Source organism: Callorhinus ursinus, unplaced genomic scaffold (assembly GCF_003265705.2).
Source record: "Callorhinus ursinus isolate GAN/ISIS: 27379988/994484 unplaced genomic scaffold, GSC_fseal_2.0 scaffold3, whole genome shotgun sequence".
Lineage (NCBI taxonomy): Eukaryota > Metazoa > Chordata > Mammalia > Carnivora > Otariidae > Callorhinus > Callorhinus ursinus.
Window position 1 is genome coordinate 45,124,380 of NW_027397065.1, and position 128,723 is coordinate 45,253,102.

General features: G+C 41.0%; 3 protein-coding genes across 5 annotated transcripts; 2 read left to right on the plus strand and 1 right to left on the minus strand.

Annotated features, from left to right (window-relative positions):
- Positions 1-2,884: 2,884 nt before the first annotated feature.
- Positions 2,885-66,027, minus strand: ITK (IL2 inducible T cell kinase). 3 transcript variants are annotated; one of them, XM_073890542.1, is made up of 18 exons: positions 65,738-65,813; positions 54,570-54,657; positions 44,542-44,646; positions 42,378-42,459; positions 40,538-40,666; positions 37,258-37,298; positions 34,332-34,483; positions 30,492-30,557; positions 26,286-26,340; positions 17,461-17,543; positions 15,486-15,619; positions 15,023-15,097; positions 12,997-13,168; positions 12,403-12,619; positions 11,400-11,464; positions 11,191-11,309; positions 8,134-8,291; positions 2,885-5,470 (listed from the first exon to the last, which is right to left on the minus strand). In XM_073890542.1, exons 5-18 carry the CDS (start codon positions 40,635-40,637, stop codon positions 5,399-5,401), a joined length of 1,509 nt encoding a protein of 502 aa, XP_073746643.1. In that variant the 5' UTR covers positions 40,638-40,666; positions 42,378-42,459; positions 44,542-44,646; positions 54,570-54,657; positions 65,738-65,813; the 3' UTR covers positions 2,885-5,398. The 3 variants fall into 3 exon arrangements, with proteins under 3 accessions (XP_073746643.1, XP_025722935.1, XP_025722936.1); XM_025867150.2 differs by lacking the exon at positions 54,570-54,657 and having other exon boundaries at positions 65,738-66,027; XM_025867151.2 differs by lacking the exons at positions 44,542-44,646; positions 54,570-54,657 and having other exon boundaries at positions 65,738-66,027.
- Positions 66,028-86,041: 20,014 nt separating this feature from the next.
- GARIN3 (golgi associated RAB2 interactor family member 3) lies at positions 86,042-88,858 on the plus strand. The gene is made up of 2 exons (XM_025866633.2): positions 86,042-86,735; positions 87,546-88,858. The coding sequence occupies exons 1-2, from the start codon at positions 86,115-86,117 to the stop codon at positions 88,752-88,754; spliced, it is 1,830 nt and encodes a 609-aa protein (XP_025722418.1). The 5' UTR covers positions 86,042-86,114; the 3' UTR covers positions 88,755-88,858.
- Positions 88,859-106,564: 17,706 nt separating this feature from the next.
- MED7 (mediator complex subunit 7) lies at positions 106,565-115,019 on the plus strand. Its single transcript, XM_025867152.2, has 2 exons — positions 106,565-106,667; positions 113,692-115,019. The coding sequence occupies exon 2, from the start codon at positions 113,709-113,711 to the stop codon at positions 114,408-114,410; it is 702 nt and encodes a 233-aa protein (XP_025722937.1). The 5' UTR covers positions 106,565-106,667; positions 113,692-113,708; the 3' UTR covers positions 114,411-115,019.
- The last annotated feature ends 13,704 nt before the right edge of the window (positions 115,020-128,723 follow it).

A 128,723-nucleotide genomic window follows, 5' to 3' on the forward strand; every position in this document is an offset into this window, starting at 1 on the left:
AGCTCTGTGCTTAAGGACCATTTTAAATAGCAAAATGACCAACAGAAAGTACCCAAGTGCAAAACATGGCACTAAATAGACCTCGAAAAGGATACTTGTTTACAGAATGAGAGCTGAAATGAGAAGGCAGAGCACCACCTTGTTCCACCTCAGCTGGCGATGTGTGGGTAGGGCAACTCACAGTTGTCACTGCACCCGCCTGGGCATGCCATCGATGACTGGGAAAGGACTGATTTGGGAGTTACCAATAAATTTCAACTAGTAGGCAAATCTGCATGTATAGAAGCTGTAAATAATGAGCATTAACTGTATTTGTTTATGTGTTGGACTTTTTTTAGCAGCATGAGGGCTTCTTATGGGAAGGCTGGTGTCCATACTAGATATCTTTGCTTTCTCCAAACCCACTCCACTCTTTGCGCCCTGCTCTCTCCCCTGGGGACTTACCTTTGTGGACTGCCCTGCTACAGTTTCCTCATCCTCCGGCTTCCAGTTGGTTTGGCCAACAAGAGGCCCCAGCAGTTGATGGGGTAAGGGAAGAGAGTGGGGTCATTGGCTTCCTCTTTGTGATGTTGCCTTGGGCTTCCTTACTAAAGGTCCTCTCCTTTCAAGGCAACCTTCTCTGAGTGACTGCTTTCACATTCAAATGAGCACTCTGTTTCCTTTGAGACAGAGTGAGGAGAAGAGACAGAGACAGGAGAAGAGACTCCTGTCTCTTCAGGCCCCCAGGAGGTAACTGCTCCTTGGCTGTTATTTTCCTCCGTACTACTTTCTGTGGCTCTCCTAAACCTGACCCACACTCTTTTAAATAATCCTTTCCCTTTCATAAATAAATCCTCCTTGAATTGTCTTAATTTTGAAGAGTTTGGTCTCTAACTGATAAGATATCTTATTCATCTTATACACCCGACACAATGCCAGGCAATGTCAGGCGAATCGGTAACTACTATTTATGAAGTAAAGAAATGATCTCTAAAACTCCTTCTAACAGTTACTGTGTGATTCTGTGATCCCACAAGCCAACTTGGAGAGAGTCTCAAAGTCATTGAAGACACACACACACACAAATACACACTGCCCAAATCTTGCTGAATGGATTATGTTCCGTCTCTTCCTCAAGGTGGTGGACTTGTATGTTGGAAGATTCCAGGGCGAGTAGGTAGGGTCTGCAAGATAAATACTCTGAGGAGCAGAGCTGCTCATCCAACTGCTTTAGGAGTTTCATATCCGGGTCATTTCCCAGTGGGAGTCAAGCCCAAAGGCGAGTCCCTCAAAGGACTGTGCAGAAGCCACGGGCGTTCTCACTTGTGCCTAACGGTCCTCTGGTGCATGAACTGGATCCTGCCATGGACGTGGGCCTGTGGTGAACTAAAAGGTACTGGGAGAGCTCAGCACACCCCAAATACAAGCCCATCTTTATTCCACTGGGATTTTAAGAGGAAGGGGGACAGCTATTCATCGCTGTCCAACTGTGACTCAAGAACTCCGAATTACAATTTCTACATGGCACCCACACAGCAGATGACAGTGAATGAGTATGAACAATAATCTGGTACTCGGAACAAGGCAAAAAATCATCTTCACATTGGCTTCTTTTCCATCAGCGTTCCTCTCTCAAATCTACTCACTATGCTGCTGCACGATGCATTTTTTTTTTTTTTAAGATTTTACTTATTTATTTGACAGAGAGAGAAACAGCGAGAGAGGGAACACAAGCAGGGGGAGTGGGAGAGGGAGAAGCAGGACTCCCGCGGAGCAGGGAGCCCGATGCGGGGCTCAATCCCAGGACCCTGGGATCATACCTGAGCTGAAGGCAGACGCTTAACCAACTGAGCCACCCAGGCGCCCCAGGATGTATTTTTAAACACAGATTTAACCTTCTCTCCTTGCTCGATAACATCTTTTCTATCTATAGGTAGAGTTCCCACATTTCTTGTCTTTTAAAATATGCTCCTTGGGGTGCCTGGATGGCTCAGTCGTTAAGCGTCTGCCTTCGGCTCAGGTCACGATCCCAGCATCCTGGGATCGAGCCCAGCATCGGGGCTCCCTGCTCAGCGGGAAGCCTGCTTCTCCCTCTCCCACTCCCCTGCTTGTGTTCCCTCTCTCGCTGTGTCTCTCTCTGTCAAATAAATAAACAAAATCTTAAAAAAAAAAAAATGTTCCTTATCTAGGTTTACAACTTCTGTTTTCAATTTGCCTAACCCCTTCTATTATCCTTACCCTTGCCAACACCTCACGCCCACCCCACAACTTACACTCCAGCGAGGATAAACTGATAATAGCTTCCCCATACATTCTATTTCCTCTCTCTCTCTACCTGGAAAGTATTTCTCTTATTTCTGCCCACTTACTTCCTAAAAAACCAAACAAACCCATAATTCATCTTCAAAACACAGTTGGACATTATATCCTCTATGACGGTACTTCTCAAACTTTAATGTGCTGATGATCACCTGTGGATGTTGCGAAAATGCAGATTCCCATTCAGTGAATCTCAGGGTGAAGTCAGAGAATTCAGATTTCTCATAAGCTGGTCATATTGCTGTTGACGGTCCAGGGACCACACTTTGAGTAGCAAGGTTTTAGAAAGATTTTCCTGATATCCCCCTTCCCCTGAGAGATTCCATCACTTTTTCTGAGCTCTTCTCCTCTTTGACTACATTTCTGTTCTTGCTCTAATTGCCAGATTATAATTTTACTTGTTTATATGTCTGCTTTTTTTTTTATGACTTACCTAGAGTTTCTAAAAAGTAAAGACTGCTTTTTTCATCTTTGTTTCCATAGCTCTCATCAGAGTGTATCATAGGAACACAGGAAGCATTTGACATTTACTTGTTGAACAAATGTTGAATGATATATAGTCTTTACTTGTTTGCGGAACATGAAGCCGTGTAATCATTTTTATTTAAGGAAAATTTTTGGTTGTTTGACATTTGGGCAAATATGGAACCCAGGTCATATATACTGTATTTATTAAAATGTACAGCTTTATTTGCTAGATCTGTCCTTTAACTAAGTGCGCTTTATAAATGGTTAGAGATATTTGTAACATTTTTATTATGAATACTAGCAATTACTGTAAATGAATAAATATTCAATACATCCAAGTATAAATAGTTCTCAAAAGGTACAAAATGCAAAATCTATAAAATGCACCTAGAACCAAAACTTTGCATAAGGGAATTCCCTGTGAACACATGGTACCATTTTCAAAATGTGAGAGGGGTAGAAAAAAACAGGCAGGAAGCCCATTTTGCAGGATAGGACACTGGGGAGTTAACATGTTCAGTGAAGGCCCCAGGGAATCTGAGCTTGAACACAATAACACCATGCAAGGGGCAGTTTTTGAAACCAGACCACAGAAATCAGCCAATTTTGATGTTTTCCTTCAGGCTGGATGCTCCAGAAATCATCTCTAATTAAGGGTTCCACAAGAGAATGTACAAAATACCAGAGAGTAAACAGGGATGATTTTGGATATGTTGAGTAAGATCATCTTCTGAATGATAGAGTTTTATCTTAAGGCAACCAGTTTCACAATAATTATAGTTACAAGTTATGCATCTGAATCTCCAGCTGGTCAAAATATCACACGATTTAGAAAGAGTTAATTGTAACACCATCTAATAATCTCTCTAAAAGTTTTATGTGAACACTGTAGGAAAATGAAATCTCTTTTACATCAGGGATTACCCTTCTCCACAAAGTGCCCAAGAATACTGCAGCTGGCTCAAAGTCGAAATGATAATTAAAGGAAGCATTTATACACCTGCAGGCGGATCTTTCAAAACTGCTTTGAAGCTCACCTATAAATGGCTTCATGTAACATGACTCTGGAGGGGTGGGTGAATCAGAGGGTTAATTAACCGAGTAACTCCAAAGTCATTAACTCTAACAAAGGTGGAAGACAGATGAGAAAAAGAAGATCCTATTCCAAGTTGGAGGGCTACATGGCCAACGATAGTGGCCTATGCGGAAGAAACATCACTTGGTGGTTGACTTCTTTATTGGCTTTCTATGTCTTTCCCCCAGCTGTATTTATCTCCTCTGCAACCCCTTTCATCCTCAGTAGAAGGAAGTGTTGAATAGAAATAAAGAAACGGCATTGGCAGCAGACAGACGTGGGCTTTACATTTCCTAGCTCTGTCACTTTGGCAAGCTGTCTTGGCTTTTTAAAGCCTCAGTTCCATCATCTGTAAAATGGGAATAAGAATACATTCTCACGGGGGTGGTGTGAACTCAGGATGAAACGAAACTCTGCACGTAAGGCCTGTAGTTCAGTACATATTCACTTTGCATATTTCAGCGCTCCATCAACAGTAGGCTGCCTTGTGCATCTTGGAAGCACCCCATTCAGTGCTTGACTCACTTTCCATCCAGATGGTTTGAGTGAGAACAGACCCCTCGTTCCTCTCCTAGACTTTCAGGAGACTTGAAGCCTCAGCCTTCACGTTGCAAATCTCTAGGGCCTAAACCAGCTTCCAGGTCTCTGCAAGGCCACACTGCCCAACGCAATGCTGCCCTCTGCTGGTGAGGGTGGAAGAGTGCAGAGAGGGGACTAATCCCAGAGGCCAGAAAAACTGAGGGTGGAGCCTCAGTCAGAGTCGGTGTCCAGAAGCAATCATCTTCTCCCCGGATGCCCGCAGAAGCAATCTGTGCAGAAGGGGAGGCACAGTCACCAGCCCGGCTTGGTACTGAAGGTGGGCCTTGGAGTGGTAACAACCTAAGGCCTTTCTCTGTACGAGTTGGCTCCCCACCATCTGATGCCCTCTTTCTGTCCAGACGCTAGATCCAACCATGGGATCGGAATTGTTCACCCCAGTCCATCACCTCCCTTCAAGGAGGGAGGTGGCAGTGTGCTCGATGAATAAAACCTCCTAAAGGGGCTTCTCAGCCTATCTGGACTCAACTATGAGCGCCTGTCCCATCATCCTCTACGGCAGGAAGCTGTGGCTAACAGAATCCCAGCGGCTGAGCTTCCTCTTTCTGACCTTAATTAACTCACCAGTTCTTGAAAAAGAGCCCCACTCCTCATTCCTCTTGCCCCACATCCTAGGATTCTGTATTACCGGGCCAAGTGAAAATCCCTCGACCATACACTTTAGATCCATGTTTGAAACAATGATAAAAATAATAATCCACAGCCCTACCATGTCTCTTCTTTTCTCTAAGAAGTGCAAGAAATGGTGCCTGAAAGCTGTCACGTTGAGGTTTGCGAACCGCACAAGATAAGAGGCTGCTGCTCGGGCCTCTCTCCCAGGTCAGGGGCTGAGACGCCCGCCTCTCTCAGGGTCTGCCTCCAGGGAATTCTGGGCTGGTGGCAGCTTTTAATGCTCTATGAAGAGAGAATTTGCTTCCCCCTTTGAGGATCCGCAGCCCGTGGCCTGGTGCTGAGTCTCTGCTAAAGTCCTGATTCTGCAAGTTCAGCCAGTTGACTCAAGAGTCTGCAGAAAGGTGGCCGGTCTTCTGGTTTCTAGAGAGGGAAGAAAAGGACTCTGTGAGTTCCTTGTACTTATGTGTCATAGTTAATCCCAAAGCCACCCAGAATTCAATAGCCCTCTGCTGATTTTTAAATATGCTTCCACATGTATTGTTCGAGGCCACTGTGTCTTAATTGTTAATAGCAGGGATTCTGGGATCATATGGCCGGCTTTTGAATCTAAGCTTTTCCACTCATTAACTGTGTGACTTTGAGCAGGTTACTTAACTTGTTTGAACGTCAGTTTTGTTGTCTGTAAAATGGGGATAATAAGAGTATCTACCTCATAAGATGGTTGTGAGAATTAAATAAAATCATGTATTAAAAATACATCATAAAGGGGTGCCTGGGTGGCTCAGTCGGTTAAGCGTCTGCCTTCGGCTCAGGTCATGATCCTGGGGTCCTGGATCAAGTGCAACATCGTGCTTCCTGCTCAGCGGGAAGCCTGTTTCTCCCTCTGCCTGCCACTCCCTCTGTTTGTGCTCACTTTCTCTCTCGGACAAATAAATACATAAAATTTTTTTAAAAAATACATCATAAAATAAGTGCTAAATAACATCAAAAAAGAAAATACTTAGGTATAAATCTCACAAAATATGTATAGGACCTACATTAGGAAAAATATAGAATTTTAAAAGAAAGAAATCAGAGATGATCTAAATAAATGGGGACATTTCATGTTTAAGGATGGGAAGACTTTATATTATTATTAAGATGTCATTTCTCCTCAACTGGATCTACAGATTCAAAACAATCACAATCAGAATCCCAGAAAGTTATTTTGTAGATATTGACAAACTGACTTTGAAGTTTTTACATGGAAAGGCAGAAGACTCAGAATAGCCAACACAATGCTGAAGAAGAGCAAAGTTGGAGGACTGACACTGCCCAACTTCAAGACTCACTGTGAAGCTAGAGTAACAAAGGCAGTATGGTATTGGTGAAGGGATTAACAAAGAGATCAATGGAACAGAGTTGAGTGCCCAGAAATAGATTCTCACAAATACAGTCAACTGACCTTTGCAAAAGGAGCGAAAGTCATTCAGTGGAGAATGGGTAGTCTTTTCAACAACAGTGCTGGAACAACTGGATGTCACATGCAGTATAATGACTCTAGACACAGACCTTATACCCCTCACAAAAACTAACTCAAAATGGATCAGAGACCCAAATGTAAAATGCAAAACTTAGAAAACGTCTAGAAGATAATATAGGAGAAAATTACTGGGTTCAGTAATAGGTTTTTAGGTACAACACCAAAAGCCTGATTAATAAAAGAAAAAAATTGATGTTGAGCTTTGTTAAAATTTAAAATGTCTGCTCTGTAAAAGACACTGTTAAGGGAAAGAAAAGACAAACCATAGGCTGGGAGAAAATATTTTCAAAACACATATCTGATAAAGGACTTATATCCAAAATATGCAAAGACCTTTTCAAACTCAAAAGCAAGAAAACAAATAATCCAATTAAAAAATGGGCAAAAGATCTCAACAGACACCTCATTAAAGAAGATACACAAATGGCAAATAAACATTTGAAAAGATGCTCCACATCATATGTCATTAGGGAACTGCAAATGAAAACAATGAGTTACCAATATACACCTATTAGAATGGTTAAAACATTAAATGCTCGTGAGGATGTGGAACAACAGGAATTCTCATTGCTGGTGGGAATGCAAAATGGTACAGCCACTTTTAGAAGAGAGTCTGACAGTTTCTTACAAAGCCAATGTATTGTTATCATATGATCCAGCAATCATACTACTCCCAGTTGAGCTGAAAATTTATGTTCATACAAAAACCTACACATGGATATTTATAGTAGCTTTGTTCATAATTGCCCCAAACTGCAAGAGATCAAGATGTCCCTCTCTCTGTAGGTGAATGAATAGCCAAACTGTGGTACATCCATACAATGGAATACTATTCAGTGATAAAAAGAAATGAGCTATCAAGCCATGAAAGGACATGGAAGAATCTTTTTTTTTTTTTTAAGATTTTATTTATTTATTTATTAGAGAGAGAGAGAGAGAGAGAGAGAAACAGCATGAGAGGGGAGGGGGTCAGAGGGAGAAGCAGGCTCCCCTCGATCCCAGGACTCCAGGATCCTGACCTGAGCCAAAGGCAGTCGCTTAACCAACTGAGCCACCCAGGTGCCCAGGACATGGAAGAATCTTAAATGCATAACTAAATGCATAGTTCTAAGTGAAAGAAGCCAATCTGAAAAGGCTATGTATCATATGATTCCAACATATAACACTCTGGGAAAGGTAAAACTTGAACAATAAGAAGATCAATAGTTGCCAGGGTTTTGGGGAGAAGGAGGGAATTGTAAATAGGTGAAACAGTGGATTTTAGGGCAGTGAAACTATTCTGTATAATGCTATAATGCTATCTCACCCTCTCTTCCTCTCTAACAGTGTGTTGATGGCTTGTGACATTCTACTGCAGATCAAATAATATTTAAGGTCGCTGCCAGCTCTTTTAGGGATGGGCAAACTCTTTCATTAGTAGACGCTCAAAGCCACTTGCTTGCTAATCTACTTTCGTCACCCCTGCTTCCTCATCCTCTAAGAGGGTTTCTTTCTCCAGGGAAGGGAACAGACCCTAAAGTTATAGATTACAATGTAGGGGGAAACCACTTCCTTTACTGACCTCTTTCCAGCAATGACTCATGATCTGGTAGATATTCACAGAGGCCAGCCGGGGCTTGTATAAGCGAAATCCAGTAGTGATGTCTTCTACCACTTCTGAGTTGCTTCGGTTTTCATACGGGATTTTGCCTTCACTGAAGACTTCCCACATCAGCACACCTACAAGAAATGGTGAGTGCAGCACAGCGAATGATGAATAACAAACAAACAAATAAGCCTACATCAAGAAATTGCAGATTCCTTGACATTCAGATTCAAGTCCCTACCTTCAGGGAGGACAATACCAAACCACCTGAGGCTTCTTAGGCCTGTACTATTTCTAAAGAACAGAGATTTCCCAATCTTCCTAGTGGTGAGGAACTTTCAAGCTCAGCCCTTTTTTTTTTTTTTTTTAAAAGATTTTATTTATTTATTTGACAGAGAGACAGCGAGAGCAGGAACACAAGCAGGGGAAGTGGGAGAGGGAGAAGCAGGCTTCCTGCAGAGCAAGGAGCCCGATGTGGGACTCGATCCCAGGACCCTGAGATCATGACCTGAGCCGAAGGCAGACGCTTAACGACTGAGCCACCCAGGCGCCCAAGCTCAGCCCTTTTTTGTATCTAACTCAAATGTTACTACTAAAAGTTGCAGGGGATGTAAACTCAAAATGTCTACACATCATGTAAATGGATAGAGTGGATGAGATGTGCCATAATGGAGACTAGGGGGACTGTGGAGAACTGGGGGTCGAGTTCTGTCTTCAGAGAATAGCTGTGATTTAGCTCCAGCCACCATAGGGCGCATGGGGATGAGGGTTTGGGATTGCCACATTCTCTGATTTTTTTAAAAAGAAGTCATAAATTGAGAGTTTAGAAATAGAAACTCAACTTGATTTTTAAAAATACTGTGTAGACAGAGCAAAAACACATCTCCGGGTTGTCTATTTTTGACCTGTGATTTAATCCCCTTTCCTCTTCTGTCTTTAGCAGAAATGTCACACCCAATTTTATTATGTACTAATATATTCATAGGATGTCAAGAGTGGGAAGAGAGCTTGCAGATCACCTATTTCAGTGGTTTTCAAAGCATATTTCAAGGATTCTTAGGGCAGGGTTTTCCAAAGTATGATTCCCAAAACAACTGAATAAAAATCACCTCAGAATTTTGTTCAAATGGCAGATCCTGGGCCATGGCCCAGACCTCTGGATCAGGATTTCTAAGGGATCCTCACAGGTGCCTCTGCAGTTTTAGAAATTTGGAAACTGCCTGTAAATAAGACTATTTAGCTCCGCAAGTTGCCAGAATTTCTTTAGAAATTGAGATTTCGTTTCCTTGGAAAACTGAGGCCTGCTGCCCAAAGCTCGATTATGAAAACATTTGCTTTCATGCAAACCTTGTAATGCATTGATTGGAAACTGAGTGAGGCCCAAAAAAGATTGCTTGACTTGCTTAAAATAGCACAGTTAATTAGGGCAAAAACCTTAAAATGCATGACAAAGTTCAATGGCCTCGAGGCAGGCATCAAGCTCTCAGTCCATCCAGGTTTCTGTTTCTCAGGCTTGCCACTCATGTTATCTCGCCCTCTCTACCCTTCTTCCATTAGTCAGTCTCATTTTCGGACCCTTCAGGGGGTATATCCTAGGCAGGGATGGACTGGAGCTCAACACTCTAATTTTATGATGCAACAGAAAATTCCCAAGCTGACAACCTTTGGCAGAATAAGCCTCATGCAGAGTTGGCAGGTGAATGTGACAAAGTGGCCATGGGTGCAAACATCTCCATATGGGACACCGGGCTTGGTGCAGTGTGACTGGCTGCATCACCCATAGGGAGTGGCCACATGTCAGCCATACCTTTCCTCATTATATATGGACTTGGGGGAAAATAGAATCTTCTGAGATTGTTCTGGTGCAGTTTTATTTCTTCCAAGTTCATTCTGTAACTTAAATTTGAATAACAAAATCTTAGCTGGGTCTGTCAAATAGGGAAGCTGTTTTAAGGAACAGCTTAGAAGAACTAGAAATTTGCAAACCACTCGGTTATAGAAATTGGCTCTTCTAAAATACTGGGGGAAACTTCAAAACTAGTTCTCTGAAGAGATCTAATTAGCTTTTCCCTGATTTCTACTCTTAAGTCAATACACCTGGCAAAATCAAACTCCAACTCATTCCTTTCCAAAGTATAACCCTTCTTATAGTCCAAATCAGAGGTTGTTTGGCATGTCTTTGTGTATAGTTTAGCACACACAAACTATGGCTTAGGAGGATATGACAAATCCAGCAAGAATGGCTAGTACTTTCTGCCACACCAACATCATTCATTCTGCCTTTCATTTATGCCCATTTGCGCTCATCAGAAAGTCTAATTCCTTATCATGGACTGCCAACTTCATTGTCTAATGTTCTCTCACCAAGACAGTGCCCCTCTTTTCTCTGGATGCACCAAATTTTTATACTTGCTGGTTTTTTGGTCAGAGACACCAAATCTTCCCTGGATCCTCAAGTGGGGATGACTCTCTCTCAACATTCAGATCAAGGGTCACCTCCTTGGAGAGGCCTCCCAGACCATGCTATTTAAAATGGACTCTCCATCCCAGTCACTTTCTATTCCATTAACTGTTTTGTTTTATTCATAGCACTTACTTATCACTACGTGACTTTGTCTTATGTACATATCTATTAACTTGTTTATGTGATTGTTATCTGTCTCCCCCTAAAATTTGCCTCCAAGAGAATAGGAGTCTTTTCTATCCTATGCACCCCTGCATTGTAAGCACCTAGATTAACCCTGGCTTATAGTAGAGGCTCGATAAATTGTTGCTGAATAAATGAGTAAAATATTTATTGAGGGGTACGTGCGGGAAAATACTGTTGAACAAAATATGCTTTCAAAGATCCCAAAGAACAAATGCAAAAATGAGGACCTCTTCATAGTTTTCAGAGCCATTATCACACACAGTCTATCAGTGGGGTGCCCTCACCACCCAGTCCTGGGCAAGTAGAGTTGCCTGGATTTGACAAATAAAACAGCTGCTTGGCAGTCCTTGATCATGTGGGGGTGGGGCCAGGATGATACTCACCAAATGACCACACATCTGACTTGCTGCTATAGCGGCTGAAGGAGAAGACTTCCGGGGATGCCCACTTCACCGGGAACTTGGTGCCTGTGGAACTGGTGTATTGATCATCAAGGACGAACCTGGGTAGAGAGTGGAGAAAGAATGTCTGAACGTTCTGGGGGCCTGAATCCCACTTCTGAGACTTTCCTGGCGCCACATGCCCATATTACCTTGTCATCCCAAAGTCAGACACCTTGATGACTTGGTTCTCTCCCACTAGACAGTTTCTGGCAGCCTGGAGTGGAGACAGGCAAACAAAAAGGAAAGGAAAACTGGTGGTGGATAATCAATATAAGGAGTATCCTATAATCTCAGTCTTCTGGGTTTCTATGTGCTGCTGTACAAGGGCTTTACAGATGTTAATTAAGCTTCACTAGTGTCCAGAAGTGAGCTCAAAAGTCAAGATGTGATCCTTTATCAGGATGAGTAAGTTTGGTCTTTTAGCTTCATTCCTGAGATCCTAATTAGAAGAGAAATCTGTGGTGTTGTCTCACCAACAATGTGCTCTAATGTGACTTGATGCATAGGAAATGTTAACATCAGGGATGATATGAAGAGACTGTCACCCATTTGATGAAAATAAGAATGTTTTGAGGTTACTAATCCTCTTAAAACTATTCCTCAATAGGAAGAGTACCTAGTCCCTAATTAGTACCACAGACTTGTGTGCTGGAAGAGCCCTTAGTGATAAAAGACCCCACTCTTTTTTCACATTTGAAATATGCCTTCAAATCCCAAGGGGGATATGTTAAAATGAATATGCTGAGCTCTGACCTCCAGAGACTCTGAGGATGGTTTAGCATCACTCCAATGTGATTGTGGTAGATCCTTGGATAATAGTTTGAGAAAAACTGTGCTTGTCCATTTCCCTCACTTTACCAAGAGGAACCTGACGCACAGAGAGGTTAGGGAGAGGCCATAAGCTTCATTTGGGAAAAATGTAAACTCAGACTCAGAGGGTACAAGTCAGAAACAAGGCTGGGATTAGAGCCCAGATCTGAGTCCTACTAGGACATCGCCTAGTGGGTGGAAGAAGAAAGAATTTGACAGTGGAAGGGAGATGGTTTGTGACTTGTTATTTATTAACGTATTCCCAGTCTGGGTAGCTCCACATTTCAGTGGGACATAGCCCTTCATCCCAGACCTATAGATGTTGTCCCTGCATCCTCTTACCAGGTCTCTGTGGATGACACATGCCTCCTCCAGGTACGCCATGCCCTCACACACATCCAGGCACATGCCCAGCAGGGTTTCTGCAGCAAAGAGCCCCCGCTGGCTGCGCAGGTAATCCGACAGGCAGCCGTGCTCCATGAACTCGAACACCAGGCAGATGGGAGCCTGCTCTAGGCACACCCCATACAGCTGGACCAGTTTGGGGTGAGAGAGTTTCCTGAAGGAAAAAGGCAAAGGGTGAGATGATCTAAATTCAGTCTCCCAAAAATGCACTCCCTCTCCAAAACAAAAACAACCTGAAGGATGGTGAGAAGTCAGATGGTATGTGCAAGGATGAATGGAGGCCACTGTGGCTGGTGCATTGTGGACCAGAGGGGAGATGAGGAGGGGATGAGACTGGGGAGCAGACAGGGCAAGACCATGACAGGCCTTGTAGACCATGGTGAGGCGTTTGATTTTATTCTCCATGCCCCTGGAAACCATCACTAGATTTGAGGAGCAAAGTGGTGAACATGGCATCAAAATGGTATGTAAAGAACAGCACAGAATATCCTCCCCAAGACATCTTTGCATACTCTTATTTTGGCTACTCACATCATGACTTCAGCCTCCTCTATGAAGTCTTCTTCTGACATAGCCCCTTCTTGAATGGTTTTGATGGCCACCTTGTCCTTGTTGAGCCAGTAGCCAAGATGCACCAACCCAAACTGCCCACTGCCAATCTCCTGCACAAAAGTGAGCTCTGAGGGATCAATCACCCATTTCCCTGGAAAAGAGAGAGAGGGTCTTCCAGGGGTGGCAAGCAGTAGATATGAGGCATAGGGCTACAAGGAGACTATATATAGCCCTTGATAGCATGTTACTTTATTGTTAATATAACCCAAAGATGGCAAATAGTATCAGCTTTAGGCAAATAGGTAAAATTATTATCTTCCCCCCAAATAATAACATAGTATATGCATTTAAAACCATGAAAAATGTATGTGGGGGGAGATTATATGGAAGGATGAAGGAAAGTGGCATTAATCAAGATATCAAAGAAAATAAATGAAAGGGTTCTTGTAATGTCTCAACTATTTTCTATTCCTGATTGAAAATATTTTATTGCCATTTTTCACACAGAGCAAATTTCATTTGAGCTGATCATTCATTCATGCATTCATTTATCCACCAAGTGCCTCCACAGCACTCTGTCTGGCCCTAGCAGGGGTTGGGCGTAAGGATCCCAAGAGGTCTGGTACATAGGTACCTGCCAGCACAGTCTGGTACACGGTAGGCTCTCAAAAATGTTCAGTAAATGAATAAAAGGAATTCGATTCTCAATTTTTACATTGACAAGATGAGCGGGTTCATAAAATAATCTCTGAGATCCCATCCAGCATGGATACATTAGGATTCTATAGTTATTAGAATTACCCTAGTTTTATAAGGAGGCTAAAGAGGCATTACCCTTTCCTGGCACTTGACCCTAGTACCATAAACAGCTCAATTTCTGCCTCTTTGAGTCAAGAGAAAATAGTGCTGAGTTCCTGTTGTGTAACAGATATGGTGCTAGTTAGGGATGGAGGGCCCATGGCAGTATTTCTCAAAGTATGACTCTCTAATCACCTGGGTCAAAATCACCTAGAGCATTTGTTTAAAATGCAGACTCCAGGATTCCATTATCAGGGATTGTGTTTTGGTAAGTGTTAGGTAGTGTCCAGGAGCCAACATTCTTCTTTTTTTTTTCCTTTTTAATTTTGGGGGCGGAGAGGGAGGGGCAGGGGAGAGACAGTCTTAAGCAGACTGTCTCTGCGCTGAGCACAGAGCCTGATGTGGGGCTTGATCTCATGATCCTGAGATCATAACCTGAACCGAAATCAAGAGCTGGATGCTTAACTGACGGTGCCACCCAGGTGCTCCCAGGAGCCAACACTATTACTAAGCATCCCAGATGACTTAGATGTACTCTGGAGTCTGAGAACCACCCATCTAGGAGACACAAAATGAAAATTACTCCAGCCTTCTCCTCAACCAGCACAGTTTAAACTAGGGGATGGAAAATCAAATGCCTTTAGGGTCCAGGCAGATAATAAAAAATGAGGGTGGCAGTTCCAAAGGATAATAAGGAGTAACAGGGCTTATGGCACTGGAGATGCAAGCTTTGCCTAAAGGCACTGAAAAAAAATTAACACCGTGTTATGCAGACAAACACTTCTGAATGCTTCCAGCTTCCAGCCCTTGGAATGGAGCATACCCAGCAAACTAGATGATACAGAAGTTCTAGAAGATAGGTGGGAATATGGTCCTAAGGCATTATTTTCTAATATTTTTTTCGAATAGCATTTAGTAGAGTGCTGTGTACAGTATAGGTGCTCAATAAACACTCGATGAACTCTTAAGTAAAACCAATGGACACTGATTTGACATGGATAAATGTGCTCCTATATATATCTCTCTTACACACTTTGTAAATATTCCTTTGTGCACATCATCTGCAGATATCCAGTGGACCTGTCATAATGGTTATTTTAAGTCTGGGGAAGAATTAGGTCCATGGGAAGTCCATTCAGAATTTGCCCCAGACCTTTCGGGATGTGAGTTAGTGCAAACACAAAACATTGCCGACCGCACTGCCCACCGTATCTCAGTCCTGCTGTGACCGGGGCTTTCTGCCTCCAGGAACAAACTGGATACCGGAGTCTAGTGACCAGACCTGGGTTGATTAAAAAGTGAAAGGCAGTGGTTAGAGCTTTACTGTAGCAACTGTTCAAGTTACATCACCAGCAAAAATATAATCCAATACAAAAGCTATTTTTATCCTGGAAAACAAATCCCAAAGCCCAGCCACTGACATTACACCCCCTCCAACAAGAGTGATAAATACAGATGGGCAGGTGGTGAAATCCCATGAGTCTCACAACAGAATTTGCCAATGGGAAATATGTAATATGATCAAATATTTGGCATCCTTTTCTATTTGGAGATTTAGTTATTATTTATGGTCAGCTTGTCCGGGATGAAGAAACCCGGCGGGGTGGTTGTCATTTTTCTCCAAGTTCCCCTGCAGGGGTTCCCCTCTGGCCTCGTCCTTTAGATCGCACCTCCTCCATTATGTTGGTGATAATTGATGAGGAGAGGGATGGAGTCAAACACATACTTCTCAGCCACATAGTATCGCTTGGGGTTGTCATTTGTTTCTTTGATGTGATAGTGCTTTATACAGGGGTTGTTCTCACTGAAACAAATGAAACATGTATGCAGTGATTATTAACAAGCAATATTTAGACACAAAAATGTCTACTGGTATCAGATTCCTATTAGCTTTGTTTTTTTACCCTCTTAGAAGGATGGCAGGTCTATTTCAACTCGTGTGTCGGTCTTGACAGGGTGGCCCTGGGTGCTGGAGTAGGAAGGACTCTGAGGCTGCATTTAGACCCAATTAGAATCAGTGCCATGATGGGTTGGTGATGCTTCTTCTATGGCCATGAAGTGGGGAATGGTCTTGTGTGTGCTACATGCTTGCCTCCTCTGCTCTGTGGATTTCACTAACTGTCAGCAGACGATAAAGGAGCACTCTGGACCCTTAGTACTACGTGATTTGCAAAGCAAAGGGTTAACACAGAAGCTCTGAATGCTCTCTTTGGAAAGTCCTGCTTGCAAGGCTGGCCTGTGGCTGGCATCTGAGAATCTGGGTTTTGGGAGGGCTCTCACCATTCTTTAACTGATAAGGATGGCTCCCTGTTCCTAAATTGTTTGTATAGCATTGTGACTTATGTTCAATGCCTGCTTTTCTTCTGGGACTCTGGAATTTTGCTATGTGCTAGGCAGAGGGTGCCTAGGTGACTAGCCCCCAATGAAAACCTTAGGCACCGAGTCTCTCGTGAGCTTCCCTGGTAGACACCATTTTACCCCTGTTGTCAAAGCTTATTGCAGGAGGAATTAAGCATGTCCTGTGTGACTCCCCTGGGAGAGGACTCTTGGAAGCTTATGTTTGGCTTCCTCTGGATTTTGCCCCATGTGTTTTTTCCCTTTGCTGTTTTTGCTTTGTACTCTTACACTGTAATAGATCTTAGCCTTGAGTGTGACCGACTGTATGCTGAGTCCTGTAAGTCTTCAAGGTGGATCACTGAATCTGGAGGTGGTCTTGGACACCCTCAGCATAAACTTTATTTCTCATTCCTTCTCCATAATATCTTATGGAGCTGCAGGTCACTGTCCCCAGCCGTGGAAGAGGCATGGCCCCTCTGTGATGTGCATCTTCTTTCCCATCCCTGGGCAGCACCCTTCTTCTCCACCACCCATCCAGACCCTGCTCTTGCTCATGTCCTCATTCTCCAAGAAGTGTTCCCTGAGGACGCCTTCATCATTCTTTTTCTCTTTTCTCTTAAATCTTACTGGAAATTGCTCATTGCCAAACTGCTTTATTCTTACTTATTTTTTAATTAGAAGAGAATCTGAGACCCAGATAGGCTGTTAGACATTCGTTTTACTGAGCAGGAAACTGAGGGACAGAGAGGGGCAGACAAGCAGGGTCTTGCAGTCAGCCAGCTGGAGCATGATGGTGGCTTGACCACCTGAGCTCTATTGCCTCAGGGAGGTGCCATCAGCTCTTTGAGCCTTGTTTTCTCCTATGTGGAAGGAGCATAGTAACTCCTGCCTTCAGAGCTTGTGAGGATCAGAAACAGTCTATAACATTCTGGCATATGGTAAGGACTCAATAAATGGTAGGTAGCTTTATTAGCCGAGCCAGAACTAAAACGCCTACTTTTGGTTGAAAGTATCTTCCCCTTTAGCTGTGGGTTAAATTATAAATCATCAACTACAGCTCAAGTATTTTCTTTCTTTAGAGCTCTGCACTCGGGGGTGCTAACTTAGAATTCTGAGAACCTGGCGTCTGGACTCAGCTCTGTTACTTTGCAGCGAAATGACTTCAGTTATGTCTTTCATCTTCCTGGCCTTGGTTTTCTCAGAGGGATCAGGGAAAGCACACCATTTCTAGCGACCTCTCTGCCTCTTACACTGTCTGAGGTTGCTGTGTGTCTCTCCCCACTTTGCTGAGCTGACTTAGCACCATACCTTACGATGGCTTTGGTGAAAACAGACACGGTATATGTTCCCGGGGTCCTGGAATCTCGTACCATGAAGGCTCCTTCTTTGCCCTGGAATGGTTAGAAAACACAGAAGGTTAGTGATCCCAGGAAACCAGCCTCATGCCTCCAGCTCCACTTGCTGGTCTGCAAAAGGAGGAGAGACAATAGGCCAGCTTTGCACAGAGCAGACGTTCCGCAATAATGGCTACCATTTCATTTGTTCATTCAACAGATATTTCCCAACATCCTACCATAGATCAGAGACTTCTGGTGATGACGTGTAAGCAGGGAATAAAGACAGATAAATATAAGCTCTGCCCTTTTGGGGGTCCCCATGTACCAGGCTCCTTACAGATGTTATCCAACCCTCACTACAACATAGCAATCTAGATTTGGTGTCCTCAGTTTACTGACGAGGACGCTGAGTGCCACAGAGCTGGAGTGACTTTCTCACAATCCACAACTAGGAAGTGGCAGACCTGGGCTTTGAACCTTGAATGTGGCATGAGAGCAAAGCCCATGTTCCTTCCACTGCTCCATGATACCTCCTCTCAACACATGTTAGAAGCCAGTTCTCCATTCCCCTCCAAGGGCACAAAGCTTTCTGATCTTGAAGCTTCAGCAGTTCTTTAATGGGAATGTATGTATTAGGCCCTTTCTAAAGTGCTGATTTTGCTGTGGGCAAAAGGAGAAAAAAATAACAAACAAACATAAGTTCCTGGTCTCATGAGGGAAGTGGAAAGAAGGGAAAGCCCCAAGAACGTACTTGGGGCACACCCCCCGCAACAGTTTTGCCAGCGCTGATGGAAAAAGTACAAGCAAATGCATATGCCAGTGTATTCACTCCTGGTGGGAACTTTAAAATCTGGACTCTGTCTTGAGTACTTCATGTCCAACGCTCTGTTCCTATCCAACTGTAAATCTGTGCCGGTAGTATTTTCAAAACCTATTATTTACTTAATTTCAACATGGCAAGGGCCACAAGCGAAGGCCAGTGAAACACATGAGCCTCATGTGTGAGCCACACATACTGGTAGCATATGGAGCAAAGTGTATACGATTTGGAACAATGCGAGCCCCTCCATCCCCAACCCCCAGAGTGGGTTGTCTACACAAAATGAAAACAATATGCACGGATGGCCATGCTAATTGTTTTTGACTCCTAGAATCCCAGGATGTTTAGCAGCATCCCTGGCCTCTGTCAGCTGGATGTGAGACCCTGTCAAGTGTTCGCTGGGGAGACAAAATCACCCCCCCAGTTGAGAACTATGGATCTGGCTTAACTCCCTATAACCCTGTGCCCCACACTTTGTTGATTATCACGATCCCCTGAAGAACCTGAAGCACAGAATAAGACAAAACAAAAAAACCCCAAACCAGCAAACAGTTAACCGTACTTCACTTCTTACCTACGCACTTAGAATCTGTAGGACTGCCACCCTGGTTCCTGAGCTGTTTAGAAGCTTGCCATGTGATTCTTACAGACATCCAGATGCTGTCTCCATTGACTCAACTGAACATGTAGCTCTTACTTATAATTGTCCTGACTAGTAGTGTCTCTCTCTCAAAACAGCATTACATGTTAGAAAATTCGCCCAGATATATAACCTGCTACCTCTAACTTGGCCCTAAACCTGCAGGGGTGTGTGTGTTGGGAGCAGGGGTGGGGGGTGGCTGGGGACAACTGGTCCTTACATCATTGTGCGTTCTTGTCAAACCTATAATTTACCACATAAATGTGAAACACGCCAAACTCTTATCTCTTCTGGGACTTCAAGGATCTATTTTGAAAATCGGAGGGGGGTGGAAGGTGGGGGAATTGCATGAAGGTGGCCAAAAGGTATAAATTTCCAGTTATAAGGCAAGTAAGACCTGGGAAGTAAGGTCCAGCCTGATGACAATAATTAACAGTATTGTGTTTTCTATTTGAAAGTTGCTAAGAAAGTAGATCTTCAACATTCTCATCACAGGAGAAAACAATCTGTAACTATGTGTAGTGATGGATATTAATAAAACTGTATTAATCATTTTGCAATATATATATCAATATACGTATTATAATATATATATCAAATTATTGCATTGTACACATTAAACTTATAAAATGCTATATGTCAGTTATATCACAATAAAACTGGGGCAAGAAAAGAAATTGAAGCTGAGATGTGAATCTTCAGGCCCCTATTGCTTAGACATGCTCTCCCTACCCCAGGGCTGTGAGTTTGGGCTGCTCGGGCTACTGCCTGAAAACAGGGGAAGAATTGAGGGAAATGCAGAAAAGGCACCATGTTTCTTTTTCTAAGATATCCTGAAACAGTCCTAGTATTTTTGGTTCACATAGAATGTATTTTAGTAATTTTTTTTAAGATTTTATTTATTTATTTGACAGAGAGACACAGCGAGAGAGGGAACACAAGCAGGGGGCGTGGGAGAGGGAGAAGCAGGCTTCCAACAGAGCAGGGAGCCCGATGTGGGGCTCGATCCCAGGACCCTGGGATCATGACCTGAGCTGAAGGCAGATGCTTAACTGACTGAACCACCCAGGCTCCCCTATTTTAGTAATTTTATTTCATGATTTTCTTTTAAATTTAAGAAATCCTTTATAATCTTTCTTGAGCACTATATGATCTTGAGCCTATAGTTAGCATCCCACATTACCCACAATGTGTTCTGTGCAGAATCTTGGACATGGTGAGGACAGAAGAGTGCTAAACAGAGTCTTATTTTCCTTTTCTCAGATATAAATGTAAACCATTTATCCAGTGAAATACTAAAGACTCTTTTAACATTTGCTTATAAATCCTCCTTTTAAAAACATGATTTTCCAAGCGTTAGAGTTTTTTCCCCTTTGGGGTCAGTAGTTTATTTTAATTTCTAAAGTAAAGTTGATCTTTATGACATCAAAAATCCCAGATTAGTTCATTTGATTTTAAAATAGCTTTTGAAGCGTAATTTACATACCATGAAATTCTCCCAGTTCAAATATACAATCCAGTAATTTTTGTAAATTTATAGAGTTGTGCAACTCAATCTAATTTTAGAACATTTCCATTACTCCCCAAGTATACCTCTGTTTTATTTGCACCCCTGTCAGGCTAATATGCTTTCTGTCTCTATAGATTTGCCTATTCTAGACATTTCAGGCAAATGAAATAATATAAGAGGTGGTCTTTTGTGCCTGCCTCCTTTTGCTTGGCATATTGTTTTCAAGATTTATCCAAGTTGTAGTGTGTATCAGTACTTCTTTCCTTTTTATGGCTGAATAATATTCCATCATATGACCATATCACATTTTGTTTATCCATTCATCAATGGACGGGCATTGGGCTGTTTCCACCTTGTGGCTACTGTAAATAGTGAATCAGTGTCTGGCTTCTTTTGCTCAACATCACCTTTGTGATATTCATCCATGCATTACATGTAGCACAGTTTGTCTTCAGAGATTTTCCCCTTTGCCAAATATTGAAGCTTTTGCTCTTGCCTCATTGGAATGTGATGGGTTAAACTCAAGGCAGGAAGAAACAAAACTTCAGCAGAGGAAGATTTTATCTGCATATCTAAGTTATTCTAAAAGGGAAAGAAATAGACCCCCCCAAAAAAAAACCAAAAACAAAACAAAACCCCACAACAATAACAAAACAAACCCAGAAGTTCATCAAGTGTCTATAAAGAAGGGCGTGCAAACATCTCTTCTATTTAATTAGGAATGTTTTATTGTTGTTCTTATTCTTCCAAAGAAGCTGTTATTGTTGTTATTTTTTAAAACTGTAAGCAGGTGGGGCCCAACTGTTAACAAGAGTAATCCACAGACATGAGAGAAAGGGGAGGTAAGGTTTGCAGTCAGCTCGGCTGAACGTGGGAGGCTCAGAGCTCTTCCCCCACCATTGTTGCTCTAAGTAACATTCAGTGAGGGTGACAGGAAACTCTGGTGTGGGGCTGAGGCAGTCTAGAGCTCTGAGGAAAACGAGGCATCCAGCATGTGTGTTACCGCCTACTTCCTGTAAGGGGCTCACAGGAAGTCACAACCACCAAGAATACTGGAGCTTAAAGGGTCTTAGCTCACATCACCACCATGCAAAGGGGCACTGACTTATACAGTGCAGCAGAAGCGTGGCCCCCATTCCTTGGGACATTTTCAAGGTCTCAGTTTACCTTTTACTAATTTACCTAGAAAAATAAAGAGGCAACAATAGGGGAGAAAAGTCATGGAGGTGGTGAAATATATGGATGGGAATTATGGGGATGGGAGAATAGAACTTAACTCATATATTCCATGATTAACCATTTGTGTGTGCATGCACCTGTGCGTATGTGTATGTATGCACCCCTCCTCTGGTCCAGAACTATGCCACTGATTCACACTCTGAACTTGGCCTCAGTTTACTCTTCCATAACACAGATGTTCTTTAAAGGGAATTCTTATTTTACCAGCCTATAATTCTGTGAATTCCAGGTATTTCCTGATTAAATGTATGAGCTTCAGTTTCCTCATCTGTAAAATGTAAGGTTGTTGGGAGAATTAAAGCACATAGAAGATTTTCTGGAATCTATCAGAACAAGGACTGTTGGGGCTATTACTAGCCATTATTGTCACATGCTATGGCATACCATCTGTTGGAAGTATTAATTCCACTGTCTGCCTTTATCTGAGATATGCTGACATATTAGGAGTATATTTCCTTCTTTCTGCCCACAGGATTTAAAGGTGAATTTACAGAAGGTAATCTCAACACACAGGGTAGGTTGCTGCAAAAGACAGACTGATAATTCATAGCCTCGTCATGTGGCATTACACTTCAGGAGAATGTGTCTGACACATTCAGGAGCTGGTTGTTTTCTTCTCTTGAAACAAATCCATTATTAAGTCAACATTGCATCTTTAATGACATCTTTGAATCATAGAAATACGATAAACGAATGACTTGGAGTAAGGCTCCTGCCTAAAATTCAGGTCACCCAACGTGTGCGATGCTGTAAGGTATGGAATACCTGCTCACAAGGAATTTACCCTCTACCTAAATGGGTTAACACAGAAGAGAAACTCCTGAGGCCTGAGGCAGAGTGAGAACAGTGCCACTGGAGAAATAATGACATTGCACCATTAGGGTTCCAAGGCCAGGCCACCACATTCCATGGCTAGAGAGAGGGAAATCATGAGAGGCTTCTCAGAGGTAGTGTTATCTGATAAATTGATAGGATGATGTAGGAGATGCTTTTCTTTGGTTCCCAAACTTGGGTAAGTCCCAGAATCACCTGGGTCCCACCTCTAGAGCTTCTGCCTGGTGAGGACTGGAGTTTGGAATTTGTATTTTTAAAACGATCCCCCAATGATGCTCATGATCAGCCAGGTTCTCTTTAAGCATGGTTGTTAATTTAAAAACATTTATGAAGCATTTGACGTATTCATTCACTCAACAACTATTTATTGAGGAACTGCCTTGTCATAAATCCAGTTTGGGATTCTAGGTGCAGCAGGAAGATAAAGCCTTTATATTCTAGTGGAGAACTATGGATGGGACAGTACGTCAGGAGGTCTAGTTAATAAAAATGCATCAATCCACCTCTTCAGTGTCCTCTACTTGTTAGATAAAGAGATTCTAAACACACCCAGGAAACAATTCTGCTTTTGTTTCAAGTAGCAGACAATACAGGGGCTCACTGAAGTTTGCCCTTATATTACCTAAGGAGGCAAAGAGGATTTGGTAAAGTAGTTCAGAATATGAGCAGGGAGGAATGTTTCAACTGCCCCAGCAAGCAAAATGTATTTAAGTGTCTCCAAAGTACTGCCATAAAACAGGAAACCACTTCAGTTTGTCATTCATGTGGGCTGTTCAAGGGCTCCATGGGTAACACTACATCAACCAATGTGTGATTGAAAATAACAAAATTGCACTTATTTAAACATTATAATTCAAGTTTTTAATTAATTTTGCAATCCTCTCAATTAGTTCTCATCAGTCAGGTTTTACTATGTTATCCAATAACATAGGTTGGGGAACTAGGAGCTGAGCCAGCTGCCCAGGCATCACAAGTTTAACTTGGAAAAATATAGGTTCCCAGGAACTAACTCTGGAGATTCTGATTCTAGGTCTGGGACAGGGCCCACGGGGATTCTGGATTTTTATGTTTCCCAGTGATTCTAATGCATGGTTTCCTGGGGACCACAGGAAATGATTAAGTGCTGAGTTGATGTGGAACCAAGGAAAACCAGGGTCCAGTCATGACTCAGCTCAATTCCTCTTCCTCCCACGAGATGTGACTCCTTAGAATCTTCTCTGAGCTCCAAGGTCACTGAAAGCCTGCCTCAAGTTCATAGTTTACCTTGGATTATCCTCTAACTCTCCAGTTTGTCTTGTTTCCCAGTAGAGTCTAAAGTTACTGAGGTCAAAGATCCTGTCTCAAGTACCCCTAAGGGCTTCATCCTGTGCTCAGCAAAATGGTAAGGTACTCGAGTTTCCAGCCAGCAATCGTGATGAAGGAAATGGTGCCCACACACTGTAGCTGAGGTGGCTGCTCACAGAGACGGTGGCCAGAATGCAGGCTGCCTCTGATGCATCCCTCCCTGGTAAGCAGCGTCTTTTGGGAATCCATAAACCATTGAACATGCTCTCTTTGATGAGAACAAGCTGCCCAAGGGCAGAACATCTCACCTTGTCCTCTATGCTAGCTGCTTGCTAATTGGCAACTTATCTGAAGAAGATGGAGTTCACTGCTCCCAGTATGACTGTGGGTTTTCCTTCTCCCTTCCCCTTTTCCTCTTTTAGAAATTCTATTTTTGCCTTAGATGGGAATGAATCAATCTGTTACCAGTTTCCCTTTCTACAAAAGTACATAGCATGCTAATAATTAACTGTATGCCTTTAAATTATTCTTTGACAGTATTCATCAACCCTCCACAGTGGCTCATTCCTAACCACTGTGCAAATAGTGGCCAGATGTTGGGTGACCAGCTGTCCCAGTATGCTCAGGACTGAGTGGGCTGGGGATTCCTGGACACAGGACTCTCAGTTTTAAAACTGGGACAGTCCCAGGCAAACCAAGATGAGTTGGTCGTTTCATCCGCATTCCGTGCGGGAAAGATTTGCGATTTAATTTAAAATTCTTAAAGATAGGGTGTCTGGGTGGCTCAGCTGGTTAAGCGTCTGCCTTCGGCTCAGGTCATGATCCCAGGGTCCTGGGACTGAGTCTCCTGCTTCTCCCTCTCCCTCTGCCTGTTGCTCCCCCGGCTCCCTGTCTCTCTCTCAAATAAATAAAATCTTTTAAAAAATAAAATTCTTAAAGATAAGAAAACCTTCAGACCCAAACTGAGAAATGTTATATGGTGAAATGGCAGGAATAGGGTTGACATTTTGGCACAGGGAGATTAATGCTTCCATCAACTCATACCAACGGTTTACTGGTGTCACCAGTGAGGCTAGTGTTGGGTACAGGTCATTAACATCGTCTGAATATTAGACGCACCTGGAGAGATTTTTCTCTGAATTACTAATGCCTAGATCCTACCAACTAGATATTCTGATTTAATTAATCTGGGGTGGGGCTTGGGCACAGGTATTTTTAAAAATGTTTCCCAGGGGATTCTAGTGTGCAAACAGGTCTGAGAACAACTGCTCTAGGCATATGTGCTGGTAAATTCATTGATTGCTCTGTGGAAGACTTTTTCTCCATAACTCCATGCATTTGGTTTCTCTGAAAGAGCCGTCAATGTGCAATTTTTCAGTGCTACTCAAAGTGTGGTCTGTGGGTGGGTGCCAGATGGCAAATTGTTGCTGGTCCGTCACCAAACAAAAAGAGAAATCGAGAGTAGGCATTTAGAAATTTTTCATAGCAATCAGAGTAATTTTATGTCTAATGAATCTAAAGCTAATAAAAAAATTGAACTTGAATTTTTTGTGTCTGCTTCTTTATTTTTTCTAGTAGTTCATTTTTATTTCTTTTATAAAATGTAAGTCTGTGACAAATTGGAAACTGAAAACCAGCCACAAAAATGTGATCCATCAACACAGATATTTGAGAGGCACTATTCTAGAATAACAAATGACCCTCTGGTCCAGGCAGAGAGGGTTCACCTTGAGTGCCAATCACTTGATGGTAGCTGCCTGCAGCCCCATGTTGAGAAGGATCCCAAAGCCATGGACCATGATCAACTCTGTCACATAAGATCAGGAGCAAAGGGTGACAGCATGAGTATTGGGTAACTGTCATTGCTGATTTAATCCAATGCTCCTCCTGTACTCATTGAGAAACTAAGGTCCAGGAAGAAGAAACATCCCCCAAATCACCCACTGTGTTGGTGAGAGAGCAGGGACTGGGTCCTGTACTTTCCCCCCTGCACCCTGCTTTCTTTCTTCTCATCCCTCTCTCCCTTTATTCTGACATCCCTGGGCAAGATCAGCTACTTATACTGCATGGCTGTTGAGAACCGCTGCATGAAAAATAAGTTAAAACAAGTGATGTATTTCTTCTGGACACACAACCCAACCAAGTAGTATCTAAGTCACACTCACCCCCAAGTGAGAAGCAGGCAAGGCAAACTAGCCCCATGGCTCCACAGGGTCAGTCATCGTGGCCAGAAAGGCCACAATACCTGTTGTGACAGTTGCATGTCAATACCAAGGCCTTGAACCCTCGCTGGATTGCTTATCCTATTATATGCTAGTTTCTATAAATCCCCAGAATATTTCCACTCGACTTGAAAACCACTGTAATCCAGTATGCCGGCTTACTGCATTGGCATAAATGATAGCATGGCTGGAAAAAAGAGCACAATTCATTTATTTTAAGTCAAAAGGTAGGTTAAAGGAGACTTACTGTGTCCAAAAGAAGTTTTTCAGCTTTGTCTCGGCTGATACTCTTATTGTACCACCTGAAAGCAGGAAAAAGTCGTATGTCGATGAGAGTTAAACAATTTTTATTATTTACTTGTAAAAGATAATGTTAGAAAATGATTTGGTCTTTTTCTGTCTGTACCAGTGCTTTCCAACTTAAAAACAAAGGCATGAACCATTTCCAGGTAATAAAATGTTTAATTGGAAGGGAACAAAGGAATCAGAATTGGTAAAGTGTCAATAATTTTTGAAGCTGGGTTTTGGGTATATGGAGGTTCATTAAATTATTCTCCTTACTTTTGTGCAAGTTGGAAATTTTCCATAATAAAATTTTAGAAAACCTTCATCTTCTCCATTTCATAAGTCAGTGGGTGGTTTTAAGTAGGATGATGCTAGGACAGCTATAAAAATTGGGCACAAATTTGAAAGTTTAGCCTTGTAAAGCAATTGCAGTATTTTCCTCTTTTAGATTGGTTTTCAAGATCTTCTGCAAAGTGATTATATTATTTTTATAATTTTGGGGTCTGGTGAAAAAAAAAACCCTAAAAAGTGGTAAGAATTATATGAGTGATTTTTAGAGGTAAGGTTTTTGAATGTTGCTGGTAACACTTGAGCCACATCCTGGCTTCCCTGGCTACTTATTAGATAAGAGGAGTTAGAAAGATCATCAGTTAACAATCCGTTTTAGGAAAGTATAAACCTCAGAGGAGAGAAGTTCTGGGTGGGGAAGGAACACTACTTATCAAACTCGTGTGGCTATTAGAAAGTAGCTACAAATAAGGGAATTAATGGATCCACCTGAGCTTTTGAACATCATGCAACTGAATGGTACTTTATACCTCAGTGGGCTCTTGTAACTTATCTAGTTGAGGGATGGCAAATAGGCTTCATCTCATGTGCAAGCTCTGGTCAATTAGTCGTAGCTGCCTAAAGCTGCACACCTGAGCTCAGTAGGTAAGTGTGTCACGATCTAAGAGTGATGTCTACCCTGAGTTCAGGAATGGGGAGGGAATGCCAGCTAGAGTGCCTCCTTCAACTTGTCTACCCTTCAATTTAAGGGAAAGGGATCTGAGATCCAGCCTGGTGAGGAAACTTGCCCAAGGTTATGCCCCCAAACCAGGGCAGGAGACCTGAAGCCAAGCAATGGATGTACCAAACCATGATTATGCTCCCAGATGGTACATTTTTGAGTTCTTATGCAGATGTCACCGGAAACTAGACAATATTAAGTTCAAGGATGAAAAAAATCATCCTATTGGGTATTTTATATATATATACTTCTAAATGTCTGGATGTTTGCTTGTGAGTCATTTTATTCTCTAGCTGTGATCCCATAATCTGAAAAATGCAAACCAACAGTATGTGGAATAAATAGGGCTCACAGACTGTTTTGCTTATATGGTCTAGTGTTTTGTTTTGTTTTGTTTATGAACTAAAATACCTTCGGGAGGGGGAATACACTTTTTTATTTGCCTCAGGCTCCACCATTCTCTAGTGCTTTATACTCTGTTGGAATTCTGAGTTTTTTCCCTCTATCATAAATGATGAGATTCTGATTAAAAGCAAAAACAAAACTTCCCAGCCTAATGATCATTTGAAATAAATGCCTATTTTCTTCCCTAAAGGCATTGGCTATAAAAAGGATTCTATTTAAGCATATTTCCTACATGCTTCATTGCAGCTCAGTATTCTTGGAACTGATGACTCTTCTATTAGCTGAGGGAGGGGCTACTCACTCATACTTGATCAAAACCAGTCTCAGGTTGAGAGACTCTTCAGAAAATGATAGCTCTTCACTACAGAGTCTATTAGAATTTCAGCAACAAATAACTTGACCACATTTGAACTAATAAGAACCCAAATGAGTTAATAGAAGTCTTCATTAGCTAATATTCTTCAACCCTGGTATCTTACATTCGGAGAGGACTTAAACGCATTTCATTTTTAAATAATTTCAAATGTATAGTAAAGTTATAAAATACTATAAAAGAACTCCCATATACACTTGACCCAGATGAACTAATTTCTGATATTTTACATATTTGCCTTACCATTCCCTCTGAATAGATATATATATTTTTTCCAAACCATTTGAGAATAGACTATTACTTCTAAGTACTTCAATATGTATTTCTTTTTTTTTTTTTTTAAGATTTTATTTATTTGTCAGAGAGAGAGAGAGAACAAGCAGGGGGAGCAGCAGGCAGAGGGAGAGGGAGAAGCAGGCTCCCTGCTCGGCAGGGAGCCTGATGCGGGGCTCAATCCCAGGACCCTGGGACCATGACCTGAGCCGAAGGCAGACGCTTAACGGCTGAGCTACCCAGGAGCCCCTTCAGTATGTATTTCTAAGAAATAGAATATATACTTATATAAAAATGGTACAATTACCAAAATCAGGAAATTTAACATTGATGCAATACTATTATCTAATTCCAGACTTTATTCAAATTTCATCGTTGTCCCAATGATGTGTTTTGTCTTTTTTTTTTCTTTTTCAGAGAGGGAGAGAAAGAGAGAGGTGGGGGGAAGGGGCAAAGGGAGAGGGAGAAAGAGAATCTTAAGCAGGCTCTATGCCCAGCATGGAACCCAAAACACGGCTTGATCTCACAACTCTGAAATCATGACCTGAGCTGAAATCAAGAGCCAGACGCTTAACTGACTGAACCACCCAGGTGCCCCTATTTTTTTTTTTAATGGCTCAAGATCCAATCCAGGATTACTAGTCTATTTAATCAACACTCATCTCCTTAAGCTCCTTCAGTGTGGACCAATTTCTCAGCCTTTTGTGTCTTTTATGATATTAACATTTTTGAAGAGCACAGGCCAATTATTTTGTAGAATATGGATTTGCCTATTATTTCCTCATGATGAAACTCAGATTATGCATGTCTGGGCAGGAATATCCAGAAGTAATGTGTCCTTCTTGGTGCCATATCAGGAGGCCTGGGATGTCTGTTTAGACATCATTGATGTTTCTTGCCTGAATTAGTTGATACTTTGAGTTACAAATGGTGATTTTTACTTTTATTTATTTATTTATTTTTAAAGATTTTATTTATCTATTCATGAGAGACACAGAGAGAGAGAGAGAGAGAGAGAGAGGCAGAGGGAGAAGCAGGCTCCCAAGGAGCAGGGAGCCCGATGTGGGACTCGATCCCAGGACCCCGGGATCATGACCTGAGCCGAAGGCAGACGCTTAACCATCTGAGCCACCCAGGTGCCCCAAATGGTGATTTTTAAATGTGATCATCCTTCTACATTCATTAGCTGGCACTCTATGGTAAGAAAGAACTTTCTCATTTATTTATTTACTTACTTACTTACCTATCAAACTATCTGCTTGTTATCAATTCTTATTTTACTCAATGGACTATAGTCCATTACTGTCATTACTTATTTTGACACTGGAATTGTCACATATTTGGCCAGAAGGAACAATTTTAAGCTTCTTTGCCCTTTCACAAGTCCACATCATTAAAATATTTTGGGGGGCAGTACTTCTTTACTTTCTGGTGCAAGGTGTTCCAAGTTCATCCTGTTCTTTCCCTGCCTCAACTCTGAATCCCCAAGCTGTTTCTTCAAGAACTCTATTCTAGTGGGAAGTGCTATTTAGAAAGGAAGATCTGTGAACACAATGCTGTTGCGGTGCTATGGGGCTGTTGCTTCTGGACCCTCTAGCAGCTGAGCTAGGGAGCATACGTACATGGTGAGTACACTGTCCACTACAATTGGATTTTATTAAACATTAAGTAGTTCCATTAAAATTATATCCATGTGAACTCTTCTCTGACAACTTGAAATAAACAATACAAGCTAAGCAGATATTTAATACCTATTTGTCTGCTATTTTGGTATTGGAAGTATTGCCTTAAAGTATGTTTTAAGTGAGTTTGTATTTGATTAGTGTTCATACTGTTTTCTTCCTTCTCAGGCAAGACCAAGATTCCCGGAAGAATCTTTTCCGTTTACCACAATCTATGTGGGTATCTTAGAGTCCTCTCTTTGATTAAAGGGGAGGTGAGTACATATGTCGGCCCCCTTCTATTTAAATTTTTCCTCTACTGTTTACTTAGGGATCAAAGTACAAGAAAAAAAAATGCCTGGTACTTTTATAATCAACCAATAATTTATTCCTAATCTAAGGAGGACCTTAGTACCATATTTTTAGAAAACAAAGAAAATATCTTACTCATAAGTTTCCAGGCTATTTGGAGATTTTTCCACCAGATAACTGCTTGGTACATATCCTTCATGCCTGTTAAAAGAGAAATTCATGTTTAGACTATTATAGGACAAATTTTCACATCTCCATTTTAGAGGTGGTTCAATCCGTTAAAAGTCATTTAAAGATGGGGGAGTCTCACATTATTTGGTATTCATGATAAGACATTTTAAAGTTTTAGAATAAAAGAGTCACTAAAAATAACAAAAATCTGCCATCTGTTAAAGGCAATAGATTTCACCACTAAAATATGAACCATAATAAATAAGAAGTGGCTACTTCACTCAAAAAGCATTGTTTGTTGCTCTCCTCGTTGTGAAATTTCCTCTAGTGGAAAAAAGATTAATGTTTAGTCTCTATTTTCTATAAGGAAACATTTTCTTTGGGGTGTGACAATCAGTATTTTTTCCACTTTAGTGCTACTATTTTATAGTCAAGAACCCAAAATAATTAAAATATAAAAAATCACTTTCCCACCACAGGTCCCAAAAGATACTGCCAGTCAGCATTATAAGCTTTTAATCCAAGGCCTCCCTAATATGTTGTTGTTGTTGTTAATTGAACTCCTTCAGACACAAATGGTAAAACATGAGAAAAAAGAATAGAGTCACGCTGGATTTAGAGGTAGGAGCTTCTTTTGAGCAGGAATAGATAATTGTGCATAAACAAAGACATATGGATAAAGAGACTAATCAGCACATCAAAATACTTTACATTTGTGTGTGGTCTTGTATTTTTCAAAGCACGTTCACATTCATTATTGCATTTAATACTACATGGTGAAAACAATGTCCCTTTTACTCTCTGGGCCTCTGGCTCCCTCTCTGTAAAATGAGGGCCTTAAACTAGATTCCACATAAAATTCCTCCCAACTCTGCCAATCTATGAAAAGATGCCTGAGAGTTTCTTGCTCTTTACTTCATAAAGCATATTTTAATTTTTATATAATAAAGCCATTTTTCAATCTGGTGATGGTGTCTAATGAGGAATGTATAATCTATTTCACAGAATTGTTTTGAGGAGTAAAGAAATCAAGAATGGGGATGCCAAATATCAGAAGATTGTCTCATATCCTGTGCCCATGGCTGACATTGCTAGTCAATCATGACATGCTTCCTTTGGAGAACTGAACACCCAGCTTCAGAATCATCCCTAATATGGTGCTCAAGGCAGTCTGTGCCAATTGATAGAAGTCAAGTTATTTTAAAATTTGCTATTTCTTTTATATCTGTCTTTTGGAATCCACTTGATTTTGTCTGGTTTTGCCACACCATATGTTTGCAATTCTAGTACTAGGTCAAATATAATTTTTACTTTCAAATAGAATAACTGTGTTCTAATATGCCAACCACATAACATTATGTGATAATATGATTATCACAAATGTTGATTCTCTTCATTTGTATGTGGATGGAGAATTTACAAAGCTCCTTTCATGTTTAGCATCTCATCGATTCCCTCAACCTTGTAAGATAGACAGAGCCGATATTATCATCTGTGTTTCACAGATAAGGAAATGGATGCCCAAAGTTTAAGTGACTTTTCCAAAGACCTACAACAAGAGCAGCTGATACTAAAGTCCAAGGCTTCTGTCGCCCCATCTTGTGGACTTTCCACTATACTGCATTATTACAAAGCACGCTGGGGAAATTCCCAAAACACCAATTAGATTCTAGGGTGTCCTCTTTGATGGCCTTTGAAGTGCAGAGCTGAGTATTTCCATAGGCCACTGAACAAAGGGTAAACTGTCATTTGGGGAAGTGAAACCTAGGAGAAGAAATTTCCTGGCACATTAGGTGTGCTAAATAAATGTCAGTTGACTGGAGGAGTGAATTTCTGAATAAGTTCTTCTGGTGTTTGTAGAACCGGGCAGTCTGTTTCTGATATGGGACTCCTTATAATAGGCAAAGAGAAGGTGATGTGACAAGCCTCACTTGCCTCCACAAGTCAGCTAGAGAAGGAGGTTCCACATGAGGTGCTTTGGGGTCTGTTCCTAGCTAGCCAGCAACACTGTCTCCTAGACAACAGTCCTTGAACCAACCATATTTTACACCCCTCCTTCACTCTCCCTGTAGTGGTGTCAATAAGGCTACTTAAAGAGAAGGCGTTTTGACAAAGCAAGTTTTGATCTATGTAAAAAGTAAAGCCTTAACCCTAAAGATATTTGTGTGCCTCTTTTTTTACTCATCAGATTAGTTTTTTTTTTTTTTTAAGGTTAGTGATACCCAGTGTTGACACTCCCACATGATGTTGGTGGGTAGTGGGAATGTAAATTTGGCAACCTTTCTGAGGGAATTATCTACCTAAATTGAGACATGCTCTGACTCAACAGTTCCATAGTTAGAAATAGGAGATATATATTTTTTCAAAAGAAAAATATATTTTCAAAACTATCTATGTTGCAAATTTTTTTCAAAAAATTGCCCAGAAACATGAGCATGAGCAATACAAGATCTTCATTGTGGCTTTGTTTAAAATAACAAAGAAAACAAATAATTTGGAAACTAAATATCCTACCATTTAAGATCATTCAAATATTTATAATACAAGCACACCTTCCAAAACTATGCAATTATTTAAAAAATAAATTTGTATTGCTGATACGAAAAGATCTCCAAGGTATATTACTAAAGGTCAAAAGCAAGGTGAAGAGCAGAATGAATCACCTTTGTGTGAATGAAAAAAAAAGGATTCATTTGTGTATGTATACATTTTTTGTTTGGGATACATAAGAAAGTGTTAATAGTGATTACTTTTGGATTTGATATGGGGACAAATGGAGGTTGGATTTTTATTTTTTTAAAATAAAACATCGATTTAGGCCATCCTACACTGCAATGATGGAGTCTTTTCTTTTTCTTTTTTATATTTTTAAATCGGTAATAACCTCATGTTTTAAAAATGTATAAACCTGTAATATTAATATACAAGGATGTTCATTGCAGTGTTGTTAATATCTGCAGTATATTGGAAATAACCTGAGCACCCAGCAAGGGAATTGCTCAATTATGGTACACTTTTGTGTTAGATTTATGCAGTCATTGAAATCATATTCTGGAGAATATTCCAGGGCTTGGGTAAATACCTCTGACATATTAAAAGGAAAAACTAAAGCCTTATAAAACAGTATGAATCCGATGCCTTAAAACTAAGTACTAGTATCTAAGTCATATATATCCCAGAGCATTCTGAAAGTTAACAAAAGTAATTTTGTTGTATTTCAGATCAGAGAAGGGCTCATAAGATTTTTTTTTTCATTCAGAACTCCCATAGTGGACAACCGGTATTAGCACAACTCAACTTTCTCCCTGAATCATGCAGATGGCTAGTTCAAAGACTGGTAGTGTAGCTAAGTCTTTAGTATCTTCCTCCTGATGCTTTTTAATATAACCACTAATCTGTACCATTTCTACATGCCTTTTCTTTTCACTGAAAATAGACACTTCACAATGGGATGTGCCTTCAGTCTCATCTAAACACTCAAGAACAATAGTGCTTCCTTGTAGAACAAGCTGCCAATCTCCTACTCTATGGATGTTAGTGAAAAAACCCAGGGAATTTTTAAATGGGCTTGGGGGCTGGGAGTGCTTGTTGGGGAGCGAACATAGCAAATGACCGCCTCCACCACTTCTGAGAAGTGGAAAGATCCCCTCAACCACTTCTGCCTTCCTCTTTCTTTTACCTCTGCTCTCCTCTCCTAACTCAGCACAGTGGTCATGCTGATGAAGGCAGGACAAATCATTCCAGTGTTTTCTCTATTCTCACCTACCCTCAAGCCCTGGGACAGCAACCACAAAGATGCCTTACCCGTTCCTGTCCTGTACTCTCCACCAGTGAATCTCAGAACTGTCCAGCAGGTAGTACTCCTCATTGCGTTGTAGCATGAGCTCCTGTGGATCGTTTGTTTGGTAGTCATACAAGGCAATGACAATGGTTTCTTCAGGTTCCTGAAGTGATCGCTGGAGGAGGTAGAAAACAAAACCAAGCTATGACATAGAAAGGAGGTAAACTGCAGAACAAGGTCAACAAGTCCCTAAATTATAACTTGCTCCTGGTTCTATGCCAGGTCAATACACCAGTTCCTACAATCCATTGGGTATTGGCTGAAACCACCTGCCTTCTCTAGTTGGCTTTCTTTGTGACTTAAGACTGTAGTGCTGAATATGACACAAAGACAATCAGTACCTGGAATTCTTTGCCCTTCTCATTCTGTGTGCTGAATTTTGACCACAGTGAATTCCAAGCAGCTACATGCTTTTTATACAAGTCTGTTGGTCACATGTTGCAGCCTCTCTACTGGCAGCATCATATTCTTGATGAAAGTGATGCAGTCACTGCTAAGTTATTCAGTACATGCTTTTCTGATTTGACTTGCAGGTTTGTCCAGATCCATAGGATCATAGACTACTGGAGCTGGAATGCCTCTGAGAGATCATTCAATCCATTCTTTTGTTTAGAATGGGGAAATAGAGGCCCAGATGGGGAAATAGATATGGCTAAGCTTAACCCTTGAATTAATCTTAATGCTCTCTCTACGATAGCACATGGACTTCCTTCTTCCTCTTAGGGACTCTCTTGCCTAAATCTACTTCTCAGTACCTTTTTAAGGATGATATGTTGAAGACATGAAGAAGAGATGATAAAGCAAACAATTGTGGGATTTCAGGAAGGGCACACTTGCGACAGTTTGGCAGATTTTGTGAGATAGTAAATATGGAAGAGATTGAGATCACTGGTGGAGATGAGATTTGGTGTTGAGAAGCCAGTTTCTTTCTTTTTCTTTTTCTTTTTTTTTTTTTTTAAAGATTTTATTTATTTGACAGAGGGAGACACAGTGAGAGAGGGAACATATAAGCAGGGTGAGTGGGAGAGGGAGAAGCCGGCTTCCCGCTGAACAGGGAGCCTGATGTGGGGTTCGAACCCAGGACCCTGGGACCATGACCTGAGCCAAAGGCAGACGCTTAACGACTTAGCCACCCAGGTGCCCTGAGAAGCCAAAGTTTCTATGAGCACATTGAAGCATTTGGTGGTATAAAAATCCTGGAAATCTAGAAAGAAAAGCTTGTCGTACTGATGTAGTATGTCATCCCAGCTGAGCCCAGATTAGGATTTGAGGTCTAGATATCGGTGGAGCTGAGATGGTGTATTGGAGTACTGCAGATAAGAGTCAGTGGGACTGAGGCTTTCACCCCAAGAGCTAATGGAGGAAGGAGTGATATTCAAGGGCACCTGAAGATTAAGGAGGGCTATGACATCATGGTATTCATCCCATTATAGGCCCAACTAACTGATCAATCCCTATGAGAAGAAAGTTAAGAGCAAGGTTCTCAAACCATGGTGGTAGCTTTCCATAGGGAGCATCTTGGACATCTATGGGGATGTTTTGAATGTCACAAAGGTTTAGGTGTGCTGCTAGCATTTAATGGGAGAGGGCCAAGAATGCAAAAAATCTCAGCAGTATCCCACATCCTGTACAACTTTTGAACGTCCTATTAGACATTCATGTGGTGAGAAACCTGCTTATAATAATAATGTATAATAATACTCTGAGCCTAGATCCAAACTCTACCCTATATAGTTGGGCCTATGGGGGAAACCATCTGCAAGCCAGAGTTGACTTCCCCAGAGATGGCTTGGTATCACCTAAATCTTATAAGTCAGTAGATTAGATCAGTCTTTCTACCTACTTCAGTGTGCTCCAGAATCACCTAGAGGTTTATTAAAATGCAGATTGCTGAGACCCTCTTCCAGAGTTATGAATGCAGTAGGTCTGGGGTGGGGCCTGAGAATTTACATTGCATTTCTAACCAGCTCCCAGGTGATGCTGATACTGCTCGTCCAGGGACCACACTTTGAGAACCACCACTTGAGTTAAAGAGCACCACTCCAGAAGCTCTGCTGCCTACTAGCTTAACTACTAAATTGTTGAATGGCCTTGGAAAAGACTTAAAATCTCTCTTGGGACTTGATTTCCCAAGCTTTAAAATGTGAATAAAACTATAACCCTCTGAAGTGGCTAGAAGAGACAATGAGGAAAGGAGGTACATTCATATATATGTGTATATATATTTAATATATAAAGATGTATATATATGTATATCTTTGAAATAGTAAAAGTGTGGAAGTACTTTGAAAACTACAAAATATCAAAAGTAAGGGGTGGAGTAAATATACAATTTTATTTCATTTTTTAAAAAGATTTTATTCATTTGAAAAAAAGAGAGAGAGAACATGAGTAGGCAGAGGGAGAGGGACAAGCAGATTCCCCACTGAGCAGGGAGCCCGACTTGTCCCAGGCTTGTCCCATTGTTGTACTGATGCTTCATTGTTGTACAGTGCTTCTGAGATTATAACCTGAGCTGAAGGCAAACGCTTAACCGTCTGAGCCAACCAGGTGCCACAATACACTATTTTATATAGATAGCTGTCATTATACCCCAAAGTGGTCAGGTGGCTGGATACACAGTTTGTTATCAATAAGTTTTTGTTGAATGAATAAAGTAAACTGAGGACTTAGCAGCTGAATGGTCCTTTTATGTAAACAGACCCATGAGACAGACAGGTCAGGTCCAAGAGACCCGGTGTGTTCATTTCAACTGAATTACTATAACCTGCTGCATTTGCCCAGGATCTGAAAAATCTGGGCAGATGGGGAAAGTGCAAAGGAGACATGCCAGTCAGGCAGCTGCAGTGATGGGTGTCCACTGTGCCCAGAGCTTGAGCCCTCACTTACCCTGTTGTCTTCAGGAGTAGGAGGAAGAGGCTTCTTTGAAGCTGAAATGAGAAAAACAGAAAAAGAAAATGAGCATGAAACCGAATGTGCCCAACTGGAGGCGAGCAGCCAGGGGGCTTTTCAGAGAAAAGGGGCCCTTAGGTGAACAACAGAAGAAAAGGGCCAGAAGAAGCTGATGAGACACAGAGAAATGAAAATCAGCCTTGTAGAGCCCATGTTTTATCTCTTTTAGCCTGTAGGTTCCCCACTTTATTTTCTAGAAGATACGAGAAACTTCTAGACGTCAATATTCCGTATTCCCAGTTAAAGCCTAAACCAAAAGTTGCTTCAGAGGCATTAAGCTTGTGTCCTTCCCTGTGGGCCGGGAGACCTCCACAAACATACCTACCACCTGCCAAACCCCAGAGAGGGAACTGGTGACTCAGGGTAACAGTGACTCAGCTTCCTGAGGTAGCCGTGGGCTTGGGGAGGAGGTGGGTGAGGTGAGGGGTCATTGTGTTATTTTTTGGGAGGGCTGGAAGCTACTTTTAGTTACCTTAATGCTTCTGAGCATGTGTTCCAGCTACCTCGTCCAAACTACACCTCTCTCTCTCTCTCTCTGTTGATCTGTTTGTGTCTCCACAGCTCCCTCTCTTCACCTCACCTCTATACCTTCTTTCCCGCTCTCTTCTTTCTCTCCCTCCTTTTGTCTCTTCCTCTGTCTCTCGGCATTTCTCCTCTGAGGCCCTGAAAAGGTCATTCCTGGAATCAATAGACCAAAGTGGAACATCTGGGAGTAGGTGTGGCATGGGAGACAGCACATGGGCTTCTGTTCAGTTCAAAGAATGATTTAATAATTAGAGATAATATGGGAATAGGCTCCATAAGTGGGTTGTGAGCTCCTCATCTTTGCATGAGATTGACTCACATATGGGGTTGATCCCTTCCTGACCAGGACAGCATCTCTCAGGAAGGCGGTAGGAGGAGACCAACACAGTGACATGGGAACGCAGCCTGTGTGCTAACTCCTTAAGCCAGGGCAGGGTGGGGTATTGACTTGGGTTTGTGATTAACAGAGAAGAAGTAAACAAACATAACTGCAAGCATGGATCCTATTCAGCACTGAACTCAGAGTACCAGGAGACTGGCATTCTCTCCTCAGCTCCATTGGGAATGAGCTGGGTGGCCTTGGGCCCCTTCCAACCCTGAACATTCTGCGACGTCTATCTCTTTTCCTCTAACCTTGCTCTTCCCTCCTTTCTTCTCCCTGTGGGTGCAGTTGGTTTGTATGACATCAGAGCCAGTTCTGGCTGCAGAAATGAGTGTCGCTGTGGGTTGGGTAGAGCAGGGTCCATTTTTACCCAACCACCTCTGCTGCTTTCCAGACATACACACAGACACCGCTGTATCTCAGCTTCAGATTCCTCTGTCCACAAATAAGAAAGACTAGTGGGCATAATTACCCTTTGTTGAGAGCTCAGTAAATGCCAGCAGATGTGCTAAGAGCTTTCCACAAGCCCATTGTTGCAAACATGAATGTAGGATCACTAAGAGACTGACTATAGTAGTTAGGCCCTGGGTTCATGGGGTGAGCAGTTCAGCATGAGCAGTCATGTCCAAGTGTCATGATGGTGAGTCATTCAGGTGCTCATCACCCTCAGTCATGTGCTAGCACTCAGTGGAGGGAAGTACTATGCACCCTGAAGAGGGTCAGCTGCAACATGCATGGTGGAAACTGCCAAATGGAAACACAGACTCAAGGAATTCTAGAACTGGAAAGGGGCTTGGAGATTGTTTCATCATAGGACCCCTAAAAGTTCCCCTAACATTGGATTGATGAAGACATTAGGGCCCTTGATGGCCAAGTGACTGGTCCAAGGGCCCATAACAAAGGTGCTGGCAGGAATTTGGAGAGCAGACCTCTAGCTTTGGAAAGGGCTTTCATGCACCAGTGAAAGCCCATGTCATCTTGTTAATATGGTGAATTTCACCCACATAAAACCTTCTGTTTCTTTTTTATGAAATACTAGCCTTTGTGAATTTGGTCCATAGGGTAATGCAGAAGATCTTTCGCTTCTAAAACCAGGTTTATATTGTTCTTCTGGGCCAGGGGACTGTTAACCTTAAACTTTCTCTCCCAAGGTGGAGGGTGAGAAGTGGTAGTTTTTAAAGTGGTACTAAGAGGGGCTGTGACTCAGGAAGCCACGGAAAACCCAGCCATGTGTTACATTTAGCACATCTGTCTTGGGTTGTCAATGTGAGGTATTCGGTTTTAGTGCAAAAAAGAAACTGACAGATGAGAAAATCTGGCTAGGGTAAGAGAGGTTGAGAGGAGAGGGGAATGGAAGCAAAACAATTCACAGGATCCATCATTCCTATTCAACAATGGCTTTGTAGAGCACTTCCTCACTGTGTGACCTTGAGCATACCCAACTGCTCAAGGTCTCCTGCTTCTGTGACCTCACACCATCTCCCCCAAATGACTGTGGGGAATGGGAACTCACCATGTGTAAAAGTGCATGCAAGTGAAGTTGCACTTCATTGAAGGTTCAGGTCCCAGAGCAATCACAGAAGGGAAAAGTGGGTCGCACCCCAATCCCTCATTCTGGGGCCTTTGCCCTCCAAGGACCAGAAACACTGTCTTTTGTTTTCATTTTGCATTTAGGCTATGACCTCCTTTTCTCTGAGATTATAGAGATTGACAGCGAGTTTGAAGGGGAGGCAGAGAGAAGCCACAGAGTAAAGAAACAGTTTTTGGTTTTGCTTTCTTCCCCTCCAAGAGGATAAAGTTGAGCTAGTGGAATTAAATATATGTGTGATGTGACACCACTGTAATAAATAAATGATGTTATGGACCTCTAAGTCTGTCTCTACAACTTAAGACTTAAGGCGACCATGCCATTTACATTTTTTAACTTGAAGGTTATGGCCGTGCTTCCCAAACTTTACCATGCACACAAATCTCCAGGAAATTTGTTAAAATGCAAATTTTGATAGGGCAGCAGACCTGGGATATGGCCAGAGAATTTATATTTCTAACTAGCTCGCAGGTGACATTGACAGTACAGGCCCAAGGATGACACTTTTAGTAGCAAAAGGAGCTACAAAGGCATAAGGTTTGAGATGAAAAACATCAACAGGCAAGTGGTAGAGGCAGATGATTTCCTTCCGAAAGTTCTAAAAATGCAAAATTTTGTATTCAATCCCTGACACCCCTGATGATGGTAAGATGTGAGCTTTTACTTCTCACGATCAGAGAGGTCATTTTGCAAAGAAGAAAGGGGAATTCCCAGTCTCTTACCATTCTTTGTTGGATCGTACTGGGCACAGCCCACTGCAAGCTTCTCCAGCTGAGCACAGCACCTCCATCTCCCGTCCATCCAGAAATTAGGATGATACATGGGCACCAAACTGTTATTATTCCTTGTTTCTGAAAGAGATTGGCACCAGTAGAAGAGTTATTTTCAGGTCAGTCTATCAAGGGCTACCAACTTCACAATTCCCTGAGATTGGACCCCGCGTAAGCTTGAGTGAATAGTACATGTTGGATTTAGGCATTACCAGATCTGGGTTCTTGTCTGGCCTTGCATTAATTGTATGTCCCTAGGTTGGACAACACCCTCATCTGAGCCTCAACGCCCCCTCCGATCCTAGACTGGATCAGTGGGCCCCACAAAAGCCCCCAAGGGGCACTGGTAAGACTGAGTGGGAGGGATTCTGGCCCTTCATCTCTCCCACCTTCAACCACAGGAATTTTGCTTTTATCCGTTCTAGATTTGTGGCTTTAAAGTGAGATTTTGGTAGAATAAAAAAAAAAAAGATTCTCCTGCTGAAGAAAAGAAGTATAAGAAGGGGAGATCTAGATAAGCCATCTCAAATGTTCCTTCCAGCTCTAACATCCTGTGAGTAAAGCCCTACACGGAGGGAGAATAGCCAATGGACACAGTTGGAGTCCCTTTGATAACTTTTTACTTTAATGTTTATACCGAGCTCCATGAGTTGAGAGCATTTTCCAGCTTACCCAGCATTGGCCCTTTCATACCCCATTTGAGACAACGACCTTGGAAGAAAATAAGAACTGTATTTTTATTCCCATTTTTCAGATAAAGGCATCATGGCTCCCAAGATTCTAAATGGTTTGCTTACTCTTCGTCCTTACAGCTACTTAGAGACAGATTAATATCTGAACCCAGTTCTCCTGTAAGGCTTTGGGCAAAATAACAGTACCACCGATTGAGTGCTTTCTTTGGGTATGGTTCTAAGTGTCTGACATGTCTTAACACGTTTAATTCTCACAATAACCGTGTGACTGATTGTTATTAGTCAGAATTTATAGCTGAGGAGATGGGAGACCCTGGAAGGTCGAGGAACTTGTCCCAGGTCACAGACTAATAATTGGCAGAGCTGGGATTTTCACCTTAGGAGCCTGGCTGCACCTCTCACGTATACCCAAACACTGTGCTGCTTCTAATGATGCTGTCAGGGAGGCAAGCCTAAGAAATACCCTTCCTGCTGATCTGAAAACCTTTAAAGCTAGCTAACATTTATTGGGTGACGACTCTGGGCCAGGCTAGTTCCAAGGGCTTTCCTTGCAGCAGTTCTGGAGGCAGGTACTATTATTATCATTCCCTCCTTCTTTCCTTTTTTATAGATGGGGAAACTGAAGCACAGAGCAGCTGAGGACGTTGCCCACACACACACGGCTAGTAAGTAGCAGAGCCGGGATTCAAACTCAGGTCATCCAACTCGAGGACCCATCCTCTTATTCTTCACACTAGACCAGGAGTGGGCAAACTTTTTCTGAAAGGGCCAGATAATAAATATTTTAGGTTTTGCTCACCAGCAGGCAAAATCAATATGTTATGGAGGTACTTCTCCAATCCTTTAAAATGGGACCATTTAAAAATACAAAGACAATCCTTAGCTCAGAGCCTTATGAAAACAGGTGGTAGGCTGGATTTGGCTGACCTTACACTGTACTGATTGTTGCCCCTTGGGCCCAGGGTGAAAAGCTGGAATCCAACATGACCACCAAAAGCAAGAAGTATTTGTCCACCCACTGCCCTTTATCTTACTGTGGACCCCAAGCCTGCTAGAGGATCAAGGAATTTCAGGGAGCCATTGGCAAGGAGAGTAGTTACCTTCTTTAAGGGCCAGAACCCAGCGCTGCCGGCTCTCACGGTCTGGAGCAAACACATACAGGAGGTAGTTGTCATGCACAACCTGGAGATATACACAGAGTCCAGGGTGAGCCGTGCACCCAGAGCAGGCCCATCTAGCGTAGGGAGCCAAGAGTGGGGCCTCAGGTGTTTATTAATTAAAGGCAAACATCTGGGTGATTAGGAGATCAGTGTCCTTTTTATCCAGATATTTGAATGCTGTGCAGACACAGGGTGTATCTCCACAGCTCAGACTATTTGTCTGAGAATCCATGTTACTAGTAAGTCATTGCTAAATTAAAACAGTGGGACAAAAACCTCTCCATGTGATAGCATATTTATTTCTCTTATTAACTTTTAAGTGATTAAAAAAATCTTTCTGGCATATGAAAGAGTAAAAAAATTAGATGAAAAATGTATAATCGAGATTTTAAAAACTTATTTTGAAATAATATAAGACACCCCAGTGGTTCCATAAATAGTACAGAGTTCCTGTGTTCTTTTCACCCACCTCTCCTTAATGATAACATCTTATCACATAACCATAGTATAGTTTCAAAACCAGGAAATTGGCATTGGTCCAACACTACTAACTAAAGTACAGATCTTCTTTGAATTTCACCAGTTTTTTTTCATGTACTCTGTTTTTTTGTTTGTTTTTTGTTTTTTGTGTTTTTGTTTGTTTTTAAGTAGGCTCCATGCCCAGTGTGGAGCCCAGTGCAGGGCTTGTACTTACAACCCTGAGATCGAGACCTGAGCCGAGATCAAGAGTCAAATGCTTAACCAACTGAGCCACCCAGGTTCCCCTTTAATGTACTCATTTTTTTTTAAGATTTTATTTATTTATTTGAGAGAGAGAGCACACAAGAAAGTGAGCATGAGCGGGGGCGGGGGTGGGCAGAGGGAGAGGGACAAGCAGACTCCCCACCGAGCAGGGAGCCCAACGTGGGGCTCTATCCTAGGACCCCGAGATCATGACCTGAGCCAAAGGCAGACATTTAACCAACTGAGCCACCCAGTGTCCCCTAATGTACTCATTTTTAATTGGAATTTTAATGATAGGAAAATACATGTTATTCATTTTACTTGCATTACTAAAAATTTCAACTCATGGAGGTCAACTTTCTAGTAAGAAAAGAGTCCTTTTCTGTGTCACATTAAAAACGGAATATTTACCTCTCAAATTGCCAAACAGGAACTGTACCCTAGAATGTACAAGGAGATATCCGCTGCGTCAGAGTCATAGATGCCAAGAGTGAGGACAAGAATTGGACAATGTCATGACCTAAAGACAAATGATAACCTCCACCAGCTCTGTCCAGTAGGACTTTCTGCAATGGTGGAAATGTTTTATAATCTGTTCTGTTCAACACACAGCTATTGAACATGTGAAATGTTCATTCATTCAGTGTGGCTTAGTGTGACTGAGAAATTTTTAATATTGTTTAATTTAAATATTAAACATCCACATGTGGCTAGTGGCTACTGTGTTGGATAACACAACTCTAGCTAGTTCTGAGATTATAAAATTTGAGACTTTTTGTCCCAGAACTTTCAAACAATTTGTAATCAAGTACTACAATCTGTTGCCTCAAAACATGAGTAAATTGTACTTAAAGAATATTAGCTTTGGGGCCATTGATAGTTTTTTTTCCCTTCCTCTAGGAGCAGAGAATTGGGATTTTTGTTGAGGTAGGAAAGACATGAGAGTAAGGGAAATGAGGAATGAAAACTTTTTCAAGATTTTATGCTCTTTTTTTTAAAGATTTATTTATTTATTTGACAGAGAGAGACACAGCGAGAGAGGGAACATAAGCTGGGGGAGTGGGAGAGGGAGAAGCAGGCCTCCTGCTGAGCAGGGAGCCCAATGCGGGGCTTGATCCCAGAACCCTGGGACCATGACCTGAGCTGAAGGCAGACACCCAATGACTACTGAGCTGCCCAGGCACCCCTATGCTTTGTTGAATAGAATGAATGAATGAATGAATGAATGAATGAATGAAAGAACACAGCAGCTTTGTTGTGGGCTTAGTAGATCTAACTATAGATCAGAGTCTCCCTGTCCCACCTTCTAATAAAATGACTGAGGATTTCAACCATTGTCCAAGAAATGGGGAACTAGTTCCCTCAGGTGTAGTGGACTTACCTGAAATGGATATTTATAGTGGCATGGGATACTAATGTCACTTTTCACAATCTCAACACATTTGATTCGGGACAGTTCAATGGAGCCCTTCAATGTACGCTTTTTCTGTGGGGAAAAAAAGCATATTCTACTTAAAGAAGAGAGCAGACAGTATTTTTGTCCAGGTTGTTTATAGAAATCCACTACTAGATAAGATCCATTAGCTTTGTAAACTAACCCCCCATATATCCAGAAGCTACTTCTTGGCCCTCTGTGCCTCAGAGAGACGTTCTGAGCAGATTCCTGGGACAACATGCCCTGTGAATTGTCTCCTGATGGGGTGACTGATTTTTACTCATTGAGCCTTGGTTTCTTATATCTCAGTGACCTTCTGACAAATAGCAGCATTGTAGCTAGGGTGGGGAATGCAGTATGGAAACCGACTACATGTGCCCATTCTCTCTGTTTTGTGCCAATCCATTGCCTGGCCTGGATGGTGATATATACCTTTAATGGCACCTTTCTTTTCTGCATCTGGTTTCTCTAGGTCCCTTATATTTATCAACAGTCCCACAGTGACATACCTGTAGGACATTCCTGACTCTGCTCTATAACTATCTCCTCTTTACACCCCCATCATCTTACTGGCTTCATGTCTCATTTCCTTGGACATTTGCTAGGTTTATTTCCTTGGTAATTAATTTACATTACAGTCACATGACGGTTATGATTTATAATGATGTTACATGTTACTCAATTCTAAGGGTCCTTGTACTTGGAGAGTGGATCCCAGGGGATGTCACCCAATGGGATAGATTCTACTGTTAACTATCAGGCTCCAGGGCTAGTTAGGGAAAAGCTTTTGTGGAGCAGAAGCCTTTCACAAGTGCCTACAATTACACTTTCATTGATAATAGAGTTTAATTCAGCTATGGAACCAGCTGCAAAACACTGCATTACACCTTATCTTTTAGAAAGAGGTAGCAAATGGTAGTGAATTGGAAAAAAGGTTGAAAAGGACTAGGTTCAAAGTTGGTTTCTGTTTCCTTATTGATTTTCTGTCCGGATGATCTATCCACTGAAACAAGTGGGGTATTCAAGTCACCTACTATTATTGTATTACTATCAATCTCTCCCTTTATGTCTATTACTATCTGCTTTATGTATTTAGGTGCTCCAGTGTTGGTTGCATAGATATTTACAATTGTTATATCCTCTCATTGTATTGGTCCCTTTATCATTATGTAGTGTCCTTCTTTGTCTTTTGTTACCATTTTTGTTTTAAAGTCTCATTTTGACTGATACAAGTATTGCTACTCTGGATTTAGGGGTGTGTGTGTGTGTGTGTGTGTGTGTGTGTGTGTGTGTGTGTGTCCATTTGCATAGAATACCTTCTCTCCTCCCTTCACTTTCAGTCTGTATACATCTTTGGGTCTGCAGTGAGTCTTTTGCAGGCAACATATAGATGAGTCTTGCTTTTTTTTTATTTTGTCCCCCTATGTCTTTTGATTGGCGCATTTAGACCATTTACATTTAAGTAATTACTGATAGGTGTGTACTTATTGCCATCTTCTTACTTGTTTTCTAGGTTTTTTTTTGTAGTTCTCTGCAAAGTTGGCTCAACCTCTAACTAGCTCTGTGACTTTGGGCAACTCATCTCACCTCCCTGAACTTTAATTTTTATATCCACTAAGTGAGGATATATTTAATGCCTACCTTTGAAAGATTAGAGAATGGACATATGTAAACAAATTACTTGGCTTATAACAGGTGCTCTCAATAAAGAGTACTCTCCCAGTTAAAGAGGTTAACGAAGTCCTAACTATGGTAAGAGAGCCATGACATCATAAAATTCTCCAGAAGTGAGCTCAGTTTGTACTTCCTATTTTTTTTTTAAACCCAGCCTGGTTGCTGGTCTTTGCTGGGGCCAGAACTGAGATGAAAAAGGTCAAGATGTGAAAAGTATCCCTATCAAATACAGGGATGCTTTGCGGTGTTTCTTTTTAAGTTTTCTTTCTAAAAACTACTTTATTCATTTTTGAAAGTACAGAAATTATCCATGTTCATTGTAACAAATAACATGGAAGTATGTTAAGAAAATATTTATAGTGTCATTCCACCCTTCTCCACAACCTTGAGGTAGCCAAGGTTAACCATTTGGAATGCATTTGTCCTTCCCACACACATTTATAGGATATATACAAACAAAAACAATCATCTGCTCCACACAGTTGTCTACAGCTTGCTTTTGTAATCTAAGGATGTATTAAAAGGCCAGTTTTCCCTTAAAAACCTCTGAAAACATGTATCCTTTGAGCTCAAAATATCTTCTCATTTGGAGCCTTCCACAGCTAGAAATACATGGCTTGGTTCTGCCCATAATCATAGTTCTTTAGGATGGTTAATCTGTTTTTTAAAAATAGAAGAGCACAAGGGAGCCGCCTTTCAGCAACCTTCTGCCACTGTGGGTAAACAGGGAGTCTGCACTTTGAGGTTATCTTGTTTTTTGACCTCTGTTGCATTATTTCCTTAGTAGTATACATAGTAAAATGCAACAAAAGGCTCATGGCAGTAATAGGACAACTCTGTTTGCAAGACATGTTTATCCTTGGAAGCCACTAAGTCCTGCCCTCCCTGAGAGTGAGACCAGGACATCTATCACCATATTCTTAAGGCATAGTGACAGGCTACAACAGGTGCTCAGTCAGAATGATACGAATGAAGGGCACTATGCTGAAACACAGTTTAAACAATCTCAGTCAGATTTAAGGCTAATGCATTTAACTCTTCAGGAACTATTTACTGGGGGCCAGCTATAAGCTAAGTGCTGTTCTGAGAGCAAGAAATAGAGAGATGAACATGGTAGATCTTCTCGCGGAGCTCACAGTCTTGTTGAGAGGGCAGACAATATAAACAAGTGCCATAAAGAGAATAGAACAGGTTGATGTGACCAACTTGTGGATAGGGCAGGCCTGTCTGGGGAGAGGGCCTATGAGCAAAGATCAGGGAGTTGAAAAGGCACCAGAGATGATGTCTGGGGGTGTGGGGGTGGGTAAGCACCCTACACTGAGTTCACAGCAAGAGCAAAGCCCTAAGGTAGCGAAGTTCTGGATATGTATTAGTTGTTAATAGCCTAGGATCATCATAATCAGGGTACAAAATGGAGGTAAGTATTAACCAGAGTTGTGAGTAGGGATAAAGATTCTGTGTGATGTTCTAAAGCCATGCTGTCCAAGAATAGCAGAATGGGAACCATATATGTAACTTAAAGATTTCTAGTAGCCACACTACAAGGAATGAAAAAGAAACAATAAAATTAATTTTAAGAATATATTTGTTTACCCTATTATATCTAAAGTATTATTTCAACATGTAATCAACATAAAAAATTAATGAGATACATTATTTTTTGTACTAAGTCCTTGAAATCGTGTATTGTAGAAGATATCTCAATTTGGACCCACCACATTTCAAGTGCTCAGCGGCCACACATCGCTATGGCTCCATTATTGGATGGTGTGGCTTCAAGATATCCAAGGAGGGCTTCTCCTCTAACCTCAGATTATCTCTCTTAATCTCTTAATATTCATTGACTTCAAACATGGGTTTTAAGAGACACTGTGTTAACAGCCTGTCAGGTGAGCTGGCTATTGGGTTTGTTCTTCTGTTGGAAAGGATTTCATGTTCCACCATCAAAACTCACTCTTTTTCTTAAATGAGTTCCCTGAGGTGGGTTGTCTTCAAAGTTCACAAGATCTGATACGTGGTAAACAAGAGTCCAGCTGTGCATCCCCCCAGCTGGGGACTGGGGAGTAGCCGGTCAATGAGCTAAACACAGTTCCATCTCTGAGAAATGGTGATTGCCTGTAATCATCCCAAACAACTGTGCTATTTCTGAAAAATGCCAGGGTAAACTTTCCAAGGAAACCACACAAGAGCCATCAGGAAAAGAGAGACACCAAGTAAAACCTGCTCTCATTCTTACTTGTCATTCCATCCTCACTTGGCCTTTGTCTCTTTTCTTGGCCATGTTCAAAGCTACACTGTCTTCATATTCCAAAGCTTCCGCCTGGACACCTGATATGTGTCAAACACAACCCAACAAGATGCTAGTGTCTACATATTTGCACAAAGGCAAGCTTGTACACGCAGCTTTTATATCCCCTTTCTTTTTATGCTGATATATTATATAAAATAGAATTTTGGACTGTGAGTTTCAAAGAGAGAGGCAGGGAACAAAACCAAAATGAAGGACGATTCACATTTTTGAGCACATCTTATACTTCAGGCACTCAACAGGCCAGCGCCCATTTGACCTATGATCTTGCAAAGTACCATTGCCCCATATTGCAAGTGAGGACCTTGACGTTCAGAAAGGCCAAGTCTCTTAATAAGTGGACTGGAAGGCTACAAGCTCAAGTCTATGACTCCAGAGCCTGAGCGCTTAACAACTATGTTTCATGGCTCTTGCACTTGCCCCGACTTTCCATAGGAGATTTTCATCCCCAGACTCCAGCTGAACAATCAGTTGCATGCTCTATACTCTGAGCTGTGGTCTGGCAGACATTTGTCTGTGCCCTCTTTGGTCGTGCAATGCTTATGCTGGATTTGAAAGGGGGAGCACATTCTCTGTTTCCTCAGAATGATAAGTCCACTTTACTCCTATTAACATTGGCTCTTTTGCTGCTTGGCTAGTCCAACAGATGTGTCACTGAGAAGCTAGGTATTTGATACCTAAGAAAGAAGATATCGCCACCCTCCTGAAAAACAGCCGAATTTCACCTTTTTGCTTTGGAGAGGCAGAGTGGGAGAGGATTGGAACTTTCAGGTCCGGTAGACCTGCATCCGCCTGACCAGCTGTGCAACCTGAGGCAAGTGTCTCAACTTCTCAGTTGCCTTGTTTAAGTGAGAATGATCATAGTCCCTGAATCATTGGGTTAATTTAGAGGACTTAAAAAAAAACCCACATAAACCTACTCACAAAATAAACTCATTCAAATGCTAAGCCAATCACTCAAGTGTTATTTCCTTTCCTTCTCCAAATACTGTACATAAAATAAGACCTTGTTCACTTGTCTTTATGTGTCCACATTTTGGGGGGTGATTTTCTTTTGGGCAAATATGCAACCAGGAACCACCATTTGGGAGGGGCAATGTTAATTTTTAACTGGCAATACTGGTGATTTTGACATTCTGGAGTCATTTGTTTAATTTGTAATTATTTGTAAAATCAAGCCAAAACCACGAAAGGGGCCTATTTCCTGGTCTTCCCGACTATGTTACATTTGCTCTCAGAGGGCTTTTGCTTTCTGCTTTTCCCCCACTTGTCAAAACCTTCCCCAAATAGCCATTCACTAAGGGTTTAACTTACTGAAAGAATAAAGCTTGGCTTGTTTCAGAGGAGTTTGGATTAGGACCGATATTAGAGACTGAAGCCAAGAAAGACCTTCAATAATGGAATTTCAGGCATTAGCTGTATTTTTCAAAAGGGAGTGATGCATTTTAGACTTTTCCAGATCACACTGTAAAAGCAGCCACATACTGCCTTAATCAGAGTTTCTTTATGATTGGAAAATCTTTCTGGTGATGATTCTAACAAAGGAATTTCAAATATTTTGCTCAGTGCCTCTTCTGGCCTGTAGTACATTGAACAAATCTGAAATCACACAATGACACAATTTTTTTTTAAAGGTTTTTTAATTTATTTTACAGGGAGAGACACAGTGAGAGAGGGAACACAAGCAGGGGAGTGGGAGAGGGAGAAGCAGGCTCCCCACTGAGCAGGGAGCCCGATGTGGGGCTCGATCCCAGGGCCCTGGGATCATGACCTGAGCCGAAGGCAGACGCTTAACGACTGAGCCACCCAGGTGCAATTGAAGTTAAAACCGATGTCCAGTGAAATGAAACTTAAGTGACTGATTTGGAGGGTTGTCCCCTTTCCAACACACACAGCAGAATGCCAGTTCTAAAATGGGTTTTAGGGGTCTTCCTGGATTCTAGTTGCATCTTCTCTGCAAAACATGCTCAAGGTAGCCCATGAATTCACTCCCAGTCTCCCAACTCAACAGAAGTCTTTGATGACAAAGGGGACCTCGTGCTGCAGGGGAGAAAAGCAGAGATTCAGGGCTTGCAAAAGTCATGGTTTGAATCTCTGGGGTGACAAGTAGCACAGGGCAAGTCGTCTCAGTTCTTTGGGCTTAGCTGTCTTTGTTCTTCCTCGTTCTTTTAGTTCTTGAGGAGTCATGGGTTTGCTGACAGCCGCCGTGCAGGGTCACTGGGACCTGAGCTACGGAAAGGCACCCAGCACATTGCCTGATACCCAATAAAGATGTGATCATTACTGTCTCAATGGAAAAAGTAGCATCTTCTAAAACACCAGGGCAATTTGGGATTAGCTGTTGCTGGCTCCTCTCTTCCCCTAACCCATATCCACAAAACTTTGCAGTTCTGGGAGAATCTGGAGCTAAGGGGGCAGATTTTGAGGCTCCTGGGCTGACTTAAAGTCAGGGAACTATGATCCATCCCACACCTGTCTTCTTTTCTTTCCTCTTTTCTACAAGCCCTTTTAGTCATAGCTAAACCAGAGTCAAATGGCTTTCCTCACCTCAGCTTTTTGCAATGTGGTTTTTGATGAGGCTGGTTGTACTGTGGGGAAAACACTCTAACTTCCCTTAAAGTCTGCCGTCTTGTCAGTAGTAGCACCCTGACTACTCAAGAGGAAAAAGTGGGGATTTTACTCAAAAAAAGAAGAAAAAGCAAGAAAAGAAAAAAAAAGATAATGGACTATACTCTCATATAGTTTCCAGTGGGAAATTTGGGATCCTTTCTTAAAATTATGAATGTATTTCTCACAAGATGCTATTAAGAGCAGACATTGCAGCAATGGTTCTGGTGTCTGGGAGTAGGAAGTAGAAAGAGAGCTTTGCTTTTTACCTAATATCCTTCTATACTGTTTCACTATTTTGCCCTGAATATATATTTTTTATTGTATTTAAAAACAGTAATACTCTTGGAGCGCCTGGGTGGCTCAGTCGTTAAGCGTCTGCCTTCAGCTCGGGTCATGGTCCCAGGGTCCTGGGATGGAGCCCCGCATCAGGCTCCCTACTCAGCGGGAAGCCTGCTTCTCCCTCTCCCACTCCCCCTGCTTGTGTTCCCTCTCTCTCTGTGTCTCTCTCTGTCAAATAAATAAATAAAATCTTTAAAAACAAAACAAAAAAAACCAGTAATACTCTTAATAGTAAGAAAGAGAGAAAGAAAGAGAGAGAAAGAAAAATTTCCCTTATAGGATTTATCCTATAGAAACATTTGTTCAAAATACATAAAGATGTAGGGAAAAGGATTTCACAACAGCATTATTTATTTCACTAAACCCTAGAGAAACTTAAATATTCACCAATAGACAAATGGTTAAATTACTTATGGTTCATCTATCCTGTGACTACTCTGTAGCCATTAACAAAGAGAAAGCAATTTATACAGAGGAACGAAAATATATACATTAACTGAAAAAAGCAGGTTTAGAGCCATAGATGGAGCATCATCTCATTTTTGGGAAAAGAAATAATAAAACATATTATTTATATTTATATTATATTTATGTTTACATTATATTTATAATAGTATATGCAAAACTCAAGGAAATAATACAAAAGGAACACTGCTAATACCGGCTCTCACTTGTGGGTGGCACTACGGCAGACTTTCCCATGTAAATTATGTATTTCTGTAATATTTGAAGCTTTTGCAGTGAGCATGTAAATTTACTAAACAGAAAAATGAAAATAATATTTTAAAGCAGTTATAAATTTAAAAACAAAACACTGTACAATAGCCTTGGCAGATGACTATGGGAGAGGGCTGAGAGGTACACGTCGAATGCTGGCTGTGCAAAATGATGTAGCTCTTTGCCTTTGTGACTTCCTGACCCCATTAGCAGTAAGTGGCAGCTAGGCAGCACCTGTCACCTGCTTTTCTATATCCATGGCAGTTCAAGTTCATGACAGGTCCTCTCATCTTCTTCTTGAGTGATAGCCATTTTCTCCGTAGATTCTAAAAAGGCAACTCTGTACATTTATGTGGGTATATTTATCTTAGAAGTGAAGCAATAATTCAAGAATAATTTCCAGGCCTGTTAGTTAAAGATATTAGTGATCCTAGCCTTAAAAAAGCATGTTTGTTTAGCTTTGCTTTCAAAGGGAAGCAGAGAGAAAAGGAGTTTTGTAGAAAGTAAGAGCAAGAAGTGAGTGCTATATGCCAGGGTGAAGTAGATCCTCCAGGTGCCCTGCACATTTTGTCTCTGCTCTGTGAATGCTCTTTCAAAACCTTCCTTCTTTCCAGAATAGGCTCTGTGGGTTTTTAATGAGTTTGAAAGAGTATGTTTTTCCATATACCTTTCAAACATTGGAGAGTCAGTAGTCAAAGCATATAAATTAATAACTTCACAGCGTTTCAGAAAATAACCCTAGCACAAAGGAGATGCTCAATCAATATTTGTTAATTGGTTGATTGAAGGAACAACAGGTAAGGATAAGTGTGCAGCAGAAATGATGAGTATGAACCCTATGACAAAACTTTTAATAGAGATGGTTTGAATAAGATTTCCAGAATGATTGGCCGGTGGATACAAATCTCTCAACAATGAAAATGTAGGTCAAAACTAGTCTGCACAAAGGAATGAACTAATAAAGAGCTCCTACAAATTACTAAGGAAAATACTAACAAGATTATAGAAAAACAGGCAAAAGGAATAGAAAGTGTTCTTAAATATATGAAAAAATGCTCAAACTTACTACAAAAACTTAAATGCAAATAAGTTATATACCGAGATACCATTTTTTAAACCTGTCAGACTTGCAAAGATCAAAACATATGGTAATGGTGTTGGTGAAGTTTTGACAAAGCAAGCATCTCACATGTGGCCCTGGGGAATGTTCATTGGCACAACTTCTTGGAGAATAATTTGGTCACGTTCAATAAAATAACAGATGCAAATATCCTTTGACACAGCAATTCCACTTCTAGAAAGGTCTTCTATAGACCAAGGCTTCTCAACCGTGGCACTATTAACATTTTAGGCTGGATAATTCTTTGTTGTGAGTTTGTCCTGTGCCTTGTAGGATGCTTAGCAGCACCCTGGGATCTGCCCAAAAATGTCAGCACTCCCCTCCCCAGTTATGACAACTAAAACATTTTCCAGACATTGCCATTGATGGGCGAAATCACCCATTATGGACATATTGACATAGAAAGTAACATACAGATGAGGTTATTCATTCCTCATCATTTGTAATGAAAAAAAAATTGGAAAACAGACTACATGTCCAACATTAAGATAACTTCTTATCCATTCAATGAAATATTATGCCACCACAAAAAAAAATGAAGAAGCTCTTTGTATATAGGTATGGTTTGTTTGATCTTTAAGAAGATTGCTAACAAACCAAAAGAAAGGCTAAGAAGTGTGTGTAGAGTATGCCATCGTTATATAAAAAGGAGGAAAAGAAGAATATCTGTATTTACAAAAATGTGCATAAGGTATCACTGGGAGAACTGATAAGAAATTGATTATACTGATTGCTTTCAGGCCATGAAATGCTGTAGCTTAGGACAAGGGTGGGAGTCGGCCCTTGACTAACATTTTGTGACTGTGTTTAAAACATTTATGTGAATGTATTATCTATTCAAGCATTTTTTAAAAAATTAGTCTGTATTTTGCAGAAGATGGTCTAATAAAAGTGGCTATTCATACAGAGACCTGAGATCCAATAGGCATAGAGGCAAGGGGGGCTAGAGTTCATTCCACTGACAGTTCTGTTTTGTGAACTACTATCAATTTACAACACAGAAGAAAGCAATGTGGACAGCAGTAACCTAATGTCATTGAGATTTATAATGGACTTTTCAAAAATTATACCAGCTTTCTCTTGAATTCAGAGGAATTTGGGGGTCAGACATTTGGGGCAGGAGCCTCCCTTGCCCCTGAGTAGCAGCTTTCTAGGTAGAGCAGGGGGGCTGAAAAGATCTCTTTCGCCTGTCTCTTCCATGCTCACCTTTCCAAGTGCCCTGGTCTCTATGGATGCACCTCCGTGTCTCTAAATGTCCAGTGGGTTATTACATTTCACTCTCTGAGCAGACTGTCTGTTATTTAAAAGCAAAGAATCATGAAAGGTGATTCATGTTTTTATTCCATGGATTCAGTATTTCCAGTCTTCAGTTTGCAACCCACCCACGAAATTTCCACCGTTATGTGGTTCTACCAACGAGTACCATATACTTAATGCTATTATTTAAATGGATTGATTTTTCACTTCAACAAATTTATTCTAATTTATTCTAAAAGAAAGTTTTAAATTTATTCTGAAAGAGGGTGCCTGGGTGGCTCAGCTGGTTAAGCGACTGCCTTCGGCTCAGGTCATGATCCTGGAGTCCCAGGATCGAGTCCCACATCGGGCTCCCTGCTCAGCGGGGAGTCTGCTTCTCCCTCTGACCCTCTTTCCTCTCGTGCTCTCTGTCTCTCATTCTCTCTCTCTCAAATAAATAAATAAAATCTTTAAAAAAATAAATTTATTCTGAAAGAAAGTTTTAAAGCACCACCATACATTTAAAAATACTTTCCTAAAGTGAATTGTAATAAACGTATAACTATTAAATTAAAACTACATCAAAACCAGATTTGCCCATGTACCATCTAGTGTGCACCTTGTGGATCACTGTACCTGAAATTGGCCATAGCACCAACTGTGAAGAGGGGATGCATTTGGTGTTAGAGCCCTCAGTCTCACTTTCTGGGCCCCTGGTCCTGGCTTGTACCCCTATTTGGTGGTCTTTCCTGTATACCCCTCTGGGTATGCATTCCCAGAATGTTATTCTAAGAAAGTGCTCAATGAGGGGTAGCCGTTATTATGATTATTGAGTCTGGTAAACTAAACAGTGCTGAGGCTTATACAGTGTCTTTCTTTGGCAGAGGTCACCCCAGGAGCAGAGCCTCAGGTTTACAAGTTCATGAGCGCATTTTGGTCAGCCCACAGAGGCCAGGTCGACAGAAGCACTCTCTGCAAAGTCACAGGAGACTGGTGAATTCACAAAGTCTCAGCGACAAACAGAATGGCCAAGATGCTTGTTTCAGTTTTGCAGAGAATTCTCACGGAAGGAGATTCTACTTGGGCAACCAAAGTGATACCAGAAAAACACATGTTAGCAGGATCAAAGTATAGGGAATTATTGTAGCCCAAGGCGAGATGCTGCTTTTACACTTACTACCACTACTGTGACCTTGGGTGAATTTCTTAACTTCTCCATGTCTCAGTGCTCCCTCTCTAAGACAGAATATTACTTTTATCTTCTTCAGGGAACTGTGAAGATTACATGAGGAAAGTTGTAAGAATGTGTTCAGTCCTCTCCTTGCGGTGATGCTGGTTATGTTGTTGGTGATAATGTTGTGCTGTCATTCAGGTGAGCCTGGGGGTCCCCACCCAGGACCTCCATTACACAGAGTTGGAAATTCACCAATGAAATCTTTGCCCCAACTCTCTCTTCTCAGCCACGATGGTTTCTATTACACGACTTCTCAAACACAAACAAGCTTAGATTTGAAAGTACCCATTGAAGAACATTTAATCCAATTTTTATTATTTGTCCCAGATGTGTGGCCTAGTAAAACATAGTTAGCCTCTCTAAGCCTCTCCTTTCTCATCAACAAAAATGGGGATCTTTTGCAGAGGAGGAAGTTTTTGGCACTCCTTAAATCCTGCTCTATATGTGGTGGGTTCATCTACATATATATAAGACTGACTTTAAATTAAATCATCTTATCCGTGTATAAAATATGTATCTTCCCTCTCTCTCACCATCACATTCAAAGCCTATAAAAATAGTGCTCTTGCAAATCACCACAACAATGGGATTCTTTCATTTTCATGGATTCCTTCTTAGAAGCATAGTCTTCTTTAAGGGTTCTGGCAACTTGTGGTGGCCCCATGCATTGCTTTAATTTCTGTAAGATGATATAGCAGCAAATGATAGAGGACGTAAAATATCTTATCCTATGACACAGTTGTCCCACACGCAGTACTAGATCGTAAGGAGCTGATTTTAAAAAGGAGACAGTTTTATGTTAGGTATAGTACTATTTTTCAGTGTTCTCACCATACCTGGAAACAACCTGAATGCCAAAGAATAGAGGATAAGTTTTCATCAATTTATTCAGGTACATAGAATAGATAAGTATATCTCCAAAGCGAACTAATTTGATCACGACAAAAATCATATGCATGAGAAAATGATTACTTTGGAGACCACATAGATATGTAGAAATGTGTCTATAAAAGAACAAATGAAGAAAGTAGAATATAAAATTGTCATGCATTATGATTATAATTACATGAAATTTATGTCTACACAAGAGCAAAGGTCATTCCCACAGATATTGTAAGTTGATGTCTTTAGACAAAAGAGTCACAGAGAACCCTTGGGTATAATTATTTTATTAATTTTTGAAAAATAGTGTGGGGATATGAATGTTTGCTGCTCTGTCTCTTGTGATTAATCAAAGTGGATTTAACTGATTCTAATCTGTCCTCAGTCTTTGCTGTTAATGGCTGCCTGAACTCAGTGCTGGACCCTAGGTCCTCAGTGTTGGTATACCAAGCACCTTTCCATCAAAGCACAGAGTAGGATGATTCCAAAGTATCCCCAGAAGAGGGATATTTGTCTATAAGATGTCAACAGGAACCCCTGTCTTGAACTCTGTATGTTCAAGTCTCTGTTCCTCACATAGGCCAAACTCTTTCCTAATTCAGATTCTTTACACGGTCAGTATCCTCTGCCTGAAATGCTTTTCCCCATTTCTTCCTATCACTGGATCTTTCTCATCCTTCAGGCCTCAGCCTGGATATAAATTCCTTTTCTGGCCACCTTTCTTCCCAACTCAGCCCCAATTACTGCTTAGTCTTTCCACAGAACCTACCACCATCTATATCTGCCCCATGTATTTATATACTTCCTTGTTGTCTGCCTTCTCCCCTAGCATGTAAGCTGGGGAGGGCAGACACCTTTTCTCTGCCACTTACCACTGTACTCCTAGCACCTAGCCCAGAGCCTGGCCCATAGTAGATGCTAAGAAACGTTTGCTGAACAAATGAATGAATCTTTATATACTAAAAAAGAAATGTTTCCTTGATACAGTTTTAGGTTTAAAATAATAATAATAATACTAACTTTGGCACAAATAGATATAGTTTAGGGGGGTAAAGTCCTATATTTGAATTTTCTATCATAAGCAGGTATAATTTCTGTGACTTTTTAAATATCAGAAAAGGAAAATATCATGATAAGCTTGCTTATAAATACCTTTATGTTAGTGGGAATTATATGATGACATAAGACTTTGGATCAGGTTCTTATTTAATTAAAATACTGACAAATTTACTGAAATTTCAAGGACCTGAGCAGACATTGGATCTAAAAAGGGAATTTTAGAAGGGGGGGAATCTAAGGGGGAGACAAACAACGAGAGGCGATGGACTCTGAGAAACAAACTGAGGGTTCTAGAGGGGAGGGGTGTGGGGGGATGGGTTAACCTGGTGCTGGGTATTAAAGAGGGCACATATTGAATGGAGCACTGGGTGTTATACGCAAACAATGAATCATGGAACACTACATCAAAAACTAATGATGTAATGTATGGTGATTAACATAATATAACAAAATAAAATAAAATAAATAAAAAGAAAATTTTATATGCATGGAAAACCATTTCAGAGCTTCTATTTCTGTCCCTGGATCACTTTAGGTGAAGACCCATAGTGTCATGAAGTCAAACCCAGACTGACCTCTGAACGAAAATTAGGTCCTGGAAGATTTACTTTTTCAGTCAGCCTAATACCTCATGGAGTAGAAGAATTTATTACTAGTTGGTTAAGGAAATGGAAAGATGAGGATTTACTCTTTGGCACATGAAAACTTGAGAAAAGCTTTAAAATGGTTTTCTGCAGGGTCCATTTCTGAGTTTAATGAAGACGTCCTATTTTACGTGGACCTCATACCTCAAGACACTGAGCTCTTGGGCTTTCCAGTTAAACCTTCCTTCCAGACCAGCATTCCAGACATTTACAGTATTGCTCTGTGGCCTATTTTTACTGCAAAGACTGGATGACGGATACACCACTCCCTGAACAGTAGGAATCAAATTTAATTTTAATGTGGGAGTATTTGCCTCCAAAACAAAAACTCTCTATCCACTGGCTTTCTCCTTAAAACATCAACATCACATCATAAAGGCAAAGCCAATTCACAAAGAAAATCCATTAAGGTGGACATTGAAACCGCACATTTTTCGTCTTGAGTGGCCTGAATTACAAAGTACTTCGCTTTGGATCCTTACTTCCCTTGGCCTCGCTACACATGACCCACATTTTTTAGCTCCCCGATGCTCTTCTGAATTCAATTTGACTTTTGTGACCTTTGTTTTTTCCCTGGGTATTTATTGACCACTTGACACTTACTGTGTGCCCCACACTGTTCTAGGTGTTTGTTGGTGATGCAGTGATGAGCAAGGTCCTCCAGTGGATGCACAGACAGAAAATAAACAGGGAAGCACATCAATAAACAATAAATATGTGCAGATGCTGATGTATTGACGTATCTATGTACTTAGAAAAGAAAAAACAAAACAAAACAGGATCCCGAGAAAATATTTAAACAGACAGAAACAATACAGAACCAGCCCTGCAAAAAGCCTGGGGTGCTCCTGACCACAGGAATAACAAATGCAAGGACCCTGCACTTGTATGCCCTGGAGAGTGAGCAACCCCAAGTGTACCCCTCACTTGCCTTACTCTAATTCTGGCCGCGTCCAAAGGCCCTAGAAGAAGCGTGAGCTTGGAGTGTTCAAGGCTCAGAAAGAAGGCAGATGTGGTAGAAGCCTGCAGGATAAAAGGATTGTGGTGTGAAATGAAATAGGAAAGGCAAGTAGGGACCCCTGGATGAAAAGTCTTGTAGGCTGTAGCTGAGGATTTAGTTAAATACGCTAAACTAAACAGCCATGGAAGGCTTTAAAGTCGGGCGTAAGCCCAGATTTATCATTTTAGAAGATCATTCTAGACGTTCTAGATGGATAATAAATTGTACGGAGCCTCAAGTGTCAGCGAAAGCCCAGCCAGAAGGCAACTCAATCACGCAGGAATGAGATGGAGAGACTATAACTGATGAAAATCTCAAGCAAAAATGCTCAGGTAGCTTTAAGAATATTATTGGCAAAGAGTTTAGCTGTAGAGGGGAAGGAAGGGTAAGACAGTGAGGAGGAAAAAGGAGAACAGAGTGCTTTGTTCTCCTAAAAAGAGTGTGTGTGTGTGTGTGTGTGTGTTAGGGGTGGAGGGCTGGCCCACCTGCTGGTTCCTACATGTGCCTCTCTGACTCAACTCTTAAAATTCCAACCTCCTGAAGCTTCTTCTTCCTCTTTCAAGGCTAGGCCATGAACTTCTACCTCCAGGGAGTCTTGTTTACTTACTCCTACACCAAGGACTCTTCTTTTTGAAGTCCTTTTTAACTTGCTTTGTTCTCTAGTCCTTTGGAATTGAGCTCTATTCTGTTAGGGGTTCATTTGTGTAACTCTAACCTCTCCAATGGTATCTATCCCTCATGTCCTTGCTCTTTCCCTCCTTTTCTTCCACAAATAATGAATGAGTGAGTAGTATTTGCCAGGCACTGTTATAGACACTGGTGATGCCATCTTCACCAAATTGGGTGCTGGACCTCATAATGCTTATTATAATCTAAAGGAGAGTGGGGGAATGATATTAGCACAATAATCACTTTAACAAATGGGTATTGCAACTCTGGGATGTGCTCTGAAGAGAGGGTAGGGATGGCTAAGGCAGAAGATAATAGGAGTAGATGACCTAGTCCAGAGAAATCAGGGAAGGCTTTCCAAGCAAGTGACATTCAAAACGGGGGCCTTAAAGTTGAAGGAAATCTAATGTAGTTGGATCCCACAGAGATGGGAGAAAAAGGGACATGAGTTGATATGGAGGACGGCCTGTGATTGATGCTGGGGCTGGGGCAGAGAGGGTGCAGGAGACCATTAGGAGGTGGTAGCAGTCCCAGGTGAGAGATGCTGGCAGCTTTTATGGGGAAGGTGACCATAGAAAATGGAGAGAAGATTCTAGAGGAAATTTAGGAGACAAAGCTTGCCACAACTCTCATTTCTTTTTGAGCACATAGTGGGGCTCCCTGAGAAATGAAGACAAAGATTTGTCCTGGACTATGTGTGGAAATGATAGAGCTCATAGCATGTGTCACTGCAGAAGATCCATGCCCTGGCTTGCTGATTTTCAGGACCGCCCTTTCCACTGAGGACTTCAGAGCAAGAAGGCATTGCACACTCTGCAATAACCCGGGGAAGGCCACAACTCCCCATGGGTCATGGGTCGCTACTGCTAATGGTAAAAAGCACCATTTATCGGAGGGGGGGGCGGGGTGTAGGCCTTAGAGATATATGGCAGTTATTTAAATTCTTCCAACACAGAAGTTATTGAAATTTTCTTTGCCTCTGCTACCTGCTCTGTAAATTAGGGTAATAGTACTTCCTAATTTATAGGGTGGTAGTAAGGATTAGATGAAAATAATCCACATTTAGCACAGTGACTGATACCTAGTAAGTGTTAAGTAAATATTAGTTACTATTATTATTGGAATAATGATAACCTCCCTCTCATTAAAAGGAAGCAAGATGAAGACAGAATGTTTAATCATTACAAAAAATGTAAATAGCTTTATATAGAGTCACATGGCCTTAAGCAACCTACGCAAAGCTGCATAGCTTATAAGTGGGGAGCTGGTCTTTGACCCAGATGTGCCTGACACCTGAAGCTATGTCTTTGACGGATGTGCAAGGAAAAGAGAAGAAAAGCAAAGAAAGGGGACCATCTCCCCATCTGCCATCTTTAATTTAAGAAGGATGCATGTTCCAAGAGATGTTTCTGCTGCTAGATCAGACCGCAGGCTAACGGGAAGAGTCCGTGCGGAGTGGAGACCCTTGACCAAACACTGACTAGCACGTGGCCTTGACAGTTTATCCTGCCCCACATACATGGAATGGCTCCCACACACTTGTGAGCAGCACAAGCTTGATCCCGAAGGTGCAGAGACATTAAAACAGGGAAAGCTTTGCAGTTCTCCTGAGGGTCCTTCCGAAGATTGAGGTGCTACCAGTAGGGCCAAGCTTTTCACATGCCTTTCTCATGAAATACTCAACATCGCCTGAGGTAGGTAGGATCAGGGTCCTCACTTTACAAATAGCAAACAGAGGCTTAGAGAGGTTAAATACCTTGCTTGAGATCCACATCCAGAAAGTGATAGAGCTGGAATTTGAATCCAGCTCTAGCTGGCTATACTGGCCTCACCAGTCAGTGATGCTTGTCCCCATCTATGCTGCCCCTTCCATCCCATGCTTACTGGAAGGACCCAAGGCCCTCCATTTCTCTTTGACCCCTGGAAAGGGTCTGGTCTCACTCATGAGCAATGAGGCATGTTGCCCAGCCGGTGATCACCTCTCTGGACATCATTTGCTTATAAAGCTGCCCAGTGGTGTGTTGGAGTTGGCTTGCTGTGGCCCAATGGGGCTGATGGTTAAATTTTGAGGAATTCTGGGAGCCAGTAGATATCACAACAGTAGTTTGAAATGGGCCATGATGGGAGTATTTACACCAGAGAAATCAGCAAACACTATGGACTGTGGCTCCCTGATACTCTCCGCCACAACGACCAGCACAGAGTTTTAAACCTTCACCAGGACACTACGGGGCCCTGATCTCATTGTCCTCTGCTAAAGAATGCCAGGCATCACAGACCACTTGGCAAAGAAACTGGCAGGCACAGGGTGGTGTCTGCAAGTATGCCTGCCAGTGAGCCAGGACCTGCCAACTGCAGGCTTCCTTCTGGCCCACTGCAGCATGGTGAAGGTGCTTCCTGGCTCCACTGAAGATGCTTGCACATTTCACTACCAGACACCAGAACCAAATCCGTGTTAAAATAAGAGGCTCCATCAGGATGGATGTTTAGACATATGGATATTTAAAGTTAGAAAAAACATACTTTATGTGCAGGATTACAGAATTTTTTTCTGAGCAGGTAGGATTATTTTTCATATGATGTCATAAATCCACAGAATTTTAAAACTGCAAGGAACATAATTTTACAGATAAGAAAAGAGAAAAAGAAGCTGTGACCCCGAGAGGGACAGTGGTTGGCTCAGCATGCCACATTGCATCATGCATACATGTCTCTCTCCACAGACTTGGCGTTTAGTCACCAAATAGAAAGAACCCAGGCCCCTGATGTTAGCCTGACTTTGAAGAATACTTTAATGTTTTCCTTCATCTGAAAATGAGTATGTTATGCCACCCTGCTTGCTCCTTCAGAGACATGATGATGTTACAAATAATGGCTACTTTTTACTAGGTGCTTATTAGGTGCTTACTAGGTGTCAGGGCTTATGCTAACTACTTCATAATTAAGTTGAACTCTATGAAATTGCTAATATCTGGCCTTTTTAAAAAAGATTTTATTTATTTATTTGACAGAGAGAGACACAGAGAGGGAGGGAACACAAGCAGGGGGAGTGGGAGAGGGAGAAGCAGGCTTCCTGCGGAGCAGGGAGCTGGATGCAGGGCTTGATCCCAGGACCCTGGGACCATGACCTGAGCCAAAGGCAGATGCTCAACAACTGAGCCACCCAGGTGCCCCAATATCTGGCCTTTTTTGATCTACTGAGTAGTAATTTCAAATAGTTCAGTCTAAATGCATTCTATCTGTTAATCTTTACCATATTCTCATGAAATGAGTACTATTATCACACCCACTTCACAGATGATAAGACTAAGGCTTTAATTTTTTAAAAAACGTTTCTTCCCATAAGCATTATGCTATTGTTACCTATAGGTGATATGTACTGCGCACTTGTGTGCAAATCAATGGCTCTAAACAATGGAACATACATAGGGTATGAATAGTAATAGCTCACATACCTTACTTCTCAGTGACTTTGGATAAATTTCTAACTAATGATTTTTATATTTGAAGAAATGCTTTTATCAATGTTGTATATGAATATAAGCCATAGGCATTAGAAAACAAAAAAATTGATGTTTGTGCACTATGTATCTACTATATCCCATATGGAAATGTTAGGAACTATAGCTTAAGGTTCCCCAGAATTAAGCGTCCCGGAATTTTTTTTTTTAATACTTAAATGAATAAGTGAGGTGCACCTGGATGGCTCAGTTGGTTAAGCGTCTGCCTTCGGCTCAGGTCGTGATCCCAGGGTCCTGAGATTGAACCCTGCATGGGGTTCCCTGCTCAGCGGGGAGCCTGCTTCTCCCTCTGCCCCTCCCCCTGCTTGTGCTTTCTCTCTCTTCCTCTCTCTCAAATAAATAAATAAAATCTTAAAAAAATAAATGAATAAGGGAGTGATTTTACAACATTGCCTATATGCAAATTATAACCAATAAAATTCGGAATCAAGACCATTTGGTTGTGTGATTATTTGCAAATAATATTGTACTAAATTCACAACCAAACAGCCCACAAACAGCAACACTGCTCAAAAATAATCAATACTAACTAAAGCTGATGATACCTGGAAAACAAATGTCAGGAAAATGAATTGGAGAGAGCTGTAAAATGGGCTTTGAAAAAAATATTTAAAAGAAATGACTGCTCTTTCAATATGAAACAAGAAGTTCTAGTATCACAGGAAGAGAGAAAATTGACCGATGCCATGTGATTTATCAGCTGTGTATGATAAGTCCTCCAAGTTGACTGCTAACCCTCTGTTAACTTAGTCAACAAATACTTACTGAGTATCTAGCAAAGGGCCCCAGGCCATAAATAATTCCATATGCCTTCAGATTGATTACTGACTGTTTTCAATATGAGTCTGCTGAAGATGAGCATGTCTAAACCTCTAAAGAAGAAGCAGTCTGATTTCACCTGCAACATCCATAGGCTCCATACCCAGCCTGGCCTCCTTCAGGGCTCCATTTCATTGAACACTTCAAACCCTGCTCTCAAAAGATTCCAAACTCATGCCAAAACCTACCAAGTCAGATCCCAACAAGGAATGGGGATGCCTTTGTCTCTAAGTGACCACCAAACACCTAATGTCACTTCCCCTTCAGTAAAATATCAGTGAAAACCCGTGCTTTCCCTCCCTAATGATGGAAAAAAATAATACAATGACATAGTAAGAAGTCACACACATGCTTTGAAAATTTGCTGAGAAGGGCTCAACAGGTGCTGGAATTTTTAAAGAAGAAAGGAATGTTGTAGGTAGTATTTCCAGATCTTTCATGTTGGAAAGAATCTGATGCAAAAGGTAGAGATATTTGCCCAGCTCAGTCACCTGGAGAGGAGTAGAGTTTGGTCTAATAACAGTATTATTATCAGTGATAATAAGGGCAACAGGAACAATCGTTAATAGTATCACTGATGTTGTGGAATATAAGAATATCTCTAGGAATATAAAAAAAGACTGACCTAGCTAAACAGCTGTACTCTTCTGGATAAGAACCCCTGGTCTATACTGTATAACACTGTGACAGCCCCTGTCTCCTGCCAAGTTTTCCAAGGGATAAAGAGCTTTACCATTGGACCTTGCAAATTTTAGATGATTAAATGCCCGGGGAATATTATTCCAAGATATTAAGTGAGTAATGACCATTGGGACAAACAGAATTAAATTAATAAAAACATTGACACTGAACTTATCACTTAACCATTCCAAGTATCAGTTTCCCCCACTATAAATTAAGGAAACTGGGCTAGATCATCCATCCCTTAGGTCCCATTAAATGCTAATATTTTATTAATCTATGTCCCATAAAATCTAGTATATTTCAGATGAAGTTCAAATTCTATCCAATCATAACACTTGCTACATAAAATATTATAATTTTAAATTAAACTTAAACTTGTAGGAAAAAAACACTAATGAATATTAAACTTATTCTTTTGCAGATTTTAGAACTAAAACCACCTATACAACCACCCCACCTCTGGACTTTTCCCCATTCTCTTCTGATGACTCTTATTGTTTTTTAACAAGCATGTCTGTGCCTCCTTTGGCTTTACTTTATTCCACGTATATCTTCATAATTCAGCCCACCCTAAATAAAAAAAAAAAATACTGTTTAAAAAAAGACAAGACAAAGCGCTCACATACCCCATGACGGTTCTCAAAGTACGCCAGGCTGGTTTTGGTTAAAACAAAGAAACGGACTTTGAAGTTTGAGGGAGAAGTTCTTCTTTTTTGTTGTGATTTCTTGATGAGCTGTTCCTCCAGGAGGATGAAGTTGTTCATGATCCAATTCTTGGGAAGTGATGCACCTTGGGCATCACCCCGTGGCACGGCCAGTGGAGACCGCCTCGGGCACAAGGCACACGCTCGGGAGGCAGTTGATTTTCAGAGAGCTGTTAAAAGGCCTCTTGCCTTCAGTGTTATCTTTCGATCAGTGTTCAGTCAACAATGTGGAGCTTCTCCTCTGATGTCAAAGGCTATAACCACATCCTTTCGAAATTCACAAAACTAAGAGATGTATGTAAAATCTATACATACCCTTTGCTGTATGGTTTGGAAATGATATATGAAGACTCTTAGACTCAAAATGATGGGAAGCATTAGAGTTTCATCTTTACAGTCCTTGGGTTAGCCCAGCTGACAGTTAAGGCATGCTGCACACGGGGGTAGGGGGACACAGGCTCTGGAGCCAATGGGTATAGTTTGTGCGTTAGTTTCTTCTTGCTGCTGCAACAAATTATCATAAATTCAATGGCTCACAGTTTATTATCTTATAATTCTGTAGTTCAGAAGTCCCAAATGGGTCTCATTGGGCTACCATTCAGGTTTCAGCAGCCCCGCGATCCTTTCTGGAGGATCCCTAGGGTAGAATCTGTTTCCTTGCCCTCTCAGCTTCTAGGACCACCTGTATTCCTTGGCTCGTGGTTTCCTTCTTCCATCTTCAAAGCCAACAACAGCTGGTCAAGTTCTCTCACCTTATACAACCGTAAGTTCTTCTGTCTCCCTCTTCCAAATTTAAGGACCCTTGAGCTTACTTTTTACCCTGGGCCTGCTGAGATAATCTAAAATAATCACCCTATATTAAGGTCAGTTTATTGCAACCTTAATTCCATCTTCTACCTTAATTCCCCTTTGCCATGTAACCTAACACATTCACAGGTTCCAGGGATTGGGCATCAACATTTTTAGGGGATCCATTATTTATCTACCACAGTGTGAATTCTGGCTCCACCACCTAACTAGCTGTGAGACTCTAGGAAAATTACTCAAGAGCTCTGAGCCTCAGGTTTTTCCTCTGTGAAAGGGGATAACAGTGTCCCTATACAAGGCACTGCAGGGTTGCTCTCTGGTTTCCTTGCCAGTCTCATTTCACAGCTTGCTCACCCATTCTCATTCCAGCCCCCATGCATGCCCCTTACACCACTTCGAACATCTGCTTGTTTTGCCTGAAAACAGCTTCTCTCCCCTGCTTTGCCTGTTTTAACTCTAAATTATACTGCAAGTCTTAGCCTGCATGTCACTTCCTCAGGGAAGTCTTCCGGGCTTTCCTAAGTCAAATTTGCCAATTATATGCAGATGATCCCTTATACCTTTCTCTTGATACCCATTATGGCAGTTGTCATTGTACATCTGGAGGGTGATTTTTGCATTAGTGTTTCTCTTCCCCACTATTCTAGAAGCTCCACGATGGTAAGGACTATGTGTGGTTTTGCTTACTGTTATATATTCAGCAACAATCACAATGCCTGGTTCATATAAAGGATGTTAAAAAAAATGTGTCGAATGAATAATCATCAAACTGGGTTAGACAGTTAAGAGACAATGACCATAAAACACTTAAGAGATATATATTGAGTTTATTGTTTTTTAAAGTTTAAATGAAAGCCCATAGGAGTTACAAATAGATGATTACTTTCCTATCCTAAAACTTAGTGGAAGAGCAGAAAACAAGTATGAATGGCATAAAAAAACAAAGCATGTTTGGGCTTTGAGGCAAAGAAACTTGTGGTGGAATCCCATTTCTGTTATTTACTAAGTTACTTCTCTTTGAGTAAGCTACTTACTCTCTCTGATCCTTAGTCTTCTTGTAGCCTCCTTTTGAGGACTGAATCCCATAAACTCTGAATGGTAGGTGCTAGTCACATATCTTGCCTTAGAAATAGTACATGGTTGAAGTATATGTGAGCCTTACTTCTGGCATGAAGTGAATAACCAAGAAATATCAGTGGAAGCAGAGATAGTGTATACTGGACAGGGATAAATAATGAAACAAAATAATCGTTATTGCTGGATAGGAGTGCAACCATCTAAAATTTTCTGTTTTGAATGTAAATTATCAGACTACAGCTTAATTTCATTTCATATAATGGACGCTCCAGCATAGTCAAGACACTCAAGAGGGTGGGGAAGGGGGATACTTTACATGATCCCCTCTCCCACATTCTGAGGTTTTAAGACATGTGTGGAAATACACTGCTAAAAGATGTATTTTTTTTTCCTCTCTGAATATGGGCTTGACGCAAGGAATGCTGTTTTCTCTGAACAACTACTCCCCCCGCCCCTTCCTTCTGAGTAACTGACTTCATAAAGCTTATCTGGGCATATGGCTTCTAGAATAAAAGCTACATTTTTCAGTCACAAGACTATTTTTTAGCCAACAGAACATAGCAGATGTGATGAGCGCAACTTCCAGGGGATGTCCTTAATGGCAGTCATCATACTCTTTTCCTTCTCTTTTTCTTCCTTCCTGCTGACTAGAATGTGGCTATGATGGTTGGAGCTGGAAGAGCTATTTTATATCATGAGGTGAAAATTGCACGTTGAGGACAACAGAGGGTAAGGTAGAAAGAGCCGTATTTCCTAATGACCTTCGATCCTCCATGCCAGCGTGGAATAAACTTTTTCTTTTTTAATATAAAGAGAAATAAAACTACATTTTCTAAGCCTCTGTTATTTTGAAGTTCTGTCACTAACACCAAATCTAGTGTTAACTAATATAGTACTATATTTCAAAATCGACTGTAAACTCCTTTGAGAAGTGTAGATTTATACTTATTTGGTTCAGGTTGAAAGATTTACTGACTTCACAAAGTGTTCTCATCTGGGAAAGCAAAATATCATCAGTAACTGTTGTAATAGGTGCCTTTCATTTGCCGAGTCTTCATGAAGTGCAATCATAAGTAATTTTATTCTCTTTCTCATAATACACTCAAGCCCACTCACTGGGATTTGTCTTTGTCCTCACCTAAATGTAGCCTTAAGAGGCCCAATATTTTCTCATAACTTTCAGAAAACATTCATAAAAATACAAAATCCCTTTGTTTTGTTATGTTTTAGGATTTTATTTATTTATTTATTTGAGAGAAAGAGTGTGTGTGAGCAGGGGGAGGGGCAGAGGGAGAGAGAGAATCCCAAACAGACATGCTGAGCACTGAGTGCAGAGCCTGATGCAGGGCTTGACCCCAGGACTCCGAGATCATGACCTGAGCCTAAACCAAAAACTGGTTGCTTAACCCCCTGGGCCATCCAGGTGTCCCCCTTTGTTTTGGTTTTTAAAAGTCCAATTCACAGAAGCTAAATTCAAGAAGGTCCCCCTTGTCAAAGATGGAACAATTTGGGCATCAAAAACAGTAACCACGATGGATTGAAGAACAGCCAAATGTAAAATCATGAGTTCATAAGATGCTTAAAAAGAAAAAAATCTCAACCTTTTGATCACTTTTGTAGGATGCTGGAGAATAAATTTATTATTCTAAAAACCAGAAAACAAAGAGAAAGAATAAAACATGTCTCCTGTCTTTCTTGAAGAGCTATATCTCAGTTTAGTATTCAAATATTTAATAAGGGAAAGTCTTTCTTTAGAGGAGAATATCAACTAATACATGAAGAGGGAGTGATAGAATACTGCCATCGTGCAATCCCAATGACGCAATGGATTTAGGCAACAATCATCAGGGGCTGCTAAAATCATTATGTGAAAAGCCAAAAGGAAAATTTATAGTTTATACATTCACTTGATAACACTGTAATGTACTGATGAATTTTAACATCACAGAAAGAGAGACAACTAGACATATTATGTTTCCTGATACGATGCAATAGGAAGTACACAAAACCACCTATGCAGAAGTCTTGCCAAAAAGAAAAAAAAACTTAGACCCAAATCTCATCAAGCCTCTAGATCTAAATCCAAGCTTGTAGGAAATATAGGAGACAAAGGAACATGACAAATGACATAGAGAAATGCAATTGGACGAGTGCAGCATACACAAAACACTGAAGACAAGTGACCCTGTGTCTGCAACAAATAAGTAAGAGAAAGAACCTGTAGATGAAAAGACTTTAAGAGGCATATCAAGCACGTGATGGTTTTGTTTGGATTTAGGTTCAACAAACCAGTTGTATAAAGTCATGAGACAACTGGGAAATTTGAACATTAACTGCATATTTGATGATTATTAATTTTTAGGGTGTGATAATGGCCCGGTTACATGTTCTTATTTTGCACAGAAACATACTGAAATAATTATTTATAAAATAATAAAATGCTCAGGGGAGGAGCAAGATGGCAGAGGAATAGGAGACCTAAATTTTGTCTGGTCCCAGGAATTCAGCTGGATAGGGATCAAACCATTCTGAACACTTACAAACTCAACAGGAGATCGAAGAAAAGAATAGCAACAACTCTCTGAACAGAAAAGCGACCACTTTCTGGAAGGTAGGACGTGTGGAGAAGTGAATCTGAGGCGCTACTTGGGAGGATAGATGGTGGGGGAAGGGGCCTCCGTTGGCCACTTCTGGCAAGTGATAGAGCCGTGGAGCACAAAATCGGAACTTTTAGAAGTCGGCTCCGCTGAGGGACGTCGCTCCAGTGGCTAAGCGGGGGGTGGAACCCTTGCGGGACAGTGTGGTCTCAGGAAAGACCGGGGGTGCCTGAGTGCGGGAGAGCTCCCAGGTATCAGAGCGGGGAAGCCGGCTGCAGAGACGGAGCCGAGGCGCGGACTCTCAGCTCGGGGCTGCCATAAACCATGATCCGTGGCCCAGTCGGGCCACTGCTCCTCCAGCAGGGACCCAACAAGTGGCAGATCCGGGGAGACTCACCTTCCTCCCCCAGGAGGAGTGGCGAGGGAGCGCACTGCAGGGATCTGCTGGGTTTGGAGACTCCACACCTAGTCAGGTGCCAGAGATAGAAACACTCGGTCACAGGCCGGGTGAGCACGGAGTGCGGCCGGAGACCGGGGAGATGGGAGTGATTGACTGCTTTTCTCTGGGGGCTCACTGGGGAGTGGGGCCCCGAGTTCTCAGCTCCTCCAGGGCGGAGATTGGGAGGCTGCCATTTTCACTCTCATCCTCCAAAGCTGTGCGGAAAGCTTGCAGGGAACAAAAGCTCTGGCGAGCAAACCCGAGCATATTACTTAGCCCAGACCAGCAAGGGCAGGGCAATTCTGCCTCCCGCAAAGACATTTGGGAACCACGGCAACAGGCCCCTCCCCCAGAAGATCAGCAAGAACAGCCAGCCAAGACCAAGTTTACCGATCAATGAGAGTGGGAGAACTCCAGTGCTAGGGGAATACTGCACATAGAATTCATGGCTTTTTCCCCCTGATTCTTTAGTCTTTCAAAGTTAATTTTTTTTAACTTTCTTTTTCTTTCTTTCTTCTTTTAATTTTTCTTTTTCCCTTTTTCAACCAACATCTTATCAATCCCTTTCCTAAAAAAATCTTTTTTATTTTTCATTTTTAGAGTCATATTCTTTCCCTTCATAGTAGTTAACCTTATTTTTGTTATATATATATGTATATATATATATATATATATATACACACACACACACACACACATATAAGTTGTTCTCTCTTTAAAATTTTGGGATACAGTTTCCTCTAACAGACGAAAATATACCCTAAATCTCTAGTGTATGGCTTTGTTCTAGTCTCCTGCCTGATCACATTCTGTCCCCATTTTTTTTTCTTTTTAACACCTCTTCTTTCTTTTTTCAACCAACTTCTTATCAATTCTTTTATAAAATCTTTTATAATTTTCATCTTTACAGTCATATTCCATCCTTTCATCATATTTACCTTATTTTTGTACATGTATAAGTTTTTCTTTCTTTAAAATTTTGGGAGGCACTTTCTTCTAACAGACCAAAATACGCCCAAAATCTAGCATGTGGCACTGATCTATGCACCAGCCTGATTATTTTTGATCATATTCTGGTTTTTATTTGTTTGTTTGTTTTCATCTTTTTCTTTTTCTTTTTTTTCCCCCTTTTTTCTTTCTTTCCCCCAGTTTCAGGTCTCTTCTGATTTGTTTAGTGTATATTTTTCTGGGGTCATTGTTAACCTGTTAGCATTTTGTTCTGATGAACAAATAGATGAATAGCATTCATCTATTCTCCTTTGGACAAAATGACAAGATGGAAAAAAATCACCTCAACAAAAAGAATAAGAGGCAGTACTGACTACCAGGGACCTAATCAATACGGACATTAGTAAGATGTTGGAACTAGAGTTCAGAATGATGATTTTAAAGATACTAGCTGGGCTTGAAAAAAGCATGGAAGATATTAGAGAAACCCTTTCTGGAGAAATAAAAGAACTAAAATCTAACCAAGTCGAAATCAAAAAGGCTATTAATGAGGTGCAATAAAAAATGGAGGCTCTAACTGCTAGGATAAATGAGGCAGAAGAGAGAATTAGTGATATAGAAGCCCAAATGATGGAAAATAAAGAACCTGAGAAAAAGAGAGATAACTACTGGATCAGGAGGGCAGAGTTCAAGAGATAAGTGGTACCATAAGATGAAACAATATTAGAAAAACTGGGATCCCAGAAGAAGAAGAAAGAGAGAGGGGGGCAATATACATTGGAGCAAACTATAGCAGAGATCTTCCCTAATGTGGGGAAGGAAACAGGCATCCAGGAGGCACAGAGAACCCCTCTCAAAATCAGTAAAAATAGGTCAACACCCCGACATCTAATAGTAAAACTAATGAGTCTCGGAGACAAAGAGAAAATCCTGAAACCAGCTCAGGAGAAGAGATCTGTAACCTACAATGGTAGAAACATTATATTGGCAACAGACCTATCCACACAGACCTGGCAGGCCAGAAAGGACTGGCACGATATATTCAGAGCATTAAATGAGAAAAATAGGCAGCCAAGAATACTATATCCAGCTAGGCTGTCATTGAAAATAGAAGGAGAGATAAAAAGCTTCCAGGACAAAAAAAAAAAACTAAAGGAATTTGCAAACACGAAACCAGCCCTACAAGAAATATTGAAAGGGGTCCTCTAAGCAAAGAGAGAGCCTAAAAGCAGCAAAGATCAGAAAGGAACACAGACAATATACAGTAACAGTCACCTTACAGGCAATACAATGGCACTAAGTTCATATCTTTTAATAGTTACCCTGAATGTAAATGGGCTAAATGCCCCAATCAAAAGACACAGAGTATCAGATTGGATAAAAAAAACAAGACCCATCAATATGCTGTCTGCAAGAGACTCATTTTAGACCCAAAGACACCCCCAGATTGAAAGTGAGGGGGTGGAAAACCATTTACCATGCTAATGGATACCAAAAGAAAGCTGGAGTGGCAATCCTTACATCAGACAAATTAGATTTTAAACCAAAGACTATAATAAGAGATGAGGAAGGACACTATATCCTACTTAAAGGGTCTATCCAATAAGAAGTTCTAACAATTATAAATATCTATGCCCCTAACACGGGAGCAGCCAATTATATAAGCCAATTAATAACAAAAGCAAAGAAACACATTGACAATAATACAATAATAGTGGGGGACTTTAACACCCCCCCCTCACTGAAATGGACAGATCATCTAAGCAAAAGATCAACAAGGAAATAAAGACTTTAAATGACACACTGGACCAGATGGACTTCACAGATATATTCAGAACATTCCATGCCAAAGCAACAGAATACACATTCTTCTCTAGTGCCCATGGGACATTCTCCAGAATAGATCACATCCTAGGTCACAAATCAGGTCTCAACCAGTACCAAAAGATTCAAATCATTCCTTGCATATTTTCAGACCACAATGCTTTGAAACTAGAACTCAAACACAAGAGGAAAGTCAGAAAGAACTCAAATACATGGAGGCTAAAGAGCATCCTACTAAAGAATGAATGGGTCAACCAGGAAATTAAAGAATTAAAAAAATTCATGGAAACAAATGAAAATGAAGACACAACTGTTCAAAATCTTTGGGATGCAGCAAAGGCAGTCCTGAGAGGAAAATATATAGCAATACAAGCCTTTCTCAAGAAACAAGAAAGGTCTCAAATACACAACCTAACCCTACACCTAAAGGAGCTGGAGAAAGAACAGCAAATAAAGCCTAAACCCAGCAGGAGAAGAGAAATAATAAAGATCAGAGCAGAAATCAATGAAATAGAAACCAAAAAAACAGTAGAACAGATCAACAAAACTAGGATCTTGTTCTTTGAAAGAACTAACAAGATTGATAAACTCCTGGCCAGACTTATCAAAAAGAAAAGAGAAATGACCCAAATAAAATCATGAATGAAAGAGGAGAGATCACAACCAACACCAAAGAAATACAAACAATTATAAGAACATATTATGAGCAACTCTATGGCAGCAAATTAGATAATCTGGAAGAAATGGATGCATTCCTAGAGATGTATCAACTACCAAAACTGAACCAGGAAGAAATAGAAAACCTGAACAGACCTATAACCACTAAGGAAATTGAAGCAGTCATCAAAAATCTCCCAACAAACAAAAGCCCAGGGCCAGATGGCTTCCCAGGGGAATTCTACCAAACATTTAAAGAAGAATTAATACCTATTCTTCTGAAACTGTTCCAAAAAATGGAAATGGAAGGAAAACTTCCAAACTCGTTTTACGAGGCCACCATTACCTTGATCCCCAAACCAGACAAAGACCTCAGCAAAAAGGAGAATTACAGACCAATATCCTTGACGGACATGGATGCAAAAATTCTCACCAAAATACTAGCCAATAGGATCTAACAGTACATTAAAAGGATTATTCACCACGATCAAGTGGGATTTATCCCTGGGCTGCAAGGTTGGTTCAACATCTGCAAATCAATCAACGTGATACAATACACTAATAAAAGAAAGAACAAGAACCATATGATCCTCTCAATAGATGCAGAAAAAGCATTTGACAAAGTACAGCATCCTTTCTTGATCAAAACTCTTCAGAGGACAGGGATAGCGGGTACATACCTCAATATCATAAAAGCTATCTATGAAAAACCCACAGCGAATATCATTCTCAATGGGGAAAAACTGAGAGCTTTCCCCCTGAGGTCAGGAACACAGCAGGGATGTCCACTCTCACCACTGCTATTCAACATAGTATTAGAAGTCCTAGCCACAGCAATCAGACAACAAAAAGAAATCAAAGGCATCCAGGTTGGCAAAGAAGAAGTCAAACTCTCACTCTTTGCAGATGATATGATACTTTATGTGGAAAACCCAAAAGACTCCACCGCAAGACTGCTAGAACTCATACAGGAATTCAGTCAAGTGGCAGGATATAAAATCAATGCACAGAAATCAGTGGCATTCCTATACACCAACAACAAGACAGAAGAAAGAGAAATTAAGGAGTCAATCCCATTTACAACTGCACCCAAAACCATAAGATACCTAGGAATAAATCTAACCAAAGAGGCAAAGAATATGTACTCAGAAAACTATAAAATACTCATGAAAGAAATTGAGGAAGACACAAAGAAATGGAAAAACGTTCCATGCTCATGGATTGGAAGAACAAGTATTGTGAAGATGTCAATGCTACCTAGAGCAATCTACACATTCAGTGCAATCCCTATCAAAATACCATCCACGTTTTTCAAGGAAATGGAACAAAGAATCCTAAAATTTGTATGGAACCAGAAAAGACCCCGAATAGCCAGAGGAATGTTGAAAAAGAAAAGCAAAGCTGGTGGCATCACAATTCCGGACTTCCAGCTCTATTACAAAGCTGTCATCATCAAGACAGTATGGTACTGGCACAAGAACAGACACACAGATCAATGGAACAGAATAGAGAGCCCAGAAATGGACCCTCAACTCTATGGTCAACTCATCTTCGACAAAGCAGGAAAGGATGTCCAATGGAATGAAGACAGTCTCTTCAACAAATGGTGTTGGGAAAATTGGACAGCCACATGCAGAAGACTGAAACTGGACCATTTCCTTACACCACACACAAAAATAGACTCCAAATGGTTGAAAGACCTAAACGTGAGACAGGAGTCCATCAAAATCCTAAAGGAGAACAGAGGTAGCAACCTCTTTGATCTCAGCCACAGCAACTTCTTCCTAGAAACATCGCCAAAGGGAAAGGAAGGAAGGGCAAAAATGAACTATTGGTACTTCATCAAGATAAAAAGCTTTTGCACAGCAAAAGAAACAGTCAACAAAACCAAAAGACAACCGGGGCGCCTGGGTGGCTCAGTCATTGGGTGTCTGCCTTCGGCTCAGGTCATGATCCTGGAGTTCCGGGATTGAGTCCCAATTCGGGCTCCCTGCTCGGCGGGGAGCCTGCTTCTCCCTTTGCCCGTCCCCCCTCTCATGCTCTTTCTTGGTCTCATTCTTTCTCTCTCAAATAAATAAATTAAATCTTAAAAACAAATACAAAAACAAAAAACCAGAAGACAACCGACAGAATGGGAGAAGATATTTGCAAATGACATATCAGATAAAGGGCTAGCATCCAAAATCTATAAAGAACTTCTTAAACTCAACACCCAAAGAACAAATGATCCAATCAAGAAATGTGCAGAAGACATGAACAGACATTTTTCCAAAGAAGACATCCAAATGGCCAACAGACACATGAAAAAGTCCTCAACATCACTTGGCATCAGGGAAATCCAAATCAAAACCTCAATGAGATACCACCTCACACCAGTCAGAATGGCTAAAATTAACAAGTCAGGAAACGACAGATATTGGCAGGGATGCGGAGAAAGGGGAACCCTCCTACACTGTTGGTGGGAATGCACGCTGGTGCAGCCACTCTGGAAAACAGTATGGAGGTTCCTCAAGAAGTTGAAAATAGAGCTACAAAATGACCCAGCAATTGCACTACTGGGTATTTACCCCAAAGATACAAATGTAGGGATCTGAAGGGGTACGTGTACCCCGATGTTTATAGCAGCAATTTCCACAATAGCCAAACTGTGGAAAGAGCCAAGATGTCCATCGACAGATGAATGGATAAAGAAGATGTGGTATATATAAATAATGGAATATTATGCAGCCATCAAAAGGAATGAAATCTTCCCATTTGCAATGACGTGGATGGAACTGGAGGATATTATGCCGAGCAAAATAAGTAAATCAGAGAAAGACGTGTATCATATGACCTCACTGATGAGGAATTCTTAATCTCAGGAAACAAACTGAGGGTTGCTGGAGTGGTGGGGGGTGGGAGGGATGGGGTGGCTGGGTGATAGACATTGGGGAGGGTATGGGCTATGGTGAGCACTGTGAATTGTGTGACTGTTGAATTAGAGACCTGTACCTCTGAATCAAATAATACATTGTATGTTAAAAAATAAAAAGAAGAAGAAGATAGCAGGAAGGGAAAAATGAAGGGGGGGTTCGGAGGGGGAGATGAACCATGAGAGACTATGGACTCTGAGAAACGAACTGAGGGTTCTAGAGGGGAGGGGGGGTGGGTTAGCCTGGTGATGGGTATTAAAGAGGGCACGTATCGAATGGAGCACTGGGTGTTATATGCAAGCAATGAATCATGGAACACTACATCAAAAACTAGTGATGTAATGTATGGTGATTAATATAACATAATAAAAAAATGACATAAGAAAAAACAACAATAATAATAAAATGCTCAAGATTAGCTTTAACTCAGGGAAGGAGGAGAAATACGTAGGGAAGAGATAAAAAAAAATGTTTGTCCATGAGTTGACAATTACCGAAACTGGGTGATGGGTAGGTGGGGCTTCTTTATTCTATTCTCCTTATGTTGCTGTATGTTTGAAAATTTCTATCATGAAAAGTTAAAAAAAGAGAAAGCAAGGTCAGTCCAGACCAGCATAATAATCAAAAGTCCGAACTTGTATTTAATTTAACGCTTTTCCTCATCCTAAGCATAAGCCAACTTCGAAGCATGTTGACCTTTCCTCCACGTCTTAACTCCTCCCCTTTCCCCTCACATTAGCCTGGCTCCTGACCCACCTGTTCAGGCTCAGGCTGGGGGAGAGAAGGGAAAAAGGCACAGCATTCAATGAGGCTACCGTTGTAATCTGGGGTTGATGCCCTCTTCATGTGGTGGATATGCAACTGTTGCTTTTTCTTCCATAGGAAAGTTGTGTCATATGTTTTGTTGTTGTCATTATTTTCAGAGGGTTCTGACAGCAGTTCTCTTGATGTGGGAGATGCCACTTGGACTGGCCAATGAGCCCAACCCTCAGCTCTTGGACATATGCTGCTGCATCTTCAGTGTGCTTCCTGCTCTTTCCAACTCTATTGGGATCCCTTTCCCCATCTTGGTTGTCCTCTTGGGTGAATTTTCCTTGAAAATGAACTGCATGCCATTTATTCTTTTTATGGCTCTACTGCAAGCCTCAGAGATCCTTGCCCTACAATTGATGGGTACACCGTTTGCCACAAGCACAGCCCCTTCTCCCTCTTGGCACCAAACAAGCAGCTCTTCCAAACTTTCACCAGTACATTTCTCCAAGTGAGATTTAGACACCAGTCCTTATGTCTCCTAAACTCTATGAGCCTTATGTCAAGTTCACTGAATAGTCCCTTCAAGTCCCTGTCACTTGGTTTCTGATGGATGCAAGCACCCACTCTCCTTCCCTCACGGGGGGCTGTGAGAGGAAATTCATAGTGCACCAAAGTCTCTTTCTCTTGACTTTTTAAGCCCTTGTTTTCTAAGAGCTGGAGGTGGGCAAATGCTATTACCGGCAGAACCTGTTTTGCTTCTTATTGTGTCACAGATGATAAAGTATTCAATTTTAGGATAGGAAGATACTTGATTCCTTTAATTATAGTATTATAGGCCTTTGCAGCCTCGACTGAAACTGAGTTAGAAAACCTCGATTAACCCGCTATAACAAAGAAAAAAAACAATTCAGTCTGGCATTGCTGGATCCAGACGTCAGAAATGTTCATTTTCATTTCTTAGTTCTGTGTTGACTTCATGCTGAGGCCCACTCTCCTTCACGGCAGCACAGTGGATGCCGGGAGTCATAGGCTGACATGTTACCACTGGAATTGGATTCTTTTCCCTAACAGTTCCAGCAAACCCCTCAGAACTGTGGGTCATCTACCTGGCTTGGGTGGCACGATCACATGCACCTCCAGCATCACAGCCAAGGCAGTAGAATGTTCTGTTGTCTATTTCTAGGTCTGTACCCTCTCCTGGATTTGGGGGTGGGTATACAGTCCGTCCTACCCAACCACATGGACTGAGAGTATGGGGGGGGTGGCCCTCCCAAGGAACACCAGAGTGTTGCCACCAGAGAAAGTGGAATGGATGTTGGCTCATCAATAAATAAATGATCTGCCTTTACACAAACCTAAGGTCCATCTTTTTGCTTTATCATTTGAGGTCCCACAATTCTAGTCATCTTCCCTGGTCTAGGGAATAACCGTTCAGATAAGCAAAGATGCTTCTTATGTAATCCCAGACCTTTCCCGTGTCCAGGCCAGAGATCCTTTAATGGTCCTCTTAGGATGTGGCTTCAAAGCTCTTTATTTTCCTTGTGGTTCTCATCTGAACTGGATCAGGTTTATTTATATCTGCTTTAATGATACCCAGAATATTTTGGTAATTACATAGCCTCTTCTGAAAAGTGTTTTTAAAACCTCACAAACCTTTATTCCTTCTAGAACTATTAATCCTAAAGGGAAAAAAAAAGCATGAGCACATAGATATATATGCACAAAGTGTTCCCTGCAGTGTCGTTTGTAACAGAAATGGTCTATATGTGCTTCACTGAGTTGTTAAATACTAACTTGTTAAATAATCCATGGTATATCCATTCGAAAGGACACTGTAAGATGGTGAAAATGAGTAAAATTAAAGTATATAATGTATTACTCTAAAAAAGTACAAGATATATTTAAGATAGAAAAGGTGCAGACCAGTACGTATGGCATGATCCTGTTTTTACCTAAAAACATTTTGTGTTTATATTAGTGTGTATAATATATATATACACACACACATATATATGCATGTATACCCACAGGGCGATGTCAGGGAACTTACATATCAAACATTCCAGCAAATGGAATTAAAAGGGTAGAAAGATGTTTCACTTTTTAATTTATATAATTAAAAAATGACATGGGAGAATTCCTTTTTACTCTCCAATTTAAAATAAGAGAAAACTGTGCCCTTTCTCAGAAATCTTTGGTTTAATTAGCAGAAGACAGTGATAACAGGTGGCCAGGAAGCTTAGAGCTAATTTTCTGAAATAGATATATATTTCTGGTTATAACAGTAAAATACATCCTTGCTGGAAAAGGCAAACCAGCAAATAGACAAAATAAATAATTAGTTCTAGCGTCACCCCTCAGAGATAATCAATGTTAACACTGTACACTCCTCCAGTACTTTTCAGAGTTAAGTTTAATATTTAATTGTAATAATCATCTTATCCTAGCTCCTGAATTGGCTACCTCCCTCTATCTGTACACAGTTTCTAATCTTCATTTTTATCCTTATTGTTAACTGTTTTAGTATTTGTGTGTATGTTTAATGGCAAGCTTCCTTAGTGTAACCTCAAAGAAATAAATATATAAGCCAAGATAGGACATCTCCTGGCTTATTAACAGAGCAAAATTGGAAGCTGAGAGGGAAATAGTCTTAAGACAAAATGAGGGCAGAATTTTGACTCAGCGTGGGGCTACTTGTGGCTGCGTAGGACAAAAGAAAGAAGGAAGCGAAAAGAAGGCAAAAGGGGAAGAGAGGGTGATGTGAGTTGGATCATAACGTCGAGAAATAAAATTATTTAGATCACCTGTCTGGCTTCTTTTATGCCTACCAGCTCATTTTCTTTTTAAACACAAGGCAGAAGCAAACTGATCTGCATACTGGCCCTCAGGGGAAGAGTCAAGGCAACTGCCTTTTTGACAGCCAGAGGTGAGACAGAAATCAGGTAGACTTCCTGAAGTCCTGGGTGCCTAAGGCTAACCGCAGCACATCCCACGCCACCTTGCTTAGCAGCACTGACATAAAAGTACTGTGGATTGTATTTTAGGCCAGGGGATTTACCCAGCAGATACATATTGTGTACTGTATGGAAATCTCCCCACCCTCACATCCTGCCCTAGCTCACAATGCCCTCTCGGCTGGCATATTCATTAAAAAGACTATATATAGCTGTCTGCTTGCCTTGGTTTTCAAAATAATAGATGGGGAACAAAAGTTATTGACTTGAAACCTCTTCCCATGATAAATATGTAGACTTCAACCACCTATAATCTTGCATGTCTACATATACTCAGTATATTATATATAGTGTTTTTACTTTGCATGTCTCTTTAATCTTAGGCCAATTAAAAATATATGGAAAATTATGCTTAGAATTGCGGCTTTGGCAGTTTTTTTTTTTTTTAAGATTTTATTTATTCATTTGAGAGAGAGACAGAGAAAGCACAAGCGGGGCGGGGGGAAGGGAAGGACAGAGAGGGAGAAGCAGACTCCCCGCTGAGCTGGAAGCCCAACATGGGGCTCAATCCCAGGACCTGGAGACATGACCTGAGTGGAAGGCAGATGCCCAACCTTCTAAGCCACCCAGGCGCCCCAGCAGTTTTTCATACAGAACAATTACTATTGGTTCTAATATCGGGATGGGTGTTACTAGGTTCACCATTCATTCAACTCGTTCACTATTACTCTAGCATATAGTTAATTGCCCTCTTGTTTTGTTCTCTGTTTCTACTCTGTATTCTCTTCCTGGATCATGAGCTTTCTGAGATTAAGGTCATGGCATACACACGCTTCACTATCTTCCTTGTTAAGAAAAATTACCCGCGGGGCGCCTGGGTGGTTCAGTCAGTTAAGCATCTGCCTTCGGCTCAGGTCATGATCCAGGGGTCCTGGTATGGAGCCCAGTGTTGGGCTCCCTGCTCAGCGGGGAGCCTGCTTCTCCCTCTCCCCCTCCTCCTGCTTATGCTCTCTCTCCCTCTCTGGCTCGCGCTCTCCCCCTCTCAAATAAATAAATAAAATCTTAAAAAAATAAAAAATAAAAATAAAAAATAAATAAAATTACCCAAAACTTGTAAATAAAAAAATTAAAAAGCAGGCAACATGTACTTTCAGTGCCATATTAAAGCATTCCTTAACATGCCAGCCCAAAGATTATTTGATTGTCTAAGAGAAGGAAGTAAGACAATGGAATTGGATCAGTAAGTTAAGACTGAAGTATTGCTATCTATTTTTTAGCACTTTATTGAGATACATTTCACATATCATAAAATCCATCCATTGAAACTGTACAGTTCAGTGGTTTTTAGTGTATTCAGAGTTTGTAACTATCACAATGTAATTTGAGAACATTTTTGGTTCCTAAGGCGGCTATCGACTATTGATTCAAGTCTGAGAGTCTGTGAAGTTCTGTAATAATGTATATTGTTTAGAAGAGATGCAAATGATTTCTGCCTTGTAAAAAAAGGTAACCCCAAAGGTTAAGATTTTATTGCCCTGTAGAGATTTAACCAGTTTAGTAACTGACCTGGCAATGTTCACCTGACATTGTTTTCCCAATGCCAATGACAATTCCTCTGATTCTCCTTGGAACCAGCTTTAACATCCTGCTGGTTTCCTTACTGATGGATTAATTAAATCTTCATATTGTTTTCATTCTATATTTGTATGAAAGTCATGTTTAAAAATTTTTAAGACTTACATTTTGATAACCTGAATTCTCTTAGCACAAAAATGGGCAATGGAATGGCCAATCAGTAAATATATCCTGACTTATTGATCTCCATTTTTTAAAATATTTTATTTATTAATTTGATAGAGAGAGAGAGAGAGAGAGAGCAGGAACACAAGTAGGGGGAGTGGAAGAGGGAGAAGCAGGCTTCCCACCGAGCAGGGAGCCTGATGCAGGGCTCGATCCCAGGACCCTGGGATCATGACCCGAGCCAAAGGCAGACACCCAATGACTGAGCTACCCAGGTGCCACGATCTCCATTTTTACGATAGGGGTTGTGACTTTTAAAGGTTGGGAGGAGAGAATAAATTTTTGAAAGGTCTTAAAGAGAAATCAGAAAATAAATTTTGAATGATATTTTATATTTTGGTTCTCAAATTCTGAAATTTTGTGCTAGAGAGAGTTACCTTTGAATGAAGCTATTTACTTCTTTTCTATATCAAGGCCTGAATCAATGAATATTCTAAGAATAGAGTTTACTGAATAACATTTTTGTAAATCTATAAATCTTAGAATATTATCTATTTTTGTGTAAGTAGTATACGCAACGAAACAAAATCTGAAAGGTATAAAAGAGAATGCCCTGAAGAGCTATGTCTCCATCCCACCATTTCCCTCAGCGAACAAGTTGCCCCAAGGTTGCTCCTGTTATCAGTTTCTTGCACATCTTTGCACACATATGTACATGCACTCAAACATGTACACATTTTAAGATTTTTGACTCAAAAATATATGGCATACAATATATGCTTTTTTGCAACTTGTTTTTTTCTCACTCACTAACATCTATTGAAAATTGCTCAATCCCAGTATATATAATAGTTGCCTTATTCAAAACATGTCTAACAACTGATCATTTCTCCCTTCTCCGTTGCTACCACACTCGTCTTAGCCATCATCATCTCCTGCAGGAGACACCCAGTCCCCTCTCCTCTCCCTCTGCACCTCTACAATCTCTTTTCAACATGGTGGCGAGAATGATCCTCTGTCTACTTCAGTCTGATCATCTCCCCTTTAGAGCAAAGCCAAGGACCTAACAGTTCTACAAGGTCTGTCCCACACCATCCGCTCCCCCACTGTCACCACACTTGCCTCTTGGCCTCATCTCCAACCACTTTCTATCATTCCACTCTTGTCACCATCACCGTAGCCCCCTTGGTGTTCCACTAACACAACAGCAATTCTCCTACCTCAGAATCTTGGCTCTTGCCATTCCCTTTGACTGAGAGGCTATACCCCTAGATGTCTGCACAGCTTCCTCCTTCATCTTCTTTAGGTTTTTGCTCAAATATTGTTTCTCACTGAGCTTTTCTTGACCACCTCTTCCAACTCCCCCTTTCCTGCACATACTCCCATCCAGTGTGCCTACTTTATCTCTCTCCATAGCACTTATCATCAGTGGGCACACCAAATATTTTACTCATTTATTGTCTATATACAAGCTCTGTGAGAGCTAGGGTATTTGTCTGTTTTGTCCACTGCTGTTCTCTTAGCACCTAGAACAGGGCCTGGCACAAAGTAGGCACTTAATAATATTCATTAAATGGATGAATGTATGCTGCACAGTACTCATATATGTATGTTCTATTTGTGTGACTCAGTGTGGTGTAGTTTAACCACTGCCACATGTGGGGACTTCCATGAGCTTTTGATCTCCTGTGACCTTGAAGAAGTTGTTTAACTTCTCTCAGCCTTGATTTCTCCTTTATAAAACACGGACAGTAGTTGTACCTATAACTTATAGAGCTGTTGTGAGGATTAAATTTTTAAAGGAATGTGAAGTGGTTAGTAACATGCCTGACTTACAAGTTCTTAAGAATATGATTGTGTTTTCTCTCATTATTAATCATTCATCAGAAATAAACTTATGGGAATATATGGTTGACTATAATATAGAAAAACCTAACTTCTTATTTTTAAACCTGAGCGTGTTAACTTTTAGTGATTGTCTCCTTAGAATAGAATACAAGCCATTCTGTTCTTTTTTTTTGGAGAAGTCATTTAACATCTTTAGAAAAAAAGTGTTTAGCTCTTCAGAGGTAAAGACCTTTATCTTTGCAATTCCATTTTCCAGCTGGTCCCCAAATTAATACTTGCTCAATCAGTTTTGTGGAATAAACAAATAGAAGAATTAATCTCAATGGTCACAAGGAAGTTCAAATTTATTGGAAGGATGCAATGTATCAGGTACTGTGGTAGGCACTAGGGATATAAAAAAGAACATTTTGGGGGCACCTGTGTGGCTTAGTTGGTTGCGTGTCCAACTCTTGATCTCAGCTCAGGTCTTGATCTTAGGGTCGTGAGTTCAGGCCCCATGCTGGTCTCCACGCTGGGCAGGGAGCCTACTTAAAATAAATAAATAAATAAATAAAGTTTTAAAAAAGAACATCTTGGGGTTGAAATTTATTTCAAGACCTCCACATGGTAATTGTTGAGCTGGGGGGTGGCACATTTTTATTTTAGAAGTACTCTTCTAACTGGGGGAGGGGGAATTTGGATTCATCACCTGTGCAAAGTAAAAAAAAAAACCAACAACAACAACAAAAAAACTCCAGAAAGATGTCTTTGCCATAATTTCTCTGAAGAGCTTTTCAAAGAAGCAAAACATCAGCGGTTTATCAGGTAGACATCAAGAGTGAAGCAGCAGGCGTGCCAGTGCGGGAAATCCTATGGTGATTCAAGCCCTGTATGAATTCCTGTGGTTCCCAGTAAGTCCCCACGCATATTGCTAACAGCAAATGATTCCATATTTGGTGCAGAATGAGAGTCTAATGGTGAGCGATGCACCTTGAGGCAGAGAAGAAGTCCTGACCTGAGTCACAAGACCTGGGATGGAATCCAGCTCTGCATTCTGACGCTGACCAAGATAATCCTGAGCCTTAGTTCATCACCATAAAATTATGGTTTTAAAATTTCACCTCCTTCCTACACAAAAATGGGAGAGAGAAGCCTCGCTACCCTGGAATCCACTGTACAAATGGAGCTCTGGTTCTAACAGGTAGCAGAAGTCCCTTTGGGCCATTTACCCACAACTCCTTCTGAATGCCTACCAGCACTGCACTCTACGCTTATCCCATATAGGATCCCTGACCTTAGCAAGCACACAGTCCACTTCCAGGACTGGATCCCTAAGACATAATTTAGCAGAGGCAAAAATACACTTGCAGGAAGATGATCACTATAGGGATATCTATAACAACAATGCAACTGGAAGCAACCCAGGTATTTACAAAAGCAGGATGGTTTCATACATTATGCATCCTAACATTTTGATTGAAAGAATATGCAGCCTACCTCCACCCCCACCCTGGCAGAGTCAGCCTGTCCCCTGGGGGGAGGTGGTGGTTAGTCTGGGGGGAGACTGGTGACCCTGACCGCAGGGGGTGGCTGCTTGGAGGCTGGGACAAAGGGGTGTGTGATGGGGACAGGTCACAAAGGACTGTGGAGGATAAATGAGGTGGTAAGAGGAGATTTAGGCAGAGCCCTGCAGGGAGATGGGCAGTTGCCTTCACTCCCTCTCTCTCTCAAGGACTCGATTTGTGGCTGGTGGAGCTGTCTCAAATGAAGAGAACCATGAGCAGTGAAAGTTTGTTACCTTATTACACTGCCCACAGCTACCGTTCAATGGGTGTGTTCAATACCTCCATGGGGGACCTGCAACGACAACTGTACAAGGGAGGAGAGTATGACATTTTCAAATACGCACCTATGTTTGAAAGCGACTTTATCCAGATCAGCAAAAAAGGAGAGGTGATCGATGTACACAACCGTGTCCGAATGGTGACCGTGGGCATTGCATCCACCAGCCCTATCCTCCCGCTACCTGATGTCATGCTGCTGGCTCGACCGACAAAAATCTGCGAAGAGCATGCCAGACATGCCCGGACCACCAAGGGGAGAGGTCACAAGCCCACCAAAAGCCTAGAGCTCACCAGGCTGCTTCCCCTCAAGTTTGTCAAGATCTCCATTCACGATCGTGAGAAACAGCAGCTGCGCCTGAAACTTGCCACTGGCCGCACTTTCTACCTGCAGCTGTGTCCCTCTTCAGATGCACGAGAAGACCTCTTTTGCTACTGGGAAAAACTTGTCTATCTCCTGAGACCACCAGTGGATAGCTGCAGCAGTACCCCAACCCCGCAAACTGGGGATGCAGCCACCTTAGAGGACGACAAGGGCCTAGTGGTAAGCATCAACAGAGTCTCAAGAGAATGGGGCAGGGTGCTTTGGGAGAGCCGCTCAAAGCTGGTCCTACAGAAGCTCTGGTACTCTTTGAGGCTCACCTGGGAAATGCATTCCCCTTGAATAGGCTCAGGGCCAAATGAGCCCCCACTAGGGGATTCAGCACCCTGGGGAGATTCTGAGTGCTTCTCCCAGTTGTTCCACGAGGCTGAATTTCAGAGAGGCCTCACGTATCCACTGTTCTGGTATCAGGCCCAAGGTGGTAACTCCTTCCATCCATCTGGGCATCCTGATAGCCCCAGTCTCTTCTCGAACACTTACCCCAACCCAGTTAGTCTCAGCAGCTGTGGAACATTGGTAGCAATTAGGAACTCTTTCCTTCATCCTGTATCCCTGTGACTACCATGTGCTGATTAAAATCAGGACCATCCATGTGTCTGCACATGCGCGATTTTCGCAGCCACCAAAATGCAAAATGTGTGGATCCCCTGGCCCAGCCATCCTACTTGTAGGAATCTGTCCTGCAGAGATCTAAACACACGTGTATAAAAGAAAAGTAGGTGAGGATGGGGAATTGTATCAGTGCTTTCCCTGGCACTGGGATTGTTAAGTAAAAACCAAGTGACCATTTGATAGGGGTGCTATAGATGGGATCTTGCCTCATGTGGGAGCGTAGATTTGATCATTTCCAAGGTCCTTCCAATTAGAAGCCCTTGAATTGCTCAGCTCCAGCTCCACGTTGAGAAAGTAGCAGACGGTTCTAGTCTCACTTTATCATCTCTCTCTCACCTGTTTCTCCTCCCCTCGGCACAGACCGCAGAGCTCCATAGAGAAGGGGATCAGGATGAGTTCATGCTTCACAAGCCTCGTGAGGTGTCTAGAGCCACCTCTTCCGCTTACGCTGGGGGAGAGGGAATCCATCACGACCACCACAGAATGCCTGGCTCGCCTGCAGTCTCCAGGGCTGCCGGGAGGGCTGAAGGAGTAGCTACCAGGGCAGCCGCAGGCATGGCGGGGGCAGCAACGAGCACTACCACGGGTTTGGCCATGACGGGGGCAGCAACGAGCACTACCACGGGCTTGGCCATGGCGGGGGCAAAAAGCTCTTCATCAGGCGCGCTGAGCATGGCAGCAACCAAGGCTACGAGTACAAGCCAGGTCAGCACGGCCCTGTCTGGAGCCACCGGCAGATGTACAGGAGAAAGCGGATCCAATAAGGCCATCGCAGGTGCTCTCAATATATCCTCAGAGGGTATGAACGTGGCAGTGGGAGCTGCAAGCCTGCCCTCGGCCAGTGCTTCCACCCTAACCACGGGGGCTGCCAGCGTCTCCCCAGGCAGCAGCATGAGCGTGGTGTTTGCAGGCGCAGTGACGACGGGCACGCCTGCTGCCGAAAAAGCCGCATGCCCAGGGCTAGGACCTCTTGTCTCCACCTTGCAGAGTGAAGGCTACATGAGCGAGCGGGATGGAAGCCAGAAGGTCTCCCAGCCTGGTGCCCAAACCCAGAAGGGAAAAAAAGAAAGAAGAGGAAAGAAGGACAGAACTTCCAGTAGGAAAAGTTCCCGTCACCACAGGACAGGAGGGGACAAGTCGACCCGGAGATCATCCTCCCACCGGTCCTTATCTGGCCATGACAAAAGAGATGACAGAAAGGAAAAAGGGCCGAGCCACGGAAGAAGCAAAGAACACAGCTCTCGCAGGACTGGTAGCCACAGCGCCATGGCAAAGGAGTCAAGGACAGCTCACAAGTTGGGGAAGATCAAATCTACGAGCAGTTCGGGGGCTGTAAGTAAGAAATCCAGTAAAATTGGCTCTTTCTTCAGGAACTTGAAAGTCACTTCTGGCTCAAAAACAGTGGTCACATCACACGATAGAGGGGTAGACTTCGTGGCTAAGTCAGTAGAAAAGCGCAACATAGAGGCCAAGGTAGAGAAAGCCCCGGGCAGAAAAGATCTGGAGATCTCTGGTACCATGACATCTGAGACAATGGAGACCATAATCATTGAAGGTAAATCCATTTAAATAGGAGACCGGGCAGGGAGCTGCCGTGGAGACCCAGCCTCAGGGAAGTATCCCTAGAGAGTCAATTCTAGCTTTCTCTAATAAAGGAAACCATGCAACTCTAAAAGAAATGCTATCTCGTCTGAATGTCTATATCCCCTAGCCTGGTAGTGACCTCACAGTGGCTCCTGTGATGTGACCCATGCTGCAGCCTGAGACCCCAGCCTCCAGTCAAACAGAACCTTACCCCCCACCCATGACCAGCCGAGCCAGGATGAGGGCCATGCTTTGCCTCAACCCCTTTCTGCCTTTGTTTTCCCCAAAACCATGGCTACAAGTCACAGACTATAGGTTGGAAAGCACCACCAATACCATGTTCCCATGCTCTTCTTTCTCTTCCCCAAAGGTCCCTGAACATGGACTTTCAGTCCAGTCCATACACTAAAGACAGGACTCCTGTCTCCTTGGGATAATCAGGAGGTAAAGGGGGGTGTAGCTGCATTTGTAGATGATCAGAATGAGGAGTTTATCATCTAGGTCAGGAATTGGCTGCCAGAGAGCCAAATCTTGCCAACTGCCTGGTTTTTAAACAAAGTTTTATCGGAACATAGCCACAGCCCTTCATCTATATATTGTCTATGGCTACTCTCATTAAAATGGCAGATCTGAATAGTTACAACAGAGACCTTATGGCCTGCAAAGTCTAAAATATTTACTATCTGGCACTACAGAAAAGATTTGCCTACTCCAGATCCAATCTTAACAACTCTTCCTCCTACGTATATACTTTGGAGAAAGTCTTACATATGCTCCCCAGGAGACAGCTAGGAGAATGTTTACAGTAAAACAATTTGTAATAGCAAAACTCTGAAAACAGCGCAAATGTTCATCAATCAGGAGGATCGATAAATTTTGGTATATGACCACTGTGCATATTAGATAGCAGTGAAAATGAATAGCAGCTATTCATGTTAGCATGGATGAATCTCACATAATACTAAGTAATAGAAGCAGTTGAAAAATACATAGGATATAGTTCCATCTATAGAACCATTCAAAAACAAGATCAAACAACATGTTTGGGGGTACATATCTACTAAAAGCGTAGAGAAAAACAAGAAAACGGTAACAACATTCAAAATAGTGGATATCTATAGTGTGGAAAGCCGAGAGAGATGATCTGGAAGGAACAGAGAACTTCAACAGAGTGGGGATTGTTCTATCAAGCAAAGGACTGTGTCCATGGTAATTTATTATGGAATCTTTTTTTTTTATTTTAACATCCATTAAATCAGGATGGTTTTTAAATTGTTGTTAGCCAGGTGGCAGTTGCCACCTTAGAAATACCTTAACAAATTTCACTTACATTTTCCTATTAATATATGCAAAGAGAGGTAGATGATAAAAGACCTAAGTCTGAAAGATATCTTCCAATCAGTATAAAATAAAAATTCTAAGCAATATAAATCCTCAGAATTCAGGAACATAGAAAAGGCACAGATATATTGTTAACAGATAACAGATTATCGAAAGTGCCATGTACAAATGAACTGTGTAAATTATGTATGCATGTGGAAAATAATTCCAAAAATAAAAAGTCATACTACATTAGGAATGAGATTATAAATTTTAAAAATGCCTATTGTAAAAAAGAAATAACATTGTCTTTTCAATTAAAAAAAAGTTGTAAATAAGTTTCATAGATCTATAAAAATCATTAAACTGTTCACAGATGATAAAAGTCGGTTTTGAGAAAAATGATTCTGAGAACCAGGTGTGTTTGTATAAGCCTGGGGGTCATCCACCCAGCCTTGCAATTCTTTGCTCATTCTCTCTGACAACAGTGTCTACTAGGATGGAAGTTGGGTTTCCAGTAAAACTTGGGGACTTTCTCTGTAGAGCAAATTTGTGTGGCAGAGGTGGGGGTGGTGAGAAATGAGGTACTCTCTGGAAGGAGTGATGGCTTGGGAGTATCAGGGGGAAGTCCTTCTAAGTTGCTCTGGTAGGTGGCTGGAAAATCCCACCTTGTGATTTCTGATATACAAAGACCAGTAGATGCTGGGGATTAAGGTGTCCTGGGAGTTGACTCTTGAAGCAGTGGGTACAAGTAAAAGGAGAAAAAGAAGCATGTCATCAAAGACCTGACAGTGGCTTTGTGGAAGGGTCCTGGGAATGTGAGAGGTTATGGGTTATGGCAGAGAGATAAACGGGGACTCGCCAAATTTATGCTATGCCAGAGATTGAAATATTGAAGATACAGATGCCTTAATCACATGATTCTGTAGACCATGGCTTTGTCTTTTGTCCTTCTCTTAGTCTTGTTCTACTTCTACATCCCAAAGGGCTTCTTTACTACAAAGTTTGTTTGTCCACCATGCAGGGTGTTAGCTGAGCAGACCTATGATTTACACAAACGCCACCAAACTAAAATGGAGGTGGGGATTTGCACACTACAATGTGCTCTGCCAGGCACTTCCTCTGCATTTCCTTTTCTACCTTGACAGCTCATCAAGAGACTCATACATAAATACTTACGTATTTCAAAGCAACAGACCTCTTCCTCCTGGAAGATATCAATTGGAGCATCAAGTCAATATACCCTATCAGAAAAGTCAATATTTTTGACAGCAATATTCATCACCATGGTAGCAATTCTGCTGCTGCAAGTGCAATGAAGCAGTGAATGGTTGATTACTAACCAGTGTCCCAAACATAAAGTCTGGCACACACACAAAAGACGAGAGAGGGATCTTTGGCCAGCAGCAAAATAAGGTCATTCATGGTGTTGTTGTGATTGAATGGAGTCCTTCAGACACAAGATGTGCTATGGTGGGAAGAAGCAAGGTGCCTCGAAATATTGAAGGCAGTGTCAAAACTGACAGGGTGAAAGTGATGGGAAACAATGCAGCAGGGACAGGCCACACAAGGCTTTGAGGTCATCTAAAGGATTTTAACTTCTGACCTTAAGAGTAATGGGAAGCCACTGAAATGTTTCATTTATTTATTTTTGAAGATTTATTTATTTATTTATTTATTTGAGAGAGAGCATGCATGTGCACATGAGTGTGCACATGCGCGGGTGCACTCGTGCAAGTAGGAGGGAAGGAAAGAGGGAGAGAATCGTCAAGCTGACTCTGCACTGAGCATGGAGCTCGATTCAGGGCTGGATCCCACAACCCATGAGATCATGACCTGAGCCAAAACCAAGAGTCAGACACTTCACAGACTGAGACACCTAGGTGCCCCTGAAATGTCTACGGCCATCCCACCCTGAACGCGCCCGCTCTCGTCTGAAATGTTTTAAATAAAGGAGTGGCTTGATCAAATTTCCACTTTGTAAAGTGTGCTGTGGTTGCTCTGAAGAGAAATATTTGGCGAAGAGGTTGTTGATATGTGAACTTATGTCATTTCCCGTCTTTTGCCACAGGACCCATAAAATGAAGAGATTGGAGGGGATGTTTTAAAGATACATTTCCATTTGAAATATCCATATGGGGTAGTCATTCCTTCAATGAAGGACTTGTAGCCACAGCTGCTGGGAGGCTGTCCTTCAGCTGACAGTGAGTCTGGAAATTGCCTCGGCTTCAGAGAACTCCCTCACCCAAGGTAACACTTCCCAGAGCACACAATAAGAATGGATTGATGTGGAGTATGAAGATCTGGCCATCTTATTCCAACACAGACCAACTCTCAGGGGCTGTTCTAGTTCAAGAGCTCTCCATGGAGCCTGCATCACAGATTGGCTTTGCCCTGAGTGCACTCCTGCTTGCATCCTTCCCTTAAACAGGTGCTGGTCCTAGGGGTGCTCCTTAACATCCTTCTCACAAAACGCCATCTCAAAATCTGCTTCTTGGAGAACACAACCTGTGATGCTGTGTTAGCGTAATGTGCTGTGATCACCTTCCCTGATTCCACTAACCTTGTGAACATAGTTGGTGATAGCCAATAAGGGTATAATGCACTCTACATGGCTTTGAGTTTAAATCATTTAAAAATGAAACACATTTCCTTATTGCAAAATTGTATCTATTTTAGAAATTTTAGAACATGTAGATATGAAATTGAAGGAAAACACCCCATTAATTGCCTTGATCATTCATTGCTTACCCCAAAATGGACCAGTTAGACTTATGCTTCCAGAAAGATGGAGTAGACATATTTTTGTCTATTCCTCTCATTGTTTATATGACTAAAGATCTATTAGAAGACTCTGAAAGGTAGAGAGAAGAAGACAGACCAGCCAGGAATTGTAGGAAATGAAGAACAACATGGTGATGAGTTCTTTGAGTTTTCTTTTTGCCTTATACATTCCAGACTTGGAGCTGCAGAAGAAGCTGGCAATCCTGAAAAAAAAAAAAAAAAAAGTCCCAACAAAAGCTTTATCTCTCTAGCCAAAAGACCAAGGAGTAGCCAAGAAAGACCACAAAGCTTTCCGAAAGAAGAAGAAGGAGAAGGAGAAAGGAGGAGGAGGAGGAGGAGGAGGAGGAGGAGGAGGAGGAGAAGGAGAAGAAGAAGAAAGCTTTTAGACAAGAACTAGTCCAGTTAAACATTGCAGAAAAAACCATGCTCCCTAACTCCCCACCATGCAAGCAAGGGTCAAGTGGGGAGTCTAGACTAATGAGGCATCCCATACTCCCAACTGGGTGTTGTCAGAGAACTGCAAGTAAGGAGCAAGGGCTTTTATCCAGCCAGCTGGTAACGAAGCTCCTCCTCATTCATCCCCATGTCATTGGAGACCATGTAGGGAGCTGGGAATCTCACCATGCCAGAAAGTAGTGAGAAGCACCTCCAACCTCAGCTATATGAACTGAGGCCAAGTGGGATATCTGGACTCTACACTAGTAACAGGATGGTGCCCTTCTCCCACCAGAGAGGGAGAAGGGCAGAGGAAGTTTGTTAAAAGAAGTTTAAATAAGACACAGAGTCTGCTAACATAATACAAAAACATCCAGGCTTCCAGTGATACATCCATCACTTGTCTTACTGAGAAATAGGAGGACCTCACACTGATTTAAAAAAACAAACAAACAATCAAGAGTGCCTGGGTGGCTCAGTCAGTTAAGTGTCCAAGTCTTGATTTTGGCTCAGTTTGTGGTCTCAGGGTCCTGAGATGGAGCTGCGTTGGGCTCCATGCTCAGCGGGCAGTCTGCTTGGGATTCCCTCCCTCTGCCCCTCCCCCTTCCCTGCACATGTGTATGCACATGCATGCACGCTCTCTCTCTCTCAAATAAATAAATGAATCTTTAAAAAAAGAATAGATGGCAACCCTGAGACAGCAGATGTTAGAATTATCTGACAGAGATTTTAAAACATTCATAAAAAAGCTATTTGGAATAGGCTTGAAACACATGAAAAAAACAGAAAGCCTCAGCCAAGAAATAGGAGATGAAAAGAATAACCAAATGGAAATTTTACAACTGAAATACAATAACTGGAAAAAGAAAAGAAAAGAAAACTCAGTGATTGGGCTCAGCAGCAGAATGGAGGGAAAGAGGAAAGAATCTGTGAACTGGAAGAGAGAACAATCAAAACTACCCAATATGAACAACCCAGAGAAAACAGACTGGAAAAAAAAATGAACAGTGCTTCAGGGACCTGTGGTACTAGAACAAAAGATCCAACATTTACGTCATTGGAGTCCCAGATGGAGAAGAAGAAAGGTGGGGCTGAAGAGATGCTGGAAGAAATAATGGCTGAAAACATCCAAAATTTGACAAAGGATATAAACCTACAGGTTCAAAAAGCTGAGTGGATCCCAAACTGGAAAAGCCTAAAGAAATCCACAGCAGTACAAATCACAGTTAAATTTCCAAAAACAAAATATTAAAAACAACCATAGGAAAATGATGCCTTACCTATACAGGAAAGCAATTTGAATGACAGTGGATTTGTCATCAGAAACTAAGGAGGATGGAAGAAAGGAGCACAATGTTTTTCAAGTGCTGAAAGAAAAGAATGGAAAACCCAAAAGCCTATGCCCAGTAAAAATATCCTCCAGGATATTTATTTTATGAAGCTAGTGTTATTCTGATTACAAAATCAAAGGTAGTATATAAAAAGAAGATCATTATCACTCATGAATAGGGATACAAAAATTTCTAACAAAATATTAGCAAATAGAACTCAGCAGTATATAAAAAGAATGGTACAAAATGACCAGGTGAAGTCTTCCTAAGATCAGGAACAAGGCAAGGATGTCAATTCTCACCATTTTTATGCAACACAGTGCTTGAGTTTTAGGCAGTGCAATAGGCAGAAAATAAAAGGCATATAGATCAGAAAGGAAAAAAAATAAAACTGCCTTTGTTCGCAGAATACATGACTATGTATGTTGAAAATCCCAAGCAATCTACAAAAAAGTTCCAAAAACTAGGTGATAAAAAGGAGATAAAAATAATAATAAAAAATAAAAAGTGAGGTCAAGTTTGCAGAATACAAAACCAATCACATTTCTATATATTAATTACCAAAAACTCATACAAAATTAAAAAATTAAAAATACAATACCATTTACAACAGCTAAAAAATACTTATACGTAAATTTAAGAAAACTTATACAGAATTTATATGCTGAAAATGACACAATGCTGAGGAAAGAAATCAAAGATCCAAGTAAATGGAGAGACATATGTTCATGGATTGGAAGTGTCCACATAGTAAAAATTTCAGTTTTCTTCAAATACTTACATAGGTTTAATATAACTCCTATTAAAATGCCAGAGATATTTTGTAGATATAGATGAGAAAGAACTAGAATAGCAAAAATAATTATGAAAGAGAAGAATAAAGTGGAAGGAATCAGTCTACTTAAGGATAAGACTTGTTACACAGCTACAGTACTTAAGACTGTGACATGGGTGGAGGGATAAGACACAAAGATAAATGGAACAGAATAGAGAACCCAGAAATAGACTATACAAACGTTTCCAACAGATTTTTGATAAAGGTGCAAAAGCAACTTAATGGAAGAAAGAGTGCCTTTTCCAAATATGGTGCTGGAGGATTTGCATATCCATAAGCAAACAAAAACAAAAACAAAAAAACCCCCTGACCTAATTTTATACCTTATTAAAAAACAAACTCAAAATATATCACAAACTTAAGTGAAATGTAAAACTATAGAACTCTTAGGGGAAAAAATAGGAGATAATCTTTGGGATCTAGGGCTGGGCAGAGCTCTTAGACTTAACACCAAAAGCATAGTCCACAGAAGGAAAAATTGGTAAATTTGACTTCATTAAAAGTAGAACTGTTTGCTCTTTGAATGATCCTGGTAAGACAATGAAAAGACAGGCTACAAACTGGGAGAAAATATTTGCAAAAGACACATCTGATAAAGGACTGTTAATCTAAAATATATAGAGAACTCTTAATTAAAATTCAACAATAAGAAAACAAACAACCCAATTAAAAATTGGCCAAAGACCTAAACAGACACCTCACCGAAGAAGATATACACACATGGCAAATAAACATACAAAAAAGAAAAAGCTCCACATCATATGTCATCAGGGAAGTGCAGAGTAAAACAACGAGATACCACAACACACCTATTAAAATGACCAAAATCCAAAACACTGACAACACCAAGTGCTGGCGAGGATGTGAAGAAACAGGAACTTACTCATTGCTGGTGGGAATGCACAATGGTACAGCCACTTTAGAAGACAGTGGTGGTATTTTACAAAACTAAACACACTCCTATCATATGATCCAGCAATTGTGATCCTTGGTACTTACCCAAAGGTGTTGAAAACTCCACACAAACCTGCACATGGATAGCAGCTTTATTCATAAGTGCCTAAACTTGGAAGCAACCAAGATGTTCTTCAGTAGGTAAGTGGATAAATAAACTGTGGTACATCCAAACAATAGAATATTATTCAGCAAAAGAAGGAAATGAGCTATCAAACTATGAAAACACATCAAGGAAACTTAAATGCATATTACTAAGTGAAAGAAGCCAATCTGAAAAGGCTACATACTATATGATTCCAACTATATTACACCCTGGAAAAGAAAAACTATGGAGACAGTAAGAAGAGTAGTGGTTTCCAGGGTTTAGAGGAAAGGAGGGATAAATAGGTTAAGTCCAGGGAATTTTCAAGGCAGTAAAACTTCTATATGATACTCTAATTGTGGATACATATTATTGTATATTTGTCGAGACCCATAGATATTTAGCACCAGAATGAGCCCCAGTGTAAGCTATGGACATTGTGTAACAATGATGTATCAATGTTGGTTCATCAGTTGTAACAGATGTACCAGTCTGGTGGGGAATGTTGATGGTGGGGAGGGCTATGAGTAGTTGGGGGAAGGGGTTATACAGGAACTCTACACTTTACACTCAATTTTGCTATGAGCCTAAAACTCTAAAACTTTGAACCAGAAAGCTCTAAAAAATAGAGTCTATTTAAAAATTGTACTTACAGAGCTTTTTGGTTATGGAATTATGGAGCTTTCTCCTGAACCCTGGGAAGAAAACCTTTTTTTCCCCATTGGACGTGACTCTTCACATGCGCTTTGAAATGTGTGAGATTGCTATCTCTAAGGTGTATATACTAAATGATACATACATAGAGTGATACCAATAGAACTAATCAATATCGAATCTTTTAAAAAACAGAAACCACTTGATTCAGTGATTTACAAACTTTTGGTACAGTTTGACCTTTAAAAAAATTTTTCATATGAAATCTTAACTGGAATCCAGTAAACAAAGAGATGAAGGTGTAGGTGCTCTGGTTGAAGGTGGGGATGGAGGGATCCAGCTAAAGCCCTGCCAGTTAGGCTGCCCTTTGCCTCAGTAGATACCTGGAAAGCATTTCCATGACTTAGAGGCTACTGATTCCGCCTAAGAGTCTCATTTTGCTGAGAAGAGATATGGCTTGCCTAAGGTTATCTACCAGACGCGTTGAACTCTGGTCTTTCGACTCTCAGACCAGAGCTTTCTCCACGCTCCTCAACTCTGATTAAATTGGAGGGTTCCTCAGCCCAGGTTAACATGTGCTGGAGGACAAATCTGGACTCAGGTGTCAGAGTTGGAGGAAGATGATAAAGGGACAAAGGAAAGTAGATTGAGAAGGAAGATAGCCAAATCCTGCATAAGTCACAAGGACTGGAGTCTATGTACATAGGGTAAAGGAGACTATGGGAGTCTGGCTCATAAAATCTGTCTCCACCCTTTGGAGGCCCAAGGTTCTAAGAAAAGTTCATTTTGGACCTGAAAAAGGTAGAATCAAGTGGATAAAGACCTTCTCAGATAACTGCAGAGAAACAGCTTCTGGGCTTGCGGTGGATTGGGCCACTGTATCTGCAGCCCCTGGGATAGTAGCTGGCATTCAGTAGATGAGCAATATATACTGGGGAATGAATAAATTTACTAGAACACAAATGCATGATTAAACTCTAGAAATCTGTCTAAGAGGATATTGCCACTCATGCTTTCAGGAAAATAATTCCAATCTTTGAATAAGAGTCCCTTGGAAAGGGGCGCCTGGGTGGCTCAGTCGTTAAGCCTCTGACTTCAGCTCAGGTCATGATCCCAGGGTCCTGGGATCGAGCCCCGCCTGCTTCTCCCTCTCCCACTTCCCCTGCTTGTGTTCCCTCTCTCGCTGTGTCTCTCTCTATCAAATAAATAAATAAAACCTTTAAAAAAAAAAATAGAGTCCCTCGGAAGGACCTCTCCTCTTTAATTGGTAGTATGGGCACTACTGATCCTGTCTTTATTTAAAATTGTAATATTTTCGGGGCGTCTGGGTGGCTCAGTCATTGGGCGTTTGCCTTTGGCTTGGGGCCCTGGGATCGGTGACCCCAGCGTCCTGGGATCGAGCTCTGCATCGGGGACCCTGATCCGTGGGAGGCCTGCTTCTCCCTCTCCCACTCCCCCTGCTTGTGTTCCCTCTCTCGCTGTCTCTCTCTCCGTCAAATGAATGGGTAAAATCTCTTAAAAAAATAAAAAAAAAATAAAATTGTAATATTTTCTCCATCATGGATGGATTTTTGCCTTCCTATTTATCTTTAAAGTACTACATTTAGGTAATATTTATCTTGATTACTGAGTTTTGCTCCCCCTCCTTAATTTTGCATCTGAGGCAAGTGCCTCACACCTGACACTAGTCCCAGTCCTGATGTGAAGTGATATCAAAAGCAAGCAGCTCACATTGTACACACTTGCCATTCAGAAGACATGGGGTTTTTCTTCTTTGTTTTGCTTTTGATCAATATCCATTTTTCACCAAAAATATATTTAGCCCTGGCTATGTGGGAGGCAATGCTGGGATTGTCAGAGCTGATGCCAGATAAATCAGGAACTGAGCTCTCACCACATAAATAAAGCAGGTGGATAATTACGACTTAAGGAAGATAGGTGCTGTAAGTACAGAATAGAGGCTATAAGAGGATATAGAGTTCATTTTTACTTGGGTGAACTTTGAGTAACCCTTTGGAGAAGGTCACATTTGATATGGACCTTAAAGAAGGACCTTTAATGGGTGGGATATAGCCCAGATTCTTTGGGGAATGTGTAGGAAATAAATCAAGCAACCAATGAAATGGGTAGATTTTGTGATGACTCAAAAACAGTTACGATAATGGCATGGCTATTTTTTCTTTGGTGAAATTCCACATCATAATGTAAATGTGGACTCTAACCACAGTAACAGCTACAGCAAATTATCCAAAAGGGCTTCCCTACCTTTTTGTAGGATTCTAAATCCTTTTTAAGTTCTTCAGCTTGCAAGAGCTAACTGAAATTGTCCCTCAGTGGGACCTCCTATGTGGGGCACAAATCTCGCTGTTGTAAATCAAAGTGTAAACTGGGGATAGTTCCCAAATGCCAGGGTTACTGCTGCCCCCTGCTGTCATGGAAAGGTGTAGCAAGCAAAGCAAACAGCTGGCATCCTCCCCTCCCATTTGCTACAGGCAGGTCTGGGTTGTTGAGATGGTTGTTAGTGATAAAGTCTGCAGTACTGGAGAGACAGTAACACGAAAATGGTGATTACAAATTGAAACTATACAGTAGACTGTGGGGGAACAATGCATTAGCCATGACACTCACCCGAAGTGCATTCTTTAAACAATATATATGAGCTAATAAAAAGCGTATGACAGGAAGAAACAGGGACTGGAAATTTTAATTTTCTAGCCTCCATTTTTCAGTCTGGGCTGATTAACAAGCAGAGATACAATGTAATTGACTAATATGAGCTCAGAGATTTTTATTTATGAACTCAGCTAACAATGAGAGAGGTAGTAAGACCAACAAAATCAGAATCAGGGTAAATGGTACTGGAACAATTGGACTCCCGCATGCAAAAGAAAGAAAGAAAAGGAAGGAAAGAAGGAAGGAAGGAAGGAAGGAAGGAAGGAAGGAAGGAAGGAAGGAAGGAAGGAAGGAAGGAAGGAAGGAAGGAAGAAAGAGAGAGAGAGAGAGAGAAAGAAAGAAAGAAAGAAAGAAAGAAAGAAAGAAAGAAAGAAAGAAAGGGAAAGAAAAAAGAAAGAAAAAAAAGAAAAAAAAGAAAAAGGAAGGAGAGAAGAAGAAGAAAAAGAAAGAAAGAGGGATGCTTGGGTGGCTCAGTTGGTTGAGCGTCTGCCTTTGGCTTGGGTCATGATCCCAGGGTCCTGGGATTGAGTCCCGCATCAGGCTCCCCGCTCAGTGGGGAGACTGAGTCTCTCTCTGCCTGCCACTTCCCCTGCTTCTGCTCTTTCTCTCTGACAAATAAATAAAATATTTTTTAAAAAGGAAAGAAAGAAAGAAAGAAAGAAAGAAAGAAAGAAAGAAAGAAAGAAAGAAAGAAAGAAAGAAAAGAAAAAAAGAAAAAGAAAACATGGGAAAAATCTTTGTGACTTTGGGTTAGGCAAAGATTTCTTGGATAGACTAAAAAAAGTATAAACCATAAAAAAAAAAACAGATAAATAGGACTTCATCAAAACTAAAAACTTCTGCTCTCTGAAAGACACTCTTAAGAAAACGAAAAGATTAGCTACAGACTGGGAGGAAATATTTACAAAACCCATATCTGATAAAGAATTTACATCCTGGGTGTGTGTGTATGCACCTGCGATCTTACAACGGAATAGTAAGAAAACAGAAAAGCCAATTGAAAAATGGGCAAAAAATTTGAACAGATAGTTTGCCAAAGAAGGTACATATGGCAAATAAGTACACAAAAGATATTCAACACTAGGGAAGTGCAAACTAAAGCACTACATAGCTATTAAAGAGTAAAAGGAAAATACCAAGTGCAGTTGAAAATGCAGAGTAACTGCAAGTCTTATAGTTTGCTAGTAGAAATGAAAAATGATACAGCCTCTTTAGAAAACTGCTTGACACTTATATAGCTAAACATATAACTATTATAAGACCCAGCAATCCCATTCCTATGTAGTTATTCAAAAGAAATGAAAACGTATGTGTATATGAATGTTTATAGGAAAATAACCCAAACGTCCATCAACTGGTGAATGAAGAAATGAATTTTGGTGCATCCACACAATAGAATTCTCCTTGTCTGTAAAAAAGGACAAACTATTGATACATTCAACAACACTGATGAACCTCAAAGGTTTTTATGCTACGTGAAATGTCCACATACTGTATGATTTCATTTATATGACATTCTGGAAAAGGTAAAGCCATATGAACAGAAATCAGATCAGTGGTTACTAAGGGCTGGGGGTGAAGGGAGGGGGTTGAATACAAAGGGTGCACAAAAAGAATTGCTTGGGATGATAGAAGTATTTTATATCTTAATTCTGGTGGTGGTTGTTCTAGGACAGTATGTATTCATCAAAACTCATTGAACTGAAATTAACCTGAAGTTAATTTTATTGTATGTAAACTATTCCTCAATAAACTAATCTTAAAAAAAAATCAACAGGGTAGAGAAAATATTTCTGCTGCCATTTAGGCTCAAATGATAAATAATGATGTCTTTTATGATGTGCCAAACTCCTGAAGGTAAGATGCCAGTCACCATGGACCCCTGCCTGTTTCTGCCCCTCATCTACCACTCTTCCTTTGCTCATTAGTTGGAGAGAACGCAGGCCCCCTTTGTCTCTGTAACTCCGGAAGATCATGGCAGCCTGGGGCTCTTTGTGCCTGCTATCTTCCAGGCCTTTGCATGGTTGTCTCCTTGTCATCATTCATGTCCTATCTTCAAAGTCACCTCTGGGAGAGGCTTCCCTGATTACCCTCAATAAAATAGCTGCCCCCCAAACCACATAATTATCACATTATTTTGCATTATTTTTTTCCTCCATAGCCCTATCACTATCTGGAATTCTTATATTTGTTTGCATGTTGCTGTCTGTGTCTCTCCATTAGAAGGCAAGACTTTGTCTTTTTTACCTTCTATAAAGTGCCTGGCACAGTAGACATACAGTAAAGATTTGTCGAATGGACATATTCCTTGTCAAGCTATAGAAGGCATCTTTAAGGAGTAAACTTTCCTTTCAGATTCTGAAAATATAGCTACAAAGATAAATATTTATTACATGCTATATTTTCACTAGCCCCTTTCACAATATGAATTTCATACCCTTATTTATTTGTAGTTTATTGTAAAGAACACCAGACTGAGAGTTAAGAGTTCTAGATTCTAGCCTTGATCCTGCTATTACCTGAAAGACACTGCACCTTTGGGTCCAGCAATTCAATTTCCTAGGAAATTGGAAGTTTATCTCAAGAAAAGTTTATCTCAAGGAAAAAATTGGACATATGTACAAACAGATATACACCAGGATGTTCATCCTGTGTATTAATAATAGCAAAAATTAGAGGAAGATAATTTCACACAATGGGGCTTTGGCTAAATAGACTGATTTATCCTTCCATGTCACACTGTGAATTCATTTGAAAATGATGATTGAATTCATTTTGTTACTTATACAATAAATGTCCATTGAGTACTTGCCAATTTCAGCCACTGTTCTAGGTGCTGAGAATGTAGCAGTGAATGAAACAAAGGCCCTAACACTCATGAACCTTGTATTCTGATGGAGAAGAAAGACAATAAAAATAAATAAATATACTTCATAATATGATATCATATCCCATAATATTATATCACTTCATAATATGATATCATAATATGATATCACATATAAGTTCTATGAAGAAAGGATAATGCATTGTAAAGGGATTGGAGCATCCCCCAAGAGAATGATTAGGGAACCTATTTTATATAGTGACCAGGAAAGACCTCTCTGAGGGGGTCACATTTGACCAGAGACCTGAATGAAGTGAGAAAGTGAGGCATGTCAATATCTGTGGAAGAGAGTTCCAGGCAAATACAATGCCCCTGAGGCAAGAGTTATGGTGGCAATTTTGAGGGAAAGAAATAAGGCCTGGAGAATAGTGAGCATGGAAAAAAATGGTAGGAAATAATATCGGGGAAGCAGCCAAGGACTGGGTTTTGTAGGCCCTTATATAGGCCATTGTGAGGACATTAGATTTTTATTGTAAATATGACAGAAAACCTTGGAGAATTCTGAATAAAGATAAGTCTTCTATTTTAAGACTGTGATAAGTACGCTAGGGGAGGACAAAAGCAGGAGCAAGGAAACCATTTAGAAGGCTATTTCAGAAGTCTGGTTTCCAGTCCTGGGGCATGGGCTAGGACCATAGCAGTAGGAATGGTGAAAATTGGTTATATTTGGGACTTTTACTTATTCTAAATAAAAGTGATACAAAAAGGCAGGTATGGTAGTCTCAGAGAAAGAGGAGTAAAACATCTTCGATTTGAGTCTTTGCAACTGAGTGAAGTGCAATTGAGTAAAGGATGTGTGATAGTGTTTGTTAAGGGTGTCCGAGGATAAAGGAGAGTGTGTTGCCAGGGCTTGGATATCACCTGGATATTACCACTTGGATGAGATTCCACTAAGAAGTGAGAACTGAGTGCTGGGGCAATTCAAAGGATCAAATGTGCCAAATGTTGCTGAGCGTGGAGTAAAATGATGACTAAGAATAACCATGGGAGGGCCTGGTGTAGGTCACATTGAATAAGGAAAGGGTTAAGGTCCAGGCAGGAAAGATAGGAGGCCCCTGACTCTCCGGACTAGGCTCACGAGGGGGGCTACGTGACCAGGCTCACAGAAATCCCGGATGTGGAGAAATGCTGAGATGTACAAAACCAGAGATAAAGGGAACAAATCAGACTGCCTGGCCCTGAATGTTAGGGAGCGTTTTGTTTTGTTTTGTTTTGTTTTGTTTTTTTGCAGCTACATTGTAATCACAGAAACTGACCAGACCTCAAAGAAGTAAGCCATTAAGGATGTTATCAACCATCCTTGCTCAAACCAAGATGGCACAAGATTTTCAAGTCCACAAACTTCCTGGTCATTTCTCAATAAAAGACTGCCAGTAAAAGCCCACAGTGGCAACCCATTTGGGACCCCTCTCACTCTAGAGAGCTTTTTTCTTTCCTTTCTGTTCTCACCTTCACTTAATAAACTTTCACTTCACTTTGCCCTTTTATTCTTCCACTCTGTAAGACAAGAATCCTGCAACCTCGTAACAACATTGGTCTTAGTTGGGGAGAAAAGTCTGATTGGGGAATGCTCACAAGTGAATGGATTTCTTCAACAAATACATTGATATGGGGGGAAAATTGAGATGGAGAAGGCTATTAAAAAGAAAACCCCAAAGGGGTGCCTGGGTGGCTCAGTCGGTTAAGCATCTGACTCTTGGTTTTGGCTCAAGTTATGATCTCAGGGTTGTGGGATGGAGCCCTGCGGGCTCCATGCTCTGCCAGGAGTCTGCTTCTCTCCCTCTCCCTCTGCCCCTCTTCCTGGTGCTCTCTTTCTCTAAAATGAGTAGATAAATCTTAAAAAAAGGAAAAGAAAACCATCCAGGTCCAAGGTGGAGTCACTTGTCCCCAGGACAGCAAACTAAGACTTCATTGCAGTTTCAACCTTTCCAGGAGCCGAATTTTGTTATTATTTTTTTAAATTTTTTAAAAGATTTTTTTGAGTTTTTGATCTGAATTTTTTAAAAAGATTTTTATTTATTTGAGAGACAGAGAGAGAGTGAGAAAGCACAAGCAGGGGGGAGTGGCAGAGGAGAGGGAGAGGCAGGCTCCTGGCTGAACAGGGAGCCCGATGTGGGGCTCCATCCCAGGACCCCTGAGATCATGACCTGAGCCAAAGGCAGACGTTTAACTGACTGAGCCACCCAGGTGCCGCAAGGAGTGGAATTTTATTTATTTATTTATTATTTAATTAACTTATTTATTATGTTCAGTTAGCTAACATATGGTACATCATTAGTTTTTGACGTCGTGTTCAGCGATTCATTAGTTGCTTATAACACCCAGTGCTCATCACAACACATGCCCTCCTTAATGCCCATCACCCAGTTACCCAGTCCCCCCAAGCTCCTCCCTTCCGTAATCCTGTTTGTTTCCCTGAGTCCAGAGTCTCTCCTGGTTTGATTTTAAACCAATCAATCTGGAATTTTCTGGTCAGCACCAAATGAGGTAATCTGTGGCATGGGACATTGCCCCTCACTCTCAAAGGAATAAGAGGTAATCTTCACAATAAGCCCCTGCTCTGCCCCTTAAGGCAATGTGACCTTGTGTGAAACAAAACTTTTCTTTTGCTAATAACTTCTTTGCTCCACCCTCTTTTCTGTAAAAACCTTCCATTACAGAACTCTTCTGTAAAGAGTTCCCATTTACTTACTGGGTGGGATTCTGCCCAATTCATGACTAGATTAATATAGCCAATTAGATCTTTTAAATTTACTGGGTTAAATTTTTATTACTTAACAGAGTCTTTAGATTAAAAGGTCATTGAAAGACACATCAGCCAGTCTCAACAGCTTATTGGGTCCTGAAACAATTGGTATCCAAATAATGACTTGATTTTGATGATTTTTTTTCCCCTTAGGGATAGAGAAGTGGGGAGGGAGGGGCAGAGGAAGAGAGACAATTTCAAGCGACTCCAGGCTGAGCACAGAACCTGACACAGGGCTCGATCTCATGACCCTGAGCCAAAATCAAGAGTCAGACGCTTTTACTGACTGAGCCACCCAGGCGCCCCTGATTTTGAGGATTTTAAGTAATTACTAATTTGTTTTTAAATGAAATAATGGTTCTGTGTTTATAGGGGAAAATGAGTCCTATTTTAGAGACGCATGTTGAAATAATGTCTAGCTTTAATGGGTAGCTACTCATTGAAGGTGGGTAAGTACACTTCTCTCTACTTTTGTATATACTTGAACCCCATAATTTTGTAAAAAATTAAATTCAAATAATCTTATTTTAAAGAGGTAAAGTTGAAAACTTTTTATCAGAATAACCTTATTTTTTATGTCCATTATGCTCTTGTAAGATCCCCACGAATTTATAAGTCTGTACGAAAATTACCTCCGAAAGAAATCTTTGATACGTTTTTTAATTTGTTAATCTGTTACCTGGAAATATAATTACACATGCTTCAATTTCTAAATGAGAATAAATATGAATGTATAGTGAAGAAATGGAAACTGAGAATGTTATTGATTCCCAATCATGTTCACAAATATTTCGATTAAAAAAATAAATGTTATTTTTGACAGCGGGATTAGATATATAATTTTTAAAAATTAAAAAATCTGCTTATCTGTATTTTCTAACTTCACGTAAGGCATATGGATGCGTTGTTTAAAAAGGAGCGAAGCTACCAGTTGCTACTTCTACTGATAGAAAGTACTAACACATACGCCCCCACCTCCAATGCCGCAGGCGACTAAACCTCCAAAGTGGGGGAGATATGCGCAGGCGCAATAGCAAGCTATTGGTTGGAGGCGGGACTAGAGCCTCACCTAAAAGACAGCTCTTCCAGCCAATCAAAAGACAGCGTCAGGGGCTTCTTCCTGTGGGAGGCGGCCGGAAGTCGGATTTCGGTTGCGGAGGCGAAGGCGGCTCCGGTGTTAAACCCTCAGCTGAGGTGAGTGGGCGGCGATGGCTTGGGGCTTCGTTCCGCGTGCATTTCTCCTTCCGGACCTCGCGGCTTCCTCAAGGCGGGCTGGGAATGGGGGAGGCTTGGCGCGGGGTATACTCTCTCATCTTCCTCTCCCTCGTCCGTCGGATGTTGCCGCCTCTCTGCCGCTCGTGGGGAGCCGGGTGGAAGGTGCCCTCGGCGGGCTTCCTCTGTGTGGGGAGGCCGAGCCGGACCTCAGGTTGGGAGACCTGAGTTCAAGTCCTGCGCGCTGCTGGTTTGCTAAGCTGTGTGGACTTGGCGAGTACTTTAGCCTCCGGCTTTTGTCAGCTGAGAGTGACCATCCCTGCCCTCCCTCTTCGGGGAGAGATGCTTAAACCGGCTGAGTTAGTGGGGAGGTGGGGCTGGAGGAGGCCGGCCCATTCCAAGCCTAATGGTCACATTCATCTGGTCTGTTTTTTTAAGAAGCTGCTTTCCATCTGCCCCATTCACCGTAGACGAAACGAATCACATGTCTGGGGGCGGGACCCTGGAATACCTTCCTTTTTTGGTTAAGCCCCTAGCTTGGAACTAACACTATAGAAGGTGAATCTTGAGTCAGATAATAGACTGTAACCCTTGGCGGTGGTTTTACTAAAGATAATGCCTGCCTTTGGAAAAGTTCATTCTAGGGAAGTGATAGAGAAATAAACATAACTGCTGTAATATGTCAAGTTCCTTTTAAAGATTCATGGTTTATTGACTCGAGAGCTTGTACTGTGTAACGAAAAGGACCCAGAATAAGAATTCTGGCTGTGCTTTTTACTAGCCTTTTGATCTGGTGCAAACACTTCCTCTCTAAAATGAAATCGACAGTAGTACTTAACTCAAGAATTGGTAGGAAGACGGAGAGGATTTAAAACGCACCTGTCACGGAGTTGGCTTTTGGAAAATGGCAGCTTGAAAAGAGGAATGCACGTGGTGTTAGGAAACACAAAACAGGACGCCCAGCTAAAAATGTCTGAGTGGGGTGGAACTTGGGCTGTCTAAAATTGCTTTTGAAGTGCCAGATCAATGCTAATTCTCGGATTTTGGTAGTAGTATGGTTATAAGGGAACATTATTTGGGGGAGACCAGTAAGGCAAGTGAGGGAAAATGTTAACGTTTGGAAATTCTGGGTGAAGAATATGGAATGTTCTTTGTACTTTTCATTCAGCTTTCTATAAATCAGAATTTACGTTAAAAAATTGTCACTATTTGCAGCTATCCTGTGTTGTAAATTAGTGAAACGGGACAGTGTATAACCCCACCCTCATGAAGTTTTACCCCTTTTTCCTTAAGGGCTGCATAATACTATATAGAAATATTTTATCCACTCATATTGATGAAGTCACGTATTATTTCTGGCTTTCCGTACTCTTCAAACATTGCAGCATTAAACACCCTTAATACACATTTTTATGTCCTTGTGATGCAGGAAAGACCTTAGGATTTGAAGCCACTGCTGGTGCCTGCTACCGCGGGATTATGTGGAGCAAGTGATTTTATACCTTGGGGTTGGGAGAAGTAAAGATAAGGGAAGTTCCAAAAGGACTTTTATATGTTAAAGACTTGTGGGATCCTGGAGGAATGTTATAATCTGCCTATTTCAAGTATTTGTCAATGGGCTACAGGTTGTAAGGAGGTTTAATTTTAACTACATTACTTACGCCTTTGTTTCCCACCTTACTTTCTCTAATTCTCTTCATTCAGAGGGTCGTCGCAGTTTTAGAATAAGGCTTATAGCTGTTCTGGCCCTGTGGGGAAACTGGTTGGGGTGGGAAGGACCCACTCACCTTAGTTCTCACAGAAGCCATCATCACAACCACCCCACAACATTCTTGAGTGGTAGGCCAGTACTACCCAAGAGAATATACGAGAATTCTCACACACACTGACAGGAAACAAATATATATTTGGAATGTAATTTGGCAGTATCAGAATCTTAAATGCTGATATTCTTTGAACCAACAGTTCTACTTCTAGAATTTTATCTTGTGAAAATATTGGTACAAGGGATGTGGGAAACAAGAATTACTAAATTTCCTTACTACCTATAGCTCACTGACAAGTCCTTAAAACAGGCAGAGTGACATTCCTCTAGGGATTCAGCTGCCTTGATGTTAATATTTTGCTAAGGGCAACAGGTAATCTTAGCCCAACCCCCAGGATCCTGTGAGTCTACTTTAACATATAAAAATTCTGTTGGAAACTTCCTTTGTCTCTACCCCCAGATACATGTTAGCAATCATCCCCGAAGTATATGGCCCACTGATAGACATCTGAAGGGTCTCATGACTTAGTTTTTACTAACCAGTAATAAATGACCTTTCCTAACAATAGCTAGCCCCCTCAGGATCCTGGAAACCTTGTTTCCTGGGAGGCTTACACTATCCCTAACTCCCTCCCAACTTTAAAGTATTTAATGGGCGACTCCTCAGGACCCCAGTGCAGTTCTTACTGCCCATGGGTCTTGTCCCCTTGCTTTAGTAAAACCACGTTTTGCACCAAAGACGTCACAAGAATTCTTTCTTGGCTGTCAGCTCCAGACGCCATCAAACTTCACCAAAAACATTCCAAAAGAACTACATCAAAAGGATAGTGTGACCTCTGCTGGAATCCAGCGCCTGTTACATGGAAGGTGTTCTATATTATATAAGTATATAATATTATATTCCATAGTGATGGAATATTTGAAATCTTGATAGTCTGTTAGATGAAAAGCATCCTTTTTAGAAATTTGCTTTTAGAAATGTATTAGTCTGAATATTTTCCTGCCTTTATTCAGCATATGCATTTTCGTTTTCCTCTTTTGTCTCTTTTTCTAGGTTTTATAAAATAGAGGTTAAAAAAAACCATCCTGGGGGCCTTTATTGAGAGTCTTCTAGGTGTTGAGATGGTGGAAGTGGAGTTGTGTACAAGATAAGCGGTTCCTGAAGTCCTGGTGCTTTCCTTCTGGTGGGGGTGGAGTCAAAAATGTTTTTAAAAAGTCAAAATAAAATTTCTAGTATTTGCTCTTGGTTAGCTTGCAAGCATTTTTCTTCCAGAAGAATGGGATTGTCTTTTAATTTTGCTTATGATGCATTTTCCTATTTTTAGATTTATTTTTGGTAGTTAGGATCTGTTGGTCTTTTGTAGTAGCCTTAGAACTTCGTAGGTTTTTTGTCTGTTTTCCTGGGTATTTTAAGCAACACTAGGATGGAGGGAGTGTTTTGTTTATCCTTTAAAGATGTATAGTGTAGTGTTTGAGATCTTTAGACTCTGGATCCTTTACTGATGAGGTTTTGGGGTACAGGTGAGGTTCAGTGGAGTGGAGTCCGGAGCCGATGACGTTTTATTAAAGCACGGGGACAGGACCCGTGGACAGAAAGAGCTGCTGCACCGGGCTTTTGAGGGGTGACTGATTATAGTTCTATGGGGTCGGGGGAGGTAAGGGAAAAGGGAGGTTTCCAAAAGAACTTTCATTCATATGCTAAAGACTCACAGGATACCGGAGGCCTTGCCATTGTCAAGTTAAGGTGTTTACCCCTCTAGTAAGTTATTAACAATTAAGGTAGTTGGGAACTTCCTGAAGGAATATACACTGCCCACTTCAAGTATCTGTCAATGGGCTGCAAGTTATAAGGGCATTTAATTGTACCTACATTTCCTTCTGAAAGCTAGGTTATTGATGATAGGAAAGCTTTGTTCTTGTAGGTTGCTAAGACATTTATAAACTGAGGGAGACACCTGTCTTGTAGGATTGTGATCAAAGTTAACTATTTGTTTTTCCTTTAGGGCAGCCAGGCGTGCCTGAGGAATATCACATGTATCCTGGGGGGGGGGGGTTGTGGGGTGTCAGCTTCTGCTTTGTCATCAGCTTGCCTTCTGTTTCCTGATCATTTACTACTTAAATCTGTGACTTTATGCTAGTGGTTCAACCATTCTGAGCCACAACTGTTTCATCTCCAGAAAGGAAAAAGAGCACCTTTTCTCACAGCCCTGAGAAAAGTAAACTGGCACATAGTATGTACTCAGATATTATCTGTTGTTAAAATCATCATCTCTGGATACTCATTGTCCTATATTAGACAAACAGTAAAGAATCAAAAGAGTGAATACACGTTAAGGGTGTTTGTACATATTTCCAAATTCCATTGATTTGGAGCCCTCTTGAAATGGATGAAGCTGCTCAACAAATACTTATGAAGCTTATGTGTGTGCAAGGTTGTCGACATAGAACTATGATAAGAGTCCTTCCCGTCATGGAGCCTATAGTCTGGCCAGGGAGAGAAATCAAATACTGGTTCAGAGAATAAAAGAAGGAAGGTAGGATCTGGATTTGATGACTAATCAACTAAGTTATTTCTTCAGAGGTGACATTTTAAGCCACTGCCTGAAGCAGGAAAAGAAGCATATGAAAAGACCCAAAGGCAGAAGAAGTTGGTATAGTTAAAGAATAGTGTTGAAATACTAGATTAAAGACGGTACTCCTAGGATACAATGAAAGAGAAGGAATGTTGGATGAAAACAGTTATGCTGGCTATTATGTGGAAGAGCAGTAGTGAAAGCAAAAAAAGCCCTGGGGAAACCATTATGTTCCTGGCAAGAAGAAATGGTGGCTTGGTCAGAATTGCTGAACTTGAGATGGTGAAGGTGTGGAATCAACAGGATTTGATAAATTTGTGATGATAGGGAGGGGAGGGGGTCTGAATATTTTATGAACCACCCAGAAGGAGTTCAGGCAGTCTGGATTGGAGGTAGAAAGTACAGAGTCATAAACACAGAACAGGGTTTCTCCACTTTGGCACAATATTTTGTTGACATTTGGGGCTGGATAATTCTTTGTTGGGGGCTGTCATATGCATTGTGTTTAGTAGCATCCCTAGCCTCTACCCATTAGATGCTGATGAAGTTTTAGAATATAGGTGAAGTTCAGTGGGGTGGAGTCCGGAGCTGACGACTAAGAAAGAATTCTTGAGACGTCTTCGTTGCAAAATGGTGGTTTATTAAAGCACAGGACAGGACCCATGGGCAGAAAGAGCTGCTGCCCCGGGGCTGTGAGGGGTGGCTGATTATATACTATGGGGTCGGGGAAGGTAAGGAAAAGGAAGGTTTCAAAAGGATTTTTGTATGTTAAAGAATATTCACAGGATACCGGAGGCTTTGCCATTGTCAAGTTAAGGTTGTTTACCCTTCTAGTAAGGCATTAACATTAAGATAGTTGGGAACTTCTGGAAGAATGTCACATGTGTCTCACCCAAGAGTGGGGGGTGGGGGTTGGTTGCAGGGTGTCGGGCTTATACTTTGTTTTCAGCCAGGCTTCTGTTCCCTCATCAATGCCAGTAGCACCCCATCCCCCAGTTGTGACAAGTAAAAATATCTCCAGACCTTGCCATATGTCTCCTGGTGGTCAAAATTGCCGTTGGTTGAGAACCACTGGTAGAAATGGTGTTTAATAAAAGCCATGGAATTGACTGATAATAACCCAGGGAAAATAAAAAGCAGAGGTCTAAAACTATTGGCCCAAAGACCACAAAGATTGTTGTAGACAAGTTATTTTTGACCCCACAGTACTTGATGATCTCTGGAATTAATTACCAGTACTTACAAATTGAGAGATTTCTGCATAAAATCTGATTTTTGCCCTCTTTTAAGAAATCAAGAAACTGAGGAGCAATGAGTCTTCTTTATCACATGAATGCTAATGGCTGGAGGTTTTGAGATTTGGCATTCATATGCTTAATTCATATGAATCCCTGCCCCAGAGTACTTAACTGTTTTAAGTTGCTTGCCTATTCCCTTTGGCACTTGAGTTTTTGATTCCTTAATTTACAGTGAGAAGAGGGCCCCAGAGCAACCCTCTTGAGACAGGTCAACATTAAAATTTGGGTAGAGGAGTGGTGCTAGAGGAGATTGAGAGGGAGTGGCCAGTGAGGTAGGAGGAAAACCTAAATGGAAGCTCACAGAAGCTGAGGGAGAAGGGACGTGTGTTGAAAAAGAAGAAAATGCTGCTGAAAGATTGAGTAAAATCACCTTAGAAAAATATCTATTGGATTTGCTCGTGTGATGATTGTTGATGACCTTGTTGAGCAGTTTTTGTGGAGTTAAGAGGTTGAGGCTAAATTGGATAATGACTAAAATGAATATGCAGAAGCAGTGAATTATGAGTTGGTAAAATTATAGTAGATCATGACGCCTTTGACCACTGCCTCATTGGTTCTCAGCAGCATCCTGTTCACCACTGTGGCTTGGTGGTACCTCAGGGCTGCTCCACAGTTGCCCTTAGTACTTCACAAATTCCCAGAGTAAAACTGCCTCCAGTGTATTTGCCATCTTTGCTGTTGGATGGTGGTGTTATACCTTGAAAATCTGATAAGATCAGTTTAAATGAGCAGTCAGGGTTTTCTCGTTTTATCATATACCTAAGCTTAAAATGGAACCTCTATTTAGAGCATATGTATAGAGGATACATTTGGGTTTGGAATTCTGCCGTTGATATAAAAAAGTTAATGTGTCCATAAAAAATGTAGTGTACATTGCAGGGGAAAAGGTATAGAATTGGATCATCATTTTATCAAAGAAGCTCAGGTGATGATACCAGCTGTCTGAAATATAGCAATGTTGATGTTATAAGTGTTTGCTTTTGGAAATCAATCTATAATATACAACAAAAGTGATTGTGATATGAGATGGGGAGATAGCATGTGTGATTTAGCTATAGAGGGGGTAGAGAAATGATATAACTGGTGAGGGGTGTGGGATCCAGATTTTATTTATAGATGAAAATACACTACATACATTTTTTTGTGCCAATGAAAGTCTTAAGCAGAGAAGGAGAAATAGTTGGATGATTGAAGATATAATGCTAATTAGAAAAAGATGGCAGCCTTTCCATGTTGTTTTAGAAACTAAGGAGATCATTTTGTCCTGGGCCCCAAACTGCCAAGGAAAAAAAGGAAAATACTGTCTGTAGTCACCCAGTGTGACAGGTTTGTTTTGTAGCTCTACTCTAATCTTTGGTTTCTTTCTGTAGGTTCTTGATCTTCCGCAATGGGTGAGCCACAACAAGTGAGTGCTCTTCCACCACCTCCAATGCAGTACATCAAGGAATATACAGATGAAAATATTCAGGAAGGCCTAGCTCCCAAGCCTCCACCTCCAATAAAAGACAGTTACATGATGTTTGGCAATCAGTTCCAATGTGATGATCTTATCATCCGCCCTTTAGAAAGTCAGGGCATCGAACGGCTTCATCCTATGCAGTTTGATCACAAGAAGGAACTGAGAAAACTCAATATGTCTATTCTTATTAATTTCTTAGATCTCTTAGATATCTTGATAAGGAGTCCTGGGAGTATAAAACGAGAAGAGAAACTAGAAGATCTTAAGCTGCTTTTTGTACATGTGCATCATCTCATAAATGAATACCGACCCCACCAAGCAAGAGAGACATTGAGAGTCATGATGGAGGTGCAGAAACGTCAACGCCTTGAGACAGCTGAGAGGTTTCAGAAGCATCTGGAACGAGTCATTGAGATGATTCAGAATTGCTTGGCTTCTTTGCCTGATGATTTGCCTCATTCAGAAGCAGGGATGAGAGTAAAAACTGAACCAATGGATGCTGATGATAGCAACAATTGTACTGGACAGAATGAACAACAAAGAGAAAATTCAGGTCATAGGAGAGACCAGATTATAGAGAAAGATGCTGCCTTGTGTGTCCTAATTGATGAAATGAATGAAAGACCATGAAGGATGTTTCTTTTTGCTTTTCTCTTTTCCTTTTCAGTAAATGGTATATACTCGTTAATTTGCTCTTGGAGAGTCTTAAAAGCGCTATAACTAGAAGTCATGTGAACGGCTTGACTCCAGCTTTATCAATTATGAGATGTCACAGGCGTTGCACTGTATGGCAAACATAGGGAAATGAGTATATATGTATACATTAAGAGTAATCACCTTAAAAAGGAAAGTGCTGCAATTGTGTGGAACATTCCTGGATTTGGAGTTGCAGAAAACATCGAAGATATCCGCAGTAATAGCAAGCTTTCATCTTTGAAAAGTAGATTTGTCATTTGCTTTAAGAGTGGTAGATAAATAAAGGATATCAAGTTGTATAAATGTGAAATTATAAAATCTTTAGATTTATTTACTTAAAAATTTACTTGATCTCTAAAAATGTAGTATAACATGTTAAAAGAGAGGAACCCCGTAGAGTTATAAAACAGCAATTTTATTTTTCCTCTTGACTGCTTCTGTAAACACACTATCTCAGCTTCTTGTTCCTGCCCTGGATAGGTCTATTTACTTTTTTCCAGTCACTCAGATAATAAATCCTTTGATCCCTTTTTGTTACATTCATTTTAGTAAAATGTCTATGTAATTAGCTATACATTTCCTTTAAAGCTATACTCAGACTTGCTAAGGCTGGAATCCTGCAATGGGAAGGGGATTGGTAACAGAGACCGTTGGATTGTGTACTGGAGATGCTTGTTCCCCTGAGATACGGCTGCCATGCCAGGGTCTACATTTTTTCACTCTTGGGTCTACATTCAGCCATGGAACTAAGTTCTTAGCCTTGGAATATGGGTGCAAAAATTCAGGCCTCCATAACAGTTTCTTGGCGTTTTCCTCCATTTTCTTAGCTGCTGGTTGGAATGCCACACCTGGGATAACTTTGGAAGCCATTTGAAGATGATGAAGGTTCAGTCAGTTGGGTCTTTAAATGACTGGACTAGACCCTTCGTTTATTAACTACCCACCCACCCTAGCTGACTATGTGGGCAAGAAGGCAGCTTGTTTTTGAGTACTGACATTTTATTTCTGCACTTTCTTTACTGCCCTCCATCCTCTCTTCCACCAGGGTCTTAGTGGAGAGCGTACTTGGTATTTGAAGTTCTTTGCTGGTCTTTCTATCTGTGTGGGCCCGTGGTTCTCAAAGTGTTGTCCAACAGCATTAGCATCACTTGGGGACTTGTTAGAAATGCAGATTCTCAGACATCACCCTAGACCAACTAAGTCAAACTCTGTGGTAGGGCCCAACAAGCTGTGGTTTAAATAAAGCCCCCAGGTTCTGATGCACACTCAAGATTAAGAATCACTGATAAGGGGCGCCTGGGTGGCTCAGTCAGTTAAGCGGCTGCCTTCAGCTCAGGTGGTGGTCCCAGGTCCTGGGACCAAGCCCTGCATCGGGCTCCCTGCTCGATGGGCAGCCTGCTTCTCCCTCTCCACCGCTTGTGTTCTCTATCTCAAATAAGTAAAATCTTAAAAAATAAAAAAATCACGGATAAGGGGGCCATGGTTGCTCAGTTGGTTAAGTATTTGCCTTGGGCTCAGCTCATGGCCTTAGGGTCCTGGGATCGAGCCCTGCATCAGGTTCCCTGCTCACTGGGGAGTCTGCATCTCCCTCTCCCTCTGCTGTTCTCCCTGCTTGTGCTTTCTGCCTCCTCTCTCTCAAAAAAAAAAAAAAAAAAAAAATTCACTGATAAAGGTAGTATCTTTTCCAGAGGTCTACTTTTAATTCTTCTCCCAGTTCTTGGTTCCAAGTATACCACCCTTCAGGGATTTGCTGTATTGAGGTTTATATTCCTAGAGCTGGCGAAGTCCAGTTTAATGTGTCCGGAGGCCTATTTTGTATATGAAACATTCATGCATCCTTTTCTTGGGAGTGTAGACTGTTGCCAAGTAGATAGCTCTCTACTAGACAGGCAGCTAGTTGGGCAATTTTTTTTTTCTATATGTGTTTGATAAAGATTTTGGGGCACTGGGAACACAGTCCAGGCTCTCAAGATTAAATTGAAGGGGGAGAGGAACCCCCCATCTTTGGGGGAGCAGCTGGATGTTGCATAACACTTGAGCAACTCTTCAAAGAAATCTCTCCTTTGGCCTCAACCATTTTATAACTTTGAGGATGTTGGGCTAGGAGGTACTAAACCAATTTTTGACTGCTTCACAATTATGGAAAGAACTAAATGAGTCACGTAATGTAAGAGTCACATCATTTGTGTAAGAGTGTGTGTGTGTATGTAGGTAGGGAGGATTAGGGGTTAAAATTCCATGAGGAATCTAATTTGACTTTGGGAGGATCTGATCTTGGAGGCCTGGGTGGCACCTGACTAAAACTAGAGTGCTAATGTGAACTGCAATTACAATGAGATGTGGGAACACTAGTGGTCTCATAGTTGTTGCGAGTTTAAAAGTTACAGTCTTTCAATCTTGTGAGGGTCAAAATACATCTCTGCCTACCTAGTTATAGTGAATATTCCTGATAGACTGATTCCTCAAAGCTAAATCTCTGGAATAGCCTGTCACCTCTTGAAATTACTGATTCCCAGACCGCAGAGATTCTGATTTCATTGTTCTGGGGTGGGGCTTTGGCACTGGTTTTAAGAAATCTCTAGATGGCTTGACTGTGCAGTGGGTTAAAGGAATATTGTATTAGTACACTGCTCAACCTATTTGAAGCAAAAACAACTTTTTGAAAAGATAACTGCTGTTTCATGATTGAAGGATAAATTGAACATCCAAACTATGAAGAGGACTAGGAGGATTTCCAGGGCAACTGGGACTCAAACTTCATTCAGATCCTTTCATTATTTCTCCTATTTTCTTTCTGTTAGCTCCATTCTCTTTACAAACCAGCCTTTTTGTGAATGGATGGAGAACACAGCTGCTAGCAGTTCCCAAGTGTTAAGTCTTCGGGCACCACTGTTAGATAAAAGGAAGACTGACTAACCAGCCCAGAGGGGGAATCAGGGGTGGTATTTCTGATTCCAACTGGGCCAATCAGTTGGGGCCTAAATCCTGTAAGAATTTGGCAGTCCCCAAAATGTCCATGTTTGGGAGACGGTAGTCCACCTCTCAGGAAGTAGGTGCTGAGTTGGTCAAATTGTAGATATCCACTATAAATTGAGCACATGTAGATTTTTGATAAAAATAAGCAGGTTGTGCTTGTTTATATTCCCAAACTCCCTACCGTCACTGTTCATTTATTAATTGTATCCATTTAGTGAAAATTGTGGTCCTCTGCCTGACACCGGTCTAGTTACCATGGAAATGGAGAGTGGGGAGGAAAGTGGAAGAAAGATAAACAAGAACACAAATGAATTAGTTTTTGAAGTTCTAAGTTTGTGTTTTAACTATCCAGCCATTGCAACACTCAGAAGAATCTTGCTTCTAATTTTATTCCTATTGCCTGCTCTAAATTCCTTGTCTACATTATCTTTTCAAGTTAGGTTTACATGTTCACATTTGTTAAGGGCTTTGGAAGGGAGCTTCATCTGTGCTGTGCTGTATTTCAAAGAAAAGGCCTGTGCTAGGTTCTGAGGTCACTGAAAACAGCAAGTACAAGTGTCTCGTGAGGAAATAAGCATGATTTGGGTGAGAAAGGCTATTAATGGATGCAACAGAGGTAAGAGGTTGGAGCTAGAGAAGCAGATGGAGGGCAGAGTACAGGCAGATGGTCAAGGGAAGAAGTTTGCTTTATCCTAATTAGATGGGAAATCAATGGCAAATATATAGAGAGCTTTGCTAGCGCTGTTGTAATCACTTAACATACATAAATTAGTTTTATCCTCACAGCCTCCTAATGCAATCAGTATGACTTTTTACATCTATATTACAGGTGAGGAAGCAGAGGTTCAGAGAGGTTATGTAATTTACCCAAGGTCACCAAGCTAGTGAGAGGCAGAGCCGGGATTGAAATCTAGTTTCAAAGCCTAAGCACTCAACCTGCATGCTTGAGCGCCTTTCTACTGCATCATATAATTAATAAGTCATAGTGGAGCCTAGAGTGGAATCCCATATGTTGACCCTAAAGTCCATACTCAAGGCACTACAAGATACTGGTCTAAGGGAGGAACAGATTTGTAGATGGAAATGATGAGCTTCCTTTGAACAAGTAAAGGCGTTTATGTCTTAGACTTCCTCAGGTATCCTAAGGAGATACTGTGTTTATAGCGCTAATCTTCCTCAAAAACCGCTCTTTGTAGGTGTTCTTCCACTTTGTGAGACTGAGGATCAGTTTTGTGGCTTGCCCAGGTGGTGTATCCAAATTAGAATCTAGGTCAGGAGTTGGCAAACTTTTTCTGTAAAAAGCAGGTTAGTAAATATTTTAGGGATTGAGGACACTAAGGTCTCTGTCTCAACTACTGAACTATACTATGGTAAAAAGCAGCCAGAGACAGTAACTAAGCAAAGGAGTGTGGCTATGTTCCAATACAACTTTATAGACACTGAAACTTGATTTAAATAATTTTCATGTTATGAAAATCAAGAAAAATCAAATTCTTGATTTTTCCCAACCACTTAAATAACCCTTAGCCTGTGGACTGTACAAAAACAGGCAGCTGACGATTTGGCCCACAGGCTGTGATCTAGGTGGTTGCATTCAAAACCCTGGAGTGTGCTCACAAAACCAGTAATAGCCACAGAAATAAAAACTACAGGATTGTTGTAAGGCCTAAATGAGATTATGGCTACAAAGCATTTAGCACAATTTGTGGTATTTAGTAAGCTATCAAAGGTCAATTAGTATCTTTCCTGCTAAGTCCTTTGTCTTCATTTGGCATTTAGACCCCAGAGATTTAAGAAGTTTTCAAATTGCAATGTGATTAGTCTAACAGTAAGTGGCACTCGTCTCAAGTTTAGAAGCTGCCGCCAGGGAGTAGGAGGGAGAAATTCAGGTGCTGCTTATGATACTGAGCTTGTTTTCATTCAACCAGTGAGACTTGTTGCCTGTTCCTCTGGCCTACAAAGTCTTTTCTCATGGAGAGAGCAGGGTGTGAATTTTTCAAAATACTTAGTATTATGTTGTGAATACAAGTCTTTTGATCAGAGCCTTTCTCTCCTGGACAAGACCTGGGGAAGGCCTCAGCACTACTGGTTAGTACTGAGTGAATAATGACAGATACTTCTCCCATTTGCTTAACACACATGACCAAGATCTATGAAGCTGCTGGTTCCCTGCCCCCCACTCTAATTTGGAGTAAAGGATGATATTCAAAGGATGGGAGTCAGATAGGGAGGTATGGCTGGGTTGACCAGGAATGTATTGTATCAACTACAGGGAAAGATGTCATTTGGGTCTTCACTGATTTTGTCATTCATTCATTCAACAAACATGAAGATCTGCTTCAAATACCAACCAACTGTTAAGAGCCATTCAAAATGAAAATACTGACATGGAAAGATATTCTAGATATGATCAAAGCAAGTTTGTAGTCTGTGTGTAGTCTGAGTTCCTATTTGTGTCTATGTATATTCAAATTGGAAAATTAAAAATGATTTTGTGGATGAAGACATTGAGACTCAAGAATGTGACTTGCTATACACCAAGGACACTTCAGCTAGCAAATGGCAGAATTAAAACTCAGGTTTAAAAGAAAAGAGAAGACATGGTAGAATTGGGGCTCCACTATTTATTGGCTGTGTAGCCAATTGAAACTCAATTTCCTTAACTATGGTAATTCTTATACCCATCTCATTGGGTAGGTACTGTTAATGTTGAGAATGAAAGAGAAGACCCATCCTAATTCTTTTTGAAACTCATTTGTTCCCAAGCAACATACACAGTTAGGTCTTAGGCTTGCTAATCATCTGTGCAGAAGTATCTGATCTGGAAGGGCTAAGGAATTACCTGGGAGGCTTATGTGACGCATGAGCCTGGGCTACTTACACAAGAAAGTGATAAAAAAAAAAAGGAAGGCACAAATAATAGAAATGAAAAAGGGACATTCCTATAGATTTTATAGACCGTATGAAATAATATGAAAGTATTATGGAAAACTTTATACCAATAAATGAAAAATTAGACTAAATGGACAACTTCTTATAAAATTATCAGTATTGGTTTAAGAGTAGAAACTTGAATAGCTTTCTAATGATTTTTTTAAAAAACATACCAGTAGTCAAAATCTTCTCACAAAGAAAACTTCAAGTTCAAATAGCTTTGCTGGCAAGTTCTACCAAACCTTGCCAGAAAAAACAAAAACAAAAACAAGTTTATTTTATATAGACTCCAGAGAATAAAGAGGGAACATTCTCTTTTTACGAGGCTAGCATAAATAAAATACTAGCACATTCAACCCAGGAATATGTAAAAATAAAAGGTAATGTTTTATGGCCAATCTTTATTTTAGGAATGCAGAATAGAAAATTAGTGTAGTCTGTCACAATAGTAGATTAAAAGAGAAAAATCACTTGATCATCTCAACAGATGCACAAAAGGCATTTATAAAATTTAGTATCCATTCATGAAAAAAAGAAAAAAAAGTCTCTTAGATATTTAGGAACAGAAGAGAACTTTCTTAATGTAATAAACTTGTTTTTGTTTTTGTTTTTTCTGGCAAGGTTTGGTAGAACCTGCCAGCAAAGCTATTGGGTAGCTCCATAAAACCTACAGCATAAGCATAATACATACGCCAGGTGGAAGCTGAAACCTTTTCTTAAAGAGCTGGAATGAAACAGAATGCCTGCTATCAAAACTTCTGTAAAATAGGAACTAGATTTTCTCTCCAGCATGGTAAGGGAAAAAAAAAAAAAGTAGGATTGAAAAGGAAGAAACTAAACTGACTGTCTACATAGAAAACTCAATATAATCTACAGATAATTTATTAATAAGAGAGTTTACTGGTTGGAGGGGAAAAAAATCACCACTCAAAAATAAAGTGCATTTCAGAATACCAAAAACAAACAATATAAAAAGTTAAAAATAAGATACACGTAAAATAGCATCAATAATATGAAGTACCCAGGAAAAAGTCAAGGTATAAACTGAAGATCTCTATGGGGAAAATTTAAACATTTTATTAAGGGATATTAAGAAAATCTGGTTATAAGAGATTAAAACATGTTCATGGATTGGAACACTCAATATTGTAAAGAGGTCAAATTTACTCCACAAAGTGGGAGAAAAATAGTGTATTTACAGCAGATTAAATCAGCAGAGGACTAGTATCCAAAATATGTAAATTACTCATAATTTATATGAATAATTATCGATTTATGATAAGAAAAAATTGAGAATCCCAACAGAAAAATGGGCAAAATAAGCATTTGTCCCCCTAGCACTCCCCAAATCCAAATAGTTCATAAACAAAAGAAAAAGTGCTTGTTAACCTTGGTAGTAAAGAGGAAAATGCAAATTAAAGACACAGTAAGATGCTATCATATCCTTTACCAGTTTGGGGAAAAAAAAATCTGGTAATACTAAGTGTTGATGAGGATGTGGAATAGGAGAAATTCTTATATACTGCTGGGTAGATGTCTTGGGAAACAGGCATTATCTCCTAAGTTTCAAAATGTATATCCCCTCTGACCCAGTAATTTCACTCTCAGAAGTATACTCCAGAGAAGGTTCTGTATGTGTGCACCAGGATTTGTGTACGAGAATGGTCAGGCTGGCATTGTTCATGATAACTGAAACAGAAGGTGAAGTGTTTATCTAAAATACAATGAACAAATAATTTGAGGCAAATCCATTCTTGGAAAAATATTCAGTAATGAAAACGAACAACCTACAGGAATACACAACAGCATGAATGAACCTTACAAATACACTGTCGAGTGAAAGAAACAACACAAAAAGCTTACAGATGATATGATATTCATATGATGTTCAAAAACAAGCAAGACTATACATATAATTTTGGAATGCATACACAGGTGGTAGAACCATAAAAAGGATGAATGATTATTGCAAAATTTAGAATAATGATTATCTGTAGGAGAGGAGGAACGTTTTGTGATCAGGAAGGGACACATGGGCTTGGAGTGGGTGTCAGCGGAACTTGAAGAGGCTCTCTATGTTTTACTTTTTGTTTTGGGTCCTGGTTACCTGGTGCCTTGCTTTATAAATATTCGTACACTATAAATTTAGATGTGCAATGTCTTGTACATCTCTTATGTTTCCCGCCAGACAAGAGAAGCTATATTGTGGCATCATTATGCACCCATCATCTTGGAAAAAATTCAAAAGTCCGACGGGCCTGTAACTGACAAAGTTGTGGAGCATCCTAAGTGTTGTTATTCTCACGGGCAGTGAGAATGTCAGGTGGCATAAGTGCTTTGGAAAACTGCTCAACCACATTCTTGTAAAGTGGATGCCTATGAAAAGAGAAAAATGGGAATGTATGTCAGGAATGAAGGGGGGAAATAGTAAAAGAAATTCAAAGAAGATAGAGAGCTCACCAGATTGATGAGGACTATGTGCCTTGAACTGAGGAGTATGATTAGCTTCCCTCTCTGACCTGAGAGTAAAAGACTAATAAGCCAACAAAAGAAAGAAGAGGAGCCCCACTGGAGAACATGCTCAGGAGGGGTGACCACTCACACAGCTCCCCAGGCCGGTGTGGTCTCTTGTCGGAAGTAGTGGGCCCTGCAGTTTCAAGATGGAACTGTGCGTAGGAATTCCCGCAGTGACTCATACAAAGCTCAACAGAATTTTCTTGATGGCAGACCCCTTTTCATTTTTCGGTTTCATCACTGGGAGTCTCACTGAGTGAGCCTTACCCACTTCCTCTACTCTGAAGAGGACTGGTTATGTGGGCAGGGGCAGCATTAACTTCCCATAGGAGTTCCTTGCTGGGCAAATACTGTGATTTCTCAGAATGCTGACTTGTCCTTGCCAGGCTACTGTTTTCTATGCTGTGCAAAGAGCACTGGAGAGGGCTCTAACTGGCTCTTGCCCTGGTTTGAGAGTGACCTTAAGCTTAATCTTGCTGGCATTCATCTGTAGTTACTAAAGATAAAAACTGTCTATAAACACGAAAGCTCTTTATCATCTCCCCAGTGTTGTGAAGAGCATGTCCTTGTAAGTTAAAAAAGCAGTTTATTGGTAAAATGCCATTTTTTTGGTAAGAAAAAGAACCATGCATATTTGGAAGGGCAGGTTTTCTTTCCCCATCTTTCCATCCCATCCGTTTCTGGGAGGGCTTCTATAGTGGACAATTGCTTCTGCTATCCAGAATCCATTTTTCCTCTTGAAATTTTGAGGGAACCACCTTCTTTCACTTTAGAACACAAGGTTTGGGAGTATGACTCAGGCTCAACCCAATTAGTCCTTTTTGAGCCTGTGGACACACATAGTTTAGGAATGAGTCTATGACCCAGTGTGTACTTTTGAGGGAACGTGAATCACTGGACCTGTGTGAGAGCAGCCAAAAGGTGTTTATGGTAGGTGGCTGTATGCTCTGCAGGGACAGCAGAAGGACACCATGGAGAATCTGAGGAAGGAGCCCAAACTGGAGCCAGCCAGAAACCAGGTCACCAGTGACCTCACTGGGGCCATTGAGTCAAGTCTGCTTTTCAATAATGTCAGTCAATAAATTCACTTTCTAGTTTATGCTAGTTTGAAGTTGGGCTTTCTCTTAACTGCAACCTAAAGACTCTGATGAGGCATAGGTTTATTGGCACAAGAACAATACCTAAGACCTAGCTATGAGAGGCGGTCCATAGCAAGGAAGAAATTTAGTTGTCTTGTAAATGTATCATCATTCTGAAGACCTTGAAGTTCCCATCAGGTATATGCAGGATCTCTGGCCTGAAGTCGCCCTCTCAGTGCGGGGCCCGGTGGGGAGGGCAATGCCGAATGCAACCTGACACAAATGAGCTCACTGAGACCACAAAAATGAACGTAAAATAAAAATAACAGGACTTTCATCTGAGGTGGAGTCTTTGAAATGACAGGTGGTTTAATGGGGAGTATATAGATATGTTTTGTACCTTCTCCCAGATCCCCTTGTGTTCATGATGTTCCTAATTGTCCACAGGTGAGATTTCCGGTGATATACCCACAAGACGTACTGACGTGAACCTGTTTGTATATTTAGAGATGAACACGGAAAAATACCAAAAAAAGATCCATTATATTGACAGTAGGTATTTTGTGCTACTGAGATTATGGTATTTATTTATTTATATTCCTATTTTTTTTCAGAATTTTCTACTGTATGTCTTATATAATAAAGAAAAGCTTTCAAGTACTGTACAAACACAAGTTTACAAGCACTTTTATTTATTTATTTTAAAAGTTTTTATTTAAATTTCAGTTCATTAATATACCGTGTAAAATTAGTTTCAAGTGTACAATATAGTGATTCAGCACTTCCATACGTCACCCGGTGCTCATCGTGACAAGTGCCCTCCTTCATCCCCATCACCCATTTCCCCCATCTCCCTGCCCGCCTCCCTTCTGTAACCATGAGTTTGTTTTCTATAGTTAAGAGTCTGTTTCTTGGTTTGCCTCTCTCTCGCTTTTTTCCCCTATGCTCCTTTGTTTTGTTTCTTAACTTCTACGTGAGTGAAATCATATGGTATTTGTCTTTCTCTGACTGACTTATTCCGTACAAGCACTTTTAAAGGGAAGTCACATGGCTAGATGCAATCTGGAAGTCAGAAGATCTAGCTCAACATTGCTTAACTTCTTACCCTTAATATCCAAACTTAGTGCCTCCCTTTGCAAAATTTTGGGACTAATACCACATGGAAACTAAAATGTTGTGGTTTAAATAAGAGATTTTGATTCAAATCAAGTATACATAGGATTCCTTATGTAGTCATCCCTCTGATACCCATTCTTCAGCAGCGCCTCCATTGTACAAAGTAGATTCTTATCAGACTGAGTTTTTCCAGATAATCCCATCTCTGTCACCCATGTTCTCCTGTCTCCTGACCTGGGTCAAATTCTCTAACTTCCATTTTATGAATTTTGTCTAGTGGCCCTTTAGTTATCTATAACTGTGAATTCTAATATTTTTTTTTTAAGATTTTATTTATTTATTCATGAAAGACAGAGAGAGAGAGAGAGAGAGAGGCAGAGGGAGAAGCAGGCTCCCAAGAAGCAGGGAGCCCGATGCGGGACTCGATCCCAGGACCCTGGGATCATGACCTGAGCCGAAGGCAGACGCTTAACCATCTGAGCCACCCAGGCGCCCCTATAACTGTGAATTCTAATTACACATAATCCTAATGTTTTCATTTGGTGCTTGGGGGCTATCTTTAAGGAGTCTGAGATTTTTCTGCTGTCGAAGAAGAGCAAAAACACAAACTTAATCTGTACAGTGGTATTGTATGTAGCACCCCTCTACGTGATTGTAGCCAACACTCAATAAGCACACCTTATGAGAATTCACAATACAACTTTCCAAACGCAGTTTATTTTTTTTATTTTTTAAAGATTTTATTTATTTATTTGACAGACACAGTGAGAGCAGGAACACAGCAGGGGAAGTGGGAGAGGGAGGAGCAGGCTTCCTGCTGAGCAGGAGTCCGATGCGGGGCTCTATCCCAGGACCCTGAGATCATGACCTGAGCGGAAGGCAGACGCTTAACGACTGAGCCACCCAGGCGCCCCGTCTAAACGCAATTTAGAAATGAATTAATTCCCATACAAAAGACTTCTTTACCAGAAACACACTCAAGGGCTCCTTTTAAAAAGCAAACTTCCATTGCACGTAGTTAAAGAATCATAGGCCTCTGTGGATCATTTAGGATCAACTTGACGAACTGAGACGTGAAGTGTCCATTTCAATGGCATGATAACATTGTTGCTTTCACGTAATGTTTTCATCCAGTGGCATCCACACGGGGTGTAAATAAATGAGGAAGTTCTATAGGAGCTGGAATGGAGAGATCTTTGGAATAGGGAGTTAAGTGTAGAAAGAAAGATGCAAGCTGATCAATGTTAGTCCCCTACACATAGAGGGAGCAGACAATTGTGGCAGGATCTGAGACACACAGCACCCGCTGTGACGCACTCTTGCCAAAAAGTCAAACTGAATCTAACCAAACTTCTAGAGCTAAGTTTCGTTTATAGGAAACACACAGAAAAGAGGAATAATTTATTTATTTATTTATTTTAAAAGATTTTATCCATTTATTTGACAAAGAGAGAGAGAGGGAGAGTACAAGTAGGCAGAGAGGCAAGCAGAGGGTGAAGGAGAAGCAGACTCCCCGCCGAGCAGGGAGCCCGATGCGGGGCTCGATCCCAGGACCCTGGGATCATGACCTGAGCCGAAGGCAGACGCTCAACGACTGAGCCACCCAGGCGCCCCCAGAAAGGAGGAATAATTTAAATGACCCCACAAGGAAGCCAGCAAACCCAGAATGTGGAACATTCTGCAGAAGAACTGGTTTGTATAACCCGTCAGTGGTGGGGGGAATGGAGGGAAGATTGTCCTAGATGAAGATACTAAAGAGACAGAACAACCGAATGCAATGTAGGGACCTTGTTTGGGTCTGGATATAAACAAATGTATGGTAAAAGGGTATTTTTGAGATAATCAGGGAAAATTTGATTATGGACTGAAGAATTAGGTGCTAAGACGTCACTATTAATTTGGTCATGTGTGATAATGGTATTGTGGTTATGCAGCAGAATGTCCACTTTTTAAAAAATTTTTTTTATTGTTATGTTAATCACCATATATTACATAATTTGTTTTGGTGTTCCACTTTTTTTTTTAAGATTTTATTTATTTATTTGACAGAGAGAGCAAGAACAAGAGAGCACAAGCAGGGGTAGCGGCAGAGGGAGAGGGAGAAGCAAGCTCCACACAGCATGGAGCCCGAAGTCGGGCTTGATCCCAGGACCCTGGGATCACGACCTGAGCCGAAGGCAGACCCTTAATCGATTGAGCCACCCAGGTGCCCCCAGAATGTCCATTTTCAAAAACCAAAATGTACACCGAAGTCTGTAAGTGTGAAAAAACATGATCTGGGATTCATTTTTAAAATAGAAGTTGATAATTTTGAATCTGTGTTTTGGGAATTCATACTTTTCTCTCTGCTTTTGTGTATGTCAAAGAAGTTTATTTTTTATAAAACAGTAAATAGAAAATGTAAGGTGCAACAGGAATATACAATTTGTCTCAGAAAGGAGGGAATGAGAATATATATTTTATTTTCTTGTGTTTGCGTTGGGGGTATACACAAGAGACTTAGGAAAACAGAAACCTACAGGGTGGGTGGGGGAAATTGGTAGACTTGGGGGGCGGTGGGAAAAGGCTTGTTCATAAAGCTTTGATATTGCTTTGAATTTTAACCATTTGGATGAATTATCTAAACAGTTGGGTTTTTTTTAAGAAACAAATAAAAGTTAAATAAACATGAAAATGCTCTGAAACAGCTCCCTATACAAAGAAAAAAAAAAGAGAAGGGGTTTAGAGTCGATTTCTAGGCTCCTTTTGTCTAGACTTCAATAAATTAATAAATTGTTAACATTTTCTAAAGCTGGTTCCAGTAGTAACTCTAGAGATGGACAGAAAACAGAGTAATAACAATAAAAAGCAAAACAGAAAAAAATAAAAGAAAAAGAAAAAACAGAACACAGAATTTGAGGGCTGAAACTTTTAAGAGTGTTGCCTGGGGTCATGCAGTAAACATGACCTCTGACCCCATGTTCAATCCATTCTGCCTTCCCCTTGAACATGGACATTTGCTGGTTGTTATTAGTTAAGTAGGCAGATGTATTAAGGGCAAATATGAAATTCATAAAACAGTTTATAGTGGAAGAGAATCTGGAGCTTGGGGGACTCAGTTCTCATTTGAAATTACCAACCATATGCCTTTGGGGCAGATCAACCTTATCAGGTCTCAGTTTCTCTATCCATAGGATGAAGAAATTGATTGCGATCTCTCGAGTAATGGCTATGTCTCTGATGTTAGGGAAGTACACACATAGGACGAGAGCTGGATATTTACATTAAATGCATTTAGTGCCATAAAGATAAGAGACAAGTTCAGCAAGAAAGATGGAGGAGGGCCACAGGGCTTTCAGAATCTATTTAGTCTCTGAGCTCACTTTTGTAAAGAACCATTGGCTTTTAAGTTTCCCAGACAAATGTCACTCTCCCAGGGCTGAGACGGTTGGGGTCTGAGATGGTACCTCCGTGATGGAAAGTGTGGCTGGAACTCCACACTTTCTGACAATTCATGCCCGAAGCCTTGGGGGTGGGAGGTAAGAGGACACCTTGGGTACGTGAGATGAAATAGAATATTGAGGTCTTTCAATATCCCCCCACGGTGGAGGGAAAGAAACACTGCAGAAAGGAATGTGTCTTTCTTAAG

What these genes read in the sequence shown, in the direction of transcription:
- ITK (XM_025867150.2), bottom strand. Translation starts at nt 65,875, where the DNA reads ATGAACAACTTCATCCTCCTGGAGGAACAGCTCATCAAGAAATCACAA. An exon ending in GTACGATCCAACAAAGAATG is followed by an intron (nt 37,299 to 40,537) that starts GTAAGAGACTGG and finishes TTCTCATTTCAG; the next exon opens with CTTCAAAGAAGCCTCTTCCT. An exon ending in GAGGAGGCTGAAGTCATGAT is followed by an intron (nt 12,620 to 12,996) that starts GTGAGTAGCCAA and finishes TTTTTCCTTCAG; the next exon opens with GAAACTCTCTCACCCCAAAC.
- GARIN3 (XM_025866633.2), top strand. Translation starts at nt 86,115, where the DNA reads ATGAAGAGAACCATGAGCAGTGAAAGTTTGTTACCTTATTACACTGCC. An exon ending in AGGACGACAAGGGCCTAGTG is followed by an intron (nt 86,736 to 87,545) that starts GTAAGCATCAAC and finishes CCCTCGGCACAG; the next exon opens with ACCGCAGAGCTCCATAGAGA.
- MED7 (XM_025867152.2), top strand. Translation starts at nt 113,709, where the DNA reads ATGGGTGAGCCACAACAAGTGAGTGCTCTTCCACCACCTCCAATGCAG.